The sequence below is a fragment of the Dermacentor albipictus genome, chromosome 9 (assembly GCF_038994185.2).
Source record: "Dermacentor albipictus isolate Rhodes 1998 colony chromosome 9, USDA_Dalb.pri_finalv2, whole genome shotgun sequence".
In the NCBI taxonomy this organism is placed as follows: Eukaryota; Metazoa; Arthropoda; class Arachnida; order Ixodida; family Ixodidae; genus Dermacentor; species Dermacentor albipictus.
The window spans coordinates 14,434,624-14,577,377 of record NC_091829.1 but is presented as its reverse complement, the minus strand read 5'-3'; the positions used below and the strand labels follow the sequence as shown (position 1 = coordinate 14,577,377).

The 142,754-nt window shown below is 46.5% G+C and overlaps 7 protein-coding genes, 1 long non-coding RNA gene and 1 pseudogene across 13 annotated transcripts in view; 5 read left to right on the top strand and 4 right to left on the bottom strand.

Moving 5' to 3' along the window:
* The window catches only part of Klp31E (kinesin-like protein 31E), a 101,924-nt gene extending 100,805 nt beyond the window's left edge, over nt 1-1,119 (bottom strand). For 2 of the 3 annotated variants that reach the window (XM_065433944.1, XM_065433947.1), the window contains exon 1: nt 857-1,119. In XM_065433944.1, the coding sequence (XP_065290016.1) occupies nt 857-891 (35 nt within the window). In that variant the 5' untranslated portion in view covers nt 892-1,119. The remainder of the gene's footprint in view (nt 1-856) is intronic. The other variant, XM_065433945.1, reaches the window with a different exon arrangement.
* A 3,510-nt stretch (nt 1,120-4,629) lies between these two features.
* Nucleotides 4,630-4,806, top strand: LOC135903756 (U2 spliceosomal RNA; annotated as a pseudogene).
* Nucleotides 4,807-7,452: 2,646 nt separating this feature from the next.
* On the bottom strand, nt 7,453-25,467 carry LOC135903737 (pancreatic triacylglycerol lipase-like). Of its 3 annotated transcripts, none has more exons than XM_065434122.1 (11): nt 25,377-25,467; nt 24,957-25,287; nt 23,536-23,813; nt 22,536-22,682; nt 20,597-20,705; nt 17,485-17,610; nt 16,476-16,595; nt 12,318-12,587; nt 11,078-11,192; nt 9,098-9,271; nt 7,453-7,777 (listed from the first exon to the last, which is right to left on the bottom strand). In XM_065434122.1, exons 2-11 carry the CDS (start codon nt 25,063-25,065, stop codon nt 7,693-7,695), a joined length of 1,533 nt encoding a protein of 510 aa, XP_065290194.1. In that variant the 5' UTR covers nt 25,066-25,287; nt 25,377-25,467; the 3' UTR covers nt 7,453-7,692. The 3 variants fall into 3 exon arrangements, 2 of the variants coding, with proteins under 2 accessions (XP_065290194.1, XP_065290195.1); XM_065434123.1 differs by having other exon boundaries at nt 24,957-25,299; nt 25,377-25,442; XR_010564917.1 differs by lacking the exon at nt 7,453-7,777 and having other exon boundaries at nt 9,131-9,271; nt 12,304-12,587.
* Nucleotides 25,468-29,523: 4,056 nt separating this feature from the next.
* LOC135903736 (uncharacterized) lies at nt 29,524-40,991 on the top strand. Its single transcript, XM_065434121.1, has 7 exons — nt 29,524-29,632; nt 31,205-31,378; nt 35,345-36,230; nt 36,994-37,225; nt 37,921-38,203; nt 38,854-38,997; nt 40,073-40,991. The coding sequence occupies exons 1-7, from the start codon at nt 29,570-29,572 to the stop codon at nt 40,361-40,363; spliced, it is 2,073 nt and encodes a 690-aa protein (XP_065290193.1). The 5' UTR covers nt 29,524-29,569; the 3' UTR covers nt 40,364-40,991.
* Nucleotides 40,992-43,272: 2,281 nt separating this feature from the next.
* LOC135903637 (sushi, von Willebrand factor type A, EGF and pentraxin domain-containing protein 1-like) lies at nt 43,273-94,911 on the top strand. The gene is made up of 34 exons (XM_065433943.1): nt 43,273-44,966; nt 45,754-46,009; nt 47,495-47,671; nt 48,199-48,357; nt 49,064-49,243; nt 49,986-50,165; nt 52,127-52,321; nt 53,550-53,801; nt 56,334-56,573; nt 57,592-57,783; nt 58,304-58,431; nt 59,139-59,277; nt 60,939-61,154; nt 62,636-62,806; nt 63,391-63,552; nt 64,247-64,414; nt 67,680-67,820; nt 68,301-68,528; nt 69,446-69,647; nt 71,022-71,179; nt 72,507-72,705; nt 73,893-74,065; nt 74,768-75,007; nt 80,262-80,429; nt 81,106-81,279; nt 82,902-83,355; nt 84,107-84,311; nt 85,617-85,720; nt 86,681-87,017; nt 88,187-88,395; nt 89,599-89,826; nt 90,602-90,883; nt 93,228-93,576; nt 94,222-94,911. Exons 1-34 carry the CDS (start codon nt 44,481-44,483, stop codon nt 94,552-94,554), a joined length of 7,485 nt encoding a protein of 2,494 aa, XP_065290015.1. The 5' UTR covers nt 43,273-44,480; the 3' UTR covers nt 94,555-94,911.
* Nucleotides 94,912-104,429: 9,518 nt separating this feature from the next.
* Nucleotides 104,430-112,791, bottom strand: LOC135903634 (armadillo repeat-containing protein 7-like). The gene is made up of 5 exons (XM_065433941.1): nt 112,559-112,791; nt 112,378-112,476; nt 112,244-112,312; nt 107,588-107,725; nt 104,430-104,915 (listed from the first exon to the last, which is right to left on the bottom strand). The coding sequence occupies exons 1-5, from the start codon at nt 112,635-112,637 to the stop codon at nt 104,758-104,760; spliced, it is 543 nt and encodes a 180-aa protein (XP_065290013.1). The 5' UTR covers nt 112,638-112,791; the 3' UTR covers nt 104,430-104,757.
* Nucleotides 112,792-112,896: 105 nt separating this feature from the next.
* On the top strand, nt 112,897-130,384 carry AMPKalpha (AMP-activated protein kinase alpha subunit). Its single transcript, XM_065433940.1, has 15 exons — nt 112,897-113,212; nt 113,797-113,938; nt 114,023-114,116; nt 115,493-115,637; nt 115,769-115,856; nt 116,395-116,464; nt 116,962-117,010; nt 118,583-118,688; nt 122,726-122,831; nt 123,836-124,018; nt 124,718-124,832; nt 125,915-125,985; nt 127,212-127,277; nt 127,341-127,440; nt 128,020-130,384. Exons 1-15 carry the CDS (start codon nt 113,104-113,106, stop codon nt 128,106-128,108), a joined length of 1,533 nt encoding a protein of 510 aa, XP_065290012.1. The 5' UTR covers nt 112,897-113,103; the 3' UTR covers nt 128,109-130,384.
* Nucleotides 130,385-133,496: 3,112 nt separating this feature from the next.
* Nucleotides 133,497-137,975, bottom strand: RpL37a (ribosomal protein L37a). Its single transcript, XM_065433942.1, has 4 exons — nt 137,824-137,975; nt 137,443-137,578; nt 136,795-136,879; nt 133,497-133,628 (listed from the first exon to the last, which is right to left on the bottom strand). Exons 1-4 carry the CDS (start codon nt 137,824-137,826, stop codon nt 133,553-133,555), a joined length of 300 nt encoding a protein of 99 aa, XP_065290014.1. The 5' UTR covers nt 137,827-137,975; the 3' UTR covers nt 133,497-133,552.
* Nucleotides 137,976-138,719: 744 nt separating this feature from the next.
* LOC135903632 (uncharacterized) lies at nt 138,720-142,025 on the top strand. 2 transcript variants are annotated; one of them, XR_011508218.1, is made up of 4 exons: nt 138,720-139,040; nt 140,094-140,241; nt 140,344-140,559; nt 141,071-142,025. It is a non-coding gene; the product is annotated as an uncharacterized lncRNA (long non-coding RNA). The 2 variants fall into 2 exon arrangements; XR_011508217.1 differs by having other exon boundaries at nt 138,721-139,040; nt 140,344-142,025.
* The last annotated feature ends 729 nt before the right edge of the window (nt 142,026-142,754 follow it).

The following is a 142,754-nucleotide window of genomic DNA, read 5'->3' as shown; positions in this document are numbered from 1 at the left end:
CCCAGGGATACCACGCCAGTTGAGCATCTAGGCAAGCAAGAAGAAACTCCCGCAACGTTTCACAAAAGGAAGCTATTGTCCGCGCGTGTAGAGGCCCCCTCGACGCCAGCGGACAACAATTGAAAGCTGCTTGCGATGCGGGCTGCCAGCTAGCTCGTGTTTCGTGGTCGCATATAATACGCTAGCCGCAACAATTATACGCGCAAAGGTCGCGTCCGGCTACTCTAAAACACCAACAGCACTAAACAAAGCACCAGTATCCCTTCCACGTCAATGCAAATGCGAGCAGCAGAGGTCCGAGTATCAAAACAGCCGCGGTACGCATCACGTTACTAAAGGCGAAAGATCAATGGAAGAGTTCCTTTAGATCAAGCTGGAACTCGGCTGCTGCGCTAGCTGTTACCAAGTGGCATAGCCAGGCAGTGGCACACCAGGTGCAGTTAAATACTGACGTTAGTAAATATTGCACCCCCTCGCCCTCGCCTCACCTGCTCGTCCCCGGTCAAGTGTGTGCGCGAGAAAATTTCTCCCTACGCCACTGGCTGTACCCGCTCCTGCTATTAGTCCTTGAGTCTTTCGGCGGCGTGGGTTGGTTTCGATTCCAGCCAGCCTACAAGCGCCAACCTACGCGGAAAACGGCTCTCGCGCAAATTGACGCACGTACTAAGAAGGTGACGGTCTCTCCCCTTTTAAAGTCATGAACTGAGGTTCGCTTCGCCGCAACGGTGGCTGAAATTCGGCTCTGCATAACGGACGACGATCGGATAAGAAGAGACGGCGGGCTTCCATCAAACACGCTGCGCCCGAGGTTCGCCGAAGCGAACTGTCAGGTGCTAACGGAAGGCGAAGAGCTTACCGGACGGCCACCCGAACGCTTGTGTCGTCGCCCATTATGCCGGTGGAAGCGAGCCCGTGGCGACAGCCTTGGTCAGCGCCGTAGAAGTCCTCTCATCTCTGCAGCATCCCAATTGTCGTCTGCGCGGCTTCGGCCTTTGCACCGAACGGGAGCCCGTGAAAGCACACAACACAGCGCGAGCTTTTCCGCCAGTCGGTTCAGCGCAGCAGCGCGACGGAACCGACGCTAAAACTGAAAACCACCGCCGGCTCGCAACTTGCAAAGAACTGATCTTTTTTTCTTTTCCCTTTTTCCCCTCGCCTTCCAATCACGTGACACGCGTTCAGGTTCTGGCGCAGCGCGCGACATGTGGCGCTCTCTCCCGTCTTATAAACACAACGTGTCGTGTGCCAGTGCGCACAATCTCGGAGGCCTAAGTTAGCAAAGCCTCCGAAGTCAACGTCGAAAGCACGTCGGAAGTTATGTTGTAGTGTGCAAACCGCATGGGGTCTTTTTAATGGCTCTTTCACATGCAAAAATTGTCAGGGAATGACTCGTCACGTGGTAACAGAATTCAAAGTTACCAGTGGCATGGAGTTTCTCAAATGTATGTAGTGAGAAACTCTATGATCGGTGGTGTCCAAATAGGTGGCGTTCAAATTCACTCCTCATAAGGTGGCGCCCTCCTATTTAACATGCGGGTCTTAAAGGCTATACTTTTTATTGTCGAAGGCGCCGAGTGCGATATCTAGAACCTAAATACGTCACAGACGTCACGTCTTGGACGCCTAAAGCCTGACGTCCGTGACGTGTTTTTGGCTCCCTCAGTCCCATCCGGCCCATTCAGCATGCAAAAGCATAGCCTTTAAGATTCGCATTTTAAATCTAGAGGGCGTCATTCTATGGGTTGAGGATATCTGCCAAGCGGTCGATTTAGGCACCAATGTACTTCTTCAAACTCTTGGGTTCAGCGAGAGCAGGAGGAAAGCAACCTTTTCTGCAATAGAGATTAGCAAGAGGCGATTAGAAGATTGGCGGAAGTATAAAAACGACAAAATGTGAAATCGTACAAAAACAATGTTCACAATAGGGATTCAGAAACATTGGTTATGAGAATTCATCGTGTTTTTTTTTATTTTGAACATAGGTAGGACATTTGGCAATAAAATAACAAGTGCTTGGTGGCGCAACCCACTAACCAATTCCAAAGGGGACGCTCATAACATCCATCCACTTATTCATCCATCTATCTATCCAGAATTTGAACAGCGCCCATGAATGAACATATGCAGATCTTGAAGGCTATGTTTTGCATATGATGTTTTGCTGGTTGCATGCGGCGGGACGTTTAAAGTGTGATACTATGCGACGTCTGAAATCTGCCGAATGCAAAATCGTTGCCTTTGAAATTGGTTCGAATTTCTGAGAGCGATATCAAGGACGTTATATGAAGCTTCTGGAGTGGCAGTCCCAGTAGCCGCCTACGGGAGCGAGTGAAGCCGCCAGCGGCCATATTTCTAGAGGCAAAAGAGCGCATCTCTAGCACAGGAGGTCGCGGTATACGCGCGGCGCTCGCTTTGTTTACGGTTCTCCGACGAAGAATAAAAAAAAGACACCCCTTTAGAAAGCATATCAGTCCGAACTTGCGTGCTGCTGTTGTCGACGAAATAATATTGCTGCGTCGATTTATTTCCGCAGGCTTTGAGAAAAGCTATCAGCGGGACTCTTCGTCAATCGCGCTTCCTCCCTTCGTTAAATTATGAACAGTCCCTCTATATTACTTTTTGTGGCGCGAGTGCGCAATGAACATTTCATCTCTGCTTATCCGCTAATTGACGTGAAAGATACAATAGGCGCTGTTATACGGCGAGCCAAGTGAACGCTCTTCGGAAGTCGTGCGGTGCATCACCGCGCAGTCCGCGTAGCCGTGTTCGCTTGTGGCGCGGTCCTTTCTGAAGTGATGTTTGTCCAATAGCCTTGGTGGATGCTATGGACGACGACGCCGTTCTCGCCGACAGGGATAAATACGTAAGAGCTCGACGTTCCACGTTATTTTGCCACGGCAGTTCGAAGTAACGATGAGTAAAGACTTGCGGGCATCTGCATTTTCGCGTCGAGTCCCGTTTTGATAGTAATAATTCCTGTTGGTATAATTTCCACATAGTAAGCCTTTTTCTTTCTTTTCTTCTGAGAGACCTAAAGTCCTGCTCGCGTTATATTTGTGGTCACCTTATTTACGAGCAAATGCGGCAATTACTCTCCATTTTAGTACACAACGTACACCGAGCTAGTTTACACAAGTCATCGCAAACTACGTGTTTAGCATCCTGAACAACTTGACAGTCATATGCTGAAGCCAGAGCATGCGTCATGAACTTCACTGTGGACGTTCTTCCAAATTTCATTCGTGCTCATAAAAACTCATGCCACTCATCCATCCCGTCTAGAACTTCTTACTGTAACACAAACGACAACTGAGACATTGGTCATTAATGCTACACAGACATAGGAACAGATGAAAACATTTCCAATTGACACCTGAACTTATACAATACATAATGACAAAGACACGTACACCGACCAATAAAAACGTTTTATAAACAAGACGTTAGGACTTCCATGTGGAAGCCTTTTTCACAATGGGGCGAAAAAGGTTGAAGTGCCTGCCTGTTTAAATAAATTTTAGCATGTGGCGCAAGCACCGCGCGTAAGACGGGAGGAGGATTCCCTCGTTTCGATTGAGCGCGTGTGTCCTGTTGATGTATTTCGAGGGACTCCAGGTACAGGCGTTTCGAGATTCCCTCTGTCAAAGGTCCCTTGTAGCGCCAGTCTCCACGTGATCCTGCGTCAGTCGTGATCTACTCTCACGATATGCATGTCTGGCATGACTATGAGTTTGTATCATCATCTGACATGCTTTTAAGACATTCGTGACACCGGAGCATTTCCCAAAATGTTACCAACCGAAACAGTTCGAGCGCGCAAGCCACTGACCCTCAGGCAAGATTGTCTTCATGGAAGTAAGACAATCTTGAGAACTTGACATCTTTGCACAAATGAAAAAAAAAGGAAAGAAAAAGATTCAGTGCCATTGCAATCTGTGAAGGTGGATGACCAGCGAAGCTATTTATGGGGGCTCCTTAATGGCGAACTGTCCATTGCCGTGCGTCAAACGCCGTATAGGCATAAATGGAAGGCGAGGCGCGACTATTCGCTCCTCCACGATTTTGAGCCTCGGAAGATGATGAGGCACTGGGGGGTATACATACCCATGCATTGTTGCAAAACGCGGCACGACACCTTTTACTAACGAATCCCGGCACGTGGAACAGATACGCACCTCGCTGCACTCCGAGGGCACACGCTGCTTTATCGTAGCCAAGGCGATTGTGCGTTAGCCGACGTCCCGCAGTGCAGTAATGATTGTGAGGTCACTCGAAAACCACAGGCCGTCGCACACAACAAAGGCCGCACAAAATTGGTTCCCCAAACACTCGATCTGAAACCTGGCCGTCGCTCCTGTGAAACGTTCCAAGCGTTTTTTCATTGGTGTCGGCGCCTCTGTATCGATGCCGACAATCTGCCGGTCGGCGGAGAGCTAGGCCTCGGTACAGTGTGACAGAGGCGCTGACACGAAGGAAAAGAACGCTGTCGTTGAGAGTCGGCAAACCCAAATCTGTGTCGCGTCAGCCTAGTGTGAGTGAGCCTTTACGGGGCCGCCACCACGGGAGAGCGGAAGGAAAGGAGATACGGAAGGGCTTGGAACGCCGACAAAGAGAGGTCGGCGCGAACGTAGACGTGGCCGACGAGGGTCAAGTGTCGTATCTGTTCTGATCAGCTTAATATCTGATACGGGTTGTATTTGGACCGAAGATATTTAACTTATTTTTGAAAGTTGGCGGAAATGCCTGCTTCACCTCCGCCGCGGCTCGGCCCGGTATTGCACTATCTTCGGGATCGGCCCACGTATGGGAAGACACGGCTTGATAGACGCACGAAGTTTTTTGCAGAACCTAGCCATATACAGCTTCGCTGTAAAAACTTCAGCCAACAGTGAATAAATACTAAAGAGAATTTAGAGATGGTTGTTGAGGAAAACTTCAGAAGAACAGCGACCAAAACTAAGGGCAGCCAGGCCGGCGGAGATAGGCTACAAAAACCGACATTCAAAGGCAACTGTTCTTAGCTAACACGACGAACAAGGCGATCAAGTCTGGCTCATGCGCTCCGCCGGGCTGCGCCCGATCGTTATGGAACGCTCAGTTTTATAGTTACTAGTTGTTCGTGTGGTGCTTTGAATGGCCGGCAATTAAAAATCGTTGATCCATACCAGCTCAACACGCGTGTAAGTGTCAGGTGTCCGGTGTCCGGTGGGACGTTGACGTCAGATGCTGCAGCGCTTGTGATTCAGTCGAAGCGAGGTGCGATAGATACTCGGCACGGCGCCCGTTTCCGAATTCCATGACGGTGTAAGTCACGCGCTCCAGAGGAATACCAAAAAGCGCACCGCGATCATTAATTTCAACAACCCTGGTCACCAGTGCACAATCAAACGAAGCGCACAATCTTTCCTATTCATTTCCTATTCAATCAAGCAATGCACAATCGCCCTTCATCACGCGCCATAAATCGTTACAACAACACGCATCTCTCGCGGCACCAGTCATCCGCAGCAAGTCGCACGCCCGCGTGCCCGAACCGCTCATCGTTCCACCTCGTTCATTCCTCGAACAGCTGAAGACTGTAACGGCCTTCCTGCTGACATGGTTGACATCGCTTGCCCGTCTTTGTTCCAACAGCTTGTGATTGATCCCTTTGCACATGCATAACCAATGATGCACACATAACGTTGAACTTGTGTAAAACCCACCCCTCATGTGATACCCCTTCCGGGGGTTCTTTAAGTACAATAAACTGAATTGAACTGAAGTGAAAACAATATTATGTGTTTTGCATGAACACGACATAATTCTGATTTAAGGCGAGTTTTTGGATTGCACATGTTCCTACATATGCGCCGTCAAATTTGGGGTAAGAATGCACTGGTGGTCCACTTACTTTCTTTAAGAAAACGCTGCTCTATGCATTGAAGCACAAAAGCAACCGTAACGCAATGGATTTCGTCGGACACTGAAAGTGGATACCTCGAAACTGGTGTAGTCCTGAGAATTAATTCCAATTGGATTTGCCTTGCGAACTCGCCGGCTACAATTCGTAAGTTGAAACATCCGCCGTAAAGTAATTAAATAAAAGTGTAATTAACGTAACTCTGTTAATTGTTCAATTCAGCATTTTCATTTCCCGTAGAAGCAATGGCCGCCTAATCGAATAGTTTAATTAGTTCAAGGTTTAGAATTGGGCAATTTGCCACAGGCAATTTATAAATATTTGGCCCAAATAAAGAAACAGACAAACACCTTGTATGTGGCTGAAGCACACCATTTCTTTCGTAAAGCGAATAGCTTCCTTGAAGCGTTCAGCCATTCGCTTGCATTCGCAATCATCGTCCATGGTTTCTGCGAGTTTTTACGTATTTTTTTCGGTTGCTATGATGAGCTTTTTAAAAAAAGTAATCCCATCTATGTGCTTTGCTTATCACAATATTCGCTCAGAAAAGTTGTGTTTCGCCATAAGCAGGAAAGGTAATTTTTGAAATGAAACAATGTGTTTGTTTCCACTCAAAGAAATTTTCTGTAGTAAAAATTTTCCTTATTTTCTTTCAAATTAATTTAGAGTGAACACTTGAAAATTAATCAGCTTGCGTAATTATTTCTGGGCCGATGATTCCTGTAGGAATCAACGTGTTGCGTGAAATATCCGACACAGATAAAAACAATAACATTCTCAGAAATGCGAGTGTCAGCAACTTGCTAAGTGCACAATTTGTCGACTTTGCGCCGCATATAAATATGGATCTTCCAGATATTTCGCCAACGTCTGTGCGTCGCATCACGCTGAGATTAGGTCTCTGTGCTGTATCATTGGAGCCTGCCGACTATATATAGTACATATTGGGCACCCTTGGTGGCAGAGAAATGTTTTTCAATAATCTGTGGCCATACTTCACACCATTGTGTTCGCGCACTAAAAAGAAGCCTGAAGAGCCACATGCTGCTTAGGACACCTTGAGTTTCCGAGAGAAAAAAAAACAAAAAACAAAATAACCTTCGATTCATTGCCAAATACTCTAGTTGGAATTTGTTGTTCATCCTTCACTGTCTTCAGACGTTCAGGTGCACGTAATAAATAATTTTCACTTCTATAAAGATATTCGGACCAGAAGGGTCGGAAATGATGGTACTAAGTTGTTACAACAAAACCAATTATGTTTCTAAATTAGCTATATAGATTGTACATGTACGATAATTATAAACGAAGAACGAATAGAGTCACAAGTCCCGTCGCCTGGCACTGCCGACCATAGTCTTCATTACGTCTTTGCGCATTGGATCATATTCTTTAATAAACGTTGATTTAATATTAATATAAAGATTAATTAATTTATTCATCGCTCACAAACTCACCTTGCTATAAGCAGAAAATTAAAACGCTATAGACTATAAATCTAAAGAAGGAGGGGAAAGAAAGGACACGAAAGACCTTAAAAAGCAAGGAGATTAACCCGCAATATTTTTCTTTTATTACAAAACTTCCGTTTCGTGACCCGTGCACTGTAATGTGATTTACAACCTATAATTCAATAGTGGTGTAAATCGGTCTGCACCTCACGCATTTGCACCCTTTCTTGGGTGTAAGGGCACGAGTTGTAGGCCGATTCGCACCGTTCTTCCCATTTCCCATTTAAGGGTGTAAATTAGTTTACAGCAATGTGGCATGCGCGTTGCACGCTTGCCGGCTCAATAGGTGTTGCATCTCGACAGCGTGATCTGGGAGCCGTTGTTCACTGTCGGAAAAAGAGGTATTACGGCTCTTTTCTTGTACCTGAAAAAAAAAAAGAAAGGAAAAAAAATGAGCGCCGGTAAGATTAAAACTGCATGGGGCCAGTCGGTTTGGCAATGCATTATATTTTACTGGTTCCATATTGCGCAGAGCGCGAAGTAGCTGTCATCGCGCTTATACAATGCCATGAACACTGTTCTCAGCTTGCACAGGGCCACTGGGCATGTACACGGCAAAACTTGGTTTGTTAATCAGCATGAATACAGCAACAATGCAAAAAGAAAAAAGAAAACCCTTATGATAAACGCAAGTTCTAGAGGTGCCAGGATGAGCAGGGTGAATATGAAGTAGAGACTGCGGAATAAAGAGCGCAACAGAACACACGCAGTGCAGTTTTAAAAGACGCTGACTAAGGCATCTGTAGTTCAGTCAAACTATAGGTGTTAGCAAGACTTTATAAGCTTTTTGCAAGACCTCATTATATTGTAAATAAAGTAAATTGGTTGTTAGGAAGCTGTCCCGCCATCCTTTCTGCTCAGCGGCGTTTACACGAATAAGACAAGTGAACCCATTGCTCGCGAATTGCGCATCCACGCAAACGGCTATAGGAAGGCCAATTGCACGATGAGACAGGGGGGGGGGGGGGGGGGGGGGAGTAGAGTTCAAGACGGGGTAAGTCTACCTCACGCGGTGCACGACTATGCTGACGTGTCGCATCGAAGGAGAGAACGAAAGTGAGACACGGCTGCTGCCGTGGTGCTGGCCTCGATACACTCACCGGCAGAATGCAAATAGCCGGAATCAGGTTCCGGCTTTCTTTCAGACGAAGGGTGATGCATCGGGTGTAAACGCTGTAGCACGAGTATTAGCGCGACGCGCTAAGAAATGCGATACGCAGCTGTCGCATTCACGTGAACGAGGCTCTTGTCTGCTCTGAGATTAGGTTTTCAATTTGACAGGTCCTGTTCCTCCGCCGAACGAGCGCAACGTAGAGAGAGAGAGAGAGAGAGAGAGAGAGAGAGAGAGAGAGAGAGAGAGAGAGAGAGAGAGAGAGACAAGGAGGTCAATCAGGACAGCATCCGGTTTGCTACCCTACACTGGGTGTGGGGGAAAGGGGACTAGAAAGAGGGGAAAAAGGGAGGGAGTGAGCACTGAGCGCTTGTGGGAGGGACACGACACTATACACAGGGACACTATAAACGGTCTCTTAAGCCGGTGCACTTCAAGTAACGTAGTAACTTCAAGTGCAACATAGAGAGTTTAACGACAAATGACCAGCCTAAGTTATCCTGACACACGGTTCTGCAGCATCCTCAACTAAGGCGAGGCGAGTGGAAGGCTATACATGTCGACATCTCTCACCTGGCCACGGCGATGTTATTCATCAGAGACACGTCCACTCTCTGAATCGCGAGCTCGCCCTTGTAACCGTTGCCGGTAGAAAGCAGGTTTACCGCACCTTCCAGAATGTCACCGACTCTTGTCCGAGTTGTGGACAGGTACGTAAGCCGGGAGCCAGAAGAGAAGTATTCATGCCTGCGCGCAGACGAGTCGAATTTTACGGAACGCGAATATCGGTGGCAGAACGAGAATAGTGTTTTATTCGAGTTCAACTAAAGCGAATACAAATATTCGAGACAAACGATCTTCGAACATTGGATGGAATATTTTTCTCGTTCCTAAACAAAGCGAAATAAGAAGATTGTGCGGAGTCTGCTAGCCAAAAGAGATTACGTTTAATAGTTACATTATTTGTTGCGTGCATGTAATGCTGTTCACAACAGGACATTCGGTAAAAGCTTGTAGACGCAATATATATATATATATATATATATATATATATATATATATATATATATATATATCAACCGCTTTCTGCAGTCAGTTATCTGTTATCTGATTTCAGTTATCGGCTCTTTTGCGGCATCATGATTCGGATTAGTCTTCGTTTGCATCGACACTTCATAGTAACTAAAGCCCACTCAACGCCATTTGAGCCTGTAAAGTGTTTTAAATTATAATAAATTTAAAATTTAAATTAATAAAAATAAGATTAAAAAATAAAATAAAATAAAATAAAATAAAATTTAAATTAAAATAATAATTTTAAATTATAATAAATTAATAAATCTTATGCCAGCAGAGCTTCCAGCTCCGAGCACTCTCCTCTCCTCTCTCTGTCACCCTTCTCTCCCTCAGGGCACTATCAACAGTTACGGTGCGGGCAGCACGCTTTCCACTTTGTTAAATCTATCTCGCGCTCAACCGAGACTCCAATAAGTGCGTTTATTTCTTATATTGATAAAATAACGCATATTCGACAATGCTGTGTAGCGAATTCTCGAATCGAATGCGAGTCGAAAAGCAAGGACTATTCAATTCGTATTCGAAATGTCTACCATAAGCAAACCCCTACCACAACGTCATCGACTCTGTTACCAACAAGCTAGACTCACGATTCTGACACAATGGAGAAATTACTGAGCAAGGTAAACTTTGCACACGGTGCTCTTATCAACATAAGCGATAAAGAGGGACGTCGTAAACTGATACGTGAGCAGTGCACCAGACGACAACGAAAGTTAACCACAACGTTAACGTTAACCACAAAGTTAACCACAAAGTTAACCACAACCATACGTGAGCAGTGCACCAGACGACAACGAAAGTTAACCACAAGGTTGTCTTTGCATAGAAACGTTTTAGTTCGTCTAAAGTCTTCAGTATTGCCACAAGTTGGACGGGTGGTTTCCCCTTCATGACCATTGTGTAAGGGAAGCAATGACGGTCACTACGCCAGCGATGTATTTGAAGCTCGAGGTGGGTGTTCCGGATCAGAATAACTTTTACACTGAAATGACTAATTGATCAAATTTGTCTGCCCTTTTTTACTACGCCCGCGGCTTACTCTCGGAGTTCGTACGAGTGATAACGACATGCAAAAATACTTTCCTAACATTCTCGTTACGTCAGCTTATTATCTAAGGCCAAATTTCAGGTACCATTTCATTACCTGCACTTCTCAATAGAAGCACCCCGTGAGATATGTCGGGCCTGTTGACCAACAGACCCGACAGCAAACAGTTGTACAAATGTTCAAAAGACCGTATGCATCAGTAAAGTAACAACGACACTTATTGTCCGTATTGACAATAATTGTCTGCCTTGACAATTAGTACAGCTGCAAGGAATGAGCTCTCGTAGCGTGGAAAACTCGGTCCGACAAATCAGAAAGAATGAACAGTGTAACTCAGTATACGAGGTGCACGTAAAGTAAACGATCATGCGTGCAACCGCCAGTAGGCTGTTTATATGAGGGCGGTATTGAACACGTTGACCTACGTTTTACTCAACGTCAAGGTTGCTTGTCCTTCTTGACCCATCAGTTGAAGGCGCAATTTCCCAGATACCGGAGAAGGCAGTGGACCTACGTGCACAACTATGTAATAGTGGTACACTGAAAAAAATAAAGGAAAAAAATAAATGAAAAGTGACTTCAGTTCACTTTGCATCTTTCGTAATGCATACCATGTTGCCATACAACAACAAAAAAATGCCGTCTATACCATAATCAGAAGTAGAAGTCTGCGAGAAATGTTCTCATAGCATGGGACAACTTACAGAAACCATTTTGTTACGTGCTTTAGGATCAGGCTCATCGGCGTGCCCCGTCGGTTAAAGGCAGTGATTCTCAAGCCTTGAGCTTTTACGGACAGCTAGACCTGCTCGCAGGTAATTCTGAGACTGCACTCAGTGCTTAGCCTTAAAAGCGTAAACAGAAAAACCTACACTAACGATGATCACGTTAGCAGTTACTAGAATTACGCTCGCGAGTTTTGTTATTTAGCTATTATTTATTTTACTATAGTTAAAACTCGATCTAACGAAACTCAGTTTTAAGAAGTTCCCGATCTAACGAAGAAATTGCCATTCCCCGGCAGGTACCTATAAAGGTTCAATGTTGTCATCAACCCGAATTAATGAAACTAATTTGGCCAAACTCGATTTAGCGAACTTTTTCCTGAAATAAATGAGTAAGAAAAGCGGTGATTTCTTTCAAATTTTGACACAGACGGGTTTTTCTCTTCGGGCGTGCGCTCTAAAGCTAACGCATTAAAACGTCTAGGCGCTATAGTCACGGCCCTATCTTTATTTTGACGAGCAGGCCGCGCCCATGAACGGAACAGCGCGGACCCAATACCGCCTCGGTATGGGCGGCGGCGGTTGCTTTATTTCATTGCTTATGCGACAGATGGCTGGATCAGCGGCAAATACGATGCCGTGGTAGCTTTTGCATGTCGCTACGTTACGATTTTAGGTTTCGAAGGACCGAAAAACTCCTGTCTCAATTTTTGCAAACTTCCCGAACTAACGAGATATTTCGAGCGTGGTCATCGCTTCGTTAAACCGAGTTTCGACTGTATTAGCTGATAATTCGGTACTCGGTAACCGGTGAAAGATAATGCTCATCTGCATCCAACAAACTCCCTCGCTCGCTGAATAAATAAATAAATAAATAAATAAATAAATAAAAGACCAACCAGTCAGTAAAGACAGGAACATGCTACCTGCATGCACTCACGGCAGAAAGGGGCCTCCTGGTTCGTCTGGATGTACATCTTGACCGTCCCCTGCCGAGGCCGTGACCTGAAGGACGACAGGCCCATCATGGCGCACCCGGTCCCGTCAGGGCCGCAGTCGGCGCATTTTCCTGACAGGAACAGCTCGTAGCTGGCGCAGGCGTAGGCGACGAACGCGCACTGTCCCAAGTCGCGACTCGCCTCAGTCACCAGCGCCTCGGCCACGATCTGGGTGGCTCGCTCATGGCGGCATGTCACCGAGTCCCGAAAGCCTGTCTGGGGGGCAACGCGCGGTCTGCGTATTCTTCGCACGCGCTGCCAGTGTTTCGAGGCTGCCGTCTTCTAAATCATCAGCATCAGCAGCACCATTATCATTAGCATCATCATCGCCACCATCACCACCACTACCACAACACCACCGTCATCACCTCTACACCACGAACCACCACCAACTACACGAAAGACTCTCCCACTGAATCGCAGAGGTTGTGCGACCAAATTGGCCACGGAGCTTTGGTCGCAATAGTCGCTTTGGTCGAAGAGCGACCATTTCTGCTCATTCGTTCGCTGCTCGATTTGCCAGATCTGCGACTGGAGCCGGAAAAGCTGTTGAACGAACCAGCAGCGCAAGAACAAGGCGTCAGACGTCACTTAATTTACGTGACAATTTACGCGAGACATTTCGGTGTGACGTGCTCGCCGGTGTGAACATCGCCCATCGTTAGTTGCTCCTTGGCCACCAGTCACGGCCGGTAGCGCGTCCTTTGTTAATGCTGGTGTGGACGCCGCTTCACCTGTGTTATAGTGGCTACCTATGTCCTGTGTCTACCGACTTCATCCTGTGCCTGCGAACTCCTTGATCGTATACCACTGCTACTAGTGATCATCTGAAGCCCTAGACCGCGTTTCAATGCCCTTGGAACCCGTTCCGTTGCTCTTATAACCACCGGTTATCTATCGGTTCTGCAAGATCACACAACCTGCTCAACTCTAGTTCTTGCTCTTATCCCAAACTAAAATACCAGCCAACGTTCACTCTCTAATCAATGATGTTGTCTTTCTGCGTCTTAACCTTAAGTTTATCATTTTCCGTCTCATCACTCTTCGGATGGTCTATAGCTTTCTTTCAAATTTCTGTGTTATGACAGTCACTGCCCAATAGCATAGCACTGTTCTTTCTTTGTACGCATATGGAAACTGGCAGCGCTATGTCTCGCACGTAAAGGCCATGAACTGCCAAGAACGGCTATAAAAAGGTACTTCTGACAGTTGGGTAAATTCCTCAAATATACGAGCAGAGAACAAACGTTTTCGGCAACATATTTTTGACAGCAGAGTACATTCAAAGATCATATAATAACCACTAACAACTTAAGTGATTAACTAAAGGCACCCACTCGGCTTTGTATTTAATAACTTTTCTGCACGTGTTGCAGATTCGAAAATGAAGACAGCCATTGGTCAAGCGATCTCCATTTACCGAGGCTCCTGGGCTAACATCTCTAGCAGCGGCTTAAACAAATATGTCCCAATAGTGTTCATTGTATCATTTCCCCGTAGCTTTCCTAGTGCGCGCTTCGGTCAAGCTTTACGTGGAACAACCATTAAGCATCCTTCCACAAAATGTTTAGAGCGCAGCTCGTTTAGGCAGGCAGGGGGCCGCGGCGAGCGTCGATGTCCTTCGTAACCGAGCGAACAAGCAGAGCGAAGGATGAAAGAGCGGACGCGGAACGTAGCGGAGTGTGAAAGACCGCATATATAGAAGAGATCGTGAGGAGGAAACCGGAGGAGGAAGGTGTGGCGAAAGCGTGAGAAGAAAAGCGTAGTGGCGGCGAGGATGGCTACGAGATGGTGATAGGGTAGCGCGCGTCAGACGTGGAAACAAAGCGCTGCATGAGCGGACATCTGTCTGCGGCGGCTGCTGTGAATCGCGCCTCACCCGCGCGCTGCCTTTCGCGATCTCCCGATTAGCGAGGTAGTCGTGCCACACTTCCCTCCGTTTGCAACGTGCCGCAGGAGACAGATTGTCCACACCAGCTTCGCCTGAAATTTCGCGTTAGGGAGTACCGTAATCTTCGGTGGATTTCTCGTCACAAATAAAAAAAAAACTGGTGCTAGTTCCCGAGTATACCTATATACATATAGACATGCCTTTCTGAGCCTTGGCTTCCCTATTGCACGTGTTTTAGGTTCAATAAGTAAAAAAAACAAAATATCATTTGACTCATCACTGATTATATTATATAACTCTTCGACCTACATTATATCTAAGTGTTATTCAATTTAACCACAGGGATAATTTGTGTGGCCTCCGAACGTTGCGATCTCGGAGGCCACGATTTTCCTAGCGCCGACCTCGTGTCAAGTTTCTTCACCAGGAGCGCAGCTGTAGTCAGCCCAATGCGATCATGATAGCTTTACTTAGCAAGCGAAATAAATAAATTGTAGAAATCTTTTCGTTAGAGAAATAAATAACCATGGTGTTAGGTAAAGTGTTCTCACTGCCTTAAATTTAGAGCAAGATAAGTCCGAAGTCCCCAGCTAATAGCAGTTAAAGTAAGGAAATAAAGATATCAAATGTACACTGCCGTCACCATGGGGTAAGGAAATATATAGGAGGGAGCATTACGTCACGCAGCCAGCTGTGGCAAGCGAAGTGGTTGTCCAACACGTGACCTGTTGAGTGGAGATCAAGGAGCAAGAATCAAAATTTGCTGAGACGCATGGTTCCCAGTAGCTATGCCAGTAGTTCTTATTCGCTACGCGTGGGTTCAGCTGCCCTGTCGTGGCTCTGCCTGCAGAGCGGGAACACTAAAACCAACCGCGCACTTTGACGTGCGACCACGTGCTGAGCCACCACTGGCCCAGCAGATTTCGGCTTCAATCGCGTTGCTGTATGCTCCCTCCTATTTTTTCCTTACTCCATGGCCATGACGCTGACACGGTAAAGTTCACGTGTAGCGCGCTCGTGTAACGCAGAGGCAAACGCGAGCACTGCTACTGCACGCAGAAATATCTGTCATGGAAGTGACGTTTTTGATGACGTAGCATGTGGGATTAAACTAGCAGAATTACAAAGGCCCTTCTTGGAGGTTACCTGGAGACGCCATAGAAAGAAGATGAATTTAGCGCCAATGCAAATCAGAAGGCAGCGACAGCCCCGATATGAACTTAAGTAATTAGGTGATACCTTGAGTCAGTAATGACGCACTCCCATATTCATTTTCTAAATATAAGAAATATTGGAAGTCGCCCATTTTCGAAGTTCGACAACCAGCAGCTGACAGATTCCTCGCGCTAACAGATCGACGAATGTACGGTGTTACGAACGGCCTGCGGGGGCTGGCGAACTAGAGAAGCGACACGTCGAAAACTGCCCGGCCCACTGCGATGACTCGCTTTGGGAAAACAACAACGCGCCGAATCAACAGCCCATCGGCGCCATCATGTCTGCTGCGACGACTCGCTTTGTAAGGACCACAATGCGCCGCGTTCCCAACCGAGCGGCGCCGGGATGTCTAGACGCAGTCGGCGGACCGACTATTGTTCGTGGAGTCGCCGCGCCTTCACGGTTTGATTGGAGCGGGGGAACTCCCGGAAGAAGCTTTGTGACGCCGCCTCACGGGTCTTAGAAGTCGTGAGTCAATGGACAGACGCGGCGGCCACTATCTGCGGAGTCAACACTGGGATCAAGAGGCGCCTGCTCGGGGCAGGACCCTTATCTGCGAGAACCCTCTCACCTCGGTTTGGTCAGTGAAACCTGTGCGGAAGTGAGTGTATAAACCCTCCCCCCCAAAGACGGGTCGGCGACGATGACTTTGGACGCTCCCATCAGTCGATGGTTGAACGGCCGCTTTCCCTCACCTAGGGATCTAGGGAGGACAGAGTGTTTATAAGCAGTCATGGCGCGGCTGCAGGGTGTGCATTCTCTTTCAGTCATGCTAGACTGATGAATTGTAACGTTCTCATGTGGATACTGTAAATAAATTCCATATTCCTCGTTCTCGATGAGAACAAGTCTCTCCCGTCAACAACGTCCTCAGCGTGGATGAGTTGGACGACGGCATGGGCCAGCTACCATCTATTTCACGCCCGACCCCAACCCTTGCAACGGTAAGATCAGACGGCCACGTCATTAGGTATACGTGAGGACTACGTACCTTGGACGGCTCCCTTCTTGAGTGAAAAGTTCTTGACGATCTTTTCGCACCCGGGCTGTGTGACGCCGCCATTGGGATAGAAGTCGATGTGCGCCACTGGATCGATCATGCCGTAACCAACTAGAAATAAGAGGAGACCGAAATACTATAATAAATGAATTCTGATCATATGCGCGAAATGGAAGTAAATTCAAGAAAGCGGACGTTGTCGTCCGCATGGCTTCTGCACAGTTTCCTTTATTATAGCTGTTTATCCTACAGTTTCCGACTGGTTAGTTTCAGTTCGTAAAGCGGTCAATCTGATCATGTGGTTCTTTGTGGTTTGATTGCCCGATTAGATAGGATTCCTCAACTACAAATATCCATTTTTCAATGAGCCCTTACTGGCTCTTCTTGCTGCATTTTACTTCTAATTAAGTGGACGAAAAAAGGTTTTCTTCCATGGTAGCCTGCACAAGGTACAGCATAGGACCCTAAGCTATTTAACTTTATTTTGATAATACACACTCACCATACTGATTTATTTCCGACACAAATCGCGGGTTTGCACATGTGCAAATTCCCGAACTTTGAAACGCTACTCAGGAACGGATGAATGAATTCTGGGGATTTACGTGCCGATCCAAGATTCAAGTCCCGGTTCAGGGCGAAATTTTACTTCAACTGCGAGGCTTTTCTTTCGAGGAACCCGTGTGGGTTTCCTTCGTAGCGATTGCTACAATTGGGTGGATGACCCATTTTCCATTTATTAAGAAAATAAATGAAATAAAGTTAGACAGCGAAGGCGCAGGGTCTATTTAGGTTACAATACATGCTTATTATGCGATGTCTTCAAGCATGTGGCCCACCAGATTAAACTAATTCTCTAACACTAAAAATTCCGCACAGCTCTTCACAGCCTCTAACCAGATGCAGTGTGCACATATGTATATAATTCGCTAGAATAAACTCAAAGACTTTGACTTACTTAGTGAAATCTCATCTAAATCTGAGAACGACTGAGACTAACCTACAGGCAGAGGAATCATAAAACGTGCTCCGTCGGTGTGAATGGCGTCAACAAAAACGGCGTCAACCGGGTCCAGTCGCACTAAAGGAGACATGCCCTCGAAGAATGGCCCGGCAGGATCAAGACCTGTACAAACATCCCGAAGGTCAAGAGAAGCGCGCTAGATTAAGATAAGACAAGGGTAGTAGTCTCAAGGTAAAGTGTTTATGCCTGTAAGTAGCGCGGATGATGTTGGCTGCTCTGACAGATTGTCTGACGTCACCATCGCTGCATTCCCACCCATCTGCGTAAACAAACTCCACCTGAAACCAGTTATCGATAAACTCACGCGATGACACAGTAGATAATGCAAGTCGTCCAAAATGTCTGAGCTTACAGATGAAATCGAGATTAACACTCGGGTACTTCGACTGATCGAGAGTTGCCGAACAAGGGCAGGCTCAGCTTGGAACCAACGTTTCGACAAGGAGCCTTGCCCAGACGAAGGTAAGTTACATTGTGGAAACACTGGTTCCGCACTGAACCTTCTTTTATTCACCAAACTAACAAAGAATTAGGCTCTGTAGTTTTACGTGCAATGACTGCGATCTGATTATGAGACACGCAGTAGTGGGTCACACCAGATTAACTTGGACTACCTGGCGTTCTTTAACGTACACTAACATCTAAATAAACGAGTCACATGGTTTACATTTCGCACCCATCGAAATGCGGCCGCTGCGGCCTGGATTGAACCAGTGCATTCCCGTGTCTCAGCAATGTGGCCTGTCTTTAGACACCGCACAAAATGAGACACGCCAGACTGCTAGTCTGGCGATGCTCATGTTGTCCAGTGTCTCAACGCTGCGCCGTGCTAACTGATGGGTTGCAAAACTAGGCGCCATTTCCTTCTCCAGATCACTATATACTGCCCAGTGGCGTGCGTACGCTCCACACAGTAACACACCAGGAATGCCGGGGGTACACTGAGAAGCGAGTATTTCGCTAGCATGTGCCAGCTTCTGTAGCTAGGGGCTACGCCTTGGAGGTTTTCGAAGAATGACCACAGGTCATGGAAGATCATTAAACCCAGAATATATCAGTCTTTGGAGGTGGCTTTATCTCCTTCTCTCTCTTCAGAAATGACTACTGCACTGTGTGCGTTAGTGAACTGCTATACTGCAGTAAGGGGCCGTTTCAATTTTAATCTCATTATTTTATTTCATTCAACAGTAACAGAGAGTCCGGCGGTATTTTTGTCGCCAACAATCTCCATATCAACACAAGAAATTATTCGATCTACATATCGTGGTTTCCGATTCCTCCCCGTAAGTGCGAGCAGAAGAGGGAACAAAAAGACTTTTTTCTTTTTACATTCATTGATCAGAGAAAGAGAAAGCAAGGAAAGGAAGGGAGGTTGTCCAGTTGGAATAAGAACACTTTCAAGAACTGAAATATCATTGAGCCCACAACGCGAGAGCAAAAAGCCGGTGTCGCAAACAAGGAGAAAGTTTGCTTCTTGATCACAAAAGTTTGCCAGTTTATCCCGATGTGAGACGGCATTGACAGCGACAGTAAGGTTTCGTGTTGCGCTTGAACTTTTCGGACGGTACCACTTGCGACGTGTCGGCGCGACGCAGCCCACAAGGCAACTATAAGTCGGATACAACTTTAGAAAAAAGGGGGCGGTTACTCCTCCGAGGCGTTGCACACAATCATCCACCAATGGGCGCGCACTCTGGACCGACGTCATGCGCCGGACGGCCGGTGACTTCGCCGCTTCGGTCATCTGGGCGGGGCCTCCCCTTTTTTCTAAAGTTGTATCCGACTATAACTACCGGGGGCGTATTCTGGGACGATCACTTTCGGCGATACTATCGCCTCGGCCATCAGGAGCACGCTGATTGGTTGGTTGCGCAAACTCGCACGGGCTGATTGGCTGGTTGAGCCCTCCGCCACGCAAAGGAGATAGTATCGCCGAAAGTGATCGTCTGAGAAAACGTCCCCTGTATGGCAGGAGGAACCGATCACAGGGGTTTCACAAAGCTGGAGTATATAGGAGCTCCATACCAGTGGCCTTGCAGGCGTCGCACCTGGGTGATGCAAGAAAGGAGATCGACGGGAAATCGTCAGCGTTAGCAACTGCTCAGTGAAATGTCAGACAGCGTTAGGTCGATGTCTACTGCGTGCACGTTACGCTCCGGACAGAGCATACACACAGCAGCTCGGCAGGAACGTTACTGTGCTTATAGTGTAGTTATATAGTTATAGCGTAGTTATAGTGTGTAGTGTAGTTATAGCGTAGTATATGCCAGCGTTCAGCAGCGGAATGCAGAACGCTGGTTTGGCTTCGCCGCCGAGGTGATGGAGCATAGCGTTGACAGTGCGCCCACTTTGTTTCGTCGTTGTTGCGGCCGAACGCGCTCAGCATTGCTGGAGACCCTCGAACCCTCTCTCTGTGCACGATAAGCGCGTGCGCCGTCGATAGCGGAACAGCACGACGACTTTAACGCCAACGGCGACAGTGTGAATGAGCATTGAGCCTTCTTATAGTTGCTATAGTCATTAAATTAAAAAAAATAACAAGACAAACGCACACCACGCACTCTTAAAACAGTTGTACCCTTTGGGGTGTGTATTTGTGCCACAACAACAATTGCCATCTGCCTTGCTTGCGTTTCATTCCTTGAAAACGCTGCGCTCGCTACTTTCCTGTCGAGAATGCTATGTCACGCTGATAACGCGCATGCCGTTAGTGGCCTGAAGTACCGGGCTCGCAGCGTTAAAGAAAGGAAATGCGGGTAAGACAGATGACACGATTATTCACTCTAAAAAAGATTTACACCCTTTGGGTTGTATTTTGTCCCCAAACAATAATCGTCATCTGTCTCCAGTTTTCACCTTGTTCTGGTTTTACTCAAGAGCTAAGTACGTGAAATTTAAAAGTTTTTAGGGATTGAAAAAAATGGCATTTTGACGACCAAAAGTTTTCAAGGGCTTCAGGTCTTTGAAGCGCAATCTCATAGGGTAGCCGTAGACGTCAACACAAAAAAGAACAGCGTATGTAAAAAATGCATTAGTTCAAACATGTCACAGCGTGAAAACAACGGAGATGGATTTAGCCGTTGCTCACCTGTAATTCTTCCGAGCCTTCGGAGTTTCTGTCCGGCGTAGCCAGCTATATGAGAGCCCAAGCTGTGACCGAACATGTGAAACTTGTAGGGGCTGACTCCGAACGCTTCCTTCAAAAAATTGAAACATAAATAAAATACATTGAACTAGTGATTTAAATGAATGAACAACCAAACTAATAGAGCTATTTACACATAATTACATGGGAAGGTGACCTTGACGCTCTGCATTCGGCTTTCAAGCATATAGTGTAGTCGCCAATTTCTATTTTGGAGCTTGTGTCAATCCACTGTTAAAATGTAGATGAACTCGGAATCCCATTTATATATATATATATATATATATATATATATATATATATATATATATATATATATATATATATATATATATATCCTTCAGGCTGATTACTTTCTTCTTTCTTTGTCTTTCCCTACTTAAACAATAAAGATACTGATGCGAAAATTTACTGTATTTCTTGAAAAAGGTCGGTCCACCGACCTAAACTGTTGGGTAAGTAAACCAAACATAAGCGCGAACACACACACACACACACACATATATATATATATATATATATATATATATATATATATATATATATATATATATATATATATATATATATATATATATATAACGAGAAGGAAAGGGGTTAACCGAGGGGCCCGATTTTTATTAGTCATATCATAAGAAGCCAACAAACACTGACACCAAGGACCAACTACTTGTGCTTAGTAAATGAAATAAAGAAACCATAAATTATTGGAAATTAAAGTGGATGAAAAAGACAACTTGCCGCAGGTGGGAACCGAACCCACAGCCTTCGCATTTCGCGTGAGATGCTCTACCAATTGAGCTACCGCGGCACTGTTTTCCCATCCAATTTCTTGGGCATTTATGTGTCCTAGTAGAACCCTGGGAGTGTTAGCCAGTGCCACCACTCACAGGCCTTGGCGGCGGACGTGGGACGTCTTCACCCTAAAAGATTACGTTCTCGTGACGCCTGCGGCAAAAAACACGTTCCACGTCCGCCGCCAAGGTCTGTGAGTGGTGGCACTGGCTAACACTCCCAGGGTTCTACTAGGACACATAAATACCTATAAAAAGTGGATGGAAAAACGGTGCCGCGGTAGCTCAATTGGTAGAGCATCGCCCGCGAAATGCGAAGGCTGTGGGTTCGGTTCCCACCTGCGGCAAGTTGTTTTTTCATCCACTTTAATTTCCATTAATTTATCGTTTCTTTATTTCATTTACTAAGCACAAGTAATTTCCCCTATGTGGTCCTTGGTGTCAGTGTTTGTTGGCTTCTTATGATATGACTATATATATATATAATATATATATATATATATATATATATATATATATATATATATATATATATATATACTTTGCCTACTTTGTATCTAGCCTCATTAAAACTATCTGCGTTTAAACTCGCATGACACGGATGAACTCGTATCACACAGGTTCCTGAATTACAGCAAGACGCTATGGCACTGCGCTCGGAATGCCTGCCGGTAGCAAGGGCATAATTTTCAGTGTTAGCACGCGCCGGCGTGTTCCGTATCTCGGAGGCCACGCATGAACTTTTCGTGTGCGCAATTGGTGGCGCAGCGTGTCCAGAGGCAAGAGGGAAGCGCGAATGAGGCGCAGGAGCCCGGCTGCAGCACACGGTTCGTACGCGCCGGCGTGCCACCACAGCGATCTCGAAGGTCACTCAAAAAGAGAGGGACTTAGCTGCGGCGCCGCCAGATGGCACGGCGTGTCCAAAGGAAAGCGCGAGAGAGGAACCCTAGCTGCAGTACACGGTTAACGCGACGCATGTCGGCGATGGCAACATAGCATGCTGCTGCATTGCTTGAATTCTGATGGCATTAACGTCGATAGTCATTGTGAGATGAGTTCTGCCGGAACTTGAATTTTTTTTACGTTACCTGGAGCAGGCTGATAAGGCGAGCGACCTCGAGCCCGACCACGCGGGTGTTGGCCGTCGCCTGGACGTATTCGCACCTGCTGCCGCGCGCCCAGTCTACCAGGATCACGTTGAAGTCCCCCAGTTGTAGAAGAGCATCTCTGACGGCCTGAAAACAAAAACATTCGTGTATCTTGGTTTTATCGAAACATCTGGTCACCGACGACTACGACTGCGGCAGTGGCACATGCAATAATTCGGAATCGCACAACGGTGAACCAGTGAAGGCCTCATATTTTGTTTTTGTGATCTAGGAAACCCAAGATAGGCCGACCTGGCTCGTGAACAAACTTTCTAGTCAGGATTGGCGAACAAAAAATGCCTTACGCACTCATTTTAGAGCGCGTCGCACTCATTCCTGCAGCAAGAGTCGGCGTCGGCGTAACCGAGTGAACGAGCACGGCGGATGAAAGAGCGAACGCAGAGGGCAGCGAAGGATAAAAAAATCGGCGAGAGCGAAGAGAACGCGAGGAGGAAAGCGGAGGAGTGCGTAGCGGAAGCATGACTCGGAAAGCGGAGGAGAGTATGGCGAAAGCGTAAGAGGAAAAGCGTAGTGCCACGCAAGAGGCGCACTGTGGCGACGATGTCTAGGAGATGGCGCCAGTCTGTTCATCTTCTCAACCACGTCTTGCAGCATAACGATCACGTGCGTGCCCGGCAAGACGCGGAGACGCCCATACCGTGGACCAGGTGATTTGCGCGTTCGCGGGTACACTGTCTATGGGATCAGCACACCTTTCATAAGGGCATCTCCGTAATCAGCCGAGTTTAATACTACACTGTGTCCAGGATCGGCCCACTTTATTTGGCAAGAAGCTGACATATGAGACATACCAAACCCCGGCAAAGACGTCGCAGTAGGCTTCGCTATAGTAAAGCAATCCGCCATGACACTTTAAAACGAGAACAGAGAACCGTACTTGTGCCGTTTGCTTGATAGGAACATAAGCATAACAGCATACCTTCATCGGATAATCGGGAACCCTCTCGACTTGCAGGAAACCGTGGGCGAGCAGCTTGGTCTCGATGCGCGGGTCAAAGGCCGAGTCGCGCAGTTGCTGAGCGGTGACGTTCCATGCGAAGATGTCCGGCACGTCGGGCTTGCGGCGTGTGTACAGCTGAAAGTGGGTGCCAATCTTCGATCGCGGCCATGGCATGGCGTTGACGAAGCGCACTTTGGGGTCGTAAAAGCCCGTCAAGTTGAGGCAGCCGAGTTCCCCGTAGCAGGCCGACATCGGTCCTGCGGAAGATGGCGTGCAAGGCAGCGGGTGCGATCACAAGTAAGGAGCAAGTCGGAAAGCGAGACACAGAACAGCTATAGTGACTATTAATGCGGCGGCATTAGGAATGTCAAAGTGGAAAAAAAAAGTGTATGCGTGTGAACTGTGGGAAGTCGGTCATGTAGTAGAGTTATATAGAGAGAGCAACTGACGATAGCCTGCTCCGGGCCACTGTCCGTTGCACTTAGCTCCTCGAAGAGTCAGGACGTGTGGCGAGCGAGTAAGCTCCTGAACAACACTTTGCATTGTGCTGAACGTGTTTTAGATCATGCATGCATCCAGGACTTCAAAGCGGTGTGAAACAATAGTAACGCATTTCTCTAGTACTTACTGCTGAATCTCCACTCACTTGTTTCGCAAACATAAAAATAATAATCAAGGAGGGGTAATAAGAAGAAGAGGACATTAAAGCTGACCAATGCCTCTGACAACACGGCATCCGTCATTTGTCCAGTAAACATAATGTTTCACAGCGAAATGCAGCGCGTGTTTGCAAATGGATTTGATATAGTAGTCAATCAGGTATATTAATCAGCTTTAGTTTTAGATTTTAACGCCCACAGAGTGTCGCAGTGACAGCGAGGTATCAAAGCCTTCCCTGCACAACCAATCACACAATGTTGATTGGTTCGTGGGGCTTAACATGGCAAAGCGGCACTAGGCCTATGAGAAAAGCCGAAGCGGAGGGCAAACGGGTTAATTTTGACCATCTGATATTTTTTGACATGATGCTAAACATAAATACTAAATCATGCTTTCTTTTTCTTTTTCGGGGGGGGGGGGGTGCAGTACTCCAGTGTATAGTACATTGACGATGTGACAAGGAAGTGCACTACATGCTCGAAATTGATCTTCCCGCTAACTAAATAAATGTTCCTGCATTCCTCGCATATTTCATCGCCTCGTTCTTGCATATTTCATGCAGGCTACTGAAATAAATCTCAATCTGACTCTTCGGTCACTAAAATTGTGCTCATTCTATAGATGCACATTAAAGAACCCCAGGTGGTCAGAATCAATCCGGACTCCACTACTGCGTCCCTCAAACATAACTTTCAGAACGTTAACCCTTAGAATTATTTTTTTCAAAAAGCCATGCTTACTGTCTCCGAAGATTAGACTGCGGGCTTGGTCCAACAGCGTGAGTAGCGTCACGGCAAACGTCACGCATCTCTGTACTTTAGATGTCAAAAACCAGCACTTCCGAAACATTATTGCCCAATTCTCCGAGCAGGGCCCAGGAGTCCTCGCTCGGCACCGAGCACACTCGAACCATGCTTCGGACGCCGACGCTCTTCCAACGTTGGTTTTTCAGCGCCGTGCAGTGCTCGGTCACGGTGATGTCGCATCGATCACGATTCCTTCATGTGTGAGGCCAGCAAATTCACGGCGAAGACCCTGGCGCTTATATCCTGAACGGGCGCAGACTTCTTCCTGCAAACAAAACTGCGAATTTTAGTTTACCCAGGCACGATCGAGCATGGGCAAACTAAATAGTACTGATAGCTCGAATGGAAGCCTACTTTCAAGGCAAAGGCAACCGTTTGCTTGCTTGCTTGCTTGATTGCTTGCTTGCTTGCTTGCTTGCTCCTCGCTTGTGGCGCTTACCCACTATGGGGGATTGGCCAAGAAGCCGGCAGTTAAAGGGAAGAAGAGAAAGAAAAACCTAAACGGAAAGGGTGAAGTGTAACGTTCACGTTAATTAAGATCTAGATTTCCGCTTTTTACCGTCATGCACCGAAGGTAGATGTAGAGGTAGAGTCCGTACATTAGTGGCACATACCCACTCTGGGGGATTGACCAACAACCGGGTAATTCAATATAACAATAAAGAAAACGAAATATCAAATTTTGTATACAATATTTGTGAATACGTATATGAGAAGGTTGCTGTTGTTTCCTCAAAACTTGGCTCGCACCCAGGATTGGCCATATGAGAAGGTTCCTGTCGGTGCTAGGACCTTCAAGTATATGGCACGCGCCCATTGAGTGAGTGAGTGAATAAACTTTTATTGGGTCCAGCAAAACGCGATGAAACGCGCACCCGGCTAATCCCACGACGGGACTGACAGGCCTAGCCTGCCGGCGCGAACGCGGGCGCGCTGGACGGCCAGGATTTGGTCCTCAAAGACGGGACTTCGCAGGAGCGCGTCCCACTCTTTCTTGGTGAACTTCGGGCCCAACGACGCTGGGCAAATCTGCTGTTTTCTCTGCGCAAGTGGGCGCACATACCTACCATGGGGGATATCGGCCGAGAATCAGTCAGTTTGCGCAAAACGTATTAAAGAGGTTCAGAAAGATGTCCTACCGGGGAAAGACGTGTTATTTAACAGTGCGACTATGCTTTCATGTATTATATAGTGAAGTTAATCGAAAACTCTTTAAAATCTAAATTAATTCATTTATTGTTTTAGGAAGGCGGCCGACGTCATTCAAGAATGAGTTCTTCCGCAGCAGTGCAAGCATTCCGGTATATATGTGTGCTACAATGTGGAAGCTCCAAACGGAAGTATACGACGGGGAGCATCCATGTTGAGGCCGAGCTTGTTTACAGGGACCTCGAGAGAAACATTATTCGCAACGAGGAAAATTGTCGGCATGCAATTAAAAAGTGGTCGTGCGTTTCCAGTTCACTGCAATGTGTACGTATACAAAGGAGATAGTACAGCCAAACCGGACATGTGAAAATATAAATTTAGTGCTGAAACGCGGCGGCGTATGGTCGTTAAATAACCTTATTTTGCGCGTTTGGTATAATTTGCGGCTCCAGTAGAACAGTAGACGGCGATAGTCAAAATAAGAGGCCAGGTAGACGAAATTTACGAAACTCGTTCACACTCGTTAACCTCCGGAAACATAGCTGCAGTAGTGTAAGAGGTCGGGGAGGAAATAATTACGCGTTTAGACAAGCATATCAACAAAACACACATAAAGAAAACAAATGTTGGTAAAGAAGTAAATGACGAAAACTGCAGTATTATGACGGTGTGACGATGGTGGCATGATGTACACGGGATGACAACGCGGTGACGACGACAGAGCGAAGACAGTGGAACGATGACCGACGGCATCACAACGAAGGAATGATCACGACTGAATGAAGGCTATGAAACGAAGACGACCACACCACGACGACGCTGTGTTTGTGTTGGAACTCATGTCCGCGCTTACGTATGTATGCTTCACCTGGAACCCCGGGTCGCGTAGGTTTACACAGCATGCGATGCCGCTTTTCGCACATGTCCGATACCGGCCATTCGACCACTGCAGGAAAAAGGCCTCTCCTGTCGATTTCCAATCATCCCTGTCCTGTGTCAGCTGACACCCAGCTGATGCCTGGAAATTTGCTGAGTTCATCACACCACCTCCTAGTTCTCTGCCGTCCTTGATTGTGTGAAACTTGAAGCAGCGCGAAGAAGACGAGGACCAGTAATAGAAAACAAACACAACAGGATGAGCGCTGTACTGCCAACTGGAAAATTTATTGAAAGATCAACCAGCTTGTTGTATTTGTTCTCGATTGTTGTCCTCTTCATCGCGCTGCTTCAAGTTTTACTCAATGTGAACCAACTCGCCCAAATCAAGTTGTTGATATACCCTGACTGCTTCTCTTGTCCAGGCCCCAATTCCAATCAATAGGCCACCTGTTATCTGCCCTGTGCATTTCTTTGGTAACTTGAACGTGGACTACAACGTTTGCTGTCTAATCCTGTCTTCTTTCTCCGTGACGTTACACCTATAATTTTCTGTTCTAGCGCTCCTTCCGCGGTTCCTAACTTCTTCTCAAGCTTCCCTGTTAACCTGTTTCTGCCCCGTATGTTAGTATCAGCATGTACACACTCGCGTGTGTCACGGATGCGCGTCTATATCGCCGGTGAACAGCTGTAATAGTTATGCCATTAGCGCCATCCCAGCGATTGTTCAGCCACAGTAGCTGATAGGAACTCTTTGGCGAATGACGCTGCGATCCACGGTTATAGAGAATCATATCGGGAGCTATGACGTGGCTGTGAGCGCCGGCCTGCGCGCATGCCTGATCCAAATTTTTGTGTGCCCGCCCCCTCCTCCGGGGGTACCAGATTCCACTGTAATTTAGTTCAGCCTTCAGCCATAACTCTAGCGTTCCAACAACTTTAGTCTGCACATGTGCACCCAGGAAAGGGCGTGAAGTACTAAATACAACGCAGAAAACGTTGACATTGAACCCTTCAAAATTTTCATTTAGCTAGAAAACATTATTTAGACAGTCAGCAGTAAGCCTGTAGAATTGATTTTACATCTAAAGACTGTGTGTTGACAGCCCGCAGACTTGCGGCTTTACCGTTCCCGTCGATTGGTGCCCGTATAGACGCTGGGCAGGTATCCATTTCAGAAGTTTACCAACCGCAGTAGACCAAAGAAAGTATACAGGCTTCTCAGCGACTTTTGTGTGAAAGCAGTATGCCTACACCCCAAAATGACATATGTTTTAAAAGAATGCAGCTGTCAGCAAGAAGTCTAGAGACAGTCTATAAACTGTGACATTATACATTTGTACTAGGCTTGTGTCTCCCTTTATAAGGGCCCAGAGTTGGTCCAACGTGTCATGTTTCTTTATACTTTTTTATTTTATTTTATTTCGCCTATTTATGAGTAGGCCCACTTCTACGATAGTAGCTGGCTCGTTCTATTGGTGGATAGATTATGGGATTTTACGTGCTAAAACCATAATTTGACTATGAATAACGCCGTAGTGAGGGACTACGAATTAATTTTGACCACCTGGGATTCTTTAACATGCACCTAAGTCTCAGCGCAACGTTCATCCCCTTCACAACGGAGGTCGTCGCAAGGCAAGAGCATTGAATATACTGAAGCAAATAAACAAGGACATGATCGAAGCAAGCTTCGTGGACACAGCTGCATACCGAGACGGCAAGGCTTTTGCGGTTTCCGTCGTGGACACGCTGGCCAAAGTCATCAATTGTGCTACTGTCCGGACGACGAACCCCGAGGTGGCCCAGCAAGTGGCCATTGCACTCGCTATGCAAGACGGTCGGAGAGACAGGGTGTATAGCGATTCGAATGTGGCCGTAAGGACATTCCAGAAAAGCCGGGTGGCCCGGCAGGTAATTCAAATTCTGAAAGGCGCCAAACACGGTGACACCTCCATACACTCCTTCATATGGTTCCCTACCCACGTCGGGGCGATTGAGGTGGTTCCTCTGAACCTCAACGAGTCTGCCCACGAGGCTGCGGGTGGGTTTACGGACCGCGCTGCCCTCGGATTGGGCGACTCTCGCCCCATACAAAGAGACGCTCCTATCACGCACAATGAACTTACTAAATTATTTTATTTAAATAGAAGGGTTTCCCTCCGCCTCACTCCAAGCTAAGCTAAATTTATTTCATTAATTAAGCACAATTAATTTCCCCTATGTTGTCCTTGGTGTCAGTGTTTGTTGGCTTCTTACTTATATGACTAATCAAATCGGGCCCCTCGGTTAACCCCCTTTCTTCTCGTTTATATATATATATATATATATATATATGGGAGGCAAGAGAGAACGGGTCCGATGAGTGGATGCGTAAAAGCATATAAACGAAACTAAAATTTCATTTATTCACCTCTTCTTCATTGGCAGCCGTTGCCACGAGCCGGCTCCTGCTTTCCTCGCGATCAGGCCGAGAACTGAACAGAAGAAGCGCGTGCCATCGCGTGCCCGCGATCCCGAAGATGAACCAGCCTGAACGGTCCAAGGGCAACTTCAAAAAGCGGCGCGCTTCCAAATCAAGCCGGGTAAGCTATTCGCACTCGCTCCACTGCACGCACGCCTATGGTTGTTACATGCGTCCGTTTCTGGATGCTGTTCCACGTACAGAGCGTTGCACGTGTGCGCAAAGGCAGTGCTTGACGTATATGGCCGCCAACCCGCAGGTTGTTGGTGGTGCGCCACACGTTCGAGTCTATATAGTCCGAACAACCTGCGATGTACCTACAGCGTGGCGTGTAGTCACCTTGACCAATTGTCGCAAGGCGGGGTGTTGTGGGAGAATCGTCGTTGGAGCTCGCAAAAAAAAAAAAGGAAGAAGGCTCGGTTCTGTGCGTGAACTTAGGCTGCAGTCACAGCCGTAAGCACGAGGTCGCTGTGTCGACTGCCCGCCACCGTATTTCGATCGGGACGAAATGGAAAAACGCAGCCAGCACAACTTCATTAGCAGTGTGTTCAATGGGGCTGGTTGGTTCATCTTTAGAATAAAAAACAGGAACAGCGCAACACAGGACGAGCGAGTAATAACGAGTAATAAGAGTGACAACTTCGTTAGATTTTCTCACACGTTATATTTCCAATAATTTCTCTTCCCACTGGTGTTCACATGGTGCTCAGCGTTTCCAGGCTATCTTTCTTCCAAGCGCCAACCAATGACAATGTTTCAGTGATCAACCGATAACCGCCATTTTCAGCGCGACGCGGCCAACGGCTTGGTATAACCCTAGCTACCGAGCACAAGTTAACTGGAACAAGCGAAGCATTCCATTGGCTGTTCAAGTGATTATCCCTGCCTTAGGGTGCGCTGCGCCGCTCAAGTGTGATTCCTTGAGAAGGCTACCAGTTGCGTTTGGTTGGTTTCACCTGGCGACCCCGGAAAGTATGTGCCAGTGCTAGAACTACTGTGTGGAAAGCTGCTTCATTTTAAATGAAGCTTCCCAGGCGGACTCTCCCGGACTTGGCTGACCATGGGTACTATGTACTGCTGCGCCTGCAGTCTCGCCGAGAAATCACGTGACAGCACTCGTATCTCGCATAACGAATCAGCTGTACTAACCCTACATATGTACCGGTGACCGGCTCTGTTCTCTACGGAATTGCGCAGTGATACGACAAGCGGTATATCTAAACATCCTCGGTGAAAGAAATATACGCCTTCAAGGCGAATAATTCGTTTATTAAAGCGAATCTTTCTGTGCTTCCTGTTCTCGAGGTTTTGGTGAGTGTGGTCGACCGACTTCTTGCCGAGTAAGGTGGACCGGTCTCGGAGGCAGTGAAATAGTAAACTGGGCTGATCCCGGAAATGGTGCGATGACAGGTGGATCCATTTTGCAGAGTGGAATTTCTGCGGTCACGTGGGTCACGTGGTGGACGTTTCCGCGTCTTGTTGACATACTGCGGGCAGACACACGATCCTTACGCTGCAGAAGACGAACAGTTTCATATAATTTAATTATCACTTCACACAGAATCTAAAGCGTGCAATGTATATGCATAACGTTTTGTTAAATTCAAGGTTTGAGTCTCGGCCGAGTCTATTTCTGTGAACGTTCGTCTCAAAGGGTGCATCACCTTTTATCATCATCACTGTCGCCATGCAGAAGATGGAGCACTCGACCGCCGCCTCAAACGCTGACGAGCCGTTGAAGCCGACTCCGGAGAAGACGACTGTCAGCGCTGGCCGGCCATCCGATCCTGAAACACTCGCCGCGGCGGTCAAGAAAAACGGGGAGAAACGACTGTCCCCCAAGCGTTCAGCATCAACGTCGTCTCAGGTACAGTCCGCGCTCGTTGCAACGGATCCGAGTAGTTAAGACTTTCTAACCTAACAGACCGTAATTCTCGTTTCCTTACGTCTAGCTCCGCTACCGATGCCAAGAAAACCATGTCTGAGTGGATCCTGTGCTCGCAGGATGTGAGATACGATGTGCGAAATTTAGGCCAATTGCTCGAAGTGGGCGCCCTGCAAACAAGCATGGCTGCTCCAGGGTTTAAGGGGTTTAAATAAATGAGATGTGCTTGTGTCGTGCAGGCAGTATTACGAACTCGCCGCCGCGGGTATAGTATTCTGGTCAAGTCGCCAATGCCTGCGTTGCGATGCTCGCATTCGGCCATTTTCGTCGCGCAGATTTATGGATAGAGCTGGCTAGGCAGCATCGAAAGGTTCACATGTGCAAAAGCCAATTCAGTACTTCCTGCCGTGATTGTCTAGTAAGCGCAACCAATGTTCCCAATTACAATGAACCAACTTGCCCAACAACGCATCCTGCTCAACTTCATTTCTTCTGTATACATCGGGCTCTTCCTTTTGTGTTCTCCCTCCATCATGTCAAGTATCAGCGGTCATGTCGGGTATCATCAGTGCTTCCTGCCGTGCAAGACTTGTGGGCCTATTCCTCAAGAAAGGCTACATCCCGGATGAAGTCTATGCCCTGTTTGGACACCTCAAACCCTCAGCAGGACATGCGAAACGCATCTGCAAGATCATGAGATCGGAACTATGGCGTCAAGGCCGCTTGTACCAGGACATGCTTCGAGCCCTGTGCTTTTCCAGAGATCCTCATTGGTTTGCGCCTGTCCTGTCTTCTTTCATGTGATTGTCTAGTAAGCGCAACCAATGTTCCCAATTACAATGAACCAACTTGCCCAACAACGCATCTTGCTACTGGTTTCTGTTGTTTTTCTTGATTATTTGTTCAAACATGTTGAATATTCTGTCGTAGTTATCGCACGATTAGTCCAACTAATTAAATTTAGACTTTCGAATGTCCAATGTTCTTAGATAGATACTTTAAGCTTACGCGGATGCTGAAAAATCTATCAACAATGGTGAGAGGAATCGGAAAAAGGAAACAGAATGCAGAAAATGTTATTGTCTCAGTGAATTTTTCTTTTTAATGCTATTTTCCCACAATAAGTGGCTCAACCCTCGTGTTCACAGTCCTGTACGTGTTTTTCTAGCACTAGGCGAGTTGCCTGCGAATTTAATTTAACAGACAAACAGATCACATTCCAATCTGACGGGGAGAAATCTCTATACGTTGCCCACGTTGTACGTGCACTCTACTGAAACAAAAATAGACAGAGTCCAAATTTGCATATATTGCGAAACAAGGACGCGTAAATTGTCGACTGAAAAGCTGCCACTGTTATAATGAAGTCGAATAAAGCAATAAAAATTGCATGTTCCGTATGAAAATATGATTGCACATGAGTGTTGGCTTTGCGGATCGCCAATTCGTTTAATGAAGGAAGCGTTTGGTGGCCGTGTATAGTACTCCTTAAAGCTAATAGACCAGCGTACTTAAATTTACATTCGCGCAAAATTTATTGGCTCGAGTTAATCACTGTACATTCGAATGATTACATGAGATTCAAAAGTGAAGTGACATGGCTGGCGGTGTATATGGGAGTGTTCACCTATGGTTTCGCTACATTGTATTGCCACACAACTATTTAGAAATGTAGTACAGCCGTTCATATCACACTTAAAGCACGAACATGGTGACTAATGGATGCACTTCTCTATATCTTCCACCCTAAACGTAAGCAGGCATTGTGCCGCTCCCGGAGGCTGTTGCGAGCCTCATCTCTTCATAACTTCCTAACGCGCCATTGTATGTGTTTTCATACCAAATGTTCGAATAATAATCTGCGCGTATTCAGCTAGCAATGAAATGAAATGCTTACTTCTCTCACAGTTAAAGTAGCCAGCAAGAGGGGGCGCAAGGCAAAAAGCTGCTTTGATGCAGCTCGAAGACCGCCCGGCACAGTTGATCACATGAGAGTATCTTCACAATAACCGAGAACTCGGCCTAGCTTCGTATAGACACAAGAAATAATGAGTCGAAAACAACCCGGCCGGACCGGGCCGGAATCTTTCAGGCTCGGGCAGGGTACGGGCCAGGTTTAAAATCATCGGGCCTGGCTCGAGCGGCCCGACGCATGGTACTTTCGGGCTCGGGTCGGGCCAGGCCCGGGTCTGAAAAACCTGCCCGTGCAGTGCTCTAGTCAGAAGTCACGGCATGTCTAAGGGAAGGGGAGACGAGGGGGGGGGGCGCCGTGTCCTTCCGTCAATTTGTATGAGCCTGTTGGTACTGCATTCTTAAATATACGGGCGCGAAAGGCACAAAAGGGCGGAGCAGAACACCACAAAAAAGAGCACCTTGCTTGGGCTCAAGTACCTACTTTTGTAATGTTCAGCTACGCGTCTCTGTGTGTTTTTTTCTTTGTCTTAGTTTTAGCAGTGTCTTTGCGTGAGCGAGCACTTTATGCGTGAGCGAGCATCAAGGTCGCGCACGCCATAAATGTCCAGGTGCAGCCGGCCATCTTGTTCCTTCGCCCAGTCCATCGAAAGGATCCAGGCCGTCAAATGCACGGCAATTAATCCACCCCCTATAACCGTATATGGATTTTACTTAGGCGCCCCACCCTTGTTACTGTAGCTCTCATTGAGAAGGGGGATTTCGTGCGCGTGTTAACACTCCTTGGCCATTATTCCACCTGCTCTACCAGTATGCCATAAGCATATTGCAAGCGTCGCCAGCCTACTACACAATAGACAACGTAATAACAGTCTCTTCAGTGGTTTTGCTTTGTTGGTACCGACAGCTTAATATACCATTATTTGTAGTTTACTGAACTCAGTGTCCTATATTGCACTGTCAACAGCTTCCGGAAAGAGGTCACTTGGAATGAGGTAGTCAGTCGGGACGAGCGGCCAGAGCTCGTCATTGAAGAACAGGTTCGCGCGACACATCTGTCACGATCTTTCAAGGAACTGGATTGATTGCAGTAGCATTCTTCTGTCCAGTTTGGACTGCAGGATACATGCCCGCACGCTTGCCCCGGAATTTGGATGCAGGCATCAATAGTTCGTCACCAGAATGCGTTGAGTGCTATTGCCCGGCACATTTAGTTGATGAAATGACATTGGTTGAGAAGGCGGAAAGTGATTCGTTGCAATCTTTTGGGCATGCCAATTTTGTAGCCATACATAAGAACCTCGTTTACTTCGGCGAAGCGCTACTTTAAGAATGCTCCTTGATGCCAAGCTAGAGACAAAGCCCAATCGCCAGCGCTTTCGAGTCAAGCACGCACTTGGTGACAGAAGTTGTGTAACTCTTTTCGTACAGATCTCGAGCAAAAATACTGGCAAAACAGGGAATAAAATTTGCGCTCCCCACGCACTGTGGGAATCGATGTAAGCGAAATTTTCTGTGCTGTTTCCATTGAGCTGAGGATAATTAGCTGTGATTTTGACGGGTGCAGTAGCAGTTTTGTATGTCACTCCCGTCGAAATGCGGCTGCCGCGGTCGGGATTGAATCCGCGACCTCGAACGATGCCATAACCGCGAAGCTACCGCGGCGGGCACAAAGTGTTGACTTGACGTGCAACCGCTTCGGTAGTGCCGCCTAGGCCCAACGGTGCTTTAATGCGGCTCTGCTTCTGCACGCCCTGTGTAAGTCGTCCACTTGACAAATTTACATGACGTTCATTTTTGAGAAACAGCAGAAACGTACGGTACCGTACCTTCAATTTGTCCTCAACCACTGTCGTGTCAATAGTAGTAGCGCTTCCTTGCCTACAGCGCAAGACCTTGAGTCGCACCTACTTTCACTGTGATACCGTGAATCGAGTGACGTGCAGATGTTCAACACAATCAATGTGCAACGTAGATAAACGTCTTCAGATTTCGCATCTCGTATAAGTAATCACAAGTAGTTTCTTTCAATTCCAGGCGCAACATAGACGCAGCAAGACTCACAGCATCTCCACCGGTCCCGTGTCGTTAACTCATCAAAGCAAAGCCGTGCACGAAGCTGAAGCCAGTCAAAGTGGCGCCAGTACTTCATTGCTGGGTCAGGCTGTGCTGTCATCGATATCAACGTCGACATCCACAGGAGGTGGAACCTTGTCATTGGAGAGCTCGCCAAAGTCCTGCAATCCGGGCGAGGCGACCATCGAATGGGGAGTCAGCGAACCAGCCACCGCAGCTGTCAATATGGCTCAGTCGAAGCAGGTCGGGGTGCAAGCGTCAGCGCAGCCCAGTGGCCAGGTCGCCGTCGGTGTGGCCCCGGTTGAATATATCGAGACGCAGCCACTAGCGAAACCGAAGGTCCAACCAGTCAAAGAGGAGCCACCAAAGGCGGCGCCACCGAGCACGCATGCTCATACTCGGACGGCGATCAATGAGGTGACGCGGCCTCTGATAGATCCACTGGACAAGCCGGTGCCACCGGCGTTGGCACCAGAGACTAAGGCAGACGCGAAGCCCGAGACGCAAAAACCGAAGCGGGAAAAGCAGCAGACGGTGGACAGCATACAGACCGACACGCCACCTCTGCCACAGCTTCAAGAAGAGCGTACGCCCGTCTTTGTAGACGCGGCGACGCAGTCCTGCACTCTCACCACAGCCGCACCGCCAGCGCATCGGAATGCCGCAGTCGACACGGGAACGGACGCTCCCGACGACTTCTGGGTGGCGCCCAGGGGCGACCCGGAGCTTCCTTTCGCCTCCGCAGAGTACACGTCGCCACCAGGGGGTGTGGTGTCCACCGCCAAGGTAGCGGCTGTGAGAGGCGCCCAGAAGGCTGATCGCAAACACCTCGAGAGCACGGCTACTGGTGAGGCCCCCGAGGATGTTAAGTACATACAAGATTACGTACGCGAATCTCTGTTCAAAGGCTTCACTCGGTGCCTGTAACGACCGGACACCGCCATGTGATCACCATTATTATAGCATCATTATAGTGATCACAACAATGACAATGGCAACATAGTGCTCGTGATGACACATTCAGCAAACGAACGACGAATATGAAATATCACTCGATAAGAACTTCACGCTGTATCAATCCTTTTCATTTCAAGTTCTGCGAGTATTTATTGTGGCTCTCTCTTCATTCTTAATCGTTCTTCGGTAGATTATAGTTAGCTAGTAATTAACACGTAATCCTTGTCTTACTGGCAGCAACGTTGGCTTATTTTAACTTGTAGTACTTTATATTTTTATTCAAACAAACAAGACTGATGGTACACAGGAAGATGGAGACGAAACGTTTAACAGTGGTTGAGCAGAGGAAGTTTCTGGGCAAATACTACATAGTTGCGCTGACGATGACAAGTCCCCATGTCTAAACGTTGGCTCTAGCGACTTCCTTCGTTGATTACATTGCGGTATTTGTATTTCCTTCTACGGCCCGATTTCTAGCCTATGGACTGCAATGGGTACGCGCCGTAGTTAAGGTCACAGTTTCATCCCGCATCCATTCCACGGTGTATATCACCGATTACTGGGGTTATGCCACAATCGCGATCCGCCAACGACGTTATTCAAGCTTCCAGCCAATGTGTTCGGAAAGTTCAAAGCGTGGTGCCATGCTGCAGGGGGTGTCGGCCGCAAAACCACGGCCGCGACGACTGAAGCGGGCGGCGGGGCCACTACGGAAGCGACGGTCATGTTGGACGTGAACCCGTACGTGCGCTACCCGCTGCTCATCATGAACCTCCTCATCTGGTTCATGGGTGTGACACTACTGCTGGTCGGAGCGTACGCCTACGTGGACACCTGGACCACGTCGGATATCCCGTCGCATTCGACTTCCTACAACATCTACAGGTACGTGTGCCGTTCTCCACGAGAAAAGACTGCCCAATTGAAAGTGCTTGTTTCAGGTACAAGTGCTTCTGCTAATGTTAGTGAGAAGCACGTTAAATTGAGTTTGTTGGTAATGAATCATTTTCCTAGAACAGCGTGAGCAAAACAAACGCACAGTGAAAGCAAATGAAAATGCGACCGCTGGCTTATGACTGCACATTTATTCAGAAAACACATATTATGAAGCGCACGTCTGTGCTTGTCTCTATTTCGCAAACCGTCTCCCACTGGAGTGCAAGATAAGGATGCCTTCAGTCAAAGCCACGACTGCGGGAAGGCGTGTCCCTATGCCATGACCGTTCAGTCTCAAGCACACTGTCGTTTTCCAGAGAGCGTTTCACGTCTTCCTATCCAGCGACAGTCAAATTCATTGCCAAATCCAATTCAGCCGAATGAAATTCGGCTTCATATCCAGTTCCGATCCCATTATGACACCAAAAGCGAGACTTCTTCACGGGTGCTTAAGCACAAGTTCTCGTATCGTGTGCTCATCTCCTCCTTCCCTAACACTTGACTTGCTGCTTACTTAAATATCATCACGTGTCTCACTTCTCCCTCCCCCTAACCACCCCGTCAGCCTAGATCGCTGTTGTCCTGCCTACTTTGAAAAGCGAGCAGTCACGGTGCGTATTTCTCTCCTTGCTTTCTCACGACAGCATGTTCGTGATCAAGATGGAGATCTCGGTGATGCTGTTCGGCTCGGTGACCATGTCGTTGTCGTTCTGCGGCTGCGTCGGCGCGCTTCGCGAGAACACCTGCCTGCTGAATATCTACTCGTCGTTCATCACTGCGCTGCTGCTCATCAACCTGGTCGTAGGCCTCATCGTCTTCTTCCTGCCGTCGCAGATCAAGAAGCTTCTCTCCGAGACTTTCTCCATGGAGCTAATCGTCCACTACCGGGACTCGCCGGACTTCCAGAGGCTCATGGACAGCATACAGGTGTGCTGCGCACGTTGGAGGGATGGCATACGCTAGGGGAAGAAGGAGAGCGAAGGAGGAGTTGGGTCTGCTACCACACGCAACTCGTCATGCTCGTTTAAGTGAACGCTGAAACGCTTTCCAAAGTGGGCCAGAGAAGAGAAAATCAAACAGATATATATATTAGGTGCATGCATGCACGCCGTAAAAAGCCGAGAGACGACCAGCCTTCGCAAGGCAGCCCACCATCGTTTTTGGCATGCTTTTACATGTTGAGAAACCACCAACACATTATTTAGTTACCCTGTAATTTAAAATTGCACAAGCAGACCGGATGGCTTCGTCAAAAAGAATGAGTATAGTGAATAACGAACGACTTGCATTGTGCTAAAGAAAATCGGGAGTGAAATTACTGCTGAAGATACACCGTGAATGTTACACACAGTTGGGTGAGTACTGAGCCTTCGTTTTAGAGTCAGTATAGTAGTCTTGCCATTCATAAACTGAAACCATGCTGCACCTCTGGAATACGGGTAGCTATACAATATAGTCGGCTGTGAAGTTCAATCGGATACAGATATATCCGCTTTTGAAGAAACTTGCAAATCGCACTTCGTGTGCGCTGCCATTGCTTGTCAGGCGAACCGCTAACCGCGACTGGGCGATTGCAGGAGCGGATGCAGTGCTGCGGCATCTCGAGGAGGAACTTCAGGGACTGGAACGCCAACATGTACTTCAACTGCTCCCGCGCCAACCCGAGCAGTGAGCGCTGTTCCGTTCCTTATTCGTGCTGCAAGCGCAACAATACCGAACAGGTTCGTGCATTTTTGTCCGTCACGTGTTCGCTCATTTCACAGCGATCTTTTACGGGCTCGTACAGATATTTTCTTTTTTGAGAACTCTCTAACGGCAAGCATGTGTTCAGCGGTGCGCCATATATTGCAAGCATGGCACATTCTTACCATATAATGGTGGTGAAAACAACGAAAGGGTGCGCACTAAGGCTTTGCACATTCGCATTTTTGTTGCCTCTCATTGTAATCGTTCTCGGTAAAAAATTTACAAGATGTATTGAAGTTGAAAACATGGTTTCTACAAGTGACACCGCAGCGGTTTCTACAAGGGAACCGTATCTCTATGAATATGATTCCGCAAGTCATATCGGGTGATCTTTTCTTTCTGTGCGGTAAGAAAGTTTTTAAAAGATTTAACGGCTGTGAGTATTATTTCCTCACTATTGAACATTGGCAGTGTGGTGGACGTGCTATATGGGATGGAGGCCATCGCAGTCGGTAAATAATTGAATTTAGATCATTTTAATTACTCCTTTAAAGGTCACTGTTGCATATGCAGTGGCAGTATTGCGTGGGAACGTGCAGGAGATGTTTGCCTACAAAAATTTATCTTCCTCTGCTCCGATTCCGAGACTGGACGCTCCCGCCACGTCATATTCGATGCCCTTAATTGTGATGCAAGCACTTCACTGCGATAGGAGCCTGACACATACAGTCCGTTGTCAAGCGCTTCTAGCATCAGCGACGGTCCAGCGCAGACAGATGAGCAGTGCGAGATACGGCATGCATGACAATACAGAAAGCATCACATGGGCACCGCTTTAGGAGTTCTTGTGCGCCATGCTTCACTATGGTAGCGGGGAAAAGGTTATAACACGTGTGCGTTGCTGAGCGTCTAGTGACACAACTCGCAAACGCTAAACACGCTCTACTCTTCTTGATCTGAAGTGTTATGTTTGCGCGAATCATCGGAGTCGGTTAATCACTCAAGAACGATCCGTGACTCGCGTTGAAAATATCTGTCGATCCGCGCCCAATCACAGGTAAACATCGCACAACAACAGCCACAGGTACACATCGCGATGCGGCGACGCAGGTGGTGAGCCTCTCGTGTGGCCGCAACGTCCTCAACATGACCGACTACGACGCCTGGTTCCAGGTGTACACGGGCAACTGCCTCGACTCGGCGCACCGATACGTGCGCGAGAACGTCACCATCATCACGGGACTCTGCCTCGTCTTCGTCATCGTGCTCGCCTTCGTGCAGATGGTCACGCAGGCACTCATCGACGAGATACTCATCATTCGCCGCATCTACGAGAAGTTCTACGAGCGAGCCTACGACATGCGCGCCGCCCAGGAGCAGACCGAGCCGTCGGCCAACTAACGGGCGCTTCAGCTATACAGCCACGGCAACGTCCACAGGTCCATTATTACAGAAGGCAGACCATTTACGTGGGCTCATACGCAAGAACAATCTCGGCAACTTGCTTCTGTCCCGATCACTACGTTAGTGCGCGTTGATGTCTGTTAGACGCTGGAAGTGTTCGTTAGTGTCAACGAAGTATACTGTTAATATACAAGATATATGCCAGAGAACTGTACAACCTCGTTGCGTTCTTTTTTGAGGCGTCTGGAGGAGCACAATCTGTTGGTGACGATGAACTGCAGATGTACCGCACAGTTCACTGGATTGTCACAAGTCACACGAGACGTTGCTAGAATCTGCAGGGTCCTTAATGCGTGGTAATTGCTTTGCCAAGGTCGTTGTTGCCAAGGACGTTGTTGCAGCAAGGCTGGGCTCTGGGTAACGCCTTGTTATGATCTCTGCAGCAGCAGAAGCTGACAATGACCAGGAAGTTCAGTGAAGGTGTTTTGAAAAGCACAGGGCAGCGAGCCCGCAGCCTTCGGTCAAGTGTACTACGGTTGGTATTCCGTGGGCTGCGCAGCGCCGCACACTTCGTTATCGTGTAGATATGTTGTATATAGACGATGTTTAAAAGCATTATGACGTACCAGCAATTGTCTTCGCTATACCGAGCAGGTGCGATACCTGTGAGCGCATTTTGTGTTTGCATTATTTTCTAGTTTTTCGCGTGCATCTGTTCTACGCCATCGTGGATATACGGGGTACCTCGACGTGAATTGTATATGTATATATACAATTCACGTCGTTTATATACATTACTTTATATAAACGAATAAGTGCTTTACAGATTGCGTATTTTGTATTTTTATTATGTTTTAACGGAAGTGCTACACCTTCGGCCCTTTGCATGCCTTGACCATTCATCGTTTAGCGAACATTGCTTAACTGCGCGAACAAACGGACCACAGAGACAGCATAGGACAAGGACGGGCGCAGTCCTCTGCGCCTGTCCTTGTCCCATGCTGTCTCTGTGTTGAGACAGCGCCGTATCGTCGTTTTATACCTTCTCGCGTCCTTGTCTTGTAGTGCGCTGTAACGAACCTTACTATGAATCCCAACCAACTGGCCCAACTTGTCGTTTTGATGTGTAGTAAAAGCAGCACAAAAGGAACGGCATACAGGACGCTCTGTCTTGAGTGGCCGTTCGTTTTGCGTCGCTTTTACTATGAAGATCAACCAACTCGCCAAGTATTACTCTATTTGCTCAACTGCAAGACCTCGGAAGAAACATTTTCTTGGAATTTTCGGCGAAGTTGACTGGAATAAGACGCAGTGATGTTTTGCATGTCAGCGATAAATCCTTGATACAACTCGATCGAGGTGGCTCCGTTTGGCTTCAGATAGAACCTTGAACACTGACTCGTAGACATTCTAGACACGTGAATAAAAGGTCATGGAGTACCGTATGTTGCTGTTCAAGCATGTCTTTGTGCCTGTTTCCGCTCATGTACCCATGTGAGCACCGAAGAGACACAGCCTTTGACAAAAGAACCGAGGTCTTAAGGAACATGTGTGTTGCTGAATCCTGGTTGCCCCGTGTGGCGTCCTTGGAACTCGGGGCGCCAGAAAGCTCTCGAGGGAGAGGAGCAATTAATCGCTCCTGCAAGTATTCCTCATGGCGAAGTCCGGCGAGTATGCAGGTTCTGTAGAAATACACGAACGGGCCGTACCTGCTTCTTATGGTAGGTATAAGTTCGCCATCCACCCTAATTTCGCAGAATACTGCGAAAGAAAACCATACGTGATCCGGAGAAGAGCGCAAACCTCTAGGTATGACGTTTGTTTCTGATGAATATATTTGTTACCGTTCAACTGCCAACAGAACGATTCTACAGTGCACGTTTCTTTAGTGGTCTGTACTCGTTTTTCGCCTCGAGATCATATTGCTAAATGCCATGTATCCCACTCGTTATAGGGCCAACTGTCCTTGGTGCGGTGGCATACCTACCCTAATACATATAACCTGGGAGTGCACTAAGCACCCTCATAGGCCAAATACCAGTAACACAATGGAGCAGTGGTAGGCACAGCTCGCCCGCTCCTACCTGGCTGGACAAAAGTCCTTAATTAGCCATGTCAGGCAGGCGGCAGAGGCCAGTGGGGCCCTGGACTGAGAGGCTCCGAACACCCCTCCAAATCTTTTCTATTTCAATATAGTTTCTATCTCCGGCGAAAAAGTCGATCGCTTGACCAGAATTGGCCCGCATACCATGCGTGATCCTCGAAGAGAGCGAACCTCTAGGTATGACGTTCGTTTCTGATGAATATTTAGGCTTTTCCTCTGTATCGTTAAACGGCCAACAGAACGATTCTACAGTGCGTGTTTCTTTCGTGGTATGTGCTCGTTTTTCGCCACGAGATCATCTCCGCGGCGAAAAAGCCGATCGCTTGACCAGAATCGGCTCGCAAGTTATATCACGCTCCCACGCGCCCTGCTCCAGTCAACGTGAACGCCGTCGCCCAGTGGCCCACTTCCGACGACGCTTTTAGTGCTCAAAAAACAAACCAACTCTCTCTCTCTCCACCCTTCTCTCAACCTCCCTTCCCCTCCCTATCCGTCTCGCCGCCACTCAGCCGTCACCATCATCCACTTGTCGCCCAGCCACTGGATCAGCTCCCGCTCCGGCGCGCCCCGCGCGATCCACAGGAGCAGCAGCAGCAGCAGCAGACGTCCCTGCCGTTGTAAAGAAAAACCCGGGGGCCGCGTGTGAAAGCAGTATAGCCGCGGGAACGTAAACACACGCGCACGCGCGCCGAAGAACAACAACGCATAAAAGCGCCCCGACGGGAGGAGGCTTTCGGCGCGCGAGGCGAGAAGCCGTCGTCTTGCGTTTCACGTCGCGTATCGGCGGGCGCCGGTTCTTCCTCTCCCAGCCGTCGCGCCCTCCCTTCACCGTCGACGGGAGGAAGACGCGACGCCAAGGATGACTCGGCGGCGACGCCGGCGAGAACGGCGGCGCCGGGCTGACCAGGCGCCTCGTTTATATAAACAAGGAAACCAAGAAGCGTCTGCTTCCCACACCCACCGCTTTGCGGCGACCACCGGAAGACTTCGAACCCCCCTGGGAACGGGACGTTCACAACTCCGCGCCGCGCACGGAACGCACGCTGCTCAACCTGGTCGCCGATCGGGTTCCGAGACGAGGACTCGCATGCGCGAGCGTTTGGCAGGTGCATCTGGCGCATGCGCCATGCGCGCTTCGTACTGGTAGTTTCACTGGCAGGTGTCCGATTCGGCTTTTGCGGGTGAGCTTAGTCGCGGGTATGGTCTAGGAGGGGCTGTGGGCGACTTGCGGAGTGCGGCTGAGCGATACAGAGCGATACCAACGGTGCCGTTGGTATAACTGGCATGAATGGTGTGCTTCGTCGATGTCCTCGTACAGTACTTCACAACTTGCACTGACCTTCTTCGTAAGTGTGTCTTGCCGCAGTGGACGCGCTCGACAGCCTGGTAAGCCATAACGGATGACACACCTCAATAGCTGAACATTGTAAGTTGCCTGTACGTGGTACGCCGTCTGGGTTCTCTAGGTATCGCAGTTTCTGTTGTCTGTGTGTGGAGTATTCACAGCTTGCTACACCGATGAACTTTCAGGGAATACAGTAGCTCTCGTCGGATTGGAAGTCCAAGAACTGTAGAGGAGTCATTCTGTGCTTCCAGAGAGGCCGAACTCTTTCGCGGCGTTTTACTGCAATTTCAAAGATCCGCGTCCCTGTAGGAAACAACCTTTTCAGCGGTGACGTACTATGGCATCCACCTGAAAAAAGCTTCTGTACATGGGAAATTCCTTCACGCCTTTTATGTTCCGTCGCAACGTCTTCTGCAATCGGCATGTGGCGATGAACAGTGCGTATGGCATGGGCCTGAGTAAGCGATTGACTTGACAGCGAGCATCTTGCTGAGCGCTTAGGTATCTATTACAATTACATTACTAGGAATTATCTGAACTGTCCCCTGCTATCTATTTTTGAGAATGACATGACGATCTTTCTAAGCAGGCTAAGCTTTATTGAGCAGGAAAGGATTCATATTTGAAAGCCATGTCAAGTGAGGTGCGACAGTTCTGAACATAGAATGAAAGTGCCGACGAGGCTGTGGCTGTTCGTTCTTCTGTTCACGACTTTGTGTCCGACGCTCGAGCGCTATGGTGTCCGAGTGGAAGGACGTTCGATCCGCACTCGATATCCGGGACCGACTCCCAAAAGTGAACGCCTTAATGCACTGGGTGCTATACTCAAGCGGCACGTCTCCAAGCTGCGAAGTGCCCCGAGGGCGGAGCTGGTCTTTCTCGTCGATAGCTCGGCGTCGGTGGGCGCAGAAAACTTCGTCAACGAGCTGCGCTTCGTGAGAAAGCTGCTGGCCGACTTCACGGTGTCTCACGACAGGACTCACGTGGCCCTTGTGACCTTCAGCTCGAAGAAGAAGGTGGTCCGCGAGGTGGACCACATCACGGCGCCGTCGGCCGAGAACCACAAGTGTGCTCTGCACAATAGGCAGCTGGCCGGTGCGAGGTACTCTGGCGGTGGAACCTTCACCCTTGGGGCCATGAAAGAAGCCATGGTAAGCACTCTCGACATTGCTTCGATTCGCAGTACTGTCACTTATGTCACGCGTTGAAGGAGGTCTGCTATTCGACTGTGCTGGCGTACGGCATTTGCCCCTTACGAGTAAAGAATTTCTCCTCGTATGATGAGAAATTAAGAAGGGAAATCAAGTTCTTGGTTGGTTAGTCAGCTTATCTGTAGTCAGCTAGTCAGTATACTAGAATTTGGTGAGGCCAACGTATTTCCCAAAGTAAAAAGAGCGCAGAATATCAGAAGAGTGTAAAATGTAGAAGAGTGGCAGAATTGAAAAAGAGTGCAGCTCATGGCTTCCTTTACTCATTTCTCCTGTGTGAACTGCTTGCACGCCCTTTGAGGAAGTTCGATCTAATGTTTTCATTACTACTTTACACTCTGGACGCCAGTTAGTGTACAGTACGTCACACACAACATTCTAAGGCAGCCCATCGAGTTTGATTTATTTGTTCATACATCTGATATGCCACTTCAAATGTTCGGAACAAAGCTGTACTCAGGTCGGTAATGAAACGATGACGTCAGGAGAAATGAATCGGTAAAGCAATTAAGCAGTTTGGTAATCACAGTCAGCTCTAGGTCTTCCACTTACAGCCCAAGTACGGCCACGAGTTGAAATGAAGTCGTCTCTCAAGACTTCTCTGGTTATTCGGACAGCTTGACAATATGAGAAGCTCAATAAAGTTCAGGAGCCGTGATTGCTTACTTGCGCGACAGTATTCTGTGCCGGAACAACAGGCGCGCTCTTTCTCCCTTCGTGTCTCTTGAAGGACATTCTCAGGTTTGCTCGCGAAGACTCCGTCAAAGCAGTGTTCCTGGTGACGGACGGTTACTCGAACGGAGGGGACCCTCGGCCATGCGCGAAGATGCTGCGCGACGGTGATGTGACGATCTACACGTTCGGAATCCGCAACGGAAACGTACGGGAACTGCAGGACATGGCCTCGACTCCGTACGACGAGCACTGTTACATACTGGACGGCTTCGAGGAGTTCGAGGCACTCGCTCGAAGGGCTCTTCACGAAGGTGCGTGACTTTCACGTTCAGAGATGACAAACAATAATGAAAAAGGTCTTCACGGCACTTGCGTGCGATAAGTGGAACATTGCGGCTAGAGCATGTTGCTCTCATGATTTGACATGTGTGTCGATGTATATTGTCGATGTAAGCACAATTGTGTATGCACCAATCGATCGGGAAGAAGAAATATAACATTTTTAAGAAATTTTAACGGCGACCTTTCAACGTTTCATTGCGAAGGAAGTGCTCCCAGTACTCTTCCATTTTGACTAATGTTGTCTTTATGGCCAAAAAAAAAAATCTTAGTTTACCGATTGCATTCGTCATAATGAAAACGACTCTAGAAAGAACTTGAATATGCTGATCGCACTGAAGTACATTTTGCTGTAAAGTATTCCTAAAATAGTCTATTTTTACTTCAAATGCATTTCTCCATAAGAAGTGGCTCAGGGACCCTTTAAATAATGAACGCACTAGACACCGTTTCCTATTATTAAGAGTGCACACTAACTACGGTAGATTTACCTTGGAGTTTTTAAGAACATTGAGTTACACCTGGGCTCTAATATTACATGCCTTCATTCCTTGCACTTGTGTTTCTTAAAAAATCTAAAGCAGTCACTCATTAACCCTACATTGAAATAAAACTGTTGGCCTTGTTCGTTACTGTCAGTACTGCTCACACTCTTGTCTACTTTTTTTTAGTTATTTTGGTTTTGGTTTAGAGCACAGTTCTTACGCAACCGTTCCTGTATTGAGCGTCGGAGTCGTTTCCCGGCGTATAAACAATTATGTTGGGTCCCGGAAGATGTTTATGTGAACGAACGTACGAAAATTATATTCTGGGGTCTTTACGTGCCAAAACCGCAATCGGATTACGAGTCACACCGTAGTGAGGGCCCTCGGATTAATTTTTTACCACTAGGTTTGTTTAACATGCACCCCAATGCACGGTACACCGGCATATTTTTTTTTTTTTTTGCATTTCGCTCTCGTCCAATGCGGCCGAATATTTGATCCCGCAATCTAGTGCTTAGCAGCACAACGCCATAGCCATTATAGGTCACAACGGTGGGTGTGAAGGAATGTAAATTTCATTGAAATAAACTTGAAACTTGAAACAGGCGAACATGCTGTACTGTCAAAGACAGTTGATTTGTCGTTGGCGGTCCAACTCGAGCACATGACACTCGGGCCACTCGCCGAAGGCTTTAGCAGATATCAACGTTCTTGCGAGATAACTTTCAGTTTTCTCGCAAGCTTTCTCGCAAGATGAGCGCTTTTTGTTTTCCGAGCTTTCTCTCGATTTCTTTCGCTTTTCTCGCAAAAGCGCAAAGTTTCCGAAAAAAAAAAAGGTGCATCGATTTTTCGGGCACTTTGATTTTCGCAGCAAAGGTGCGCGCCAAAGTCATGTGACCGGGAGTTTTCGCGAGCCGCGGGGAGGAGAAAAAGGGTCTCCAGAGGCTCCCTGTCTTTCTCAAAAACTCGCAGATATGCACGTGGGCCCGCACCAGCTGGTGAACGCCACCGAGTGCGCGGGACTGTGTCCGGAAGGCGACCGGTGCTGTCACCACGAGGCGCTCTGCACGTGCGGCACATCGTCGGGCCAGTACGCCTGCCTCTGTCCTAAAGGGCACTACGGATCGGGGCTCAGGGGAGACTGTCACCGTAAGCGTTCCGCGATACTTCTTAGGTGACGGGGTTTCACGTGACACCTCATTCCACCATCATCATCAGCCTCTTATTATGTCCACTGCAGCACGCTGCAGCCATCTCCGATTAGCACTGTCTCGCGTCAGTCGATAGCGTCAATATACCTGCAAACTTACTCATCTCAGCTCACCACCTCAGCATCTACTATAAGAGACTACATTTCCCTCCCCTTAGCATCCATGCTGTCATTCCCTCATCCCCTACCCTCATTCAGCGCATCACAATTTCTGTTAGTCACCGCATAAGCAGCTCTGTGCGTAAGTGGCCAGTTCTGCTGCGCATGTTGGCCTCTTTCTTTTGAAGTATCACTTATACGAAGCCCGCTCACAACGGTTCACGAGTGGTAATGTTGAACAGTGTATTGAGAACGCACAACATCGCCATTTCTTTCGTTCGTTCATTACTTATTTATTGTCTTGTCTATAGGCCGACAGGGCGTTGTACGCGTGTAACTCGCTTGTTTCGTTTATTTCGACGAACAGCGTGTCCTCGGGGCACCTACCAGCCCGTGGAAGCGAGCGGGGACGCGAGCATCTGCGTTCCGTGCCCGCACGCGCACCAGAACTCTTCGCCGGGCAGCACCAGTGTGGCTCAGTGCCACTGCAAGAGGGGCTACAGCGCCGACGGCGGCACCTGCAAGGGCATGTTGTCTTTTCATGGTCGAATTTAAGAGCGCCGCCTGCTGCCGCTCTGCAGTGCATAACAGCGGTCACCTTGTTTGTACTCATGTGTGCGTGGGGGGGGGGGGGGGGGGAGGGGGGCTGGCTGGCTGGCTGGCTGGCTGGCTGGCTACCTTCTATCCGAGTCATGCATATTACGACGCCGCGTTCGAAGCAACGCAATGTTGCACGAGCTTTGATTCAGATCGTTGGTCGGGTTTGTCAAATCCCTGCATGCATTTCGATTCATAAAAAATCATATAAACCAGTCAATCTGTGGGTCGAACGATTGATCACTTGATCGATCAATGAACGAACGACTTAGTTAAGCACTAAAATAATGAGTCAAGAATAAATCCGACCATTCCGATGCTGAAAATGATGACAGTTGTCATCGATGACGACGTCATCGTAAAACGTACTCGAACTTTCTACGGATGCGTTCGTATATTTGTGATAAGTTCCCGCGGTGCTGACGCCAGCCATCCTTGTCTGCGTGCGCTCACGACTTGAAAGAGCTACAGAGTAGATTTCACTTTTCTCAAAGTAGAGATAGCGTATTGAAGTATAGATTGAAGACTGCTCACGTACTGGCTGGGTCACACCTCCTGCAGTCCCCTACAGCTCGCCATTTTTTACAGAATTTTTCACACAAAAATTTATTGCCATGTATGCTCTCGACACGCAGTGGTCCGCTGCGACCCGCTGAGTCCCCCCGACAACGGGTACATGGTGAATGCAGACTGCGAGGTCGTTTTCAACGCCGCCTGCGGATTCCGCTGCAACGCAGGCTACCGCCTCATCGGCAACAGCATACGCGTCTGTCAACACGACGGCACCTGGTCTGGCAGCGATCTCGAGTGTGAAAGTGAGTCCCTCGTAAACTCGCATCAGTCGCTTTAGCAGATACGCCGATAAGCGTTATACTGTGACCGCACTACGTGACCAATTCTTGATGCCAGCTGCGCATTCGCACGGAGGTGCATACTCACAAGTGGCTGCGATAAATACAGTGAATGGCATACCAGCATAATAATAGTAGATCAAGCTTGTTTATCAATGTTTTCCTCGGCGTTGTGAAGGTAACGTGTAAGGCCAGCACAGCAAAACAGAAACGCCGAACATATACACCAACTGAATTTATTGCCAAAAAGATTTGTTTCATCCCTGCAACTACAGTGCCCTTTAAATCTCTTTCGTTCGGTAAGATCACTTCAGCTTAGAGTGTTTTATTGTTTAGTTAGCACAGAGTTCTTGTACTGATCAATATCGACGTTCCAGCGCACCGAGGCAGATAGAAGTGTGCGCTCAATATAATATAGTAAATGAAACCGATGTCACACCATGCCATAGCAGAAGTCTTACACCTTGTTTTACAGCTGAACCAGTGCACGTCAAGAACTAAGATTGCCGACGGCATTCACGCAGCAGTCTTGTTGAGAAAGTGTTATGCCGTTACTTCCCGACCAGACGAGATATCGTCAAACTCTTGATTTCCATGACAAAGTGTTCATTCCCTATCTTTGATTTGACCTGGGGAACAACACGTTCACGTTGCACGGAGACTTATCTTCACGATAGAGGCTTTATCCGCTGTGTTTCGCTCGCAGAGAAGAAATGTTCCCCGCTGGAAGCGCCCCTTCACGGGTCCATGAGCTGCTCCAGCGACTCGTTCGACTTCGACACCACGTGCGAGTTCGAGTGCCAGAGGGGGTACGCGCTGATCGGCTCGCGCAAGCGGACCTGCCTGTCCATCGCCCTGTGGGACGGCCTGCCCGCGCTCTGCCGACGTAAGGTCCACCAGAAGGCACTGTTCACTGCATAGTTCACTAAGTAACTACTTAAGAGGGAAAAAACGAAACCAGGAAGAAACAACTCATGATAATCCAGCAGAACTTTTTGTTGGGCTAGTTGGTGCATGTTACTGAAGCAGTAAAGCGCCAAACAGACGACACAAGCGCTCGTCCGTGTCTCTTCTTGTGTCGTCTGTTTGGCGCTTTACTACTTCAGTAACTTATGATAACTCGATGGGGAGCTCATTACTTTTCGAAGCGAGATGAAAACGCCTCAGAACACGCACTTATAAAGCGAGATACAACAAGGAAGAAGTACGTTCTTGCTGCGGTAAAGCTAGGAAGATGATGTAGCATGTTTTGTTAGAATGTGAAGATTTCTGCCCAGCGGTCGATTTAGGCACCTCTGGTCTCCTCGAAGCCCTTGGTTTCAGCGAGAGCAGTGGTAAACACGTCCGCAGCAGATATTAGTAAAATGCGATTGGAAGATTGGTGGAAGAAAAGTAGGCAAACGGACAAACAACGGAGGCGCGCAAACACAAAGTTTCCAATAGGGGTTCAGAAAGTTTGGTGATGGGAATTCTTCGTGGGGTTTCTTTTTTTTTCTTTTTCTTCTTTTCTATTTTTTTACCATAGGTAGGACATTAGGCAATATAACAACAAGAGCGTGGTGGCGCAACCCACCACCCCCTTACAAAGGAGACGCTCAGAGCATCCATCCATTCATATTTCTTGTCACGCGTTGTTATTAAAACTATGAGCTAAGGTTAAATTGGCGTCTCTTAGAATAAACTTAAATTTCCTTTATTTGTTATAACCTTTCAGTGACTCCGCGCGTCTTCGTGGACTTTGCGATTGGTGTATCTTGTGTTCTAAGGTTCACGATACCTCAGCTGATATATCGAAAATACACATTCCGATACCCGTCTTGACGAATGTACCATGACCCATATGCAAGATACCCAAAGCGTATCTTAAGAAAGCATACAGGATACATGTATCTTCGCTACAGCCCAGCCTTGCTTATCCTTAAGTCTGTAAAAAAAATATCTACACGAAAGCGAGCTGAACTTCACCTGCGAACCAAAACTGCGCACTAACTCTGACCTGCTGGGCACAGAAATATCTGACACGAGAGCTCGACAAGTGATAGCTATAAAAATTCATTTCATGCAGTTTTTGTGTCTTCATGTTACTGGCCGCTAAATGTTGCCAAAGAAGACAACCTCATTTTTCTCCATCGACTATTCGACCTTACCCTTTAAGGATAAAGGTCCATGATAAAGCCATGAGACAAACCACCAAACCAGCACCCTTCAGGATGCAAAAAATGTTTATTAACTTTATTATCTTTAATTAATAGCGCACAATATTAACAGTAACCTTTAAAGGGACACTAACGATCAACACGAAATCGGTTTAGACTGGTATTCTCTCACAACATTTGCATCCATTTTGCGGAAAACGACTAGATGGTACGCCAGTACGGTTTCATTGATTTCAATGTACATTTTCTCATAAATGGACCGTTTCGGCACAAGAGAAAGCATCGAACCTTTCTAACTTGAGTCTTCGGTTCCTCTATAATGCGATGTAGTGACATACAGCTAACTGTAGAGTCTATACGCTGTAAATACCTATGACGTCAGGGTGAGCTGATGTGAAAAATTCAAGGCGGTGTCGCCACGCCTTTTATTTTAGCGTCTATTGTGAGTGTCGTGTCCTTTTAAATATCTTTGTGTCCTTTTCAAGGCAATAATGTGATTATTTTAACGCTGGCCCAAAAACGGCGGGGAAGTGAAGACGAATGTCAGTTACTCACTTTGGGAAGACGACTGGTCCTGTCGTTCTCTTTGCCCATTACCTTTTGATCGCGCTGTTTCCTTGTTTTACCAAATTTTCTCACTCCGATTCTGCACGTGACCTGAAGAATGAGATTGCGTTGCGACGCGCCGCAGCCGTCACCTGCCCACCCTTGGTGGCACCGGCTAACGGGGCCTTGAGCCCGTCCCACTGCAGCGAGACGAAGTCGTCGTTCGGCGAGGACTGCAGCGTCACCTGCGCCGACGGCTTCCGCGTTTCGGGCCCCGACACTCGCCACTGCCTCGGCACGGGAACGTGGAGCGAGCCCGACGACGTGACCGTCTGCGCTGGTAAGGATGCTGCCGTGTGGCGCCTTTTAAGTATCCTGCAGTTTTGGTCCCGATGATTGTGACGATAATGATGAATGAGCATCCGCTTTGAAACGTCGCGATGGCACACGCCACCGCGGGCTACGCAGGCGTTTTCGCAGGCCGTTTCATGCCAGGTATCCCCTGGTGCATAAAACCCTCTCAAAATGTGGGGGCATGTGCTCGGGCGTGCCCAGATTAAGCGGAACATACGAAGTACTCTAAGGAGCGCCACATGATGGCAAACCATACGTATTGGTTTCATTCAGCTGCGGCTAACCACTTTCTTTTTTTAAAATAATTGGTTCAAGTTACGCGAAACACCCTGTATACGCTTGGTTGAGTGATTTAGTCAACTCATTTGTTCTATAGCTCTAGTGGTCATGTTATTTCTATGTTCTGAAACCAGAGTTTAAAAGGGTACCGACAAAATACATTCAACTATTCACTTTGTTTGCAATAAATGGAGGCCCACTTGGCTTGTGTCGTAAACCTCTACACCCTAAAGAAATATTGACAAGCCCAAGAGCGCTGTAAGTAATTTATTATAATAGGTTTTGTGCAATCACTTTCAGTTTCGTTTCCCATGAGGATACCGCGTTGTGACGTTGTGACGCAGTACGTGGTCACGTGGGAGCAGGACAATACGACGTTTCGACACTCTCTACGGCTCGCTCGGTCGCCTCGTATGCTGATTATTGTTGTAACAGCGTATGTAGCAGTATGTAGCACACGCAGTATGTAGCAGCAGTATGCAGCATCGTAGCGGACGACCGGAGCGGAGTGTCAAACATCGCAATGTCCTACTCCCCCGTGACCACATACTGCATCCTGACGTCACAACATAGTAGAAGTGAAACCGAAACTTCCCGTAGAAATGTTATTATAGTAAGTTGCTTAGCCTTGTGAGGCCTGACAGTACTTTATTTTGGGGCGGGGGGCAGTTAGCAATACCGGACCTTCAATTGAAAAAATATAGAAGACTTGAAAATATCATGTCCGGTATAAGTATGACCCATTCAGTTTTGAGAACAAAATTACGGAGCACATCTCTGGTATCGTTCATTGCATGGCTTTTTCAGTTAACTGCGAATCCGCAAGAAAATTGAGACGTGCTAAGAAAAGAGTTCTGATTGCGCATCGCAGACTACGCCTCCGAACGCAGTCAATTTCGATTTAAAAGAAGCTTGTCTACCTTCTCTCTTGTTAGGTACCGAGCCTCCTGTGATCAGAAACTGCCCAGGTGACATCGTCGTCAACTCGGAACCAGGTTACGGAGAAGCGATCGTCGACTGGGAGATGCTTGAAGCTGTGGACAAGACCGGAGCTTCGGTCTTCCTCAACGTGGCTCCATCCGTGATGCCGCCACACTTGTTCCCCATAGGAGAACACGAAGTGTCGTACTGGGCCGAGGACGATTGGGGGAACACGGCGTTCTGCAACTTTACCGTGACGGTAGCAGGTGGGTGAAAGTGACAGAAACCGTTCTCAAGGGTTCGGTGTTCGCGTTCACCGACATCTTTTGCATAGTTGGTAGGCCCCTGCCGATTTCTTTAAGAAAGAAACTTCTGCGACGATGATGTCGATGACGATGATGATCTTCAAGAAGATCCTCAACTGTGGCACGTGTCCACTTAGTTATCAGTCGCCGAACAAGATCATTGTCAGCCTAGCACAGTGGCGTAGTTAGGAGATAGCACACCCCTTTCCCGAAAGTTCTGTGTTACTGTTCGGCTATCCCAGCCCCTACACCGTTCCTCCCTCTGCCTCTCTCCGTCTGCGGTCAAGTGGGCACCCCCTCCTCGAAAAGAAACTTCTAGCTACGCCACTAACTTGGAGCCAACGTGCCATCTTCGTCAGGCCAGCAACTGACAAAGGTTTCGTTGTTGTCGTGGCGAAGACAATTAAGTACCTTCACCGTAACGTTGATTCCAGGCTGAGAATTTTACTGTTCGACCACTGCTGGTAATTTCGAGCGTCCATTTTCCCGTGAATCCTTTGTCACCCACTTGGAGATAGGGCAAGAATAGGGCGAAAAAATAAAGATGTTAAATAGCAAGAATAGTGTGTAAAAGAATAGTGAGATTAACTCATACTAAATCATTAAAGAAGTATTAAGTAATAATGGATAAAGTACCGCTGAAGTAAACAATTCGGATAATTATGAATTGAAGGGAACAGCAGCGCCTAGAGAATTGGCCAACTTATTTTTTCCGCTTGTGGGTCCGTATTCGCAAAGAGCTCGTGCGCTAGAAATGTTCGTAAGACAAAATTCCAACCAATTCTCAATCTGGCCAGGTTATAGACGAAGGCGACCAGCCACTGGCGAAGATCACTTATGAGCGAAGAGCTTTGTGAATTCGGCATTTGTTACTTTGGCAAGAATGTTCACCAATAACGTGAAACACGATGCAAAAATTTACGAGACAACGCGCAGCGAAGAGCACCAAACGATGGAACAAGACACATATAAACGGGACGCATGAACTTGCAAATCTGTGCGCATATTCACACGCAAAAAGAAATCATCTTACGCTAGAATTGTGCGCAAGACAACATTTCAACCAATCCTGCTGTTGGGCATAGTATTACCGAAGGCAGCCAGCCAATTGAAAAGAACACCTACGAACTAAATGTTTTGTGAATGCGGCCCCTGTCTTGTTTGTATGTCGAGTGCGATCGTATGCACTGTTCGCCATGTTGAATCAAAACAAAATGACACAACCTCGAACTCTTGCAAAAAAAAAAAGAAAGAGGACGATGGGACAGGAGTTGCGTCCGATCATTTTTTTTTTCTCTTTTATTTTTCTGTTCTCTTGACGTTATGTTTTGCGCATCTACCGGGCTTGCCGCAACTATGTCACGACGAAACAAGAACTGTGCAGGGTTAACCGCCCTAAGCAGTTCTTTTTTTTATAGCACTGAAACTCCAAGATTACTCAACTGCGATACCTCCGAACTTGCACCGTACAGAGCTACGCTAGTAGGAGCGAAATCTACGTCGCGTTTTGACTTCATTACGCGATATTTTTACTGTCAGATTGAAACGTACTTTTGTACACTTCACGCTCAACCTACACGCACCTATGTTATATTATATTTAGGGGTCGGCGAATATTTGAAGTTTCCAATGCCAGTGAAATATCACACTCTAACTATTCACATTAGAAAATGATCTATTCAGTATTTTCGAATCGCAAATTATCAGACGTGAGACAACGACAAACGCTTTCGAAGCAATGCATAAACAAAATAGGTGTAATATAAGCTTTGTTTGCGGTTTCATGGCTGAAGCCTACATTACAAGCTGTGATTTTTTGCGTGTATTCAGTCATTTAGTTTTATGGCAGTCCAGTCACGTAACAGTATTATTTTTTATGCCACAGCCAGTGATATTCTTTTCTTGCAACGGGCGCAATTACATGTTTCAATGGTACTCAGGTCGCTCATCAGCTTTTTCTTTTATTTTTCCAGAACTACTGGTCTTTCTTCAGCAACCCTTTATTTAGTGTTTTTGGAAAGCTAGTCATACAGATGCCATTCATTTTTGGAAAGCTTGTTTGCGACCGGACTCTAAAGATGTTGAGAGGCTATTCCTGCAGTGTTTTAAACTACAACTACTACTCTTGTGTTTACCACTGATCCCAATAGTCCTTGACAGTTGCCTGCCTTTTTTCACTAGTACATAGAAGCGTGGTACCTAAATATACGGAAATAAATATTCCCGTTTTAAATATATGCGTCTGCATTTGACTATTCGATATTCGGTTCCATTTTCCATACTTACTATACGTATTCAATTGGTATTTGGAAACGTTGGTATTCGCCCACTTCTAATTATTTTACCCAATTACCATAACAGCATGAACTGAACACACAACGCACTGAAAAATGTTACTGTTGCATTGGGTGTTCTGATGATACATAAGATGAATACGGCTTTTTCTCGTGTAAAAGTGGTCTGCTTTATAACGTGTTTGCTCCTTGCTTACAGACGAGGAGCCACCATTTGTTGAAAGCTGTTCCGACCCGCCTGAAGCGTTTTCTGACGGGCAATCATTCGCATATGTGTCCTGGGAGGAGCCGGCGTTCTGGGACAACTCGGGGGAAGATGTGAAGCTGTGGAAGTCCCATAGTCCAGGACTGTTTCCTGTGGGCGATACGCTAGTCACATACGTAGCAACCGACGCCTCTGGAAACAACGCCTCTTGTGTCATCAAGGTCACTGTGAGAGGTGACCGCTTTCTTCATAACGAACGCCCGTGTACATATCGGGAGGAAGCCAGATTGTGCATCCATTTGAAGCATACATCCCGGCTTTATTTGGCATGGCGTTGCTGAGAAGCATGTCAATGCTACTAACTTATTTGTACAGACGTTTCACTGTAATACAAATGCACGGGTTATTACCCCGCTGCCCTACTATGCCATGGTCAAGCAAACGCGAGTTACAGCATTCACACAACGTTGCTTCCAACCACCTGCTTACGACGACTTGCCCTACATACGCCGTTTATGGAACCTAGAAACAAGCAGTGATGTATCCACGTGAATGTCTCGGGGTGAGGACATCATCCCCCGAAATTTAACTCATTCCTGTGACGACAAAAACATTTTAAAGTCAAAGACACACTTCTAAATTAAGTGCTCATTGTCGTGGTTCGTGGCTTATCTTTCACAACACAACAAAACATCTTGTGCAGGCATAAAAGAAGCTCCAATTGAAAGTGGTCAAATTCCTTTTAATTCGCGTTGCCACACATGCGAGCACGTTCTCTTCGTGCAGGTTCTAGGGTTCTCTTGGTGCACACACAAACTCTTGTTCATGAGCCAACGCCACGCTTAGACTGTCAAACAGATTAACCCGTAGCATGGCTATTTATGCATACTCCCACGTCTGCATGTATAATTCGCGCCTGCAGCGGATGTTCGCCACCTAGTTTGGACGTGCCCTGTGGCAAAGACAATTCGCAAACGTGTGCTTAAAGGTGCGAAATTCAACAGTGATCAGGCTGAGGAGGATAGGTTACGGACAACACATTTTAGAAGTCACGATTGCAGTATCACTCTGAAACGGGCCTGCAAGCTTACACTTAGTTTCATACCGACGTTATGCAGCGTGGCAAACCAAGCGGGGAAAAAATGCATGATTTTCCAGATGGCTTCGGTTTTGAACTCCTCGTAGTGTGACGACATTCAGCGTACCACTGCTGAAGTATCAAGTCATTTCTTCCTGCCGACCGCGCTTCCAGAGCACCGATGTACCCAGCCACCTGCTCCAGCCAATGGGAACGCTGACTGCCAAAGCACCACTTCCGGTGTCACTTGCATAATTTCTTGCTTGGAAGGTTATGATCTTGAACCAGACAGCCCCAGTGAGTTCTCGTGCACCTTCGTCGAGGGATGGACTCCCTACCGACCGGAGTCTTTTCCCGACTGCTCTGGTAAGTTGCTCAATTGATAAGTCACAACGTTTTCTCTTCTTTTTTTCGCTCGGATTACGCGGGTATCAGGCACTTGCTATTCCCGCAAGATGGCCTGACGAATAGCGAAACACTTCATCCACCGCCACTTCGGTACAGCAATTGTGATTTAATGCTGATAAACACATCTCCACATACCCAAACCAAAAATCGCTCACCTGCCGGCCTTGGTGGTCGCTGCTGCTTGTTTGGTCTCCCGTCGCGCAGGACGTCGGTGGCATGCGGCGTCCTCGATTTCTTAGCAGTATCGTACAAATGATTCCGGTCTACAGCCAACATTCTAACGCAGAAACTGTACAAAAAATATAACCCGCACCAATTTAATCGCAAAGCTCGATAATATATCCCGCGGCAAAACTAGAAAGCATTACTCGCAGCGCAAAACTCGGAAGTACCGCTCAGCGGCTTTCAGTTGGGCATTACTTTCGCATTCACAACTCATCAGAAGTGCTTAGGTGTCCGCGGATTTTTCTCCTTTTAGAGTCTGTGCAATCAACGGCGGCGACGGTAAAAGCGAGGATGTTGTATTCCGCGCCGCTAGGATTGGAGTGCGACGAAACAACGCAAATGAATATGCGCGACCACATCCACACGAAGCTGGCAACGCAGGTAAGACAAGTTGACGAAATACTCGTACGTACATGGGTTCTCTCTCTCTCTCTCTCTCTCTCTATATATATATATATATATATATATATTTTTTTTACGTGATAGCTTTGCCTAGCTACTTCACCCATTTTGGATGGTATGGTGTTTCTCGCTCTGTAGAGAAAGTAAGAAGATGCATAGAGGATGAGAGCAGGATACTATTATAGAGGAAGAAACTCAATTGCGGAGGGGGAGAGAGCAGAGCACGCGATGAAGGATAAATTCTGCCGTGAGTCACCGTAGTGGCATGGAGAAAGGCAGCAGGGTAACACACGAGAAAGCTATCACTGACTTTGACAATAATCTACGACGGTTTCTGCCCTAATTCTTTATTCGAATAATTCTTTGCTCAATCGTCTACTTCGCCCCTGCTGTGGTCTGCGTGGCAACTTTCGCCGCGCCGGCAGCAACGCAAGAAGTAAAAGACGCGTATTCAACGGCAGCGACGGCTGACGCGTGGGTTTGCGCAATCCTCTGCGATAACAGGTCGGCGGCGCCGGATATCGCTTCTACGCTGTACGTAGTTCGTTATAACAATGCAACACCAATGACGTGTATTATAATAAAGTATTAACGCAATACTCCGACTTATGATCGCATTCGGTATAGCATTTCGAGCACGCAAACACTACTTCTTTTCAGTTCTTTTTTTTTCTACCTTTCTTTAGGCGACCATGTGTCCCGAAGGTGTGAGCTGCGCTGTTGAAGACCTGCATGTCGATTGCTCTATGGTTGACGCGACACCGAGCGGCCGCCGGTACAAACGCTCGAAGGAGACGGAAATCGGCGTCTCTTTCCGTATCACAGGTAACGAACTCCTTCCATTAAACGCTCTGCGCGCGTGTTCACTGTGGCAGGCATAACTCCAAATTAGAAATCCTCAAACTGTAATCAGCGTTTCGACAGCGGAACTTGGTCTTCGTCAGGGCGCTTTTACCCTGACGAAGACCAAGCGTCTTTGTCAAAAGGTCGGTTCCACGGAGGATGAGCCTTCCCTTGTTAGAACACTGTTCACATCTTCAAGTCTCAATATTTCCGTGAGCCTTCGTCATGTCTAGATATGAAAGACGTAGTCCAACACTATCTTTTACGCGCCGTGGCGGCTGAGAGGCTATGGCATTGCGCTGCTAACCACGAGGTCGTGGGTTCGATATCCGAACGCGGCGGCCGCATTTCGATGGGGGCGAAATGTAAAAACGCTCAGATTCAGGTGCATGTTAAATAACTTTGCCAAGGGGGTCAAAATTAATCGATAGTCGCCAACTACGGCGTGCCTCGTAATCATACGGTGGTTTTGGCACATTAGACCCCAAGATACAGTTAAACAAATTTTAAACGCAATCTTTCAAGTCGCCCAGGATGTTATACGGCATTCTAGACAGAATAATAATAAACGAAACGAGCGCACGACGGCTTCTCTGCGAGTGGCGTAAAACTAAAGCGTTGTCGTCCGTAGAGTCAACAGTTTCGACAATACGTCCCGGGTTGGCGAAAGTGTAGTCTCGCTGCTGTAGTTATCCGCTTTCCTTACAAAAAGAAATGAAGGAAGAAAGGAAACCGAAAAGAAAAAGACGTTTCTTGCCCGTTTTTACGTTGTGTGGCGAAGATGGCAAAGTGGATGCATTGTCATGTCCAAGAGTTCGAATGTATTTTATAGGGTGGTAGTGCATGTACGCTAAGCGTGTTGACGACGTTCTTTTTCTTTTTTTTTAAGACAATGGTGAGTCAACTAAAACAACACACAGCTTTTGTAAAGTGTACTGGTTCAACGAAAGGTAAGCGTTTGTTATGTCTAACTATTGGTCTCCTCACAATTATTCTATAGACCATCCAAACAGTCCGATACTGCAGTTTTCAGAGACGCTGTATATATATATATATATATATATATATATATATATATATATATATATATATATATATATATATATATATATATATATATATATATATATATATGCCCCTGAACAGCTGAACTGGGCGAAGGCACGAAATGAAGCAAACACGCAGTGACGCATTGCGAAGAAAGCTGCAACACTGGAGAAACTGCCACTTTCTCGTTTTGAGCCGTGTCACGACGAGTTGTGGTGGCAAATGTTTGTTGAACTATTTTTTTAACGAGTCGACATAGTGCCGTGCAACGTCACAGCCTTTTTCTTGCGTCACTTCTGTCCACTCCAACTCGTTTAATCTGCGATTTTCTCTTTTCATGACAAAAGCTTTTCAGGGGGGTACCTCAGTCAAAACAAGGAAATACAAAGTATGGGGTAATACGGGACTAACTACTACAACAGCGTTTTCCCTTCCGGAAACATAAATTTACTTAAGACTTAGAGCTAAGGCCTAAGTAAATGCAGTTTTCTAGTGAACGCACGAGCTTGCATGGTTGCAACGACGGCATGCTTATGAAGCGTTTGGTGACAGCGTGTCAAGCAGCTCACATCGCAAGCCTCCTGTTTCTACAACAGGTTTGCACAACGAAAGAACATCCTCCCCCTCATCCGACAAACATATTCTCTCAGCCATGAAAGCTTTTCTGGCGAATCTGAAAGAGGCCGTGCTTCGGAAGGAGCTGGACGTGACGCTGGATGAAGGCGACCTGACTGCAACGGCACTCGAAGAGTCGGAAGACGAAGCCCGCCTGGTTTGTCCTCCGGGAAGCATTCCCTCGCTGTCGCATTGCGGTAAGTCATCAGATTGTCGTCGTTCCAAAGTTGGATGGTGGGACATCGGCTGGTATAGGGTGATCATGGGTCGCGGAATTGATGACGAAGACGACAATTTCAAAACTGTGCCGCATGCCCACTAAGACGGGGTCGGGCACTTGAATCGGGGGCGTAATTTTCTTTTAATCACTTCGATCGTTTTCTTCTTTCACTTCCCTTTCTTTGCCACTACGCCCGGCACAGACAACCAACGAGAATTCAGGATTCACTAATACACAGCTGCAGTGAAAAGCGAAATGGCAAAATTTTTTGCTCACCGGTAATAGTGATAGAGTATTCTTGTTTACCTCATCGCTGCGCGCCTAGCTTCGCTGCCTAAGGTCAGGGTTTCATATCAAGACGAATTTGACACGACCGGCGTAAAATAGGACAAGAGAATCTTATACAAAGTGAGTGGGAGACGTTACGAGTGCTGGTATACCTTGGCCTTGCCTTAATGACCACTTTCCTTAGCGCTGATTGTCACTTTTTTCTTGTGCGCTATTTTCTTTTAAAATATGACGCTGATGAAAGCTTTCGAGTCGAGGTCCATTTATGAATAGGCAGGTAAAAATGCAGCTTTCCCGCCGTCATACAGAAGAGCACCCGTACGTTTTACAGCGCAGCTGCGAGTGTCACTGTACGCGATGGAAAACGTTAGCGCAGGACGTCGGCGCGAAACGTGGCTTTGTTGTCGATAGAAATTCATTCCGATAGAACCATTCGAGCGGGCAGCTCTGAAAGCGCACAGGATCCGGAAGGACGACTTTGATGGGAAAAAGCTCTCTGCCCATAGCAAGGAACGCGCGACGTATGAACCAAGCAGTAGTGGTGGCATGGGAGAATGGGCATGGTATGGTTTGTCACTTGGGTAGCAGGCATGCACTAGGATTGGGCAGCTTCGCTGGAAATTGTGCTGTGATTGTGCAGGGTCGCACAAGACTGGCGGTTTTGTTTACTTTCTTGGTGACTTACTGCCATTTTACCGTATCGTGCACGTCTGTTTCTAACGTCTTTTTCTAGCCTCACTAGTGGGACGATTCGAATATGGTGCTGTCTAAAAATGTGACAAAACTGATGATGACATTATGATGAATCATAATTATTCTGAAAGCCGAGCTGATGGTGACGATATTGATGATTATTGTGATGATTACAATGACGATGACGATTACGATTGTGATGATGAAGATGATGATGACTGATGACACAAAGTTGGAAGGCGATACAACCTCTAGTTGACTTCGATCCAACGTTGTCGCTGCAGCGCGTCTCTCACAATAACTGTACGGTTCGCACCAACCCATTCTTACCCCCAACTCGCACAGTAAGACATAGTCTTTCATCGACTTCAACAAGAGCTTGAATCGCATTCCTAATTTCTTAATTTCTTTGTGTTTGTGTGTGTGACGCCATGTCCTCATTATTTTCAGCCTAAGGGCGTATTTCTCGTGTTTTAGTGAAGTGTCCCGTGGGAACTTACTTCGATTCTTACAACAAGACTCAAGCTAAATGCCGACCCTGTCCCAAGGGCACGTTCCAGACGGACGAAGGACAGGAGATCTGTGTCCGCTGCCCGAACCGCACTTCCACTGTCGCTGCAAGGTCCAAGAGCGAGCACGAGTGCAAAGGTATGTGCTGACACAGCAGTGGCGGTCTGCTTCTTATTGTATACGTGGATATAATTACATCTAATGGCCCATCCCTCTCCTCCGGGTTCGGAAGCCCGACTCTAAAAGGCAGGTCACGCACACGTCCGTGCTCGAATGCCATCTTTCAAGACATTATTTCGACTCTTTCAAGAGAAACAAGCGCGATAATTCCACCGAGCAAGAATGGTCGACTTCACTTCTGAAACATATTTTACGTTTAACAATAGCAAATAATTATTATACCATAAAACTTGAGCGAAGTGAGATACAGGTAGGCGACGCCGCCTTCCGAGTTCTGAAACCCTTCCCTGTGACGTCACATATTTCGAAAACGATGAAAGGAAGCTGGTGAATTCTCGTTCATTGAATAAAACATTACGATACATTCGAAGTCCAAACGGCATCTAAGCTAGCAAATTATGAAGGTATTCCATCCGGGCAAAAACGCCTAAATCCGCGATGATTCCACGATGTATTTGTAGTCATGCATTGGTGTCATCGACGTGACACTGCGGTTTCGGAAATGCGGCCTTTCAAACTGCGATTTTCTCCACTCCGCGCAGAGCAGTGCAGACCGGGCACTTTCTCAGAGACGGGGTTAAGACCGTGCAAACGTTGTCGCAAGTGCCACTACCAGCCCGATTACGGAACGGCAAGCTGTACGCCGTGCCCAAGTGGGACGCGGTCCAAGCGTCGAGGGTCCGTAAGCGTAAAAGAATGTGAAGGTAGGTCTCCATGCTTCATGACACAGTGCTACGGCAATTCACGCCTCCCGAACATTATCCGAAATTACACTTGAAGTAACGGAGGCCTATACTATGACAGGCGACGGCGCATGACCTCATAATACCTCGTGTGCATACAGAAGTGCGAAGCGATATGCGCAGTCGGTTAACGCGTTTATGTCTCAAAAACCCATCTTCATGCTCCTGCTTTGTCTTCGGGCTGTACACAGCGAGAAGCAGCCAATAAACAAGCTGCGTATTTCTGAGCAGACGCGCACACTGCAGAAAGAAAGAGCGGACAACCATGTTGACAATTCACCGTTTGCCGTTTTCAAAAACGTCTCATAACTACCTTTTGTAAACTTCGCCACGTTCATTACGTTTGCCTTCCGAAAAAGAAAAAAACAGCTCAAGCCAGTAAAATTATACAATTTTTTTTTTAGCCTACACTGAAGTAACGTTACTGTATAAACTTCGGGGAGCCAAGGGGAGTCTATACAGTGCCTGCACACGGAATGTGACGGCAGCACCACCGCATCTTCGTGACGTCACGCTTTTGAAGCTTCTCTGTATCCAGAACAAAGAGCTTGGCCTTCATACCACGCGAACTTCAGACTATAAGCGCGCCCGCTGTGAGCGCGAGTCTCTCTTTTTAGGTTTCCTTTAACGGCGTTGTGTGCGTTTCACATCACAGCGCTTTGTTCTCCTGGTTTCGTGTCCAAGTCTGGCGTCGTGCCTTGCTTCAAGTGTCCGAACGGGTATTACCAGCCTAAGCAGGGACAGAAGGCGTGCCGCAGATGTCCAGACGGCGCCGGGGACGCAGCGACGGCCCAGGACAAGGCGGTCTCCGGTCGCTGCAACGGTTAGTCACCTTGCGCCCGGCGCGGTTGTCTCGAAATTGTATACCGAGCACACACACACATACTGTGTCAAGTAGAACCGCGGAGCTTGTGATATACTATAAGGTGACGGAACACGCATATTGCCGTTTCATGGTTGCGTGAATTCCGAATATGAGAACTTCATATGAAAGCTCGATTTCTATACAGCTAAGCTGCTAAGGTGACTTTCACGACCGTCTCGTGCGACGGCGGTGTGCGTTGGCGTGCTTAAAGGGACGCTAAAGCGAAACGACAAATCAGCTTAGACTAATAAAGCATTGTTTGAGAACACTGGAGGCAGTCATTTCGAAATAATAGTTTGATTATTAGACGAGAAAATAAAGGTCTAAGTATCAGCATTTGAATTTCGCGCCTAAACCCCGACGCTGGTAAGTTAGTGTGACGTCAGGGATACCAAAGTATGTTTTCGCATTTGGGCCTCGTTGGCTGAGTAAAAGTTCCCGAAACTTGCCATGTTGAATATTTGGTTCCTTGAGAGCACAATGCAGTCAATCTGTACCGCTATTTAATTAAGTAGGCCCTAGAAGATGCCATCAAAATCCATGACGTCACAGCGACCAGGTGCGGGAACTTCAATGGGGCGTTGCCAGCCGTCTTTCGTTCTTGCGCTTCTTCTGGCTTATCAAGCCTCTATCGTGGTAAGAGTGATGTTTTTGGTGTAGTAGAGAGGCAATTTACTGATCCAGGAGAAATCATTTTTCTCTTTAGCGTCCCTTTAAGGCACCAATGAACGAAGAGACAGCTACGTAGCCTGGCTTAGAGCCCCGAATTCGTCTTCAAACGTAATTATCAAGGGTTATAGAATAAGAGCGTATGCATCATCCGAATACACAACGGCCTTGGTCGTTCGTCTTAGCCAGTTATTCATAGCTTTTGCTTGTCACGCCGCGTTTAACCGGCTCCACTTTGGATGGCAGCTGTAAAAGGGGCTCAAATCAACAAACATTTCGCAGGTATCGCATCTGGGCCTTTTGACTAAGATCAATATTAGTTTTCGGTCGAAACTACCCACTCGTGTTCAGAGGGAGCTGAGTCGTGAACGCGCCATTCGACGCTTTGCTGCTTCGCTTGAAGGTCACACTGGTAGCACTAACTTTCATATCCTGCAGTGATCCTGAACACAAATGTGGGACCACTGCTGGACCTTTCCAAGAGCTCAGCAGCAATTGTTCATCTGGCTTCTTTGTGCTCGTCTGTCTATGTGTGAGGGACGGTTTTTGCAATCAACTTCCTTTTCTCCAAAATTGTTGCGTAAAATCCTGCGACACATTCTTGTTAAATTTGTGATCTGATATTGCGCGCGCAGTTACACAGCAAATTTAATGCAGGGACTGCCTCACATGTTTAGAAATGGTTTTAGGCGCAAAATAAATCACGAACAAAGAACAGACACGAACAGGCGGATCTGTAAAAGAGCCGAGTTTGTCAAGAAGCATGCAATTTTTTTTTTAATGATTAGCCGAGGTCGTTTATAAGATTCCTTTAAGATGCGGCAAGGTATACATCGGCCAGACTAGCCGTTCTATAGATGATCGATTGCAAGAGCACGCATTATCAATCAGAAATGGGACATGCTCGCATTTGCCGTAGCATTCCAAGGTGTGCACGAGTGAACTTTGCTGGTAAACACATGCATACTACGGCAAAGTAGAGATGCGGTGGCACGGGATCTAGCTGAGGCTATGTATAAAAGAAAATTAGGAGACCGGTGTATCAGCGTTCCGTTATTGTCCCTTTACGAGAATGATTTTAGTTTTCTGGCTGGTAGGATGTGATTAAACTTGGTATCATTCTCATGTGAAATCATTTGTTTAAGTTCTTTTGCGCATGCTTGCGGGTACACGAAGCGAAGCATCGGGAAAATAAAAAAATCGTTTGAGAGTGTGCGCCTGTCCATGTTTTTTTTTCCTAGTCCGTGTCTTATTTTGCGCCTAAAACAATTTTCTAGCCATATGTACCAACTGGCCCGACAGCGGACGTTACTTAGCATCACGTTTCCCACATTCGCTGCTGTATGTTGATGGGCGGCCGTTTCTGAGATCATCACGCATCGAATCTCTGCCGTCCGGAAACCATAGGTGCTATTCGAAGACACGGCTTCTTGATAGTTCTCCGTCACTGCAACAAACATAACGATGTTGACATATTTTGCAACTAAATTCGCAAACAAGGACAGTAGGTTGTTAGACGCATCACTGCGGCCTACTGAATTTCCATGGAAGCGTTACCAATGATATGTCCACTCTGAACACTTATAAAGCAATCAATAACACCAATTATTTCTTAAATTTAAATATCATAGGAAAAAAAATAAACCTGTGTTGAAACTTTTCTGCCAAACGGTATACAACTTGAGCCATGTTCAGAGCCTGACCCAAATATGCAGCAATATATATTTATGTGACAAAGCGTCGCGCTTCTTATCCTTGTCATGCGATATGACCTTGCACAGTCATGAACTTATATAGTTTAACTATAGAAGGTAACATAGAAGGAACTATAGAAGGGAACGTTATACAGTTGAGCCCGGTTATAACGAACCCTGCCCTTTGGACAAACATAGTTTGATATATCATGTAATTCGATGTACCCAAACTCGCCTATAACGAACTTTAAAGACTGTTGTGGTGCGTTCGTTATATACGGATTTGTTATCTTCAGTGGCGAATAGAAGCAAGCAAAGAATCCATTTCTTGGAAGCAAAACTACGCGTAGCATAGGCAGTAATTTTTGCCTGCGTCTCGAGCTGTTTCTCAGTCTCACTAAGAATGGCGTTCTTGATGTCATGTCTGATTTCTTTTCCCGGCAATAGACGCGGCGAATAATGTCAATTTCCTCGAAGAGCAACGAGCAGACGCCCGAATTTGCTATGTCCACTACCCACTATCCAGTTCATTAGGAGGGAGTTATATTGCATAAGTATCGGTCACTAAGTTTCCCGTGTTCGATATAGAGAGTAGTCTGTTATATTCAACATTCGTTATAAGCACGTATTCCTTAAATGCTGATATTTGTGGAAACAACTTGTATTTAATTTGTTATATGCCGTAATTCGTTATATCCGTGTTCCCTATATCGAGAGTTGATATGTTCGGACTCGAGTGTAAAGAGAAAATGGTACAAATCACACTCATAATGTTGCTAACAGATCGCTTGGCAGCATATTACAAGAAGAAACAGCATACGTAAGCGTCGCTACATGTTCTCGTCATTTCCCGTTTTCAGGTTCCGTTCCATCAACTGAGAGAGTGGACTTGCGAGAATTTGCGGAAGCCAGTCCTTGCCTTTCTCAACCATGTTTAAACGGAGCGACATGTTTCGCAGTGCCTGCTGGTTTCCTGTGCGTGTGCCAACCTCTATTTGCAGGTGATCCATTTGTTTGGTTGGTTGGTTCGTTGTGTGTGTGCGTGCATGTGACGCACACATACCAGGTGCGACATGTTGGCGCGACGCAGTACGTGAGGCTATCCATGCTGGGCAGAAATAGCAGCACGTGATTCGATGATGACCGGGGCTGTTTATACAAGTAATGTTTTCGTCATAAATAGAACCATTATATGCTTCAGCTGCACATTGCTCTGAGATTATTTCGGCTGGAGAATAGGGGATCGCACACACTCTTACAATTCACTTGAAATATAGTTCGTGACAAATATTTGCAACCAACGTTATCAACAAATAATACATTATCTTGCGCATGGCATTAGGTTATGCGGAGAAACTCCCCTTCGGGAGCGCTCAGCATACTTTGGCACGTAGAACAAGGACGGCGCTTCTGGTGACTCCAGTGTGTCACGGATAGCCGGGAAATTATTATCTTTTTTTCATTTTCTCCTGGCTTCGCAGGGCCGCGATGCGAACGTAGGAGAAACCAGTGCACCAGGAATCCGTGCCGTTTTGGAGCGAAATGCAGCGAAGAACCGGGTGGCTTCAGTTGTCACTGCCCTGCCGGCCGCACAGGCACAGACTGCTCGGAAGACGTCGAAGAATGCGCCTCGACTCCTTGCCTGAACAATGGCACTTGCGTGAACACGTTAGGCAGCTTTAGCTGCAGCTGCAAGCAGGGATTCGGAGGTGACTGCTTCTTTGTCTCTCACGGGTTATTGTGCGCATTCGAATGCGATGTCGGCGCCTTGAGCAAGCGCCGGGACTCCTAGTCTAATTTGTAGCGTTTGGAAGCACTTGAGTCCACTGAAAGCCCGGTTCACCTCCAACAACGACAATACTATTAGTCTCCTACACAGTAACTGAGCTTCATTCTCTGTACACACTGGTGTCATTTGTCGTCTAGTGTCACTTTCTCCGTCGCTTGCGTGAAGTGCGAAGGTGCCGCTCCCTGAACAAGTCAGTGACCATACTATAGTCAGAACGACAAACTGAAGATAACAAATTCAGGAATGTTACCGTCTTTGGTCAAAGACACATTTCTTATCTGAGATTCCCCGGGTTATGGAGCGGGGCAAACTGTGCCTTATTCCTCACTGACAGCATGCTGAATTGGCTGAAGCTTGATCACACCGGGAAATTCATCCTTACCGCATGTAACAATGTATGCTGAGCTAACGAATCGGCGTCCGCGTCTATAGCACGGATGTCGCTGCGCCGAAAAAGACAGTCGCAGGTGTAACCAGCATGTATGGTGGCAAAGAGCAAGCCTTTAAGTAACATTACTAGCTAGAGAAGCTTACAGCGATTCTTAAGCGCATTCATGACACAACTCTCAAAACTGCATCACCTGCGTATTCTACGCGCATACCTGAACCTTGAGTTCGACGAATGTGTTCTTTTCACTCTTCGTCTATGAACTCAGCCTAAAACGGCAAATGCCGCTCGTGTGCGGAAAAGTCGCTGAAAACTGGTCCACCACAACAGCCTATTCCGTGGGGTCGGGAACACACGGGAGGCTCCTTTAGGTTGGAACGCTACATCAAAGCCGTGAGGACGATCTTTCTCTCGCGCATTTTTTGGAGTCCTCACACATTTTGTTGCAGGTCAAACTTGTGCCTTGGACGAGGACGAATGTCTGAGCGCACCCTGCCTGAACGGAGGCACGTGCTTAGATCAGCCCGGAAACTTCAGCTGCCTCTGTCCCGCTCTGTTCGGTGGCCGCTGGTGCGAGGAGGAACTGGACGCCTGCGCTAGTGGGCCCTGCCTCAACGGCGCGAAATGTGTGAACCTGGGATCCCGCTATCGGTGAGTGCGGGTTGCCTAAAGTGACCTCTGTTGCCGTGGCTCACTAACCGTTCCGTGATGCGACGCTGCACACGGTCAAATTCCTTCACGCTGTCAATTCCGCCACGTTTGCGTTTTCAGCCAATGAGACAGGGCGTAACCGCCTTTTGAACCAATCGGAGCTCACAAGATGGCGAACATGACATATGGCGGAATTCAGTGCGCAAAATGGCACCCCTGGATTTGGTTTCACATAGATCGCGTGTTTACTTGGCCTTGGCACGAGAGCGACTGATTCGCCCTGATTTGTGGTCTGGCAATTAAGAATCAATCAAAAGCGGGTGCAGAGGATATATGATACACATCTTGAACACAGTGTGTGTGTTCGCAGATGTCTAAATTCGTTGAATTTCAAGCACGTGCTCCAAACAGAAATGGCGTTTGTCTTGTAAAGTGGGCAGGAGAAACAGAAAAACAGAATGAAGGTGAGCTGTCATGGAACATGCGGGAACTTTCACGACTACAAGCTCAAAGGGAACATTTTCTTGTAGGATGCAATAGGTCGAGACAAGCACTTCTTTAAGGGTCGAAGGGAAATTACAAGCATAAATATTAGGTACTCAGAAAGTAAACACAAAAATTTTCTGACTGAGATTGTCATTTTCGTGACTGAATAATTTGGAGTTCTAGAACATGGCCAAACGGTTCCATTTTCAGTTTCATGACGCGGACCGATGTGCATACGATATCGACACGACTGCACAGCGCAAAAACACGAGGACAGAAAAAAAGGACACAACGCAGGCGCTGACTTCAACAAAGCTTTATTTACGAAACCGCCAGAAATGTATGCTTTAGACATGAGCAAAAACGTTTGTGTATATTTATGTATGATTAAACGGCGAAGCTGTTTATGACTAGGTTCTGGCGAATCTCGTCTCCGTGGACATAGACCAACAATTTTTCATACGTGGGCCGATTCCTAAAAATAGTGCAATACCGGACAGACCTGCGGCGTAGGTGACGCAGGCGTTAAGCACTTCCCATACGTGGGCCGATTCCGAAGATAGTGCAATACCGGACCGACCCGCGGCGGAGGTGCAGTTCTCCATTAAATGGTCCAGATTCACAGCTTCTCGTCATCCTTCTTCACAGAACGGAAGGACAGTGATTTTTTTTTTATCCAGTGGTCATGCTTCGACGTAGGGGGTGCCATTAGATCATGACAAGAGAGAGAACACTGTACAAACGCTGCCCCGTGTTCGTGCCCTGTTGACCGTGTTTCTTTGCGCACTGATTACAATGGATAAGCTCCAAATCACCCGTTTCACCATCATCTTTCAACACGCGAGTATCGCAACCGCTCTAAACTCGCGTTCCTGGCTTGGTTCGCAGATGCGTGTGCTCAGCCGGATACGATGGTGAGCACTGCGATATAGATATCGACGAGTGCTCCGCTGCACCTTGCAACGAGGGGTCAACGTGCCTAGACCTCGTGGGCAGATTCGAGTGCTCGTGTCCACCTGGACTCACCGGAAGATTGTGCGAGTCAGGTGAGATGGGCAGAAAGCGCGTCGTCGCGTAATACGACGAATGTTTCAACATTAACTACATCGCTTGAATTAATATAGGTAGTTAGAAGGACGATTTAACTTTTTTTTCTTCAAACGCATTGAAACAGACATAGTATATAAGACAAGAATACAACGAAACATGGAAGATACCATAGTGCACCTATTCTTTTACCGTATTCTGCGACCGCAATACCGTCATTAGTTTGTTTCTTGTTTTTTATGCAGTTGTATCGGTATTCTGACTACCGTTCGCTTAACCAACACAAAATATGTAGGAAACGTTTGACCACTAGAAGCCCGCTTTTCAAGCTCCTTTACGAGGCAATTGGATTCCAGGCAAGCTTACAAGCAGCATTATGCGGGTTACACGATGGAAGCAACAGTAAACATGTTCCGTGAACAAGGTAACCTTATAATATCATTGCAGAATATGCACTAATTGAAATTTCAGTGGTTCTGTCAAAGAATGTCTTTGGCTGATCAAACGAACATGTAGAGTATGCACATGCGAATTTCCGTGTTGAACAACGTCGCTATATGGCAGGAACATGCGCAGCTGAATTTACCGTTTCATCGCCTCTTGTATATGGCCTTGAAACTTCACAATAAGCCTCGGAAACAACGTACTCATACCCAGGAATTCCATACATTGCTCTTGTGGCCATCTGTCGAACTTCACCGCAAAGCACCAGCGTAACTCAATGAGCGGCATTGAAGAAAAACTATATTTCAAAAGGACGCCCATTCTCCAATCGAAATTAAATTACTTTAAGTTAACTTAGCAACGTCTTGAGGGTACGCCCTTGTAATAACACGCGTGTTTACGGCGCTCATTCGTAACTTTCATGTTGCGTTATAGCAGCCCTCGTAATTCTGGCGATGATTCAGCTATAACGCAGTCAAGAAGTTACGAATAAGTATCGTAAATGCGCATGTCAATATATATAGTATACAAGGCCTACAGCGCCGACGTTTCTAATTGAAAGTTGTTAAAATTCGGGCGTCCTTCTGATATATCGCTTTTGGAAAATGATGCCAATTGAGTTACGCTGGTGCACTGCGGCGAAGTTCGGCATTTACCCTAAGAGGCAATGTCCAAAATTCCTGGACATGCACCTGCATTGCACCTGGACAACACCTGCATTGGCAAGAAAAATATTGGTGGACAGCCCAAACAGCTCAGTCAGTCTGCACTTTTCGACAACGGCTCGAAGAAATAACCGCTTGTACATAATGTTTATCTGTCTCTCTCTTCCAACTTTTTCTAACAGCAAGAGTTCTTTTTTTCCTTCTTCTTGCTTCGCAGAAGCGGACCCTCGCTTCAAGCTTTACTTCTCCGGCACGAATGTGTTTGACAGGGCATCCGTCGAGTCGTTGAGGAAGCCTTTGAAGGAGCTGACAGCTTGTATGTGGATGAAGACGACGGACAGATACAACTACGGAACACCGTTCTCTTACGCAACGGATGGTGTCGACAACATGCTGACGTTCACAGACTACAGCGGGTGCGTGTCACCGAGCGTTCTCATCTTGCACACGATAATGACACTTTGGCAAGTTTTGTTTGATCATTACAACTCTCGACATAGAGTTTAAAAGGACACGATACGACACTAAGTAAGCCTGACGCATTACAACACAACTACATGCAGGAGAAAATTATGGACATTGCACGGCGATAGATTAGATAGTAAGGATTATCGGCAGCTAAAGAACAGCTGGTCAACAATGTTTAGGCATAAACGTCATTTCCATTTGGTGCGAAGCAACCAGGTCGGCCACGTGGCCACTCTGTGGACCGTGGTTGTTCAATCCTTGTTCGTACCTCTAACACTCCACCGATGCAGAATGCTTGTCTAAGAAGAATCTGTTTACGCTGAAAGTTGATCACTTTTTGTGTACAACTGTATTGTAAATAAAATTTATACGCCGCCATGTGGGGCAAATTGGCTTATGTGTGCTCCTTGTGCACGCGGAACAAGCTAGGATTCGTGTGCATTTGAACTAGAAGCTGCCAGTGTGTTACATTTTTCTGAAGCCCGTTTTGAATATTCACCTTGTTTGCGTGACGAGGAGCAGCCGGCACCATTTTACGATGCCAACTTCCCCTTGCGCGCTCACAGAGTCGACTCCTATTAATTATACCTCGTTTAATTCGAACGTTCGCTTAATTCGAACGCGCCATAAAGTCCCAGTGAGAAACCATACATTTCCATCTACTCGTTTATTCCGAAGTTCTAGCGCCCTCTCACGCGCGCAGAGATTAGTAAAAGCTTGAAAACACACACAAAAAATCAGCAGATGAAGATACTGTTTCCCTAGCGACGATGTTTCCTGCAGCAACCTGTCCTGCAGTGACAATGATGACTTGCGCTGTGCCCTCGGCGATGTATTTTTGAAGATTTTGTCAGCGCCGGCAATTGTTCAGGTCTCTTGGCCGCTGACTGACGACAGCATGTGTAGTTTTCCAATACAGTATTGAAGTATGACGACGGCGACAGACTACTTCAAGGAATAAAAATATTTTAATAACTTCATTTTGCCGCCGTTTGCTCATTAGACATTTCTGATGATTGGATCGAATTTCGCAGTCTCGCAAGGATCGAATTAACAGAAGTCGACTGTGATAACGAAAAAAGAAAGCCTCTTAATTTGGTATTTGCTCTATTCCAATCCCAATGCGGTCCTACAGCTTTGTATTGTACGTCAACGGGCACCGCACCATCACGGACGTCACAGCAAACGACGGCTACTGGCACCACGTGTGCTTCAGCTGGTCTTCGGCGGAAGGCCTGTGGAGCGTCGTCAAGGACGGCAGACTGGCGGAGAGTGGCGCCGGACTGGCTGCCGGCACAGAGATACCAGGTATGTGCGCGTCTACAATGCACAGGCATCCGGCAACTTGTGACAAGCTAAGCGCGCAACCCGCCATGGACAAATTTGTTCTCGGCACGTCATGATCTTTGTGGCCCGCCACTGATATGTAAAGCTGCCTCTAATTGTATATAAGAAGACGCGTATCTTCGATGTCCGAGAACAAGTGCCATTCACTTCTCATTATTAATCCATAGTTTATTAATATGACAGGCTTTACTGGTGCTGAGACATGAATCCCAAAATAAACCATCATCAAAATTAAAATTATATGGTTTAACGTCCTCATGCTACACAGCGCACTACGGTAACACCATAGTCGAAGACCCGGGATTAATTTTGACGTTAACATAATTGACTAATTTTGAGCGTTTGCGCATTCCAACGTCACCCGCATGCGGTCGCCGCGGCGGAAATCGAAACCGCGACTATAAATCAAGGATTTTCGTATATTGAGTTTTCAAAGAGTTTGAAGGAGAATGGCATCTCATTTTAATGGCAGAAAGGGACGCCAATACGCCTTTGGTGTTCCTTCGTAGTATCATTCACAAGCAGTGACAGACTTCGATGCTACTTGGCTTCGATGTTGCTTAACTTCGGTGCCTTCGGTGGTCTGAGGAGGAACAGCGCATTCATCATGACGAGACCGCAAGTCATCTATGTGACTAAGTTGTCCGTTCGATGCCCGCGCAGCGAACGGCACCCTGGTCCTCGGCCAGGAGCAAGACAGGCGAGGAGGCAGCTTTTCCATCTCGGAGTCCTACTCCGGCGAGATGACGCAAGTGAACGTGTGGAGCGCCGTGCTGAGTGTCGACGAAGTGGCCCCACTCCTTACCCGCTGCCAGTTCTACTTCGGCGACGTGGTCGCGTGGACCGACTTCAAGGAACGCCTGAGAGGGCACATCTCGGCAGTCAGCTGGGGATTTTGCCAAGGTGAGCAGTCCTTTCTCTATTCATCACAGGCGGTTTCCTGCAGTCTGCGTTTGTGGCGCCTGCGATCGAAATGATCTTACACATACACCACCATGGCTGTGAGTGGCGTCGGCTAGCAGTCCCAGTACTCGGCTTAGCGCACACAAATATTTGAAGGGGGTCCACGTCGGGCCCGACGTAGGGCCTGAATTGGCTCTGCGTCCACTGCTTTTGGGTTATGTGTCTTGAAAGCGACTCGGTCCCAGGACTTCGACGTTGTTGTTGTTGATGATGACGACGACGACGACGACGACGACGATGAAGAAGAAGAAGCAGAAGAAGAAGTGCCTTTCCCTATGAAACGGATGGCCGTTATAATGGTGGCTGGACCCTTCGCGCCTTTAACACATCCATATCCACGGACATTTCACTCCGGTCTTCCATTGACGATGTTGGCAACCGCCTGCTTTGCAATGTTGCTGCCATCCACTGTTCCCGATGCTATTGTCGTACAAGCGGACGGCCTCGATGGAGCTCTTGCGTTGGCGGTAGAAGGACAGAGTCTCTTCATGGGCTAGTGCCAGTTGCCACGCCGCGTCCTTCACGTCCCGGACTCTTTGTTGCACTGCCTTGGCGTAAACTCCGACCGATTCCGCCTGTATGGTGTCTCGTATGAGGCCGTATTCTTGCTCCAAGTGGTGTACACGCCGAGTCCACTGCATGCGAAGACAGGTTGCTGACAACTAGTCGGAGACTCTCCTCGCCCACCTGTCGCGATGTATACGTAGCAAGCGGTTGAACAAGGCCAGCTTGCTTGAGGCCTCCCGTGCAGCAAAACTATACCGACCTAAGTCGCCTTGGACGGCTTCGTTTGCCACAGTTCCATGGCATCCGACCGCTATTCGGCCGACATCTCACTGTCGCCTCAAGCAAATTACGACCTTTCGCCGAGAGGAACACCACCGCGTTAGGATGACCATTCTAGCCACCCTAACCGCGTTAGCAAATGTCAGAGCAGGAACATGAATCAGGTTTCACAAGTCTCTGATCATTACGAAGCGGTTCCATCCTCATAGGCATCTGCGTCGAAATATGCACTGGCCTCTAATAGCAGTTTTTCCCAGTTTCTCTACAGCAAACTACATTTTCTACTATCATCTGATCAAACAGTTGTTTGTTTTGTTTTGTTTTGTTTTGTTTTGTTTTGTTTTGTTTTCCGCATCGTTGGGACATGTACGCGTCACACCATCTCTCGGCGGAGGCCGCGCGCCCCGCCGCAAATGAATGGGGAAAGGAGAAAAAGGAATTAAATGTCACGAACAAAATTATTTGTCGAAAATGACTCGCGGTTATACATATAGTAGAGACGCACTGAGACATTTTGGGGAAATTTCACTAGCTTGCTGCAACGCACGTAGATTCCTAAGCGATTTGAATATTTTACAATAGATCCTATGAGAGAGTCCTATAGGCTCTCGCAAATTAGCACGAATGACACTAATCAATAGTTGTGATCGCGTAAGTTCTCGCTGAGGTAGTGTGATCAGCGAGCACCAAGTGCACAGCCCTCGCTGTACATTTGGTAGACTGATGGAGAAGTACGAAGTCCTTTGCTATGAAGAAGATGCACAGTCACTGCTTACTACAGCGTACCAATCGACCACAATGCCATCAGGGCACTGGCAAAACTTTGTACTATACACGAAAAATGCCGTGTAGTCAAAGCTATGCCCTAATGACTAGTGACACCAAATGCTTACTCCCGACCACATGCACTCGATTTTCGAGCGACGGCGACGAGCGACAGCTTTTGCCGTCGCGAAGGGCGATCCGTCGCTATCACATGTCGCCGCGCCGCGATTTTTGGCCAGCCAGAAAATTTCGTTTGTTGCCCTGAGGTCCACGCAGCGATTTCCGCCGGCGACCGCGTGACTGTGCAATAACATATCAACAACCAGTCCGCCCTGGTCCGCCTAAAGTAGCTTGATATATATTTTTTTTTAATGTAGGGACTGTAGGTGCGCCCTCTTCGATCTGAATTTGCTCTAGCTACTTGCTCTGCCATGACAGCAAAAAATAGTAATATCAGCCATCACTTCGTCTCATCTCAAGCTAAGGCCAAAGCCTACACGTTGTCTTTGTCATTGATATCAGTTGTTTGTATTGACGTTGTAAGCCTGACACGCCACCAAGATCCGCGAAAATGCTGAGTTTTGCTCACCAGTTGGGTATCACGCCATTTCACGCTGGCTGCATTGAGCGGATTTTCACTGGCCGTAACAGCATATTAAAGCTACAGATCTAATGCACCTTGGTTAAAACATTGGCATCCTGGCACGTTTGCGTTTTTTTAAGGGCGCATGATTGCATTTATTCGAACAACAATGTCAATTTGTCGCTACGTTTTTTTTCGCGATGTCACGTGACGTCCATATGGTTACTCCACGCCGCGACGCGACAGCGCGACAGGGTCTGCCGGTCTGCCTGTCGCGTCGCTTGTCGCTTGAATATCGCGTGCATGTGGTTGCCGCTTTACGTTATCTGAAACCCCGAAGCACGACCCGTTATTCATTGTTGCCCTTTTCCAATCCCTGAAGAGGCATATATTGCGACAGAAACTATACGTACGCACAAGACGCATAAACGACGTCGCCACCGCCGTCATCGTGCTGTCTCGCTCGACGGCGCATGCGCGGCTCGCACGCGGATGGTTAGAGGCATAGAGTTTCTCACTACATTACCTAGAGGGAAATCTGGCGCTGCTGCGCTGTGGTATGCATGGGAATGCCGGTGTATTGTCACTTCGGATTGGCATCGTTCTCGGAGAGACAGGACACCTAGAAAACGCGCTTGGCAAGCACAGTTCCGTCTGTCACAATGATTCATTTTCTACTAAAACAGCACGTAAAAGGCTGTTTTGGTTTTATTATTACGCAAAAACATGTTTCGCTTAACTATGAGAACTTGTTATTGCGCGTACGATTATATGTTACGTAAAACGTATCAACAGGCCGCTAAAGTTGGAGGACAGACGACAAGGTTCGCGCTCGCTTTGAAACAGTTTGTCGTCTGTGCTTGCTTTTCTTCGCTTGGTCATGCATTGTAGGTGAGTAAAGATGTAATATGCGTGAATGGAAACATTTTATGAAGATTTTACTTTGAGAACTCGTTATTTGTGTAGCCAATTGCACGTTTTAGACGAAGTCTCTTACAACACCAGCCAACACGAGCCTCGCAGACACATACCGTCATTCCCATGACGGCACGGTTATGGTGGCTAGAAGCCACCATAGCACGGTGCCCCCTTAAGAAACTCCCATAGACGGTGGCGCCAGATTTCCCTCTAGGTGTTATAGTGAGAAACTCTATGGTTAGAGGGCTTCCAGAGACACAGGAGTGCGTTTGGCTGCAAAAAGGACGAAGCGAAGTCGACGCCCCGTCAACGCACGCTGGCGGAGCGAGGGAAGCCTATCTGGCTTCGGCCACTACACGCATAGGCACACTAGCGTTCCTGCTGAGCTTACGTGGGTACGCACTGCTCTGATCTGAACGGGCAGCAAACGTCAAACTAACGTTGTCCAAAATTTCAGGCTCTGACTCACGCCGACAGTTTGTCGTCGGTCTCACCTCGTGCACCATCGCGGTGCAACGCCTCCAACTCCGCCTGGCGACGCTTCTCACCACGCGAGCGTCGTGAGCTGTCAGGCCGCCTTTCCTTCTAACCAGCCAGAGTTGCCTTGCGTGCTGTGGCATCCGCTGTCTCAACGTGTCGCAGCCGCCTATTGTTAGAGCACCAACCGAAGAGCCCAGACGCGACGCTTAACCTTGCTATCGTCAATGCTTCGCGATCGACGACACATGTAGTGTTGCGACCAGCCTGCGCCCTTTGGGCATGTATTATCAGCATAAATTCAAACGTCAGCAATTCCGAAACTATGCTCGAACGCGTTATACCATTTACAGGCTCATTTGCGCTTGTAAAAATGGCTCAATTCGGACTCCAGAACGTGCTTGGGACTACTGTACATTCCGGAATAGCTTTAATTTTTTTCTGACTGAGGCAACGTAGTTGCTGACGAAAACGCTACGTCTGTAAATTTTAGAGACACGGATGGAAAAATCCCCATCCTTGCCGCCGACCTAAAGCCTTTTCTACGCCGTAAACTTAAGAATCAGTGGCAAGGAGAATGGGATGCCCAAGTATTGAATAAGCTACACATGATAAAACCACAACTACGGAACTGGATAAGTTAGAAAGCAGCACGGTACAAGGAAGTACTTGTTTGCCGATTAAGAGTAGGACACACTTACGGCAGTCACTCTTACCTCTTGACCGAGGCGGGGAGGGGGGGGGGGGGATATTCTCCGACTTGGAGTAAGTGCGGCAAAAATCTCACAGTCCTCCATGTTCTTATTCTGTTCTTGTAGTAAGTGCGGCAAAAATCTCACAGTCCTCCATGTTCTTATTCAGTTCCCTGCAACAGAAGCAGAGAGGAAAACGTATTTACCTTTTGCATATCGCGAAAATATACCTTTTCACCCGGCATTTTTTCTTCACAATGAACCGCTTTTTAATCTGCAAATAGTGTTAGGTTTCTTAGCTGAAACCGACGCCCTGAAAATAATTTGGCTAGGTAATTCTAACACATGATTAACAGCCCTTGCATTCGAGAGCCCGCTTAAAGCTCTAGTGTCGCTGTTGTCTCGTTGTCACATGTTTTTAACGAAACACTATTGCCATAGCCCACATCCCTAACTAATCAGTGTCATTATTTTAGTACCTATATGTTTTACGCCATTTACAGCGACAGTTTTTAGGCCCTTTTACAGCCATGTCACATTCACCATGAGGAATTCATTGTCCACACCATCCACAATACATCGTTAACATTACTATATGTCATGGCGCTCTTTGGCCATACCTGGGCCTTGCGCCATAAGACACCACATACAATCAATTTCTTCTGACTGAAGGGATGACTTCGAACATCTATGAATAGGACACCCATCTGTCGCTTTAAATGTCAAACTTAAGCTGCTACGAGTGTCTGAACACTACCGAGGTGCCTTCCGTAAGAGTTATGGACTCTGCAATGCATAAGAATCTGGAGAAGAAACAAGTGCCTCACGATACTACCAGTATTACTTCGTCTTACCTTGACCGAACCTACCAGCGAGACGCCTTTTCGAATATGTCAATTTTTAAATCGTTCGCCATTCTGTGATTGCTAGTGCTTTCGTCAGCAATTAAAGAAGGCTGTCTTGCCTTGGACAGGGTGTCCACCGCCTCCAGCGCCCATCCACGGATTGGTCAGCTTCTCAACGACCAGTACTGCATCCGTAGCCACCTACAGCTGCGACCAAGGTCACGACGTTCAGCGGGCCACAACCCGTAGGTGTCTCGCGTCAGGGGAGTGGTCGCATCCGATACCAGTGTGCATCGGTGAGTATAGTCGCTCTGTAAGGCGTTATTTTCATTAGAGTGGAGCTGCTACGAAGTGTTATGTCGGTGACTCTAGTAAAGTCGCACCTACGTGAGCACACTGCAAAAATGCTGCAGCAGCCGTGCGATCTCGTTTACCGCCTCTGTGTGCCAACAAACGCGTTTGCATCGGTTAATTGTTTAAACAAGCGACATTAATAATGAGCTGCTCGTCTACCATGATATAGGTCACGAGATCTTTAAGGAATGTTCACCTATCAGTTGTGCCTCTTTTTATGCAGGTACATCTTTGATTTCGGTCAGCTTCTTTCATTTCACCATATAAGTCGCCCATCCTATCTCAGGGAAAGCGTAATATGCTTCTAAGTGGAAAATACAAACGTTTGGTGGATTTCCTCGAGCAGAATCAAGCAAGCAGCTATGCTCGTACGAGCTCTGACAGGTGCAAGTGTACTGGCGGTTGAAATGTCAACGTCAGCTTCGTACTGCTGCTGTTTCTTAATTTAGTTAACTGCACAACATCGTACTTCTCCCATGCTTTGAGAATTGAAATGCTCTCTTATCTTACAAAGGGAAAAGGAAAATTTTACGGAAAAGTGAAGCAAACGGCAGCTGTTTCTACGGTATATCCAAGTCAGCGCCGGCTCGCCAAATATTACCCTGGAATTTTCTGCAGGCGTACCATGCGAAATCCCAGCAGAGCCAGTAAACGGCAGCGTCCGAGGAACGGGGTTCCGGTACTCGGCCAAGGTCACCTACGTCTGCAGCAGGGGCTACCGCATACTCGGTTCTGCCGACAGACGCTGCCAAGAGGACGGGCGCTGGAGCGGACAAGAACCACAATGCGAGAGTAAGACGTCAGTGAGCTGCCAACATGCCTTCTTTACTCACACCGTGCATACCCGCAAGTAATGTACGACAGGCCCGGACAAGGAACATCCAAACTTGCATTCACGAGATCATAGAGGCTCTACATCTATGCCTATAACATAAAAGTGATCAACAGTGGTCGAATCAGGAATTTTGGTGTAGCCGATGTTTCGACGAACGCACTGGTTTTCGTCATGGAGTTTCACGAAGCAAAACATTCCGTAGGGAAACATGGAAGAAGGAAAGAACTAGGAGTGAGCACTGCAGTCAGGGCTGCAGCACGGCAGCCGAACACGCGCGCGTCTAGTAAAGCGATGAACGGGTGCATGTTCATGATTTTGTTGCGCCGAGTTTTAACACTGAAATAATATACCTCGTCTTACCGAAGCGGAGACAAAGTTCGCAGGATTCAACGGATGCAGGTAAAATCTGTTGTTTTGGGACTTTTGGCCTTTCACATCGTCAGACGTGACCTCAATTGCCACGTCTTTCAATCCTATCGCCATGTATACAAACGTGTTCACTGACAAAATGAAAAAGTTAGTAGACTCAGAGCTTCGTCCTTCGTGCTCGTGGTCTTTCATTATTTCAATGTTCAAACTACCGGGAGCCAAACATTCTCCAAGCGAATAGAGAAGCTTCGCGCAGAGTTCGCTTGCCAAAGTAGCCAAGGCTGGCTGTGTGACGTAATGCTCCCTCCTAGTTCCTTTCCTTCCTCCATGGTGGGAAAGCTACTTGATTCACACGTGCAAGGCTCGAACCCACATGTCATGTGTAAACCAGATAGGATATTTTCTATCATACTGCTCATGGTCAAGCAGATTGGTAAGGGAGAGCCCTTGTTCACCCAAATGACTATCCTAGCTGTCTGTGTAGTACGTATGGTCCGAACGATACTGGACACAGACACGAAAGAAAAAAGGCGTGATTTGTTCATTCGGACGACTCTTCATACGCGTCGTCGACTCTCGGTGAAAGAAGCCGATGGAGACTGTGCCGGTTCTTCCTTAACGCGTAGAGTGCACGCCCCGACGCATCAGCGGAAGATTTTAAGAGAACCTCATGTGTCAGATTATCGATGGTGTCAGTGAGAAATCCGCGCCAGGAAAGTGATTATACTGGATCGAAGGTCTACAGTAGCTACTAGCAGGTATTGAACAGTGACTGTCCTTCATTTGTCTGGCAAGAATTCGCCCTCTGATAATGCCACGCAATTCGGAGACTCTTGAGAGAAGTCCGAGAAACAGACGTGTTTGTTTGAGTATTGAGTATCTTGAGTATTGGTAAAAAATCGAAACACAAATAAAGACACGAAGAGATGACACGAGACGTAGTTGCCCGCAGCTAATATTTGACTGAGAACTTGAAATAATTGCGAATTTACAAAATAAAGTTTGGCTGCTTTGCCACAAAAGCCCAACACAAAACAGACTTTAAGTGCAAGCGTGTATAAATAATTCAAGATTATAACAGCCGAGTAAGCACTTGTCCCGTCATTCTTTTCTTTTCTTGCTGTGCTGTAAGGTTACTGAAGATGAACGCGGAACGTCCGTATCTCAATTCTACTACATGACATTTTACTGTTTCTCTTTTATTTCACAGGCATCACATGCGAGACCCATCCGCAAGTCACAAACGGAGTGCTGGCTCCCTTCAACGAGAGCCAGTTTCGGCCGGGCAGCAAGCTCCGAGTCATCTGCGAAAAGGGTTACGAGTTTCGCGAGAGGGAACTCGTGTGCACGGAACACGGGGAGTGGAGCCCTCTCAACGCTATCTGCCAGCCAATCAGCTGCCAGGAACCGCTCACGGTAGCCAATGGTGTCGCGGGACTCGTCTCGGAAATGGACGGTGCGCGAGTCGTCGTGACGGTCACTTACTCTTGCCGCGAGGGGTTTGTGCTCAGAGGTTCGCAGACCCTGACCTGTGACGTAGAAGTGGGGACGTGGTCGCACGACCCACCGACGTGCGAGCGCCTGTCATGCGGGCAACTGACGAACCTGCCGGCAGGAGTCTTGTGTGAAGCTGGTGACAGGCACTTCTTTGGAGACGTCGTGAGGTCGGTGCTTTCTTGGTCTATTGCTTTATCTTTGTCATATGAAAGCGCCCCTTTCCAAACCGCACCTGTCAGTGCAGACGTCTCGCTCGGTCAACGTAACTATCACAACATCCACAATAAGTGCAAACTGCACTCATTGCCTGCCAACAAGCGTGCCATCCACAAGGTCTCAAGGTATGGTGCAAGGTACCTTGCACTTACGACGCCAGGTAACTCATCGGACCTACGTAGGTCCGGTGAGTTGCCTGGCGTCGTTCTTTATCCTGATCTGTAAGCACCTCCTTCAAGCAGCTGAAGAACCCATCTTCTAGCAGTCCAGGAAGTCCGTACCCACATGATTATAGGCTAAATGTCATGTTCTCAGCGGGTTAACTTCGTGTTGATACTCTTTGTCGGCCGAAAAATTACAGAATAAGGATTTCTAAGGATCAACATACATAGTTGACACTTCAGGCAATCATTTGCCGAAGCGTTCGCTAGGTTGGCAGGCAACTATCAGTCTAGTTTAACAAATAAACATTTACCACCACTGCATGCCATACTTATTAGTTACGGGTTACCGAAGATATACGTTCGCAACACACGCTTGAATAATTTTCAGAAGAAAAAGGAAACAACTAATGGCATTCTCATAATCTGTGCGGTAAATTCTGGGCGCATCCTAAAGGATGAAGCTTAGAATCTCACAGTATTATGCGTTCGCAGCTAAAATGCCATTTTGTCTTTTCGTACGTTTATCTTGCTGATGTAGCTGTCACTGCGATCTTGGCTACAAGATTTCTGGTCGCATGGAGATAGTCTGCCTGGCGAACAAGACGTGGTCTTCGTTGGAAGCGACATGTACGCCTATGAAGTGTCCAACACCCGCAAATCCTCAACACGGCGAAGTAACTGCCGCGAGCTTGGAGTTTGGAGCCATGGCCAACTACCTGTGTCACCCTAATTACACTCTACTGGTGAGACCTCGTTATATGCGTATACGCCCTCCTCTCTCGTAGCATGAAATTATTAGAAAGCTATCGTATATATGTGTGCTTCTTGTTGGGCTATAGTTGGTGAAACGTAGTTGCTAGAGGAGGTCCACAATTTAACGCGCATACACATATAATATAGAGACAAGACGAGCGCCATTATACCTAATTTTAGAAGTGTGTGTACACGGTAACTTATGTCCCTCTTCTAATGACTATTAGAAAGCTGTTCACATGCGGTCTCTCGGTGTGCACGTGTTCCCCCCATATCTGTCTCAAGAAAATTAAAAACAGCTAGCGAAAATTGGACTTATGAAAATAGTGACAGGTCATGCCAGTCAGCAGTGCAATTTGCGGGACATCGTTCCGCCGCGAGACAGCAATCTGCCCGGCAACTCGCACGAAACGGATCAGCACGTTCAGCGCGGTCATATTAGCCTTATTTGAGCGCTCGGAACACTATTGGCACAACTGCGCGTGCGTCAGGTGGCTGTTAGGTATATTAGTGAATGTCGAAAAGGTCTAGGTGACATCCAAACGTACCTTTCTTGTTCCTTATTTTTCATTTTTTTGCTGGTGCGTGCCATGCAGGCGTGGTACTTGCGCAGCGGATGACTCGCGACTCGAGTACGTACATGTCCATTGGCTAATCCTGGCAGTAGTCCTGCGTGCTTAAGCCCCAGGCTCTCTTCACATGTAGTATCCAAACGTCATCGCTATATCTTCCCAGAGGTAGAACAACTGGAGGCTGTCACATGCTAGATATGGGCCTCTTCCACAAACATGGTTAGTCTGTTGTCAAGCATGATCTGCGCACCAATGGCGGAACTCGCTGCGCGATGGTGTTGCACCTACTTCTTAACCCTACATATGTCCAAGCCAAGGAGCAATGAATGTCCTCACTCCTAGGTACAAGCAGTTCCTGGTCCACATCCGACAATGCACCGTGCTACTTGCTTTGGGTTTAAGTTGTGGCACTTTTGACGTAAAGTCAGTTCTGAATACTTTGCGAAAATTGTAGCAATACTGCATCACGAGCATCTTCCGTCAATAAAATGCATTATGGCGCGACAGCTCCGAGCACTCGCCGAGTACAGCACGATGACCAGTAGCATCGTCCCGCTAGACGTATGGCAGTCGCATAAGGTGTGTTTATCACACACTTATAAATAAAGACCCTCTAGAGCATTTGTTAACTTGTCATATCACAGAACACACTTATAAATAAAGACCCTCTAGAGCATTTGTTATCTTGTCATATCACAGAACACCATTTTGTGTCCTCTTCAGGGAACCCGCTGGAGAAGGTGCAGCTACGATGGGTCGTGGAGCGACCACGAGCCAACGTGCGTTCCTCTCGAGTGCCCGCCTCATCTACCTGTCGCTAATGGCAGGCAAGTACGAAAAAGCTAATTTCTTTCCGTCGGTCGCGTCACAAGTCCTTGCTTTGAAAACGAAATGCCAACGTTGCGACTTCTTTTTAATGCACTAAAAATTTGATTTGGGCGAGTTGGTTCGTAGCTATTCAAATGGCGCAGCGCGACTAGGACTGAGACAAAGATATACAAATTACATCAAAAGCGTAATCTTTAATCCATGCCTCCTATATCCGGGCTAAACTCGGTCCTTCAGGGATGTCGCATTGTGTACGGAGCGGCGGGAGGTATTAAATGTGACCACGTGACATTAATTGACGTGCACCGAAACATCATTTCAACATCGTTTCTTGTGTGTTTTTGTATTCTGTCCCCGGGTGGAACGCAGCCGCCGCGATTTGAGTTCCATTCCGCGACTTCGCACGTGAGGCAGCAAGTGACATATCCATTGAGTCACCGCGGTGGGTGGCTCATTCTTAATCCATTCTCAGCCCATGCTATAAACTTCACGAATCCCGTTGCATGATTACAGCCGATGTCGTACTTCGACCACGATTTACGTTGTTCAGGGATGCAAAGACTGTTAACCGGCGAGGCACACAAACACACGCACGGGAGTGCTGTTAGCACAACGAGCACAAGACAATGCCGGAAGATTTCTAAAATCTTGGTTTCGTGGTCGAGGCTACCGCGGACAATATCGTGCATGATTATTAACATTGTAAACGTACCTAAAATTATTTAAATATTAAAACCTTCAAGGAGGCTCATTAAACAAGCATGTCTAGCTTTTCTGAGAACAAGTCACTTAGGATCTGTGCCCACCCACTTTTTTTTGTTTTGCCTCGTATTGTATTGCAGTGCTTCTTCATACATCCCACAGAATGAGTTATAAACTCATCCAAGAAGCAGCGCTCCTAAAAGCGATTCATAGTTTCAGCGAGACCGAATGTGCGCCTGCATCTTCTCTCTCGCCAGAGTCACCGGATCGGGCCGGACACTGGGCAGCACGGTCTCGGTCACGTGCTCCCGCGGCTTCGAGCTGCGCGGCGCCTCTGCGCGCATCTGCCACAACGCTGCGCTGTGGTCGCCACCCAAGACGCCGTTGTGCGAGCCTGCGCACTGCTCCGAGCCCATCGTGGGACCGCACGCGGCCCTCTCGTACACGGACACTGCTCTGGGCAGCACGGCACGCTTCTCTTGCGCCGACGGCTACGTCCTGGTGGGCAACGAGGCGGCGGTGTGCGGCTGGGGCGGACTGTGGGCGCCGTCGGTTCCAGACTGCATACCGGTGGACTGCGGACCGCCACCACCGGTTAGATCGAGAACGTGGCGACAGCTTTCTTGGGATCGTGTTCTCAGTCGATCACTATCGGGGTTGCGATCACTTTCGCGTCATAATCGGCGCCGACGCTGTCAAGGTGCGCCATATTGTCAGATTCGCCATTTTGGCGGCTCTGATTGGTGCACAAGGCTACTACGGCTTCTCCGATTGGCTCAGTAAGCCAGCATGGCCGAATTCGACATTGCCCAGAATGTCACCCCCGGCCGAGTCGGATTTTACGGGTGACAGTGTTCCTCGCATTTGTGCTCCTCAGCACGCTGTCTTATAGCCGTCTCTTTTTATTTATATCAATTTTCTTTTCTTTCTATATCGGCCCGCACCATTAATACGTCTTGGCAAAGTGCTAGGAACGTAGGCTGGTGGAAGCCTACGTGTTCGGTGCAGAGTCATGTGAGATATCGCGAAAGTGATCGTAACCCGGAAAGTGGTAGACCGAAAATATTGCTCGCGGTGTTTATCACTAAGCATGGCTCCAAACCAGAGAGAATTTCGCCATAGGTCACCCACACTGACCTACCTATGCTTGAATATATATTTTTTCTCTATACTGTATATATAGAATGTTGAATTTTTGTAAGTACAGGAATAAACGGCAGATTAATATCACTGCGTTCACATCTCCATACCTTTTGTTGCGTTTGTGTCCTTGCGTTTGTAATGCTCCATAGTGCTTCGACTTCAAGTTCGCAGTGTGTGATTATAAGTAAAATAGTTTCTATGAATTCCAAGTCACTGGATCGGCTCGCCCAGCGCGATGTAATTTTATTCAAGTCATATCAAGCCATTGAAAAGCGGCGATGTTGCAGGCACAGACAAAAACTTACTGCAATAGTTTCCTTGACAGGACCGCTACTATATACTGTTTGCAACACGTCGGAAGACACTTTGGAAGTTGCGCATGACGTACGGGGCCAACGTTATTGAAAAGCGGTGAAATTGACTAAAAATGCTCGCACATGCTCGCAATGTGCAACTGGTCCTGCACATGCAGATATTTTTTCTGGCGACCGTACAAATATCATCCTACTGCTTTGTAGGATTAAGCCTACCTAAACCATTGCAAGAAGTGTGTTGCAGTGGTCTAGTCTTGGCATTTTACCATAGCAATGAACAAGCACGATTCATTTCGCTATGCGCAGTTAGAGCACGGACAAGCAGTGGAGTCAGAGAGCACGAAGTTCCAAAGCGTGGCCAAGTACAGCTGCCGAGCGGGTTTTCGTCTCCTGGGTTCCGGCCAAAGAACGTGCACGGCGAACGGAACGTGGAACGGTGACATCGTGTGCGACGTCGTATCGTGTCCCGAGCCAGAGGAAGTGCCCCACGGTACTGCTGTCTACCCAAGCACCACGTATGTGACCTGAAATGTGCTTATATTGCGAATTCAGTTGATCCTGCACCACGTGTATATGAACAAAAAGCATTCGACCGGTTGTCAGTTATATTGATGCGGTGGTGAAGGAGTGAATGCAACAGTGCAAGAGCCGACGTAACTGCACTGAAAGTCAATGGCTTGCGGAAAAAGTTGCGAAAGTCCTTAGTTGCTGATAGAATCACCCGGAGGCAGCCTTCTTTCTCCAAACAGACTATGGCAGTCGCGGAAAGCCGATAGATCTGTACCATGCGGTCTACGTCTATCACAGAATAGCGACTGCGTCTAATTATCTATCATCAAAACTCGTGCGATCTGCTTGAAAGTTTAGAAATGTGAAACTACGGTTCGCTTCCGCATTTTACATGTTAGTCTTAGTGAAAACCGATTTTACATTTGTCAGGATACATCTATTCGAAAGAAAGGAGTAGTGGAAACTCCTTGTTAGGACTTAAGAACTAGTTCAATTTTAACCCCGTTTAAGAGAGAGAGCTCGTATAACCCCAGTGGAGTGCGTTCACTACGATCAAGGACAACCCATAGCAGACTATATATATATTCTCTATCGAAAGCACAAGCAAAATGGAAAACTTCCGGCGTTTGTCTGCGGCCAATCAAAGGATTAGGCAGATTTAGCTTGGCGTTCCACTGAGATCAGTGCGTGGACCACGATGCGGTATGCACACAGCTCCTTAGCAGGAACGCTAATGGACGTGTGCGTACAGCGCTCATGCCAGCAGCGGAAGCCAGAACGATGCCCTGGCTCCAGCAGAGCCGATCGAGCGCAGCGTGACGGTGCGCTTACTTGCAAGGCTTCGTCCCTTCTGCACCAAAACGCACTGCGTGTCCCTGGAGACATTCTAGCCCTTCACTCACGGGCCGTGCATGCACGTCGATACCTTGACAGCACAACGACAACAGCGCAAACGCGAGTCGGGCGTCCCTATAATTGCTATCGAAATATTCTGAGTCAAACAGTTACTCTTCATAAAGGAGTGGCCCACACTACATTTGTCCTTGTAGAGTACCGCAGTCTGGAACTATGGGCCTATCGAAATATTATGAACAAAGCAGTTGCTCTTCATAAAGGAGTGGCCGACACTTCATTTGTCCTTATGATAACACAGTCTGAAACTACATGGGCGTCCACGGGAGTACTAACGAGAGGCGTTTGTTCCGCAGCTATGGTTCTAGCGTCGAGTACCAGTGCGACCCCTGGTTCCAGCTGCACGGAGTCCAACAGAGGACGTGCCTTGCTGATGGAACATGGTCGGACTCAGCTCCGCAGTGTCAGCCGACGTCGTGCACAGTGCCGAGGCCAATCAAGCATGGACGGGTCCACACCACGCAGTCCTTCAGTCTGTTCGCTTGCGAACGGGGCTTCAGACTCGTCGGGCCCAAAGCTCTTAGGTGAGCCTTCTCGATACGCATGTGACAGCAGACCTATTTAATAGCTTCGTGGGCAAAATGATAAGGCTGACGCGAACAAAACGACACGGGCAACATCTCGCGCTCTTTCGCGGTAACAGAAGGCCCGAAGTTAACTATGTGCGCCAATCGATCCGAAAGTAAGTATGCCCCGCCATGCCAAACAATTATTTAGATGTTATTTAAAAATTAAAAGAAAGAAAGCCAATGAATCTATAGGCACGTTCCACTTACAGGTAGATTACCTGTAACTCGAAGCTGAAAACAAAATTAGAAAGGAAGTGAGATGGAGTTGCGCTAACATGGCATTCAAACCGCTCTGCGTTCACAGAAGTACAACTCACGTATAGCCATGCAGCTAGAAAATACCAATGAATGCGTTAATATAGAGCTTTAGGTTAGGGGACGTAAACTCCACTGTGAGCTCTTCGCATTCTTTTGCTGGCTTCGGGTTTTTTGTACACTCGGCGGTTTGCGTCCCCTAGGGCGCCTCAATGCGCACCTCCTGCAGGCGAGGAGGACAACGACGTACCCTCCCCTTACCTAAACTCTCTATTGAAATGCTCAACTTTGTATTCCGCGCAATAGTCGCGCGACGTCACCAACACCTCGTTCGTCTTTGCGTTCTCTTCTCGCTTAGCAAGACCCTCCTGACGTTATCTCACGGCCCCTTTCAGCCTCCCTTCAAGACCTCCGACATCGCACCAACGGCGTACAGCGTAGCCGTGAGTAATGCGTCTGTTCGTTCGGGTTCCAGGTGCCGCGCTGATGGAACCTGGAGCGGCGAGCTTCCCGAATGCGTTCCCATGAACTGCTCCCTTCATGGACAAGTGCCCAACGGGAGACTAGTCCAGGACGACGCAACGGGGGAGACGGTTCGTGCGTCCTGCGACCCGCGCTACCGGCTGCAGGGCGTCGACCGCTGGACGTGTCTAGCTGATGGATCGTGGATGGTGCCCGGGGAGACCACGTGTCTGCTAGCCGAGTGCCCTCCCCCCGACCCTCCCGTCAATGGAGTCGTCTCGGGAACTGATTTCAAGTACATCCGAAAACTTGCATCAACGAACTGGTTAATTAGTCACTGAGGGCGACAGTGATGCTATCATGAGGAGGGCAAAAAGCATACAGCTTCGCGAGTGCAATTTTTTAGTGGTTAAAACGTCTAAGAAAACAAAAATGATTTTAATTGCGGATATTCCTTTTCTTTTAAGCGAAGAACGAACCCTGCCTGATTGCATCACTTCAACGTGATCATAAAAGTAGCTAAGAACCATTCGCTCTTGTTGCTAAACTTTTTGGAAAGCGAATTTTAGTTCAGCTACGTGTAAAGCAAGTTCACACTCGCTCTAGTGCCGACCTGGAGCGATCGCTGCGTTGCTGTACACGCCAACGGAATAGAATAGGCCTCTGCAGTCGTTCTTATGTACAAGAGGTCCGTGCAAGAGGTCCGTGGTTCGAATCCCGGTGCCGGCAATTTTCCACCGGATTAAAAAAAAAAATCCGCGTGTTGATAAAATTGCACAAACAGGCCTGGAGTGTGGCCTGATCCCGGTGACCAGAACCGGTAACGCGCTCCCTCACCAGAGCAGGATTGGCCACCCTGGTGCAGTACTTGGCCACAACCTCCTATATGAACACAACAATCTTATGTACACTCGTGATCAAAAGTCTGTGGACCAAGGCATCTGTAAAAAAAATTTTTTCTTTGATGCTTTGGTCATGTAACGTGAAACTGAAGGCTGCAGTTAGGACTTGGTATTGTAAATATCGAGGTACATTCGTCAGTTTTATGTTGACATTCTGAGTTTCTTTGCACTCTCCTTGGTCCGCATACTTTTGATCACGGCTGTACAGTAGCGCAAAAAAAAGACAAGCTAAAACTAGTAAGGTATGAAGTAACTAGCTAAAGAGCACATCTACCACACAAAACATTTATAGCTATCAGTTCCAATCACTAATTACCACACCTGCCGCGATTACGCGAGCCAGACCGAAATAAGGCATTTAATTACGGCCGCATTTTACATACACAGAGGTCTCGTTGAGATACATGCTGAAAGTTGAATAATGCAAATCAGTTCTACGGAAGCCTGAAGCTGGAGGAAAGTTCACGAAACGGAAAGCGATGATGACAATTTACCTTCCATGAACTTTCCTCTGCCTTGCGAGCTTCATCATCATCATCATCAGCCTGGTTACGCCCACTGCATGGCAAAGGCCTCTCCCATATTTCTCCAACAACCCCGGTCATGTACTAATTGTGGCCATGCCGTCCCTGCAAACTTCTTAATCTCATCCGCCCACCTAACTTTCTGCCGCCCCCTGCTACGCTTCCCTTCCCTTGGAATCCAGTCCGTAACCCTTAATGACCATCGGTTATCTTCCCTCCTCATTACATGTCCTGCCCATGCCTATTTCTTTTTCTTGATTTCAACTAAGATGTCATTAACTCGCGTTTGTTCCCTCACCCAATCTGCTCTTTTCTTATCCCTTAACGTTACACCCATCATTCTTCTTTCCATGGCTCGTTGCGTCGTCCTCAATTTGAGTAGAACCCTTTTCATAAGCCTCCAGGTTTCTGCCCCGTAGGTGAGTACTGGTAAGACACAGCTATTATACACTCTTCTCTTGAGGGATAATGGCAACCTGCTGTTCATGATCTGAGAATGCCGGCCAAACGCACCCCAGCCCATTCTTATTCTTCTGATTATTTCCGTCTCATGATCCGGATCCGCAGTGACTTCCTGCCCTAAGAATTTGCAAGAATTGTCGTCGATATGTTCGAGTTATCTATTAATGCGGCCTCGCGCTACGATGTACTAGCCTCCTGGTTAGCTCGCATAGTAGAGCGACAGCCCCGATATAAGGCGGTGGCACCGGTTTCGATCTCTGCACCAGGACGAATTTTCCAGCTATGGAGCTTTCTTTCCGAGAAATCCTTTGGAGCTTCGATCGTGCTGCACTCAGGTGCACGGCAATTCCATTTCATGCTGAAAGATATAATTCCTGGTTAGTAAATGAATGTATTCATCCCAAGACAAACAGATGCGGTTCACTTATAATATGCATCGTGAAAATGTGAAAACGAAGGCAAAAAGGCGCCTCACCGGAGCAAATCTGCTGTTTTCTTTTTTTATGGTTATGGCAGAACTTTCATTTTCACAAACTCATGCAGGCTTTCCAATCTCTGTATTTCCATTCTGACTAACCTAAATTGTACAATGTTGACATCTTATTCTGCAATTTACTTTGACCTACCCGATTCGTGGCCAATCCCCTAGAGTGGCTATAGGTACCAGTATATCAAAAGACTCCACATCTGCATCTAAACCTGCTGCGACTTCTCCGTTTCTGCCCTCTCCCCCACGGCCATTCCTCAACAGCATATCGAGCGTCGTCTTCTATCACTGCAACCCGGGCTACATCCTCGACGGCCTGCGGCAACGCACCTGCCTGGACACCGGACAGTGGGAGAGTGACGTGCCAACTTGCAACCCGGTGCAAGGATGCGGCACGGCAGTACGCCCATGTCCAGACTCCTCCTGCCCGGAACCTCGGCAGCCCCTCAACGGCCACGTCACCTACGACCGACTCACGGTGGGGGGCATAGCCAACTACACCTGCCAGCCCGGGTATCGCCTGTCGGGCCCAACCTCCAGGCTTTGCGGACGTGACGGGCGCTGGGAAGGCAGGGAGCCCTCGTGCCGAGCCAGACGGTGCCCCCCTCTGCAGGTATAGCCTACGGCGAATTTCCCTTAATTAGCCCTAACGCACAGCAAACCAACAGCAACCATAAGCAAAATACCGTTGAGAGCTATGACAAGGGCTGCAGCCCTAGAGACTTTTTTTCAAGGCCCTGGCAAAGACAAGTTGTGAAGTTGGGACGAGGCTCGATCAGGCTTTACATCAACTGTCCTTCTGGACCAACAGGGATTGTGTTTCTGGTATCGGGTGTCTAAAAGTGCATTGGGCACGTGTCCCGCCCCAATTCCCTTCTACAACACCCGCCTGTCCCGCCCTCTCCCCTAATCAAGTCCGTGCGCTTCCCACCCCACACCGAAAATTCTCGACTATGACACTGGTCACAGCGGCGGTATATGCCAGGCTCTACATTCAACAGCAAGAGGTATTGTCGGAAGCCTGAACGCAGGTCGTTTTATTTTTTCGGTGCCCTAATTGTCGCCGTAGCTTGAATGGTAAACCAAAAATGTTCAATTACTATAACGAGCGCTGCCGGCCACGCTATTGAGATGCCACCATTGTTTATTTAGCAGACTCGAGCTAGTAGGGCTCATATAAATCATCGGATATTCCCAGCATAGGTGCTCAATGCTTCGTTATAACGAAGTTCATTCAAATTCCTCTCTGCAACTGCAGGTCACACCGGAGCACGCCCGCGTGGATTACACGGGGTTCACTCAGGGCCACAACGCCACTTTTTCCTGCGACAAGGGTTACTCGGCCAGAGGACTCTCGAGATCCGTCTGCCAGTCCGACGGTTCTTGGAAGCGGGAGGGAATCTTCGAGTGCCTCCGTGACCACTGCCCACCCTTGCAGAGCCCAGCCCGAGGAAGGCTGATCCTGGAGGGCGCCTGGCTGGGCGCCAAGGCCCACTACGAATGCGACGCTGGTCACAATATCTTTGGCGGTGCCTCTCGCGTCTGCGAGCCAGACGGCACCTGGAGCGGAACGGAGGCCTCCTGTGTTTGACGACTCGGAAGGCAGTAGTGTGTCTCTGTTCTTCGCGGAGGACTGTACACAATGACAGCAACTTGGACGTGGAAGATCAACGCGACTTAAATTGTACACAGGAGTTCTAGTACTAGTCTTAGAGAGATAAAGAGAGATGTCTTTAACGAAAGCCGGAAGTGGGAAGTGTCTGTCTGGACGACAGCCCGGCATTCTACTCCTAGTGTTGCGTGAAAGATATATGTAAACAGCGACCAGACAAACACGCAAACGAGGCATACACCTATAGGCAAGCACGGACTCAAAATGTTCATAAAGTCGTGAGCCTTACGAACCATTCAGTGTTATTAATACAATTAGCATTCTTTGGGAACTTGACCCAGTTTGCGATATGTTTGTGCTTTCCTGCTTGTTTGTCCATATCTAACCTCTTTATTGCCAGCTTGGATCAATGGGTAGTCCATGGTTTAAGGGGTAGAGTATTGGGCTGCTATATGCAGGGAGAAATGGATTCGAAACCAACCGTCAAACCAATTAAGGCCGCTGGGTGTATGTGCCGCTCTTCAAAGAACCTTTCACGCCAACTTGGATCATTGGGTATGTACCACTGGGCATTGTCTCGCGTCTGCAACCAAAAAAATTGCAGTTTCACCTGAAAGGCGAAACATTGATTGCGATAGCAAAATTGTAGACAGCTATACGAAGTAATGAATGTAGTTGCCATCGGCCATGTAAACATTTAAACATTCGCTTACTAAATTAACAAGTATGGTACCACGCACGCACAAGAGAACATGAGCACATTTCACTCGATGACCACGGAAACTCGCTGTCAAAACGGCACCAGCAGCGAGCAAATTGACATTAATGCTGCCTCTCGCTTCAGCGCGAACAGCAGCCAAAAAAAAAAGAAGCAGTACAAGGCGGACTCTGTCCCCGTCGCAGATGGTTTTCAAGATGAGGCCCGCGCGGCCACGCCGCATGCAGCAGCTGCCGGACTAGACCGCCGCCCCTGTACCCCCAGTGCCTTGCGCGCGACGGAAGACGGCGCGCTTCCTCCCCACTTTCCTCCCTTGCGCGCGAAAGTTAACTGCCATCGTCTGCTCGTCCTCGCACGCTTTCACTCGCACAAACAGCACAAGGCGCGTGGCGACGATGTCGCCGACCTTGAATTTATAGGTAATATCACGGTGACGGCAGAAATGAGCCTGGAGTGTCCGTATAATTGATATCAGATTAAAATCCTTTAAAATTTATGCGGTTATTGGGCGATATCGAATCAACTCCATCTGTATTCAGGCAATCTTGTCTGAATATATATATATGGTGTCCCACGTAAACTTGAGCTAAAAGAAATATATGCGAGGGCTATAAAGCTAGAACTTCGCGGCTACGCCACTACATGGCGCATCGTGTCCAGAGAAAAGCGCGAGGAGAGCGGCTGCAGTGCAGCCATCTGTCGGAAGTGCCTCCGTTGCGTAGTATGAGGGATCACGCGGCGCGCTCCGCATAGGTTTCGCTTATGGTGCTAAATAAAAACAACACGCGGCAGCCCTCCTGGACATCTTTGTAAGTATTCTCAAAACGAGGGAAGTTTTTGATTGTCGATACAGTAATCTTGAGCAAACTGAATGCACAGAATCGTTTACAGACGCTACCTCTTTACCGAATACGTACAGTGAACGCCACTGCGCTTGGTCGCCGCGATGGAGTCTCCCGAATCGGCTTCTTGCGTGAAAGGTAAGAAAACGCGGACAGTAAACTATGTGAAATATGTTCTTATAGTGGGCTGTCTGGATAACCAAATGGAGCATAACAGACTGAAGCGTCAATGCAGCGATCGCACGGCTTCGCAGTGACCGAATGCGCGTCTGCATGCATGTCCGTGCACAATGTTTTGCTTTCGCTGTGAGCGCGTTTTCGCACCGTGCCGTGAGCTTCAGGCCGCAGAATATGAGCATTTGACAGCGCACTAGCAACCATTGTTGCATGGACGCTATCAGAACTGTTTGTTATAGAAACTTCGACGCCTACGGCGACTGTGGTGTGCCATCGTGACGATTCAATCTTTTCTTGTCTTCTAAATTCTAGGTCATTTCAATATTATTTCTCAAGTTGCATTGCACTGTATGTTTATCGATCTTCTCAGCGTGCGGTTTCCCTCGGCTTCTTTTTCGTAATCCAGTGCATTAATTCATAACACAGACATGACCATATATGCCATGCCGTTCTTTAATGCGCACGGCGGCCGCATTTCGATGGGGGCGAAATGCGAAAACACCCGTGTACTTAGATTTAGGTGCACGTTAAGGGCACATTCACACCTGCGACTTGAGGAGATCGCGCGACCAAGTTGGCCGCTTTGCGACCAGTCGCAAATGGTCGCAAACGGTCGCCTCTCTCGAAAAGCGACCATTATGGGCGAGTCGCTCTCTGCGCGATTTTTCAGTCGCGCGACCGTGGTCGCAAAACTGATAAACCAATCAGCGGCGCACCGGAAGTGATCTTTCGTGTGTCTACATCCGGCCTCCTCCGGCGTCGCATTCAAATTTCGCGTAGATTCCGAGAGTTCTCGCTGAGAACGATAATCTCCGGGATTGCGACTTGCGGGTCGCGCTCAGCTGGGCTTGCCGGTGTGAACATCAGTCGCCTTCGGTCGCTTTTCGATTGCGAGTCGCAAACAGTCGCGCGACCTCTTCAAGTCGCCGGTGTGAATGTGCCCTAAAGAACCCCAGGTGGTCGAAATTTCCGGAGTCCCCCACTACGGCGTGCCTCATAATCAGAAAGTGGTTTTGGCACGTAAAACCTTTTTTCTTTAATGCGCTTCTTACCGCTCCTTTACCATTCTAGTGAACTTGCCAGAATCTAGTATCAACAAGTTCATAGACCTAATAAAGCGTCATGACATTAGCCGGGCAGCGGGCGAGCGTCAGTGCGCGTTTTCTGCTACTCGCAGAACACCGCGCAGAAATATTCCTCGCGTCTGTGCTTGCTGCATACCCGAGTTGCAGCCGGTGACTGTCTGCCGGTTCTAAGTTTCGCCAGCCAAACTTCACGCAGCTCCTTGCCCTGCGGCTACGTGTGAATAAGGCTGACACCGGGCTCCGTTGCTTACGTCCGGCACTGCGACACCGATGTAGCCTACCATGCTGCATGCCTCCAAAGGCAGCCAATACATATTATAGTACTTTCAAATTTTGTCATGCAGACACTCAAGGCGGTAAAGCCTCACAACTTGATCAGAACCGCGGCGCAGGAGAAACTTATAGCTTTCGTTTTCAGCTCGCTTCGGCGCTTCCGAAGCAGCCGACGCGGCCGCTGTGTCCACGTGATCCCTCATGTCACGTCACGCCGACGGTGGCGCCAAGCTTTTCCAGTGGTGGAGCTCGCCCCCAATATGCTTCGGCGGTGGCAATACGGTGCATCGCTACGTGGCTTGAATACTTCTCTTTAATAACGTCGATAGTCGTCCTGGGATTACTCCTATAGCTGGACAAGTGAATTACTAGCCTTAGTGTTCAGCCTACCCCTAACCAGAGAGTTTCATAATATTACTAGAGGAAACTGTGGCGCTAGTGTCTATTGGAGCTTCAAGCAGGACCGTTCAGCCAGCATGGGAATGATAGGTAGTACATGGATTTGCCTAAACTTCGTCCTTCTGGCTTTAAATGACTTCGTGCCTTGGCAAAGTGATCATTTAAAAGTACTGAGTAATTAAATAATTAAATCAAACATCAAAATTTTCTGACGGCACGATAGGAACACAGGACCTCAAGCACAGAAGCCCGACAATGAAACCATTACGCCACGGACGCATGGACATGCGGAACCACTGCAATGAACAGCGATTATGGCTGCTTGCAGAGCCTTACTACCCTCTGCAGGAAAAAAAATGGTATAGATTAGTTTGAAATTTAGACCAATTCAGACCCAGACAAAACAGTATCAAACGAAGCCACAAGAACGTTTAAAGCCTCAAGCACGAAGATCAGACAAATCCATGTAGTACCGATCATTCCCATGGTGGCTGAATGATCGCAGCGCCAGAGTTCCCTCTAGCAATTGTACGAAACTCTATACCCCCATCTAACTCGGGCCACATCCTATAAGGATGAAGATCACCGCATTCCATCAATACCTTTTTCTGTTAACGAAACTTGGAAAAACTTGATATGCCGCCCAAAGTAGCCGCGACTCCCATGGTAGCTGAGCGACCGCAGCGCCAGAGTTCCGTCTAGCAATTGTAGGAAACTCTATACCCCCATCTAACTCGGGCCACATCCTATAAGGATGAAGATCACCGCATTCAATCAGTACCTTTTTCTGTTAACGAAACTTGGGAAAACTTGATATGCCGCCCAAAGTAGCCGCGACTCCCATGGTAGCTGAGCGACCGCAGCGCCAGAGTTCCGTCTAGCAATTGTAGGAAACTCTAGACCTTCATCTAACTCGGGCCACATCCGCTGATGATCAAGATTACCTCAGTCCTTCAAAACTTTTTTTTTCCATTTGCGAAACTTGGGAAAGCTTGATATGCCACCCAAAGTAACCGCGACTCCCATGGTGGCTGAACGATCGCAGTGCCAGAGTGCCCTCTAGTAATTGTAGGAAACTATGCTCCCATCTAACTCTGGCCGCATCCGCTGAGGATCGACGTTACCGCAGTCCTTTACATTTTTCAAGCGAAGCTTGTATTGGCTCACAAGTTTAGGTGGCAGTCTGGTCACGCAACAACCCAGTCGCTCCCAGAGCAGAGCAGCGGCAGGAAAGGGCGGTTTGATGAGTTGACAGCTGGGCCGGCGCCAGAGGGTCATTAGCAAGGATCCCAGCTGCATAGGCGCGCGCTCACGCCACGCGTGCGACCAATCACAGCCGTTTCGCTTCCGCCGGGGAGGGAAAGAGCAAGAAAGAATTTCGCGCGCGCTGCGCCGGCTTCGTTTCCGTTCAGTTAAACGGATGGGACGGCCACGAGGAATTGAGCGCGTGAGCGAAACGCGGCGCGATCGCAGCTTGGACTGCCTCGCGTCGGCGCGCCTAGCTACGCAGCTACGACGCGGCACATTCAACTCTCAGTGAAGCAGATTTATATCATGCAATTAAGTGCTTAATCTTTCCTTTTATGCGAAGCATATTACTAGAGCTCAACCCAGCTCCTCAGGCGCGGCGGTGTCGCCTTCAATGACCTTTGACCCCATGCCATACCACGTGACACCGTGACGTCACGACAGAAGAGAAACGGGGCACCAACTCGCGCCGGTATATAAGCAGCTGCGCTTGTTTCTAGGTGGCTTTGGCTCAACTCTTGCAAGATGGGCTGGGTGGGAATCGAACCAGGGTCTCCGGAGTGTGAGACGGAGACGCTACCACTGAGCCACGAGTACGATGCTTCAAAACGGTGCAAAAGCGCCCCTAGTGAATGCGGTGTTGCCTTAGAAACGAGCTGTTTCTAATGCCATCTTCGACTGGTCGTTTCTGAGCGCTCTGGAGCGCTCTCGCGAGCGGCGTTGTCTTCGGCTGGTTGAAACTGGTTGAAAGAGGGTGCCCGCCCTGCGTTCGGCTGGTTCTTCTCGATTGCTCTCCTCCACCTTCGAGCGCTCTGAGGCGGTCCGAGCCCTGTCGTCGGAGCAGTCGTCGAAATTGAAACGTCATCGCAGAGCCGCGTCGCTGCTGTTGGCGACGGCCCACCGTAACCTAGGCAACCTAGGCCACTGCGACGAATGCTCGTCCCGCCGGCGCGTCCGCCGGTTTTCCCGGCAGCGCCGGGAGCTTTCGATAAGCGAAACATCGGCCGTTGGTAGTAGTCACGTGGTTTAGCATCTGCCATTGCCTCCTCCGAGAGCGAGTCGCACGTTTGGCTTGCGCGCTCGTCCTCTACCTCTGAGCTCGAGGAACGCCGGATCTGCCCGACTCTGCTTCGGGGGATGGAAGCGACCAGCCGAAGATAGCATAAGGCTCAGGCGTGCGTCGCTTGCTCAGGCGCACATTTCGCTGCCGCGCCGAACGCTGCGTTGCTCGACGCTCACCGCGTCCAATGCGGGGCGCGTAGTCGCTGCGCCGTAGCCCATTGTCTTACACCCCTTGGCGGGTCGACGGGAACGCTGTCGCGTTCCACTCTTGAAGGCGAAGCAGAGTAACGCATGAGTTGTTTCTTCGTCTAGCCGAACCAAATATAGCCAAGCAACAGCAGTTCACCAGGCTAAACAGTGGTTCAACAACTAAAAAAGAGGCTAGTATGCTTCGCATGCTGGGCTTAACCTTAGCTAAGCGACAGCCATTTTTTTGTACTCATCTAACAGCTCTAAAAATATAACAATTATTTGTATAGATATCGAAGCATTTTGAAGCATAATCAATGACAAAGTAGGAAGTGGCATCTTCCAAGGCGTCTATGAGTGAGCCCAGTGTGCCCGTGCTGTCGCGCGTCTTTGTGGATGCAAACCACCATTCCTCGCGAGGCGCGGCGGGCGCAAGGCGCGTAGACGCGAGCTTGCGCGCGTTCGTAAGCGTACGTGTGGTTTGGGCTTCACGCCACCTTGGCGAGAACACCGTCCATAGTTCTACCGTTGATTCGACGCGCTACCGCCGCCAACGGCCGGACTATAAACGCGCCTTTAGAGCCTCCCGAGCCGAGGCAATTTTGCTCTTGCAGTGCTGGAGAAGGACGCGAGAAGCGGTGAATTCATGTGAATACTACTAACTGCGTAATCCCTCAAACTATTAAGAACACATTAATTCGGAGATTTCAGACCAATTAGTACTTACTAAATACAGTGACCAAACATATGTACAGTCACAATCAAAAATACGCGGCTCCGAGCGCAGAAGCGGAGCCGTGGCGCCCCGGGGTACTGCTATCTCCGTCGGGCGCCTGCATAGAGTTTCCTACAAAAAGTAATTTTTGTAGGAAACTCTATGGGCGCCTGCTTTGAGGGTGCACCGAGTGACGCCAATCTTCGCCCTCACTTTCGTGTGGCCAAGTCACGCGCTTGATAAATTTCAAGTGTGGCGTTCGGCTGTTTCGCCGCAAAATACGCGGCCCACGGCTCCGAGCGCAGGGGCAGCTGCGGGGCCGCCGCACCTGCGCTCGTAGCCGTGGACCATGCATTTTTGATTGCGACTGTACATTGCTTGAGACTTAACCGATGCAATCATTGTGGAGAGCAAATGTTCAACCATTTCAAGTTAACATATGTGCTTATTGTGGTTCTAGCAGTTATTGGTTTAACGGATTGTGCAATTAATGGTGCATCCACATGAATGCACCACCGCCATTGCGTTCGTCAGCAGAACTGTAGACGATGTTGCACAGCTCGCTGGAATAAGCGTACAAATAGGTCTGGATGGATGGATGCTACGAGAATCCCCTTTGTAACAGGGCGGTGGGCTGAGCTATCAAGCTCTTGTCATTATATCGCCTAATGTCGTATGCTAAAAAAAATCACGAAGAATTCTTATCACCAAACTTTCTGAAGTTGGGAGCTTTGTTGGGAACTTTTTTTATATGCCTCCATTGTTTGTCGTTTGCCTACTTCCACCAATCTTCCAATTGCCCTCTAAACGACACTAAGCCACATCGCAGCTACATTCGCAGGCATATTCAGCTTTGCCATAGGACTATTGGTGACCAGAAAAGAAAGTACTAAAGGACTCTGATGTTACAAAGCCGCTTACATAGAGTCACACAGCGCTGGTGCCTCTACATATGGCCATATACAGAAACACGATTTTTTGCTGCTTTAGAGCCGACCCTTCGAGACACCTGCAGAATGTGCATCAACTACACCAGATGACTTATTTTAAAGAACAAGGGCGTCACAGACAAGTGCGACACGACATTTATGGAATTCTCGTAAGTGAAAACAATCCCGCGCCCCCACCAATTTCCATATCATGCAACTGAATTACAAGCAACATGTTTTCTCGAAAAAGTGTTGCGCATATACCGCAGCACCCACTTAATCTACTCACACTGCAGCACTAGCCACATCACATGCATCGTGTTCACTACATGACGGCACCCAGTGTCACTGCCAAACTCGACTCTCTCCTCTGTGCTAGTTGCAATGACCGAAAGAGAGCCGTAAGAGAGGGCTGTTCATAAATGGCCTGTTCTCTGGCAGCCATAGAGTTTCGCAATGCTTGCAGCACTTATCAATGTTCCGGTGTATGCTTGTCACGTCACTCACCGCTGCTCTCCGCACGCGCACACAACAATGCAGCCAGAATGAGGAACAGTTTGATTCACTGAGGTTGGCGCCAAGACATCACAAACTCCATCTCTTCTTCCAGCCTCGCCTTGCGGACTGTTCTCCCCTAGCTAGCGGCAACGTGCATTGAACGGTTGTGCCACCTAGGCCGTCACATATCTTTCCTCCTTCACTTATTTTCATTGGCTTCACTGGTGTGTTTATCTTGGAACTTAATAAAGATAAAATATTGTTCTGCTGTTCATTAACCTCTCAAGGAGCCTTTATCTGACAAGCAGACTTGCTGGCGCTTGACAGTAGAGGAGCATCGGTTCTCATGAATGCGCACAAGCTGCGGAGCATGACTTGCAGTTGCACTGGAGCCACTGTAAGCTTCAGGATAGGTGATCCAAAGCTGTTCGCAACAGTTTGTAGCCAGGGTACCCTGGTACAGCGAAGCAGTGTTTTCTTGAAAAGGATTTGAAATTCCTTCAACGTAGGGAAGATAAGTGGCTTCCTCGGGACTGCTTTTGCCATAGCTACAAACATTTTAAAGTGACCCGAGGCAGTAATCAGAAGAGAAATCAGTACAATTATATCAACTTTTTGACCAAGAGTCAGACAATTGATCCAAATGCTGGACATGCAGCCAGCCTTCCGACGTGGTCATAACCACTTCCACACTTGCAAAAGATGACAATTTGTGCACATACAAGAAATGAGTCCCGACCAAGTGCACCTAAGAATAACCAAAAGTGAAATGCCAAAGATTGCAACAGTCGCGTCACAAGTGACCCACAAGCACATGCACTCTTCCACTGAGCTGAGGAAATAACTGCAAGGCTCAAGGCAAGGCATAACTACATAATTCGTGTTTTCTCACTTAAAATTCCTATTTTATCAGAGTTCAGAACTTTCCCTCTTGTTGCAACAAATTCCATTTCAAGGCTTTAAGTGATTGCCCAAAAACAGCACTGCTGCATGTGGCACGAGTATGAAGTAAGAAATGAGAACTACCACTTGCTGTAGCACTGATCACACACACCATGAACACATCATACCGACGTCACCGTGAGCACATCATGCCATTACTGTGGAGGGCTCCCGATTGTACAATTTACACAGAACACTGTTCAACCAACTAGCATCCATACTGAAGGCTTTTCAGAGGTCACAGACACAGCCATGGGTTTTTCATGAACTCGCCTTGCACAAAGTTATATACTACCCCTACCACAAAGGCTTCACACCTGTAGTTCTTCATGGACTGAACGAGAACTATGGCTTGAAGCACTCCGTCATGTGATGAACTTGCTTCCTTTTGTGTAGTTTTGTTCACAATCAAAACAGATAATATTAACACCCAAAAGGATTCCATAGCACATTTGCCTAAACATGAAAATGACACCCTTTTTGCAACGATGTTGGTAAAGGCTTTATCATGTACTCAAGGTTAATCGTAGAAAAATGGCAAGAATTTCATGCACACCCGCACTGGCACAACTGCACTTGCATGCCAAGCACGACAACATGGAAGCATTTGTTAACAACTTAAATAGTGTCCTGCGATCTTTCATTATTTCATAGAGCAAAAGCAAAAATTAATAGTACAAGACATTTTGAGGCTTTAGGTGACAAAACCACTATTTGATTCTGAGGCATGCCATAGAACAACAGATATGCAAAGAAGGAATAAGCACACCCGAAACATTATTTTTATCATAACTTCATCACTTTATTCAATACATCCATGTCATGTAACCACAGCGTGGAAACAAAATAAAGCAATATTCTACACGCGCTTATACTGTTGAGACCCAGTTTACAATGACAAGCATCATGGTTAGAAATGACTTCTGTAAATACAATGGGCTACAATAAGGTACATATTTTATGCCAGTTCTGGCTATGATGCATGTTATGCTTAAAATTGAAATGGCCTCTTCAATATAATTATTGAAGAGGCTCCGCCATGGAAGGATCTGTACAAACATGATATGCCCCATGCACTTTACAACCACATTAGGCCTGTTTTACTCTATGGAACAGCAGTAGCAGCAGCAGCATTCGTGACACTGCTGACCTGTTCAGGACTGCATATATCTTCAAGGAAGAGCTTGGCCAGGTTGCTGAGCCTTGTGTTCGGAGATTCCGAATACCGCACCATGCAGTCGATCACAGATGCTGTTGTGATATCTGTGCCAAAACAAGAATTTTAATGGCATGAGGCCCTAATTTCGTGAAACGTGACGGATCACTAAGGGAAAATTTACGCTGGGGCATGCGGCATCTAGAGTGGCGCGAAATCCAATATGGTGGTGGCGAGATCTGCCGAGAAGGCCCTCTCCCCGCCCAGTGGTTCCAGACTGATTTTTGCTGTTGCTGCTGTCAGAATCCCTAGCCGCCAACCAACTAGAATGCAAGTTAGAAGTCTTACAAAGCAGGCTAGACCCACCACCACCGCTGACCTCAAATGCCTTCGGCAAATGCCTCTTCCGCTGCTGATGAAGTAAAAAATGTGCTTGCCAGGGGGCCCTGAACTATAGCTTGTTCCTGGAGTCTTGCCTTCACGATTGTCGTGAAAAAAAGAAAGCACCTAAACAACGCAAGCAGAGAATGATTGGTTCATGTGGGGACACCCGGTATACTCCACCACGTGTGTAACTACATGCACACTCAGCAGATGGCACTAGTAGCAAAATGCTGCCCATTATTTTTTTTTACTTTTTGTGGTACCTCAAGAACTCCCGCGGCATGGTAGACATGCAACATGAACGGCCCTGCATTTCAACGGCAGGAGATTTCTGGTCACTGCAGTGCCGAATACTCCAGTATGACATCAAAAGGTGCAGAGTGAAACCCCATTACATAGGAGTTCTAGTATAGCTCCTGCAAAGCACCCGCACCCACTAAAAATGTTGAGTTCAAAGTGTGCATGCTCCAGATGCATTGGGCAACTTCCTCTATTACATGTACACACTGCCACTTGGATAGAGGGTTCCAGGCTTTTATGTAGTTATCACACCAATAAGGCAACACCCAGAGCGCCCGCTTTGAACCAAACTCACCATTGATGCTGTGCCATTTGTGATGTTTCCATAAATGAAACAGCAAACTGCATTTAGTTTTACCTCATGCCAGTTCAACAACCAAGTATTAGTCATTATTTTTCCCTGTTTTTAAGGCACACCACCTGTTTACCAATGTTAGGTCAAAGAAAAGACACCACTATTGCCACGTAACCACTTTCATTCTCACCTGCCAGATGGCATTGCATCATTTCACATTAACCACAGGTTGGGAGTGCAGAGATATCTACTAAATGTCTGTTTGATGATATGCATAGTATTGCAGACCATAGGGGTAATGACAACGCAAAAAGCTGGAACAATACACTACGGCTACCTAGTATCAGTTCTTCCGTTACCTGTGGTTACACAATTGCACCAGAGAACAGGGCCATAGCCGGGGGGGGGTGAGGAGGTAGGGGTCGTGATGTAAGTATTTCATTTGCCGTAAGCAATACACAAAGCCCACTGCAGGGGCAGGGGCTGAAGGCAATCCAGCCTTTGTCCAACCTATGTCCAACCACACCCTAAAATTATTTGTCTAACAAATAATGGTAAGCTTAAAAGTAACATAAAAACATAAAACTGTTCCTTTACCACACATCTTTTTTTTTTCATTTTTTTTCAGCCATACCAGAGGCATGACACCCCCAAAAAGTTTTTTGGCTGTACCACTGCCAGAAGCCAGAACCCTGCCATGGCTCCAGCAGAGCCAACAGAGTGCAGTGTGGTGCATCCACTTGACTTCGTTGCTTTTGGACCCAAGCACACTTCCATCTTATTATGTGATTGAAGTATGAAGTAAAATTATATCCCTGTAAACAGCTAATGAGATAGGAAATGAGCTGATTTGTGCTTCGCCGTGTATTCTTCACAATGTAAATAAAAAATGAACTACAACTACCACTTTACATTTTTTTTTTATGCAACAAGTTTCATTTGAGAAAGGTTCAGTAGTTATTTAAGTGTTTGTGCAGTATACTTGAAAAGGGATACCTAGAGCTAAATCTTCTCTTAGGCTTGAAACAACTATCTATCAATCACTGCACAGTATGAACTACCTGTTGGCTTCATATGGTTTTGACTAACAGAAATTGGGACCCTTGGTTCGCCCACTTCTCTTTCATTGTAGAGGCGAGAATTTCTTGCTCATTCACTAGTATTCCACTTAAACAAGCTGTCCTGCAGGCTCCCAAGTTCAATATAAGTGCAAAGCTATGCTGCTGCCACGGTTGGTTTAAAAGGAGCAAGCGACACAATTAATCTTCACAAAAGCAGAAGCGACATAACAAGGCTGTCACACAAACCTCTTTAAATTAACCTATCATTCAAGGACTCCCCTGAGATGTATATTTTGCTGTTAAAGAAAAGCTTGCACACAAAATGAGAGAATACTGGAGTCACAGTAAAAAAGACACATTCAAGATTTGAAGCAACCAAGATTGTGTTTAGACAATTTTGAAGTTATTAGTATATAGAGACAATCAAACGAGCTAGGCATTATGGAAACAGAAATGACATCACTCAAACTCACGAATTGAGTTTAACATCAACTTTGCTTTTCAGTTTTCATTTTGTCTATGTCGAAATGGGGAACACAGACATTAGTTGCAATAAATACCCTGATGGGCATCTCACCTTGTCGTTGAAATAAACAACGATAATCACACCTGCATTCATAAAGCACACCTTATGCACCTAAACTCTCAAGAAACACCGGAAGTATAGTTTCATTTAAAAAAAATTATGCCTCCATATCAAGAACACAGTGAAACTGTGATAAACGTATGCACAACAGACCTGTCTGGCAACCAGAAAGCCCCAGAGAAATAAGTGTTGTTATTGTAGACAACACAGTCTCTTCCTGTGATGTTGAGAGGCAGCTGATCAATTTGCTGAGGTTGTCAGGCTTCAGCACCTCAGCACGAAAGTCCTGATCTGTAAAGAAACCAATGCAATATGGATAGAAAGCCACCAGAGGGACAGGTGCAGTGGAGGATGCCTTCTCAGTAATTCATGCTGCCATCTCTATCTGAACAAAACTGCTGAGGCAATCCAAACACTGCATGAAAAAATGCCTTGGCTGGTTCAATAGGGCAAGCAAATGTGGCCCATTTTATGGGGTGAAGCTCTAGAGTGCTTTAATTGCTTCCAACCTCAGCACAAATATTCTTCAATATCACATTCATCTAGTCACTAGCCAACAAATTCTGAAGCAAGCTTCACAGTGAAAATGGGTCTGTTGCAAAGCTCGTATACCGTGGCGGTAGGTGGCGCTACTTGATTATTAACTCATATTTTCTGGTTTCAGAGATGCATCTAGTTCGTCATATCCATTGGCAAATCAATTTAACTTTGTTAAAATTAGTTTTTAAATATGGGGATGGGGATTTCTATCGGGATTTCAAGGGGAACTTCGTTTACTCAGTTATATCCCATTTCATTATAACAAGGTCCAAGTGTATCTGCAATACTACATCTACTTCATAGATGCAATGAAATTATGCTGTGCCTCTGCCATTAAGTATGCAGCTTAAAGGGCCCCTGAAACGGTTCGGACAAATTTTGTAGGCGCGTAGGGTACAGCTTAAGTAGAACATTCGCACCACAATTTAAGTAAAGCGTTACGTATTAACGGAGCTGCAAGCGATTAGAAGTTACCCTCCTCCCTAGCTATGCTTTTCCTCCTCAACTCGCTCGCCGAGCGAGCGGCGCTAAGCTCCGCCTTCACTGGTTCAGCGTCACGATGCGACGTCACATCGCTCACTTCCGGTTGTTTAGGAGCACGCCCCCTCCCGCGCGAGACCTCTCCGCTAGCCGCTTGGCCGTCGACCGAGAGCTATCGAAGCAGCGTGCGTTGCGAGCATTCTGTCGTAGCGCCGAACGTGTCCGGTACTCCGCTAAAAACAGGCAAGCTGGTCATTTCGGCAAATGACTGGAGGCATAAACTCAAGCTGATGAAGCAACTTTAGCGTAGGCGTACGTGAGCAGCCTGATCGGTCTGCACGGTCCAGACACTTGCTGGCGCAGCGCTTAACCAGTCAAACAAAGTGCTAATATTGCTCTAACCAAGTGTAAAGCATCTTAAACATTTATAAATCAACGTGTTGATGATTACACTCCTGCGAAAAATACACACCAGCAGCAAAGAATACACTTCGTTGCTGCTACTGTGTATGGTTGAGCTTTGTGCCACCAGGTGGCTGCACCGTGCAGATCCGTTCACATTTGCCCTTCTGCTCATCTCGTGGCTCATCCCGGCACAGTCAAGCGGCCAGACCCTGTCCCCTTGCGCTTGCGTTTGCCCTAATACTGGACTCGCGGTTTGCATGCAGGTCGCTAGGTTTGCAGTCCACAAGGCAACAAAGTCGAATCATAGTGCTCGCGAAAAGACTGAGACCGACTCTGACCGCGGAGCTCTCTTCAAAATGGAGTACGTTGTAACACAAGCAGACGACACTTGCTGTGTGCCGGAAGTGCTGAAGTGTACTAAAAAACTATTCTTGTGTATTCTCTTTAAGTTATTTTCTTTTTACAAAAACAAAGTAACTAACATTCCAACTATTATGAGCCTCATTTGTTCACCATAAAGTTGGAAAAATTATCGACCACGCGCCCTGGTCAACCAATCAGATAGCTCGCCCACGTGACGTAATATGGGTTATTTGCATCATATGGGTAGGGGCGGCTTAAAATTCCGCCGAGCGGTGCGCTGCGATCGGCAGCGATGGGTATTTTTAAAACCTTATAATAAATTACACGCTTTACGCTTAGCACTTAGATGCATCAATTAATGATCAGAAGAACCTACTCTAACGACTCAGTACGTTTGTAGAAAATCGCCAAAATCGTTTCAGGGTCCCTTTAAGATGCAGCCCATGTAAAGAGTGATTGTTTTTACTATACAAGATAAATGAGGTCGTTAGAAGTTCTATATGGTCAGGTGACATAAAAATATGTGGAAAAGACAGACCGCTGGTAAACATGCGATAGATTACCACACTTCGTATTGTATAAATGTTTACAAACAAGTGTTATGTCGCGTGGCTCACTGCGGATAGAATCATCATTGGAAAATGCTAGAAGGCATTTATTTACACAGATTCATTAGGTGTGAAGAAAGCAGACCATGAAATTGTAACAGGTAACATGTAAACGTGCAGCCTTGCTCAGCAAACGAAGTGATGCAGCTGTCCCTATCATACTGGGGCCACCGACTTCATTTCATACAGAGCAAGCATTGCGTTTGTGGGGTTCTCATCCGTGCTCTTGGGATAAAGGAACAACAACACAGTAGTGCAAACAATCACAAGGGCATTTATTGCACCTTTCAAAGCCGAGTTGCTATCCACAATATGTGCCTATGGGCGCGCAACAAATCACGGAAGTCCGACTCACTGCAACCGGATAATGAGAGAATATGTTTGCCCCATGCTGGACACCAAAGCCTGGTCGTTCGTGTGCACGATCACACGAACAATGGCGCGTTCAAACAATTGTGTTCATCCATTCTGGGATAGGCTTCATGAGACGGTCTCGCAGAAGCATGGATTGGCGCACGCGCAGAATGTCAGCGCCGCTTGCCGACCCCGAGCCAAAGAGGAAGAGCCTTCTCCTTTTTGCGGCCAAGTAAGCCTGCTGCTAGGTGGTGTTAGCAAAACCACACTCGCCTGCTCAAAAGGGCGAAGAGATGCCAGGAAAATGAAACATAGGGCATTGTGGGGATACAACAGGTATGAAGTACTGAGAGATATTTGGAAAGGAATAATGGTGCTGGGGCTTACTTTCAGGAATGCGGTCCTGTGCTTAAGGAGAAGTTCAGCCAAGACTAAAGGTAAATCAGAGAGCTGTTGGGAGATTAGCACTAGGTGCCCACGGGAAAACCACAAACGAGGCAGTACATGGGGATATGGGCTGGGCGTCGTTCGAAGCACGGGAAGCTCAGAGTAAAATCTTTTATGAAAAACGCCTGAGGAAATTGGACAATAACAGGTGGGCAGCTAAGGTATTTAAATACCTATACAGAAAGAGCATTGACTCACAATGGCGGAAAAGAACTAGGAAGCTAACCAGTAAGTATGCCAGACACGAGGACAGAGAAAGACAGAGCATTAAACAATAGGTTAAAACCGCGGAAGGTAAAAATTGGATAAATTCAATGGAAAAGAAGCATAGTGTTGAACTATATCGATACTGGAAACAGCAGATCAGGAAGGAAGCGTTTTATGATAACTCAAGAGACAGTGCCCTACTCTTTGAAGCTAGGTGAGAATGTCTTAGAATGTGCAGCTATAAAAACAAATTTAACGAAGAAGAAGACAATGTACTGTGTGTGGTAAATCTGTAGAAACAACAGAACACCTCATACTAAAATGTGATGGTATCCATCCCGATGTCGGTGCAGGCACAGTCACGCTTCCCGAGGCCCTAGGGTTTAGAGATAGTAGTCATGTAAATAAATATGCGGTGAAAATTTGCAAAAAGCGATTGGAAGATTGGTGGCTCAAAAGCAGAGAGGTGGCATAAGGTTAGAAGTGTAGGAAGACGTATTTACAGAAAATGCCGAATTTTAATAACTTACAACACAGTTAAACAAGTTATAAAAAGTTGAGCATGGTGGCAACTGCCATCCCCCCATTTCAAAGGGGACGCTCCTACCTTCCATTTATCCATCGCGTCATCTCTCGCCATTCGCTTCAACCAGACTGACTGCGGCTGGCACCAAGCCACGTGGCGAAGCCGCTTTACAGGAGACGGGAGCTATGCGGAAAAACATATCGGGACGAGAGTCGCGCATCCCCACAAGTTGGAGTATAGAGCGGCTTTATAGCATAGAGCTTGGAAAATAATTAAGGCATCGGATACATTTGCTACATTATAGAAAAAGAAAACCTTGATAATTTCCTTGCAGTAAGCTTGGGTAAGACTAGCGCCGTTCCCGTCTTGTTACCTTTTTTTTTAGTACATTTTCCTCGTAAGCGCTGAAAATATCTCAAGCGACTTTTCGAGAGAGGGTGACGTTCGCCCCGCTCCCCCTCGCATCGCCTTTGGGAACACTTAACAGCACCCGTGCTCAGCAGAAGGTCCTTCAGCATGACGCCGTAGCAGCACTCAATGTTGGTGTATGCAGTGTGATGGCGTTATTTCTTTTCAGACGTGCGCAACCTCGTAGGTGCCATACAGACGGGACTGCGTGGCAGGTGCATGCGATAACCACGTATGCAAATGCCTCGCGCTAGATTCTACTAGAGGCAATCAGTGCTGCACTAAATCTGAAATGGCGCCATCGTAAAGGAATTTTTCGTTGCGGTGGGGAGTTTATCGTGTTTATCTTCGGAATTTCGCAAACGGCCGTGATAATTACAATGCCTGCAGTCACATCTCACTGCAGCGGATGACTGACGGGCATGTGTGACTAAACATTCAATGCAAGCGCGCAAACACACCGGCACTCACCTGAGGAAAGGTTGCAAATTCCACCAATGGCAAACTCCCTCAGGTTATCGTTGGCGCTGTCCAACTGATCTGCATAAACAAAGACCACGGCGAGATGCAATATGCATTCACGCAAAACGCGCGTCGAAACATACCCATAAATAGGTTGAGAATGTTCAGGCGCTTGAAATGATCGTAGTTTGCCGGATCGTAGGCAAAATTAGCCAAGTTGGCGAGAACTTGCTCTTTCGCCTCTGAAACAAAACAACCGAGCTGTCAGAACGGTTTCAGTTTCTGCCAGGTAGTAACATAACGTTCGAGTGGGCCGGTGCTTACCACTCGAGCAGCTGGTGTGGAACTCGTTCACCAGCTCCTTGAGATACCTGAACCTCTCCTTGGGGTCGTACCGGGCCATGACGTACGCAAGCTCACCACATGAAACGTGCTAGCTTTGAAGGTCCACACGGCCGACAAATGCTAACGATGCTGCGCATCAGCCGCCATTTTATTAAGCTAACTGCCACAGGGAAGCAAGTTAGTTTACGGTAAACTTAAGAGACGGCGCTACATGTCAAGCTGGCTTTTCTTTTTTTTTAATGGTGCGCTATGCTACCGAGGGATGGCAGCACGGACCTAAAGAGAAAACAGCTGTTTATAAAATAGTGGTAAACATCCGACGATTTTCTTGAGTTGTTCATGATCTAGACGTGCGATAGCTATAGGTTGTAGCCTCAAATTGGCTTCATACGTAAGGTAAATTACGTTACGCATAAATTGTTGCTAGATGTAACCTGCGTTTCCAGCGTCCGCCGACGTTTTGAGTTTCGCACGAGATCGAAAACATGTGTTTAGCATTGGACTGCTGCGGTGCCTGAGAAAAAATGGCGGACAAATCGCAACCTCAAGGCGCTCAAGGGCAGCCGCTCGTCAAAATAGGACACTACATCCTGGGAGAAACGCTCGGTGTCGGCACGTTCGGCAAGGTGAAAAGTGAGTGCACGTTTCAATACGCCTTGCATCGCGACGGCAATCCGTTACGCCTCCGCATCAACTTGTCCGTGCAGTGCGCTTCGCAGCGGCTGCAACTGCGGGCTCGTTCGCGGAAAAAAACTAAATGCGCAAAAGCGTCTCAAGCGCGAGATGCGCGCCGATAAAGCTTCGGAACCGCTGTTGTTCTCGCCGGCTTCTTTTCGCCGAGAATAGAAATTGCCGACCTTAGCTATTTGCTCGCTTTCAGTCGTAAAACTCTCCGGCGTGCGGTGGATCGGAAACCTGCGGCTCGCGGATCCGCTGTGTGGCACAGCACGTGATCGCAACAGCTAAAAACGTCTCGGCGTTTTTCTTAAAACTGTGGCGTTGAAGCCATGGGCGTACCGTTGTCGTCTTGTGGACAGCAGGTTTGATTTGCGCAACTCGCAAGCGAGCTCATAAGGTGACTGACAAGATGGGGCCCAACGGATTTTCCTCTCCCTGACGTTGGCTTTCTTGTTGCCTTAAATTACATTGAAAGTGTCTCACATTACATGAAACGCGTCCCCTGTGAAGCATCTGCATTATTTCTTTTGTACCTACAGCGGCATGTCACCAGCTGACTGGTCACAAGGTGGCTGTGAAAATTCTGAACCGGCAGAAGATAAAGAATCTCGATGTCGTCGGAAAAATCAGACGTGAAATACAAAACCTCAAGCTCTTTAGGCACCCACACATCATCAAGTTGTAAGTGAAACCCGAAGAGTCATGTATGAAAATGAACACCTAGCATAGCAGCATACTTACTATTGCCCATCTTTCATTTCTTAGGTATCAGGTTATCAGTACCCCTACTGACATCTTCATGATCATGGAGTATGTGTCTGGAGGAGAACTTTTCGATTACATTGTTAAACATGGAAAGGTAAGGAGCAACATGTTGTATGAGTTGACATATAGACCTTCACAAGATAGACCCAAAGGGTCTTCGGCTTTCGCCCTGTGAAAAGACTGTTCAATTCAAAAGACGAAAAGGAGAATGACAGTTGGCAAGCATCTATCGATGCAGGATGTTAGGTACATAGATATAAACAAGGTATGACGTGAATTTTTTAAGTATTTTCCACATCGGGGGATATTGCCCTGTGGTATAGTTCAGCACAAAATAACCCACTGCTAGATAGAGCTATAGAGAGCCCCCTATCTAGATCTATTCACACTGGTAAATAGGGGCTCTCAAGATTTATGGAATCGTAAGCACCCAGCTTGGATTAAAGTGTCTATGATTAGATCTCTAGATATTTTTACCTGGTGCATAATTTCAACTTTGCTCTTGGTTTTCTTGTTTGTGAAACAGTACTAGAATATGCAAATATCTCAACTCTACCATGAGCGCTTAAAAAAGTAGTTCTACAGTGTCTGAAAATTGTACATTACAGTCGTACATCCCAGTGATACAGTGAAGTCACTTCGTAATAATGGGCCTCTTCCGCTACAATGTGCATAGAAATGTATAAAGTTTGAAAACAGCTATGTGTCGTGTTGATACGAAAATGTTTGTACTTAATGTTCTTGTTGGTACACCACACAGTGCATTCAAAAAAGTACTTTGCATGCTATGGAAGTCATATACCTGCAGGGCAATGGACCATTTGCAAAATTCTGTGAGCCGGCTGCCGTGCAAGGTCGTTTTTCAGCTAGAATATATGCTAAAGGCTACAGGCTAAATTTGTCTTTCTAAGTGTGATCCTCTCAGGGGGGAGGTGAGAGCAGGAAGGCTTTCCGAGAATAACTTGGAAAATTTCATCACCACGAAACCCCCACAGTGTAGAAGGACATGCAAATGTTTAGCTATGGTAAAGGTGAAGTTGTCGAATGGGAACAAGATTTTGTTCTACAAGTCTGTGGTCAAAAGCTTTTGGTCAGAAAATGGCCTTTCTTAGAGCACATGAACAGCATCATTTCTGCAAATGGTTCATTGGTTTTAGATGCATCGGACAGGCTATAGTCGCTTCCCGGAATACTACATAATGAAGTACATGTGGCCACAGAATATAACAGACCATGAAATATGAGAAAAAGCTAAATATCTTGCAACCTCACAACACAGCCTGGTATTTGCATTTCGGGCCTCGACTAGAATATGTTAGCAACATTGTCATATATAGTTTTACTGGCTGTTGCTACATGCTTCTCGGGAGTTGGAACATTTTCTGAGACCGCGTAGTGCATAAACTTTTGTGGCCAGGTGTACATTGCGAGTAACCACTAATACACTGATCCGTATTCTTCTGTTTCCAGCTCAAAGAGTCGGAAGCACGTCGCTTCTTTCAACAAATAATCTCAGGTGTGGCATATTGTCATCGTCACATGGTAGTGCATCGAGACTTGAAACCTGAAAACCTTCTCCTCGACCAAAATCTGAATGTCAAGATTGCAGATTTTGGTGAGTTTATGCTCAGACTTTTGCCCTAAGGAGGCAAAACGTGTGTATGTACTGCATCAAAAGCTTCTGTCAGCACCCAAAAGCTGTGTGCTTTGCTTGGTGACTGACATCTTGTATTCTTGGCATCAAAGGGCTCTCCAACATGATGATGGATGGTGAATTTCTCAGAACGAGCTGTGGATCCCCCAATTATGCGGCACCCGAAGTTATTTCTGGAAAGTATGTAACTTGTTCTGAACATTCAGATTACAGTGTTGAACCATGAATCATGCCTTGTCATTCAGAGCGCATGCTGGTAAGCAGTTGCATATTGCACGTCATAGTACCCATGTCACAAGGGCAAGGTTAATGTTATAAAGAGTTTAGGACACACTTAGGGTAGGTTAGCTTCAGTGAGTGCAGTAAGATTGTTTGGCAATTATAGTATCATCTAAAAGACTTATGTAACAGTTTAACAGGCAAAAGTTCAAGAAATGTCACTAAAAGACATTAAAAGGTATATTTAATGCAAAAATATTTCAGATTACTTCAGAAATGTGGTTTGCAAGTGCATTCATAACTGATGACTTGCAAGCAAGAGCATGCATTCGATGGCTGAATGTGTTTTATGTATGCACTACACTGCTATCAATTTAAGGTCATTAAGTATGTCCATGTGGCTCCGTGTGAATAGCTTGAAAGCTTAAGGCATTCAACGGTTAACGTTAATTTCTTGTGCTCACTTGGCACAGGTATTACATTGTGTCTGCGTTTGCAGGCTTTATGCTGGCCCAGAAGTTGACATCTGGAGTTGTGGTGTCATACTGTATGCTCTTCTTTGTGGAACGGTAAGTGTTTTAGCTTTGGCAGCTCACACAAAGTATGTGCCGTTTCTTTACCTGCATGATGTGAAGCAGGGTTTTCATGGGCCATTTTAATGAACAAGGCCCATATTCACACTTCTCAAACATAAAAGCACTTCCTTGTTGGCATCTGCCACTCATGATCGTTGTGAGACTATTACCACAGTGACAGCCAATCGTAACTGGCAATTTTGTAAGAAAATCTTCGTGAGTACAAGCCCAAGATATTTACAAAGCAGCTCTTCCACTCTTTGCAAATAAGTAACGCTTTTGTGAATCGACTTTTCATAAATGTAACCAGAAAGGGACAAATTCATAAAAGTGCATCGAATGGGCACCTGAGCAGTTCTTTGTATTAATGTTTTTCTGTCACCAATAAACTTAATCCAAATCTGCAGTTCTTTGCTTATAGAGTTGCCTTAGCGAGTTATTGATCTTGAAATGGTTAATGTTTATCTTGTTTTTGTACTATTACTTTACAGCTTCCATTTGATGATGAGCACGTCCCAACATTGTTCCGCAAAATCAAATGTGAGTTTCTAATCCTTCTCATTAGTTTCTTGCTGTTTGCATATTGATGTTCAGCTCTGGGAAATGCAATATTTTAGAACTGTAAGGGGAGGTGAGCACTGCTCTTATATTTTTACACTGATTGCTATTACACACATTTCGAAAAATGGTCGCTTGCAGTTTGCATGATTCTGTCCTGTCAGCTGAAGTACACGAAAGAGCACAATTACTTGAGAAACAAGTTGCAATGTTTAGTTACTTATTTGCAAGGTTTCACTTATTTACTTTGGGGCAATGTACTTAAGTACAGTAGAATTGAAGGCTGTCAGTAATGAAGTTGTGTCCAATTAACAGAAACATTTAAGATAACCAGCCCCACAATCTGACAAGTGCACTGGTGCTCTGCTTAGTTCTGCTTCATAGCGCTCAGTGTTTACCTTTCTATTCTCATTTGTTTGGCACAATTGTTTTTATTTTAGTCATGCATCAACTAGCCCAAGCCACCATGCGTTAGCTTCTTTTTTTCCTTACATGAGCATGTGCTATTCCTTTGTTTTGGCGAATTCGAGTTTTGAATTAGCATTGCTGGATCAGGAGACATTTCTCATAGGCTCCACAGAATCTTGATTTCTCCTGCAGAGGCTTTAAAGCTAACCTAGCTGGGAGATATATATATATATATATATTACTTTCTAGTTACTTGTAGCATTTGTAAAAATGGCCGTTTTCCTATAGAATATTCAAATTAAAGTTACATCCAACACATATGTTCGTTATATTTATTGTTAGTATAATAAGCGTGTTTTCATTACACAGTGATATCGGCAAGGAACATTTTAGATTTGCTTCATTATATACAGGTTCAATTCTACGCATACAGTCGAACGCCTCTACAACGAATGCCTCTACACCGAAATGACCTGTATAACGAAGTATTTTTCATGTCTCGGTGGAATTCCTATCTTTCATGTGTATTCCGAACGCCTCTAGAGTGAAGACCACTCGAATGAATTTGCCTGCACAACAAAAGAATTCAGGTGTCCCCGATGGCAGATTTGCCGCATCTTGCAAATAGCAGCGGGAGTGATGGCTAACGAATACGGCGTGGTTGACGACGACGTGATGATCTGCTAGGAACTGACGACGGCTGAAATCGTCGATGGGAAGGAGGCGAAGGCCAACTAAAATAACAGTGATGAAGAGCCTGCAGGCGAAACGAGAATATTGACAAGCGAGGCAATAGTGGCATTCAACGTTCTGTAGATGTACCTTGTGTCGCTCCTGGGTTTCGCAGTGGAACACGTCGTGTGATAAGGTCGGCTGCAGTTGCACATTGTATTGGACGAAGTGTCCAGAAGAAAATTACCGACTTCTTTCGTTAAGTATCTCTTTAATTCATGTTAAATAAATGTCATGTTAAATTTCTGAACGTGCTTAGCTTGCTCTATTGCGTGCGATACGGTGCATGACCTTTACAACGAAGTGACCTGTATAACGAAAAGATTTGGGAGGCCTCGAGCTCTTCCTTATAAAGGCGGTCGACTGTACATTGTTCATTTCATTCGGTGACATGAACGTCATTCACATCTGCAGCTGGCATCTTCCCTATCCCGGACTATCTCAACAAGTCGGTTGTCAACCTGCTTGTCCATTGCCTGCAAGTGGACCCTATGAAGCGAGCCACCATGGAGGATATCAAGTGAGGCTCCCATGCCCCACCCCCCACCCTTTATTTTTTCGGGTAATGGTATAGGATTGCAGTAAAAAATTGCCAGCTCTCCACATAGCCATTCATGAACTGCACATGGACTCACATACAGCAGAGTCAGTTGTAAGCCATTGTTTAGTCACATATGCCAAAAATAGAGCAGATTCATAATAATGGTAATAATTTAAATGGATCATAAAGTTTCAAAAACTGTTGACTAAAGCCATTGTCAACCTCAATTGTTGGCTAAATTCAATGGCAGCATGCTCCCATCAGATAGTTTGCATTTATGTTGGGAAGTGCTTCCATGATAGTAGCCTTTAGAGAATCTCTAGCATTGCACAGCTGTTTGCTAGTCTCCCTCTAAGTGACATCCCCCATACATAGCAGTGTAAAAGGCTTGAATATAGGGAACTAGGACACCACAGTGAGGGTGATAGTGCCACAGAAGTTTGCAGCCAGCCACTCTTGGGGCATGCAGGCCCTGTGAGAGCAGGCAAATCAATTTCTTAGGGGTGGCACCTGATGAACTCATACACAGAAGGTGTGGCTGTTGACTCTGCCGCATGAAGCTGCATCGCAGTGGCATTTATTACCTTTCGAATACCTGAATGGTATGTGGCCACTAGGAGCACTTATTTTTCTTTGTCACAGATGAAAATTGGCCAGGAACTCTTGTCTCATCTCAATAACAAAGGATTTGCAACATTCAAGAAGGTGGCAATCTTAAATTGAATGTTGTCAGTGTGTAAGGCGACTAGGACAGCATACGGTTTCATCTCGTATGTCAGACTGGAATCTGCTACCCTGGAAAAAATGTGCTAGATAAGTAAGAAAGGGTGCAAATAGAATGATAATGTTAATGTATATGATGATTCAAAGCCATGTCCTCCAGTACTTGGCACATCTGTGGGGCTATTCTGTAAATGTCCACCTGGTGGACTTGTCCATTTCGTATGCTGCTGAAGTGCTAATTGGTTGAAACCACCTGTCTCCTTTTGACGTGTAACCCAGCCCAACCAATCAGGACTTCAGCAACAGACAAAATGGACATGTCTACTAGGTGGACATATACAGAATGCCACCCCTGGTGCATGACTTATGAAAAACGTCAACTTGCATAATGATTAAATTATGACTGTTCATAAAGAGCAATTTACATTCAGAAGAAAGGCGCTCTTGATAGTTCCAACCCTGGTATTCTAAAGTTCCCAATAATTAGTAGAGATGAAGGTGGGTGTCAACAGCACTTTTCCTCAGCACACCGCGGTTGGCGCGCGCCTTTTCAAGAGCCACTGTACAGTTCAGGCTCAGGGAGACAATGGCCAACAACCATGTGTAGGCTCCGAAAGCATTTATTGTGCTTGCAACTAACACTTCGAGCAGGCCAGCTAACTATAGTTAAAGGGACCCTGAAACAATTTTGAAGATTTTGTACAAACATACTGAATTGTTAGGGTAAGTCCTTCTGATCATAAGGCGACACATTTAAGCACTCTGCATGTAATTTATTATAAGGTGTTAAAAATGTGCATTGCTACTGATCGCAGTGACGCCGCTCTCCTGAGTTTTTAGTCACTTCATTACAATCTATTTTGCTGATGCGCATGACACCAGATGGGCATTCTATCCGATTGGCTACCCAGGTTGCGTCATTGATCATTTTTCCGACATCACGGTGAACAAATGTTTAGCATAATAGTGGGAATGTTGCTTAATTGGTTTGTATTTTTAAAAAGTAACAAAGGGAACACACAGCAAGTGTCATCTGCTTGTACTACCATGTGCTCCGTGTTGATGCGAGTGCAAGGTTGTCTCAAGGTTTCTTTTCGCAAAGACCATGAATCGCCCTTATTGCATCGTGGACTGCAAACCTAGCAATTGGCATCATGTCAAGCTGCAACACCGTGTCCCTCTGCATGGAAACAGGCGAGCGGAGTCGCTCTAGCACATCATGCTGTCGGTATCTCATCGGCACCAGGATCTGTGCGTTTGGAGCCGTTGCTTTATGCCGAAGGATTACAACAACTAGATATTTTTAGCGTGTCCGGTATTCCAGTAAATGTAGGCGGACTGGGAATTTTGCTAAATGGGCGGAGGCGCAAACGTAAGTGGCCTGTAGGGTACAGCCACCTGGTGGCACAGAGCTCAACCAGACAAACACAGAGCTAATATAGTAACCGAGTGTATTCAAGTCTGCTGCTAGTGTAAATCTGTAGCAGCAGTGTAATTTTGAACACATTGTTCTTTAAAAGTTTAAAAATGTTTTAAACTTGGTTACAGCAGTATTATCTGTGTTTGATGATGATAATGATGATTTATTGGCATCCCCTTTGAAACGGGGTGGCAATGAACAGTCACCTAGCCTGCTTGAGTTAATTGAGTATGCTGCACGTGCTTTTAATTCTAGCATTTTTGTGTACACCTCCTTTTTTCTCTTCGTTAAAGCTTCTCTCTCTACCTTGTACCGCTACCTATGCCTGTAACAGACCCGATCGTACCAAGCTCTCTCCTGCTTTTTTTCCCACCATGACTCACGCTAGAAACATTGTTGCCTAATTAGTGCGGGAAAAGAAGAGTTGCAACGGAGACTTCAGTAATTAAGGTTTGCTGAAGACCAAAAAGATTTGGCACATCTTAACAAGAACCCACCGTAGTCGCTTGGTGGCTCTGATAGTACTTGGGCTCATTTCGCATTAGCCCTTGAGTGTTTTTTTTTTCCCTCTCTCCCAACCTACTGGCATGAAGTTTTTCAACACACTTTTTCGCACTGGTGCCCACGTTCAAACACAACGATTTCCACAAATTCAAACAGCTCCAATGTTTCATTTAACCCACTATGTTGTCAAAGCATTTTGGAAGCCACTTAACTTAAACAAGGCAATCCTGGATTTCAGTAAATTGCAACTTTTTGTCTTCCCAGGCAAAGAAATTTAGCCAGAAATGATTGATTAAAGTACATTTATAAACCATAAATAGTAAGAAAAGAAAATGCGCCCATATATGATATTCAGGCACATGTACTATGTAGTATGTTACACCAACTGTGTTTGATATTAACTGACTGCTGCTGTGCAGTGTCATCGCAATTAGAACTACATAGTAATTACATAAACTTGTCAATATTGCTGCTCAAATGTAAGCAGGCATTCACATTTTATTATGTATTAAGGTGCAGTCATCATTCGGACCATATCTTAATCAGATTCTGTTTGTTCAACTTTCGGGTATGTCAGACAAGCATATGTGGTGTCGAAAAGCTTATATTAATACTAGTTGACTGTATTGATCTTAGCTACATGCTCTATGGGCCAATGGTTACCCTTAGTTGATAATCCTTTATGTTTGGTTGTTACTTCTGAAAGCAGTAGAGGATATGTACTAATGCGCACATATTTGCTCTGGTGTTGACATCATTTCACTTTTGATTAACGGCGGTATGTGCAGTATGAAGAACAGTGAAGTTCTCCAAAGATGTTGAAACAAAGCAGCCCTTCATCTGTCATTTGGACAGCCACACTAATCATCTCATTCCAGCTTCACTCATAAATCATAGGAACTGTAGTGTGTACCTATTCATTTGTTGAAAATAATTTGATAGCTTTGTCAATATCGTCTGGCTTCTTGCCTCTATGTTTGACGCTAGATTACTACTGTACATGCTGCTGGTGTGAGAGGTGCTCAAAAGATGGTGCCACCACTGCGCTAGTGGAGCTGGCCCGCAGTTTTGGTGGCAGGGTAACTTAAACCTGGAGTGAAGCCCTCCCTGTGCAAGGGAAAGGACAGAAGAGGGACGGCTACGCATCTAGCGAGACTCCACATTCCAGTCACATCATCTTACATTAATGAAAACAACATTTATTAGGTAAAAGTAATCACTGTTCCAGTTTCCCTCTGTTTCCGAGAACATATTTAACACCACATTACAATGTGATGTGTCTTCTTTTTTTTTTTTTTCCATGTTCACATTGAAAACAGGTGATGGTGGCCAGTGCTGCATATTAATTCCTGCTTCTTCTGCGTTCCAGGAATCACGAGTGGTTCAAGAAGGAGTTGCCTGCATATCTGTTCCCACTACCCAATGACAATGATGCTTCGATAATTGACATGGATGCTGTGAAAGTTGTTTGTGAGGTACAGTGAGCTTTTGTCATTTCCCTGCCGGTCACAACTGCTAAGCCATGGCTGAGTGCTTTTGCTAACCTTGTTTTCTCGCCCTGTTAATCGTATTAGTGACAATTTCACTCCTCCTGCATATGTTGGCCTCGGAGAAAAAACTAATATCAGTGGCTATGACATTTTGCTAGGTCATGGGTTAGATTCCTAACTGTTACACTTGCATTCTGGTAAAGTTTATATGCAGAATTCTTTCATAATACTGAGATTTTGGCGAACATTAAACAAGCTCAAGTGGGCACGGTTGATCTGCATCACCCGACTACAGCACACATCATGTTTGAACTGTAGCTTTGGTGTGTACTCGTAAACTGCTATCAATGAAAAAACACAAACATGTCATTGGTGCCAGTTAAACAAAATGTGGAAAAAAACGTCCCACAGAAAAAGGCATTAAAAGGGCATAGAGCAGGGGAAGGCTTGAAAATGCGAGGAACACAAGCATGTCTGATTGTCATGGCAACTGTAGTGCCATAGTGACTAGACAGAGACAGGCACATTGTTTTCTTCAGCCATTAGATGATTCCAATATGCAATAGACTTGGCATCATGTGAAGTGCATTTCACATTATCTGGCCACACTATAGACTGAACATTCAACTCAGAGTGCTTGTTCCCATACAATAGAGACTGATGTCAATATGGCAAGTGGCTCAAATGACAGGGCAGTAAAAAGAGATTGAATACATGCCCTGTATATTAGTGTCAGCAACAATATGGGAGAGATGTAACACATGCATCATCAAAAAAAGGGGGAGAGAGAGAGAGAGAGAAGTACTGCCTATAAATAATAGGCAGCACACGTGTTTCATCTTTGTCATCCATTACCTACACTGTTCGCTATGTTTAGCACAAAACCACAATAGACTTTCCATTCTTAAGGCACCATTTCTTGCGTGCAATTACCCCCATTGTGATGAGCTCCTATATCTCTCTTTCACTATGACATGGTGCGAATGCAGAAGTTTGGCGTGCTAGAAAAGGAACTGCACAGTGCGCTGCTGAGCGGTAACCCGCACGATCAGTTGGCCATTGCCTACAACCTGGTGGTGGACAACAAGCGCATTGAGGACGAGACGGCCAAGCTGGAGATCAAGGACTTCTACCTGGCTTCCAGCCCACCGCCCACGGCAGCCCTGCTTGACGTGAGTTGCCCTTCAAGGGGCCCCGAAACATCTTATTTATTTATTTAGCCATGAGAGACATGCTGGAATGAATGTGGCAGCTTTGGAGGAATACATTCCCCCAAACATTATTGAAATGATGCTGATATGAACGGAGATATAGAAGCACAATGTTTGCCTTTCCCATTTTCCCTCAACTCATCTGGGGCAGTGCCAATAGCAAAGCCCTAATTTAGTTTTCTTCTTTTGACGGTGCACCTAAAGTAACCTGTTGAAATTGGCATCTGACAAACATGCCAGAGAGCAACAGTGAATCGGTTACATGATAGGCGGGACACGCTAACAGCTGCCGCTTCCCCATTTCTTAAGAGATCTGAAAAAATGTGTGCGTGCACCAACTTTTTCTTGTGAGTAATTTATGGTCACAAATAATCGGCTTATAGCTGGTTGATATTTGTATGCTGTCATGCCTGCTATAACGTCAATCGCTGACATCACATAAGGCAGGAAAAAGAGGCAGAGACCTTGGGCATGGACTGTAATTGCCTTTATGCATCTTTCACGGTTATCACAAACACAAACAACTTTGTTCTTACTGGATGTTATTTTTTATCCCACTCCTTTCTGTAATGCCTTTGGGCGTTGAAAGTATGTCAAATAAGTAAATAAATAAATAAATAAATAAATAAATAAATGCTGGTGTGTTGTGTCCTTGTGCAGCAAAGCCCACAGAGGCCACATCCAGAGCGCTTGGGGAGTCGGCAAAGGATGCTCAGCGGAGGCAACGGAGCGGATCGCAAGGGCACCCCCATGAAGAGGGCAAAGTGGCATCTGGGTAAGCCTGCTATGCTTGGTAATCAATTCCTTGCCTGGTTAAACATTTCGGTGCCAATCAAAGATCCAACTGAAACCCAAGTAAAAAATTTGTTCAGGATTCGGTGCGCTATATTTGGTAGATTAAAATCAGTTGTTTGCAGTAACCGCCAGACTTAGAAAAGTACTGCACGTTATATTCAAAGCACAATTTTAAATTAACAGCAAGATTTTTATTCCTCCCTAATTTTTATGGTTAAGAATGCAACAAGTTCAGTCACGAGACAGCTAAACTCTGTTGGAGAGTGAACTTGTCGATAACAGGAAGAGCAGGCTTGTGCAAACATAGCACAAAAAAGTCCGAACGAAAGCCAGTGGCATAGAAGAGACTAGCTACAGCCAGAAAGTTGGTCTAAGGGCTTCAAGTTTAATGGCTTGATCAGTTGCATCACCGTGCACCCACACACCTGCTTTGGCGAGCACATATTGCTCCTCGATGTAGCACATCACAGGAGCGTATGTAATATGTTGCAGGCTTGTAACATTTTCTTTTAAATACATACTAGTATGTATAAGATAGTCATCATCTGCACAAGGCTGCTTCAGTCATGTTAAGGGGCAGCCACTGGAGATGCAATATTAATATATATATATGACATGGTGGTATCCAGCATCAGCTTGCCTATTTCGTACTGCACAGTAACCATGCCATTGTTATAATAGAGGTGGTGTGTCCCTTCGAGTCTTTTTTTTTTTTTTGATAATTATGTGAAACACAGTTTAGGTGGCATTTACAGCATTACAGTTGTGCAGCATGAAACTATCAAGCTTACAACCAAGCCACATCCCCCCAGAAAGAGTACTGGAAATGTGCCTTGTGTGTCACACTTTTCGCATGAGTTAGGTATGCTGTACCTCACACAGAGAATGCGATCTTGTTAGTAGGTTGGGGGGTGATCACACCCTGTAGGCTGTTGTCATGAAGCTGTTTGAAAAGGAGTAAGCACCAGTGGCAAGCTGCATGGGTGAGGCTCTTGTAATGCTTAAATTTCTTGAGCTTGTATGTTGTTGCTTCTACAATCATACCTGTTTGTTGTTTGACAGGCATTCGATCACAGAGCAAGCCCCACGACATCATGAACGAAGTCTACCGGGCCATGAAGGCACTAGATTTTGTAAGTTGCACTCTACTGTCATGTGTCCGACTCAAACTGCAACATCTTTGTTAAACAGGTAAATGTAGAGATAGAAAGTAAACAAGTTGCAGTTCAACATGCTATGGAATAAGTTCCAAAGATTTACTACTGCATATTTTTTTATTTATAAGTCCAGGAAGATTTATAAACCTACGAGATCCTTTTATTTAACAGTTCGTTAAATCTTGCGTTAAATCTTGCAAAGCTTTTTTGATTCTTGAAATCCTTTTAGCAAGAAATATTACATCCAGTGCTAGAAAAACTTTAGAATGGAATATCCATGAATATGCATGATGTACACATTCAGTGAGAGAATTTGGGCTATGAAATTGTAATGCGTCGTGGGCAATGGTGTAGGCAAACATAGTTTGGGCGGGGCACTTCCCCTTCGCCTGGCTATGCCACTGGTCATGGGTCTAAATTGTAGAAACTCAATCAAACAATATTGTAGCGTACGTTTCTTATGTCTTCATGTCATATCATTTAAATGAAACAATATACAGTCAATGTCCGATTTTTCATACTCCCTAGGGGCCACGAAAACGCCCAAAAAATTGAGCAGTTCGAAAAAGTGAATGCATGCCTTTGACTGCCAACAAGAGCTCGAGCCCAGATTCAAATGCAAGTGGCAAACAATGGCACTCCGACAGTATAGTGGCAAGGTCTTGTTCATAACATATAATTTTCTGTGATATTTCAAGTTTCTTGTGTGTGTTTTAGTTACTTTTAGAAAAGTGGTCACTGGTTGGTACATATTTGTACAGTTGAAGCTCTCGTTAGTAGACACAATTTCATTACGCATACTGTATTTAAAGAATATTTGAGTCGAAGTTTGGTCAGTAATCTCAATTGAACATGAATTCATTGTCTGCGTAATCCGAGGAAACATACAGCAGTGCTGTCAATGCACAAACACGAGATCTTGTATGTTTACGTGCAGTGAGTTATGTTTAACATCCTAAGCCACTGCAAGGCACAATATAGCAATACCGAAAGACCTCAGGCTTTTATTTTTTAAATCCTCCTGGTATTTATGGAGATCCCTCAAAGGCATCTTCATAGCCTGTGCACTGCTTTGAGATATGGTAAACCCAGTCAATCCATAATCAGTGGTGTCCTGACCCAACTGTGGTCATCTTTCCCTATGTGTTTAGTGCTCTGACTTAAGTGTCATCAATAATTTTTTCCCCTTTTTTTTAATGCAGGAGTGGAAGGTGGTTAACCCATTTCATGTTCGTGTTCGCCGAAAAAATCCCACCAAGAGTCGCCCGGTAAGAAGGCAATCATCACCTTTCTTCTCATCCGAGGAGTTAACTGCACTTTTCTCGCCATAGGTAAAGATGAGCCTGCAGCTATATCAGGTGGAGTACAAGAGCTTTCTCCTGGACTTCAAATCACTTCCCGCCAATGAAGAGGCTGCACCACAGGACCCAAGTAAGTTCCATTTTTTTTTTAAATTGTGGGGTTTATCATCCCGAAACTGCACAATGGGTTGTTGGGGATACTTAATGGAGGGATCCGGACTAATCGTGACAATCTGGGTCTCATTAACGTGCACGTAAATCTCAGTACAAAAGCGCAATGCAGCTGGCACAGCCAGGAATAGAGCATGCGACATAGTGCTTAACACCAGAACAATGCAATTTGCAAGACCAATGCCTGCATTTAGTGCCAGCGGTGCATTGTCATGGGCATGCTGTGTATTGTTTCACTCACTCTAAAAATTGTCCTGTGGAATGACAAATGCCCTTGTTTTCACTGTTTTCAAAAACACCTCAAATGACTTTTAATTTTTCATGAATGTTTATGTTTGTGAGCAAACTATGGCATGGCAAGGAATACACCGCAACCTCTGCAGCGCAATATGACATTAATGTCTTCCACAGGTGCGCTGATGCTTTTTTGTGACCTAGCTAGATATTCGCAAGCGGTCACAGGTGGCACAAATGCAATTTGCTTTGTATTGTTGGCCTTGTGCTTCGCACACTGCTAGTGCTTTTTTTTCTTCCCCAGGTGTTGCCGAGACAAGCTACAACCAGATCCACAACACTATGGAATTCTTCGAAATGTGTGCCGCACTCATCACGCAGCTGGCCCGCTGAGCACACACTACGACAGTGTATAGTGCCCCCCATGACTGCCTGGTTCACGTTAAATGTTGCCTGCCCATGTCAGGCTGTCTAGATTGGGCTAGTGTGCCGTTTGTGCCAGTGGTGCTGGTGACTATCTGTCAATGTAAAAGATGCTACCAACATTCGTACCAAGTCTTTCTGTGGTGCTAATGTTTATCTTAACATGCTCCAATTGTAGGAAGCAGTTTTGAGTGCCATGAAGCACGACACTTGCTTGCCCCTTTTAAGTATGCCAAATGTGTCCAAGTATTGCGAGCTGACGTTCAGTTGGAACAGCAAGGTAAAATAAAGAAGCTTAGAGTGTACTTGTTAAGCCCTGGTATATGCTCTCGTATACTTTGTCTTTTTTTACAGTAGTACGAGTAGTATAAAAGCTGAATAATGCATAATGATGCACACAGAAGCCGCAGGATCAAAGGCTACTTGTTGCTGTTGCGCCAGGCTTCAGCCAGTACGACTCACTCACACAGTCTGCTTACACCTTCTGCACATTTCTTTTGACTTCAGCATCAACCCACTCAGCTTTGATAGAGGCAAGGAAGCCTTAAGCAGCACACTAGCCAAATCTAGTCAGAGTCCAATCCTTCGTGGCAAACTGCTTATGTAAGTGTTTGTCGAAAGTTTCGAAGCCACTGGTGTGCATGACCACACATCTGCTGTCAATTCGTGTGTTGTGGCCCTTGTCGCATTTTGCTCTAAAGCCCACTCAATTTAGAGGCACTGTGCTCCTCATTCACAGCACATCTCTTATGCAAGTTGATTTTCTGGCATCTTGACTGCTGCATCGCTTTGGCCTTGACGACTATTAAGATTGAGCAGTTCATTCACCAATCACAAAGTGCACTCGCATGAGAGAAGTTTTGTCGTGTGTGGGCCTTTATGTTTAAAACACCAAGGATGTTACAATAGCTTTGAAACAGTAGCTTGTTGCTTTGAAACTTTTGGCAAAGACTGTACCTGACCATGCCATGTTGTACAGAGAGAAAGAATGGATGTAGAATGTGTTAGCTTTGGTTATAGTTATCATTTTGCCAAGGTCTACTAAGCGAAAATAAGCCATTTATATACTGGCAGCGCAAGTATTTACGGCACTGCCATATTGTGATTTAATGTTAATCCTCAAATGTTGCAGGCTGTGCTTGTCACTGCTGGATATGCTTACGTGCGAGCATTTTGCTATGGGTGCTAAGAATGAAGTTTGCACAAACGTAGAGAACCTTGACACATCCATGCAGCCTTGCATTAATTACATACGTAGCCACTTGTGAGGATGTGCTCGTTAAGACTTTGAAGCCCACTTTCTGTGTTGGCATGCTTTGTTAATATAGTCACTTGTGTTTCTTTATAGCTGGTTGTCTTTTCCAGTACTTTAACTCTCCTTGATTTACTGTGCAAATGGCACTGTGGTTTGCCCCATTCTGTTACAGCAAGGTGACCAGCTTACATTTGGTGATCTGCAGCTAACTATAGCTTTCTGTTCTTTTATGAAGCTCTGCATTTTGTTATTGTCTGTACTTGATAGTGTAAGGGACGCCCAATTTTTGGACAACCCAGTTTCACTGTGTGTGAATATGTGGAGCAGGTCCGACAAGGTCCATGAAAAAAGTGTAAAAGTAGTGTTCACGTGAAAAAGTCTTTAAGGACTACATCCCACTTGGGGGCTGCTCACGATTATGGAAAGAGCTACCCCCTCTCAACCTGCATATTCTGCGCACCCACAGTATTAAGCAGCAACCATAAGAAATGTATTTGTGACATAGCTACAACATGATGTCACGTCAGTGTCACACTGTGCACCAACTGCTGTTGTATCAAGGGCAAAGGCATGCAACAGTGCATGCAAGAAATGTGACATGTGCTTTGCATTACTGTGACAAAATTGAAACAACAACAGAACATCGTTTGTGTGCTCACATTGTAGAGAGGAAAAAAATTCATGTGACTGCTTGTAGTCTGAAAAAAAGGTTTCCTAGGTTGATTCACAACAGCCTGCTCATATTGCTTGTAGGTGCAACTACCCTTCAAACATCTAGCATGTGAATGTTAAACATTCTTTTTCATAGTTGTTTGTTGGAAATAATGAAGCTTTATGTAAAAAAAAAAAATGCTGCTAGATCTTTGTACACCTGGGTCACGGTACAGGGGAATTTGTTGTTTTTCTTCTTAGTCTAAGGCGAGTTGTCCTGTACATATTATAAATATATAGACGAATATGCATATATGTCAATACAAGAATGATACCAACAGTTGTGTGTGTCTGTCTAGGCCCTGGCATAGAATCGGGGCCAGCTGCTAATTTGCTGGGAAAAGCTAAAGGGCTTAAATGTGGGAAGTGAGCAGACATTTTAAAAATGACCACACAATACAAGCCAACTGGCCGAGATTGAAACTAACTCTGTTGCGAATACACATGTTAAAGAGCATCTGCAAGAAGATTCCACTTCGGCTAGATTGGTTACTACTAGTATTGCATATACAATTGAAGCAATCTTGTCAAAGCTGTAGAACTGGTAACTGTCAGGCTTTCTTAACCAATTTTTAAATAGCACCCAAGTAGATAGAGCAAACACCTAGTGGTTAGTGGATATGAGCCACAGATTCCACAACATGACAGATTTCCATCATGCTGCGAGCACCAGAGCATTTATTACAAAAGTTACTTGAAGGAACATTGGTGCTGCAGTTCAGTTATGGGAATGACGGCTAATGCAGTTTAGAATGCAGCTGCCCTGCAACACTTCAACGTTTACACCTTGAGCATAAAACCTCAATTCCCCCTCCTACAGCACATCACGATAATACCATTTCACACAGGCAACGCTAAAGGCTAGACGTTTCTCTTGCTGCTCGCATTTGTGACCAAAAAAATTGTTCATCGCATAGGGAAGATACATGTATGCGTTGTGTAATTCAATGTAGCATAAAGTTCCACACTTCTGTTGCAAAAGGCGACGTTGCATGGAAGGCAAAGATGCAAGAGTATTTACCATCGAATGAGCAGAGCAACAAGTTACGTTCAAGTTTTAGTTAATCTGTAGAAAGCGTTGCAGATAAAAAAAACGCACAACAAAATGTGCAGAGCAAGACTGACCACACTACTTGCACAGCTTGAGCAGTATTGCCTGCGAAGTATGAAAGTATGGTAATCGCACGTAGTCTCATTAAAACTTGTAAATCAGCACTATGAGAAAAACTTAAGCAGTTCTAGGCTAAGATAGAATTATTTCAAAATTGCTTTCGTTATTGTAGAAACACGTTCATTACTAGAAAATATATGTAAAAGGTCCACTTATTGAATTTTATGCCAAAACCCCAGCACGTCAGTGTGAAGTCACTTTCACATACTTTGGCTGTTGAGGTGCACTAGAAGTTCACAAAACTTGCAGATTTCAGCTTCACGATACTTGAGAATACAGTAGTCCTAGAGTTCTCCTTGTAGTCCAAAAAAACTACAGCCAAACAAGTGTCATCAAAATCTAAAATGCAGGCTGGTATGAGAAATTCAAGCCAGTATCACCACCAGTCCCATTTTTTAGTTTTTTTTCTTTACCAAGCCTGCTCACAAGTAGCTTTTTCGCATTGCACAAAGGCACTTTATAAATACAGGAAATAGTGCCCCTTCAACATCCAAAAATGTGTGCAAAAATAGTGGTCTTCTATACGACTTGAACACACCTACGTGCACTTCAAGACTAGGTTACGTGGAGTGCCGATTGCCAATGTCGTACACTGCACTTTTTCTTTGCCCAAAATTGCTATGCAGGAAGTTTTGTATGTGCACACAGTGCTTTCATACTTTCTTATACTGGTTAGGCAAGCAATAGGAACGATGGGTAGAAATAAATGTCTTCCATCACCTTGTCATTGAACATTGCGATTTTCTACATAAACTCTAAGGTAATGTTCTCACAAATTCAAAGTAGGGTATCAGTGTCACTTGCCAAGCAACTGCATTCATTTGTTTCAGATTGTTTGAACAAAAAAATACAGATGGTCAGAGTTGCTGTATTGCTTAAGCCCGTAGACAGGATAGGGCAGCGTACATCAGCAATAAACCTCAAGTAAAATGTCACCGCGATCTGCTTTGTAAAATAAGCCATGCAAAATTGTCAAAGAAGCTATGTGCCACAATGCTTGACTCGCAGTAGCACAATTTCACAATGCTTTCTGCAGTTCGATCTCCAGCGCTCAAACCCTTAACATAAGACCAACTATCAGTGCAACCCAAATTGCTCAACAATGGATTGTTGTGAAAATTGCCACTTTGGCTTTTCCCACAAATTATTTGGGGTGTGTGCGAACATTCATAAGTCCTGAATAACAATATTGCCAAATCTGACTTAGCCATTGAATTGGTTATTCGTAAATATGAATATTCCAATCTCACAGATGCATCCAATCAAACATTGGAGCAAACAAGTGGACATAAAGCACAAGATTCTATGTAGTGGAACACGCCATTACTTCGCTTGGTGAGCAAGGCTGGGAAAAACTTCCGTCATGTGCACTCACCAAAGAATAGTACTGGATATGCAAACAAACTGCTCATTGTTCCTAATGCTTAGTCGTTTTAATAAACACTTCATACTGTGCAATGGCCGAAGCTTGCTAACACGAGTATACTGGGATGTGAATATTGTTTTGCATTAATGGTGAAAGCAGCTGTTTGTTACTCAAAAGCTATTTGAGAAGTATTAGAACACTCGCATTATTCAACCTGGTCTCAAAAATTGCTATTTGCACACCCTTAACTGGATTAACCTTGCTTCTATGACTGTCATATCAAGGTAAGAATGTTAGTGTTCCTAGTTCTCTTATCTAGTACTTGAAATGCTAATCAAGTTCCACATTGACGAACAACTGTCACATGAAACAGCAGTGTTGCACACTTGAGTTTAACACAACCGCTAAAACCACACTTGTCCTCTCAACAGGTGACCCAAGATTTTTAGAATGAATCGGCCATCCAACCATAGAGCGGCTGACCATAGACGAAAGTTCGTACAAAACCACCACAAGAACACCCGGGAACCTGCTCCAGTGTTAAATTAAGACCACAATATTGTTACAGTGGAAAAGAGGACAAAGTCGTCGACGGAAAAGACGACAAAGTGGCAACAGCCTCTCGGGGGTGCTGTGCTGCTGTATATATACGCATCGTGTAAATACATTGTGTAAATAGTTTATACCCGTGACATTTTGGTGGAGGTGCGTAATATTTCCTCCGAATTAACCAAACAAATTCACCATTAGTACGAGTCTATGGTCTGGGAATGCAGCTGTAACAAACCAGACATTTTCAAACGTTTCTATTGGCGTAACTGCCCACTTATTCAGTGAGCTAGCATAACAGGCAAGTTGGGAATGCCCAGTTTTATTGTCTGAGCTTTTGTGTCGGCTTTTATACACATTGTTTATTTGCCACCAGCTGATCCACCAGCAACTGCATGCTTCTGGGATTTCGGAAGACCTCCCTCACGGAAACCGTGCCTGCAAGACAAGCATCACCACATTTTAAAGATCTTTCCAAAAATAAATCAAATGTTAAAGTTTCATGCACGCAGCACACTGACATTCAGCAGTCAGGTAATAAATGCTCAGCATATCAACATTTAGGTAATGCTCGAGATATCTATAAACTTATTCTTCGCCATAATGCTACTTCCAATGTAACAAATTTACCACCAGCTCATTTATACATGAGGGGATATTTATAACACTCCTCCACTCACTGCTCCATCATAACCTGAGAAAGTGGATGGCAGTGCCGGCTCTCAACAGAAGTGGCCACTGTGCTTCATTGGCAGTACACAGCCATTCTTGCGAAGCGCAGTTTCGTATGCAGTTGAGAGGTGGTGCTGTACTCAACTTAGTGGGGTCTAGGATTGTTCGAGAATACAGGGGATAGTCTTGTCCTCATTGCTTATGTGGGACAGTGCGGCGATTTCGTAGAAGCAACCCACGGCAGTATTCTCGGACATCCCTTTCACATGACATAGTAGACGGTGCGTTCAATGATTTGAATGGTTGTGCTCAACCAGCCAGGGTGTTTACCAAGCTGACATTTCCAAATTCCCCGAGTTCTCCAGGTTTTTCCTGAGTGCCTTTGCAAAATTCCCTGAGTGATGCAGAACTATGCTTTGTGTCAAGACGGGCTGAAACCATATCGCCCAGTGCTGTCACTCTCTAGAAAGCATATGGAAAAAAAAAAGACGACTTGGTCTAATTTGAATACTAAGAAGTAGTGTTTATGTTATTAAAAAAAAATAGAAGGGAGGGGTTAGTAAAACGCACAGCAAACAAAATGTATTTGAAAAAAATTGCAAATAGAGTCTGACATTGTCATATACGACTAAAAAGGAGATGCATACAGAAGTAAATATTTTTGAATATGAGCTATTTCTATCAACTGATAGCAAGCTCAGTGGTCTGAGGCCCGAACTTTGTCGCAATTGAGATTCTCAACAGCTCGGAAGTCAATCTCAACTGTCTTAACATACCTCAGCCTGTGCACGACACCTCAGCGTTGTGTTTCACTGCTTTAAAGAGTTTATTTTGGTTTGGATGAGGGACACCTGCATCTCGAAATCAGCCAATACTGTTTTTTGAGCTCAAGCTCCTTCAATATGGTGGCAGCACGCTTCCTTTCCCGTTCATTCCTACCGCGAAAATGTCCGGCCAGTTGGAAAAACTAAATGCATCTCATTTACTGCCCTTAAGGGCTCAAACCGCCACAGGCAGATTCGAAAACGCTCTGAAGGCCTGTCGGCATACATATTAGGCATATCGGTGCTCATACTGTGACAGAAAATACCGGGTGCACGCATGTATAAGGAACACATACTGTGTCCCGTGGCAATAGCCCCTTCCCACGCTTGTTATGCTTCCCTGCAATACTTCTGCGTATGCTTCACTAAGTAGCATTTCTGTGCAGAGGCGAAGCTGACTTTCGAGAGTTGGCATTATGCAAAGCACTGTGCTGGAATTTCCAAGCTTCTAAGTCAATCGCGAGGACCACAAAGGCAGAGTCCGTGCCATTGCTGACAGCAGTGAATTCTTTCAATAAAAAGCACAGCACCCAATGGCAAGAAGCTTCATAGCGAACGTCGAAGCAGCTAGGCCTAGCATTGCCGCAGTGGTGGCTACTGCTGCCAGCGGATCTGCATGCAAGAGCGCCGGTTCGAGGCTGCGAGGTAATCAAAATGGCAGCGGTGGTACCCTTCATTAATGCCATTTTGGACCTGCGGTCACGGCAAAACGTTCGGAAAATCGGACAGCGAAGATTCTCATGTCCGAAATTTCAGATTTTCTGATACATTGACTATGGGGTACGACGTGGTGCTGCAAAGCCTTCCAGATTATCAGGAATCCAGAAAGCTGGTCGTCAACTGTACACTGGCAATTCCTCCAGCCGATGACAGGGCGTCAAAGACGATTCATTACAATTCCTGTCTGTTACCCGAGCCAGCATTACCGCGACTTTCGACACTTTCAATAAAATTACAGCTAATTTTCCCTGAAAGAAGCTCGAAATCCCTGGGTTTTCCCCCAAGTTTTTTCAAACTACTCAATATCCTTGAGAATTCCTGGTTTTCCCAGTTGGTAGACACCCTGCCAGCCTATCAGCGGGCACGGAATGCATCCATCTCCGAAAGTGATTGGATACATCCCCTATACAGCGCATTAATAAACTATTTGACATACTTCAACTATAAAGGCACCTTACGCCGCATTCAGAAATGCATCTGAACTTGATGCCCACAGTTGACTTGATTTAAATTACTCCTGTCGTGAACTGACTAAAATGCCTAAAACATGACTAAAATGCTAAACACATGCAGCTCTTGCTAACACTTACCAAGCAGCAGTGACACACGGCTTATGCTCATTTATTTAGACTAAAATAATGACTGACATTAACTTTCAATGTATACAGTACAAATGAGGTGTTACTTTATTTATAATGGCCATAATTGTTTAAATGTTATTGTCTCAACCATCATTATAAAGCTCTCTCAAAAGTGCCAATGCAGCAAATGAAGGCATGCTGCCTACTATGCTGCCTCACGAATAACAGCAGCACATCAGCCGACTTCACAGTCTGCATGGTTTTGAGCACATGTAGTGAGGAGTTAAACTGTAAATCATTTTGCAGAACAGACAGTTTCATTCAACTGCAGGAAAATTTTAAAATATGGAGGTAAAGCACATTGAGGCGACAAAATCTCGCCACATGAGAACTTCTATACAGTGCTGTGGCAATTTTATTCACAATAGTGGACCCATAATGACTAAGAAATTAATGAATCACCCGCACTTCTGTAAGACCCGAAAAGTCACAGCTCAATGAGGGCTTGCACTCTCATTTGACCACTTCTGTGAACAATAGCAGGTCAGTTGGCTAAACCCAGAAAAACTGTACACCACAAAAACAGCTTTCTTGCATCTCGGTAAAGTGCTTTTATCAGATAGATACAACAAAAGTAAAGCCAAAATAGGCTCGGAACTGCAGTGAGGGATTACCCAGGATTTTGTGTAATGGGCAAAAAAAAGGCGGAAGCTGTTGATAATTGACAAAATGGGTTCAGTCCGTTACAGTGACAGTAGTTCGACCATGTTACTGAATATGTGTGTACTGTTTGCCACCGTTGCTCACCTGAAACGCCTCCAGACCTTCCTGAGGTGGCGGAGCCGACCGGTGCCGGTGGTCTTCCTCCTCTTAGCCTTGACGCTCCAGTTGTCTGCAGTAGGCGTACAACGAAAACGCCGCAAATTATAACGCAGTAGCAACGCTAGTACGCTTCAACAACACGCAACACTGCATCAGTGGTTCCTTAGATCAGCACGATCCATATGATTTCAAAAGCTTTTACATCACGTGCACAAAATCGCAGTCGTCAACAGGTATTTAACAGTGCTTGTACCGCAGAGTCAATGCTAGAGATATTCAAACGTGAAGCCTAGAAAAGGACACTAATGGCGTTTTAATCAATCTCGCGCTTCTTCCTATCAATACTCAAAACAATGGGCGCCGCATAAGAACACGTGTAACCAGCTCAATGCTTGTATAATCACACGATTTGATACAAGTTGATTTCAACACTGTCATCCCGTAATTTGCACGTTGGAATTACTTCAACGCTTCCCAGTCGATAACTGTCTACGCAAATTCTCCCACAAATGACACTGTAGACTAGAAATGCAACAGGGGGCGCGTTGGCGCAAGTACCAATCTGGAGTGAAGTATACTATGCGTAAAAAGCACTGCTAAGTACGACGACGAGGGAGAAATGCGTTTACTTACAGCTGCGCATCTTGCTGTTGGGGTAGCCGCACTGGGCACATCGCGACTTCTGAATGTGGTAACTGCTGCGCCCGCAACGCCGGCACAGCGTGTGGGTCTTATTTCTCCGTTTTCCAAAACTGGAGGTACCCTTCGTCTGAAACGGAAAAAGCACAAAAACGTTTGTCAAACACAAGTTGCACGACGCGTCCTAGGTTGAAACCAAAGCGGCTGCATGGGTGCCGACAGCTCATTTTTATCGAAATTAGCAATTTCCGGACAAAATACAATTGCACTTGTATTCGTTTGGAATGAAAGAATCGTTTAATGAATGTCTCATCGAGTAGTAAAGCCTACAATTAACGATTCTAATAGATTTTCAAGCAACGAGAAAACACTCACCATCTTGACGATCTACCAATCCACGAAAGGACTTGGCACAAACAGTTATGCGGCGGCGGGGCTTGTGGTGGCGCTAGCAGTCGCTCGTGTATTTACTAGTTCATATCGGTGAGGCATTGGTAAGGCTGGTTGCAGTCATGGTGCTTACGGTAGTTACGGTCAGTGCAATCGTCACATAAAACAAATGTACGTTATTTGATAACTGTGTTGACTATTTAAAAGCTGTTATTAGTGTGCTGATAACATTGTTTTTTTTAATTGGCTTTTATGGAGGTTGACCAAGTGAACGTTTGCTCTTAGGAATTATCACTCCACTGTTAAAGAACTGCAAGCCCTTGTTGTTATAGAGTTTCTCACTATGTAATATGTAATGTAGTGAGAAACTTTACACCTGCATTACACCAAGTGTATCAACTCGATGCCGTGCATGAGCTCTTAACGACACGCAATAGGTTGATATAGTAAGCTCTGGGTGGTTTTGAGACTATGTAACATTGCGGAATTATGTGTTGTCATCAAAGATAGCCAAAACATATAGTTAATATAATAGTAACATTATGAGCCAAAGGCACAAACGACTTCCGAGATTAGTAATTCTGATATTGCTAGCATTATTCGACAGGCGGCGTTAGTGTCAATTGCTCTGGCGCGACTTTCAATCTTTCAACTACATTCTAGTTTCAATCATTTGCACGATACCTCAAGTATGTAATAAGGTCGCCCCCTATCAAACGACACTCAAGATTGTTTGTTTGTTTTTTCGCTGATCCTACATATTTACATGCCGCACCTAATATCTGCGAACCTACATGCATGAACAATTTAACAGTGGTAGTCGCCCGTGCGCCATTCGTTAAGCGCGAAAAAGCATATATATATTCGCAACTCCAGCAATTCATGCGACACCTAGCGGCAGTAGGGAGAAACGAAATACAGAGGTCCAGTCGCCGTGTGTGCCGTGGAGGCTGCTGTCGCGGACGGAAGAATGAAGCTGCTAGCAAAGAAAAAGCGAACGGCCAAGCAGTTCTGCTGTGTTCCTCGGTGCGTGCCAGCGAGATGGAAGGACCGCGATATTTCCGTTCACGCACTTCCCTCCGAGTGGAAAGGCTGAAGCCGCAGAACCAGGTGGATCGCTAACCTCCGCATCGGCAAGGCTGTGACGCTTACAGTGACTGTTTGCTCACGGCATTTTGCACGGGATAATTTCTCCTTACCAGGTGAGACACTATTGTGAACTCGACCCTAATGCATGACCATTGTGCGTGGCCATTATACATGTCACTGTGTCACCTTATGTAAACACGTTTCGCATTGCGGGCACTGGCGATTGGGATATGCATTATTTGCTGCATATGTTAGCCGCAACGCGAAATTCGAGCACAGGTTCGAGACCTGTCACAGCGGTTTCTCCGAGGAACGTCTCTTCTGCACTCGTTAACCACATTGGCTGTAATTAGAGCTCATGTTCGACGCTTCACAGCGGTTTCTGCGAGCAACGTCACCTCTGCGCTCGTTGGCTACACCCGGCTGTAACTCTGGAGGCTTTTGATGCCCAGCACGTCTCGCGCAACTTATACGGGCGTCGGAGATTCAAATGTTTACGAATGATGTACTAGCAAGTTCGGGAAGTGTTGAGTGTAAACGTGCCACGTATGTGGCATGCTAAAGCGGAATAAATATCATGCGTGGTGCGGATGAACTTGCAGCACAGGCGCACTGCACGCGGGCACTTCCCAGCGCGACTGATTACGAATTTGCCACTTGCACTTGAGAATCTCTGACGTGCTCAAGAGTGGCCATATGACACTGGTATTTCGCACCGACGGCGAGCCTATCGCGTTCATTGCAGAAGTTTGCCACTTACGCGACAGCCACATGTCAATTTTACACGCGTTTGCTAGTTTCGAGGAAAATTTACGGCGTCCGCCGTCTACTGACGTGTCGCATATGTATGTGCAGTATTAGTACCTAAGCTAGCTTTATCTGTGTTATTAAATCATCCCCAACTCAGTGGCATAACTACTCCGGTCATGTGGTGGTGTTTGCACCTGTGTACTTTGTGTTATGAGCAGCTTTCAACTACGTTTTGCAGATGCTACATTCGGTGTACATCGTTGCATAGCCTTGCACACTCAAACCGTGCTTCATTTCCTTGCAAATGCTTTTTTATAAATATTGTGGCTTTGTTTCTGAGGTAAAAAGAAAAAAAATTCTGGGTGCAGCCCATATTGAGGCACAACAAAGCATAAACAATTCATTTATTTTTTCAGATGTAGCATGTCAAAGACAGCGGCTGAAAAAAATGCAATACCAACTGAAAACCTGCCAAGGACGTCATGTTATGATGAGAACAAGGATGCTCATATGAAAGAGCTTTCACTGGCAAGACTTCGCCGACGTGTGTATCGGTCAGCCAGAGTAAGTTAATTTGACTACATGGTGCAGCACTTATATGCTTATGGTACATACACCATGTCTACAAGCATGCAATAGATGTCAACACCTTTTAATGCATTACAGAATGAATCAAGCAAAGAAACTGTTGCCTCCCCATTAGAAGCAAAGGTGTTGCCCCATGCACCTGTCAGCACGACCACCATGGTAAATTGGCTGCCTGCAACTTGTGCACACATTGCTTCACCACTAATTCCTTGGGATTAAACTCTGACATTGCAGGACGATCTCCCATCCCCTGACCGCAACAGCATGGACCAAATAAGTGACAAAGGAAATATGGTAATTTCTTTTTGTATATGTATGTGTTGTGGTAGCTGTCTTTACCTAGACGGTGGCATGCTTTCTGGATTTACATCGTAAAAGCATTGTAGCACGTGGTGTGTGATGGGTGCACATTAATTGCAACTTGTGCACACATTGCTTAACCACTGGTTTCTTGAACTGAACTCTATCTGACATTGCAGGACGATTTCCCATCCCCTAACAGCATTGACCAAAGCCTTGCAAACACCATAAGGGACAAGGACATAGCAAATATGGCAATTTATTTTTTCTATATATTTGTGATGTGGTAGCTGTCTTTACCTAGCCGGCAGCATGTTTTCTGGATTAATTCGTGAAAGGATTGTGGTGTGTGATGGGTGCAAATTAACTGATGCAAAAAGCTTGGCTTTCCTACTTCCAACATTGAATTTAATACACTGACGTGCATTATTGGAATGACAAAAAGAAGCTGCATTTCGCGTCAGATATGTCAGACATTACAACTCTTGCTTTTGTTTTGTGACAGGAATGTGCTTGCCAACCTGGCCTCCAGACATTAATGGCAGAGTACTCAAGAGAAGAAAAAGACGTGGCAAATTTCCTACTAGAAATGGCTTCACGGACAAGGCTTACAGAAAGCAAGGCTGCCCAAGTGACATCGGGTACTTTTCCACAGAAGTTTGTGAACACGATAAATAGTAGCGACGTAAATACATTCACAGGCCTGCCATCATTCGATGTTCTGAATGCTCGTGTGACGTGCTACACAAAAATTCATCCACTTTCAGGACGGCACCAGTTATGTGTAAAAACAGTTGCATTGACATTGGTGAAATTGAAGCATATTTCCACTGCATTCTTGAGTCACCTTTTTAACTGTTCTCTAACTACATGTAGCAACATAATTGCAGAGACTGCTCAGTTGATGTGTGAAATTTTAAAAGTAACTGTGGCTGTGCCACCAAAAGATGAATTCCAGTGGCGCGTTTGCATATTCGGCATTAGGTGATTCACCTGAAGTCGTGCCATGGCTGGCGATATTGCAAGTAGCCTGTATTGCATAGAGGCATTTGTGCGTGTGACCTTGGCTCCATCAAAGCGTGGCGGCCTTGAGAGTAAGTGCAGTCTTCTGTTTGGAAATCCAGCATTTTTTATGCCACTCAGCCACTTCATACTTTTCAGACACGGTCGTTGCCATGTGATCTACATGCTGCACTTGTTTGCATTGGCCAAACCTGCAGACTTCAACTTCAACACACTTTTTGTAAATTAGCAATGCACATTCTTTTGCAACTTGTATTCTTCATTGAAGTGCTGATTTACACTACGCATTCTGATGCAAGTTTTCATCTTATGGTATTCCGAGATATTTGCAGTTCACTTATGATCTGTGTGCATAGAGTTGTGGTTATTCTTCAATGGCGGTTTGTTGTCCCTTTCCTTACTTGTATTTTTTCACAAAATAAACCACATGCACTCAATATTTTGTTCACTGTACTTGCCTCATACGTTTTACTCAAGCCCATTTTTGTTGCACTTTTTAGCATATGAGGGTATATCTGGCCAAACAGAACATGAGAAGTAACATGGAACAGTGTCAAACCTGCATACGATGAGTATTTAAAAAGTTTGGCCACCAGAGTTGAGTACTCTGAAAGAATGGTTTGATTCAAATGACCCCAGCTGGTATATGTACCATAATTTATGCTTCTTCCCAGTTTGTTGAATACAGTGCAAATGGCTGTCCTGGGAAGCATAACTAAACCACTGGTAATACAACATGGGGAGACACTTGTGCAGACTTAACATCAGTGAATGATAATTATTGACCTCCAGAGAGCATATAGAGCTGTCCTTACTATCAACATATCAATAAATGGAAAGTAAGTGACATAAAAGTTTAACATGCACTTAAAGCACTTAACAAACACTTAAAGGGGCACTGAAACGCTTCCGACTGATCATAGTTACCTCACTACAAAAGGACACCGCCTGCTGCAAAAATTTTTCGAATCATTGAACTGTAAGCGGAATTAGTAGTTATTGCACTGATGCATTGCTTTCTCCTTTCGCCTCAGCTAGTGTGCTGGAAGCTACACGGTGCATGGCAAGGTAGCAAGGTCCTGGTCAAGTTTTTTTTTTACACATTGCTACTTGTGGTTCAGGCATGTGTGGCACTCTCTAAACGCGAGATGGACGCCTGGAGCTAC

Bases quoted from the DNA above. Each gene is read 5' to 3' on its own strand.
- LOC135903736 (XM_065434121.1), top strand. From the start codon at position 29,570: ATGAACCAGCCTGAACGGTCCAAGGGCAACTTCAAAAAGCGGCGCGCT. The intron at 31,379-35,344 runs GTACAGTCCGCG...TTTCAATTCCAG, and splicing joins CAGCATCAACGTCGTCTCAG to GCGCAACATAGACGCAGCAA. The intron at 36,231-36,993 runs GTGAGGCCCCCG...GCCATGCTGCAG, and splicing joins CCTCGAGAGCACGGCTACTG to GGGGTGTCGGCCGCAAAACC.
- LOC135903637 (XM_065433943.1), top strand. From the start codon at position 44,481: ATGAAAGTGCCGACGAGGCTGTGGCTGTTCGTTCTTCTGTTCACGACT. The intron at 58,432-59,138 runs GTAAGACAAGTT...ACCTTTCTTTAG, and splicing joins ACACGAAGCTGGCAACGCAG to GCGACCATGTGTCCCGAAGG. The intron at 59,278-60,938 runs GTAACGAACTCC...TTTCTACAACAG, and splicing joins CGTCTCTTTCCGTATCACAG to GTTTGCACAACGAAAGAACA.
- AMPKalpha (XM_065433940.1), top strand. From the start codon at position 113,104: ATGGCGGACAAATCGCAACCTCAAGGCGCTCAAGGGCAGCCGCTCGTC. The intron at 115,857-116,394 runs GTATGTAACTTG...CTGCGTTTGCAG, and splicing joins CCCGAAGTTATTTCTGGAAA to GCTTTATGCTGGCCCAGAAG. The intron at 117,011-118,582 runs GTGAGTTTCTAA...TCACATCTGCAG, and splicing joins ATTGTTCCGCAAAATCAAAT to CTGGCATCTTCCCTATCCCG.
- RpL37a (XM_065433942.1), bottom strand. The intron at 136,880-137,442 runs GTAAGTAAACGC...CGCCTACTGCAG, and splicing joins CAACAGCAAGATGCGCAGCT to ACAACTGGAGCGTCAAGGCT. The intron at 133,629-136,794 runs GTGAGCAACGGT...CTTGTCTTGCAG, and splicing joins AAGGTCTGGAGGCGTTTCAG to GCACGGTTTCCGTGAGGGAG.
- LOC135903634 (XM_065433941.1), bottom strand. From the start codon at position 112,637: ATGGCCCGGTACGACCCCAAGGAGAGGTTCAGGTATCTCAAGGAGCTG. The intron at 112,313-112,377 runs GTATGTTTCGAC...TTGTTTATGCAG, and splicing joins CATTCTCAACCTATTTATGG to ATCAGTTGGACAGCGCCAAC. The intron at 107,726-112,243 runs GTGAGTGCCGGT...GTTTCTTTACAG, and splicing joins AATTTGCAACCTTTCCTCAG to ATCAGGACTTTCGTGCTGAG.
- LOC135903737 (XM_065434122.1), bottom strand. From the start codon at position 25,065: ATGTTTCGGAAGTGCTGGTTTTTGACATCTAAAGTACAGAGATGCGTG. The intron at 22,683-23,535 runs GTATGCTGTTAT...TTTTGTTTTCAG, and splicing joins TTCCCGATTATCCGATGAAG to GCCGTCAGAGATGCTCTTCT. The intron at 20,706-22,535 runs GTAACGTAAAAA...AATTTTTTGAAG, and splicing joins GCCTTATCAGCCTGCTCCAG to GAAGCGTTCGGAGTCAGCCC.